General features: G+C 39.3%; 1 protein-coding gene across 2 annotated transcripts; it reads left to right on the top strand.

The window, feature by feature from the left end:
• Positions 1 to 32,254: 32,254 nt before the first annotated feature.
• Tbc1d19 (TBC1 domain family member 19) lies at positions 32,255 to 129,798 on the top strand. Of its 2 annotated transcripts, XM_070012915.1 has the most exons (21): positions 32,255 to 32,451; positions 51,790 to 51,862; positions 52,600 to 52,645; positions 54,902 to 54,977; positions 66,572 to 66,646; positions 67,684 to 67,747; positions 69,204 to 69,250; positions 72,679 to 72,789; positions 75,158 to 75,230; positions 81,477 to 81,515; positions 83,818 to 83,930; positions 85,195 to 85,269; positions 87,574 to 87,636; positions 101,214 to 101,298; positions 103,725 to 103,769; positions 117,332 to 117,364; positions 119,257 to 119,366; positions 121,477 to 121,568; positions 124,243 to 124,358; positions 128,530 to 128,600; positions 129,593 to 129,798. In XM_070012915.1, exons 1-21 carry the CDS (start codon positions 32,353 to 32,355, stop codon positions 129,665 to 129,667), a joined length of 1,581 nt encoding a protein of 526 aa, XP_069869016.1. In that variant the 5' UTR covers positions 32,255 to 32,352; the 3' UTR covers positions 129,668 to 129,798. The 2 variants fall into 2 exon arrangements, with proteins under 2 accessions (XP_069869016.1, XP_069869017.1); XM_070012916.1 differs by lacking the exon at positions 87,574 to 87,636.
• Positions 129,799 to 144,179: the final 14,381 nt, after the last annotated feature.

Genomic DNA, 144,179 nt, shown 5'->3' with positions numbered 1-144,179 from the left:
TCCACTTCCAGCTTTTTTCTTTTTGCTTATGTGGTGCTGAGGAATCGAACCCAGGGCCTCAGGCATGCAAGGCACGCGCTCTACCACTGAGCCACCTTCCCAGCCCCTTGACCATTATTTCTCAAACAATATAATTGCCTACTTCCTGCTGTCTTTTTCCTCCGTGCTATCACCTGCCTAATTTTCCTTCAAGATGAACAATGACCATCTCATGAAATGTATAACATTCGTGTATGTTAGGAAACGGAGCCATGAGGGTATCAGAATAAAGAAAGAGTGGAAAACGACCTCCACAGACTAGATCAACTTGAATGGCAAGTTGAAGAGGTGACCTGAGGTGAGTCAGGAGACAAGAAGTATGGGAGGGTAGTGGTGGAGGGACTTAAGTAAGGTAATGGGTGGAGGGGGGGGTCTCAGATAGCTGGAGGGTCCAAAGTGTTTGCAGTGTTTATGGTACAAGTCTGGCTCCAGGAACCTATTGTTTGAGCAATTTCCCTGTCCCATCTGCCTGGAAATTCAGGTGCCCCTCACCTAGGGGTAAGAGCGCAGAAGTGGACTTTCACATTTCGATTAAGTCTGGGCTGGAGTTTTGAATGGGGAGGGGAGAGAGTAGCCAGTGGTGAAGCCATGGGAGCAATATTGAGTTATGAGAAAAAACAGAATCCTACCAATATACTTACTTATTTTTGTCTGTTATCACATACTAGATCAAAAGCAGGGTGGTTCTACTATTTAGTCCTACATCTCCCCAAGGTAGAAAAGGATCTGATGTAAGGTGTAGATCAGAACTATCATATTCAAATGTGTCTCTCACCCCTAAAAGGCATTTCAATTATAATCCTTGAATTAAAGATTCTTTTTTTTTTTTTTTTTTTTGCTGGTCGTGGGGCCTGAGCTCTGAGTCTGGGCACTGCCTCTCAGCTCTTCAGCTTAGGGCTAGCGCTCTACCACTTGAGCCATAGCACCACTTCCGCCTTTTTCTGCTTATGTGGTGCTGAGAAATCGAATGCAGGGCCTCATGCATACAAGGCAAGCACTCTACCACTCAGTCACCTTCCCAGCTGAATTCAAGATTCTTGATTGAGGGGTGTGTGTGTGTGTGTGTGTGTGTGTGTGTGTGTGTGTGTGTGTGTGTGTGTGTGTGTGTGTGTGTGTGTGTGTGTGTGTGTGTGTGTGTGTGTGTGTGTGTGTGTGTGTGTGTGTGTGTGTGTGTGTGTGTGTGTGTCCATGCTGAGGCTCAATCTCAAGGCCTAGACTCTGTCTCTTCACTTTTTGTTCAAGGCTGGCATTCTACCATTTGAGTCACAGCTCCACTTCAGCTTTTTGTTCTTTGCTGGTTAATTGGTGATAAGGAGCTCACAGTATCCTGCCCTGGCTATCTTGGAACTGCTATCCTCAGATCTCAGCCTCCTGAGTGGCTAGAATTAGAGGCATGAGCCACTGGCACCTGACACCTTTGCCTATTTTTAATCAAATACTCTACTGGCTAAGTCCTTGTGTGGGTGGTAGTCTGTTTAGTTTCTTACTACCTACATATTTTTTCTTTTTCTTTTTTTTTTGGGGGGGGGGTCTGGTCATGGGGCCTGAATTCTGGGCCTGGGCACTGTCCCTCAGCTCAAGGCTAGCGCTCTACCATTTGAGCCACAGCGTCACTTCCAGCTTTTTTCTTTTTGCTTATGTGATGCTGAGGAATCGAACCCAGGGCCTCAGGCATGCAAGGCAAGCGCTCTACCACTGAACCACCTTCCCAGCCCCTCCATATTTTTTTTTAACAAGTGTGTCTTCTCAATATCTGTAAGTAACAGGGAGTTTCCCTAATTCTCCGTCACCATCTCCAGCCACCCCTTCCTTTAGCACTGCTTTGTGCAGTTAATAAATTTTGATAATGATTTCCTTCATTAAATTAGGAAGATGTAATACAAGTAGACTGACAGCTGGCTGAGTCACCTTGGAGAATCCCACTGATTGGTATCCTGTGAGACAGAGGTCAAAATGATTTAGTTCTTATTATGTGGCCACATGAAACATCTTTAAGCTTGTTTACATTGCTTGTTGATTGCTCCACTGAGCCTTGTTGCTAACACATTGGTGAAAGTAAATGTAATTCAAAGTCACCTTTACCCAAGAGAAAATGACCTATCAAAAATAAAACTAAACTTCAAAAGAGGAAAGTGGGATACTTTTGGGGGGAAAGCAAATGGCTGTGATTTGGGCTGCTACAGATGCCACTGGGCACATGACAGGGAGAGTCCTGCACTGGACTAGGTACCACAGAAATATGGCAGCTGGCACTCCCACTGGTAGAGCCATATGGGGTGGTAATACCACCATGTCCATTTAACTGATATTTAAATGAACTTCACTGTGCTTTCTTTACTGCCTTGGGCTCTAAGAGATTGAGCTCAGTTCCAGGCCACTGCCCTATCTGCCTGACCCACCAGCCTGTCCCTGGTCATATACCTCTAGGAGAATCACATGCAAAGAGAAGAGGCTCTCCTTACCTGGCATTAGAGATTTCAGTCCTAATTAATTCCATCTTAAAAGAGATTTGACATCATCTTGGAAAGAAGCCAAGTAGAATGGGTTAAAGGGATGGAAATGTGTAAAGAAAGCATAAAGCCAGATGTAGGCAGCTCACACTGGTAATCCTAGGTATGCAGGCAGTTGAGTGTGAAAAGATCCAAGTTTGAGGCCAGCCCAGTCAGAAAAGTTCATAAGACCCTATCTCCAAAAGTCAGGGATGGGGCCATAGCTCAAGTGGTAGAACACCAGTCTAGCAAGCTCAAGGCCCTCAATTCAAACTTCAGTACCTAAGGGAAAAGAAAGCATAAAAACCCATTTGTTCATGGTAGAGAAAGGAGCTAGTCAAAGCAATGCATTTCCTAATCTCCATGCTCTTAACAATGTTGCTTTAGTTCATTCTGGGCTGTTATAACAAAACTACTCTAATCCATGACTTTGAAATAACTGAAATTGCCAGGTGCTGGTGGCTCATGCCTTTAATCCTAACTACTCAGGAGGCTGAGATCTGAGGTTCACAGTTCAAAGCCAACCTGGGCAGAAAAGTCTCTTATCTCCAATTAATCACTAGAAAACCACAAGTGGTGCTGTGGCTTCAAGTAGTAGAGCACTAGCCTTCAGCAAAAGAGCTCAGGGACAGTGCCTACGCCCTGAGTTCAAGCCCCATGACTGATAAAAAAAAAAGAATAACTGAAATTTATTTCTTACAGTTCTAAGAGTTGGGAAATCCCAGACTAAGGTGTTGACAAATTCCATGTCTGGTGAGGGTGCTTCCTGGTTTATACATTGACCACTGAAGCATTTTCTCTGGGTCATCTTTTATAAAGGTACCAATCCTAGCCTTGCAAGCTCCACCTCATGACCTAATCAGTTCCCAAAGGCCACACCCCCACTTGCTGGTGCTGTATCATTGGGGATTAGCACTCAACCTGAATGTGTGAAAGAGAGGGGACACAAATATGAAGTCCATACCAAATATGCTTCCTAACCCTTCCAGCTCTAAAATTACTTTGTATATTGCAATAAAAATAGGGGTACAGTAGAAAAGAAAACACCAATCGTAGGGTTTTAACCCTTTATTGAATTTTACAATAGCTATTCTACCTGTGCACATGTAGAGTAGTGAGAAGACAGAGACAAACATCCTTTAAGTACATTCTCCATAAATAATAGGGTGAAATTGGGATCATAGTGTAACAATAGATAAGATCTCCTATTTATATTGTACTGCTAGCCTGCATGGTTGAATGTTTTCCCCATTGATTGCGTTGTAACAGAAACACCAAATGCAGCTCATCTGACATAGCATTTGTCTATTTTACTTATCATAAATGATAACTACTAATTTTCTCTGTTAATAGATAATTTAGTCTACACAGAGCTCTGTGAATAAGAGTTAAGTCAAGTCAGAATTCTATCTGTTGACAGAGGTAGGTTTTAAACATCCATTGGAAAAGCAAAGCTAACTCTGAGATTTCCCAGCTAGAGCAGTTCGCAAAATCAAAGTAAGTCCTGCTGGAATCATGTAGCAACTGGAGTGACTGGGTTTGGAACCAGACCCCATTGCTCTAGGGCTCTACATCAGTTGCATGTTCTATTTTCTCGTCTCTCTGTTTATTCTCCTTGTTAAAGGTAAGTCTTCCCTAAGCAGCAGAGAAGATGGCTACCAAAGCTCAAGTTTTAGATTTATAGTCACCTCAAACCCTCAGTTTCATTGGAAAAAATCCCAACCAATCCTAAAGAAAGGCTGTGTTTAGACTGACCTGGTCACTTTCCCATCTTCAATCCATCCTCTCTGACCTGGGAAATGGGAGACAGTGGCCTTTGACTGGGCAGTGACTAAGGGATGACTAAGATATCTATCTATTGGAGGGAGAAGTTCTGCTTTTCTACTTTGAGATATGCTGTATGGGCAAAAACAACCTAAGGTCTCTTCAAAAGTGTTATGACTTATACCAGTGATGTTTGCAGAGTTTGTGAAGTTTGATACCAATGAGTTGGTGTGTTAGTCAGCTCTCTCTTATTATAACAAAATACCCAAGATAATCAGCTTAAAGAGAGAAGAGATTTAGTTTGGATCACAGATTTGGAGGTTTAAACCCATAATCAGTTGTCTTTATAGCTTTTAGAGCCAAAGTAAGTCAGTATTTTACAGTGGAGAGGATGTGGATGTGATATTATTCACCTCGTGGTGGCCAGGAAGAGAAAGAGAGGAAGTGACAGATATTCCCACCTCTGGTGACCTATGACCTCCTGCTAGGCTCCACCTCTTAAAGGTTTCTAGCACTTCCCAATATGATTAACGTAGGGAACATTTAAAATCTAAAACATTTAAATCTAGGGAACATTTAAAATCTAAAAGTTGACTATGCCAAAAGTTTAAGACCCAGTATCTCTCTTCAAGGAGTTTCAAAAATGATTGAAGAGGCCCTAGACCATTACTCATGCTAGTTTACACATACCGCAGAGCTTCCTTCCCTCATCTTCAAAACTAGATCCATTCTGTTATATATGTGCCCAGAAATCTATCCCTTTCCTCAAGGCAACTAACATGTATACATTTACCTTCTATGAGTAAGTTGGCTTTTTCCAGAGGATAGACTCCAGGAGGCAGAGACCCTGAGGATTTAAACTCATCACTGTATCTCCAAGCACTAAGCAAAACACTTTAAATAGAACATGGCTATACTTGCTAAAGCTGTCTAAATAAGTTACCTTATTGGAGCAAAAGCAAACTTAAAAACCAATTACTGTTGGGTGCCAGTGGCTTATTCCCATAATCCTAGCACCTCTGGAGGCTGAGAACTGAGGATCATGGTTCAAAGCCAGGCCAGACAGGAAAGTCCATGAGACTCTTTTACCTCCAATTAACCACTAGAAAATCAGAAGTGGCACCATGGCTCAAAAGTGGTAGAGCACTAGCCTTGAGTGAAAAAGCTCAGGGACAATACTCAGGCCCTGGGTTCAAGCCCTCTGACCAACAACAACCAAAAAACAATTACTGAGCCTTGAAGAGGGTGTAGATTGAGCAAGAGGAGGAAGAGGTGGTGATAACACAAACAGAGATGAAGAGGGAACTATGACTTATTGGGCATCACCGTGGCCGAGTTAGGATAAAGTTTCAAGAAAAGTGGTTACATAGCAGGATTTTTGTGGTGTACCAGAAAACAATAAAAATATTTCAAAATCACATTCCCCTAGGTTTATTCTGGAACAAGAACCCCAATTCCACTCAATTCCTGGCTATACTGGTTTCTCCATGGTTGAGGAAAGGCGCCTCTCAAAACAAAACTTGAAGCCTGGCATTTGACCTGATGGGTGTTGTAGATCTAGGGTCTTTTCTGCCTTTAAGGAAAATAAATCATTTCAAGGCTTCTGTTTGCTATTTGTTTTGTAAAAGGTCATAAATTGGTGTTTATTTCTGGTGAGAGACAGAAGTGATTAGATCTTTATGTAAAAGGATGCAAAAATCTTATACCAGAATCAAGAAACTAAAAAAGTGAGTTAGGAAGCTGAGGTTTCTTTACTCTGGCTGCACATTAAACCACATGCCAGCTTTAGAAACAGAATGTTTCTAAAGTAGTCCAGCATAGGAGAATCAGAATCTCCACCAGTGCAGTGCAGTTGAAAATCACCAGGTGACTCCAAAAATGTAGCCAGGGAAGAGAACCAGTGAACTAAGTTGCATTATTTAAAGCAACACTTGGTCTTTCTTTTTTTTTTTAATTTAATTTTATTTCTTTTTGTGAACATGCTGTACAGAGGGGTTACAATTACATGGGCAGGATAATGCGTACATTTCTTATCAAGCATTGCAGCCTCCTCCTTTGTTTACCCTTCACATCCCTTCCCAGCCTCCCCCGCCACCCCCCCACCCAATCCTCCCCCCCCCCCCACTGCACCAACATTGTAAAGCTCGTTTTCGACATGATGACTTGTACTTCTCATTGTTGCAACAGGTCCACCTGTATCCTTAAACGACTTGTTTTTCCCCATCTCCTCCACAAGTTATACTGACATCAAATATAGTGAAAGCAGGGGTTATACTGTGGGGGAGGGCACTTGGTCTTTCTTTGAGGGCAGAGATTGTAGGAGACTTTTTTAGCTTCTGTCTGGGGCTAAAAATGGTGCATGGAATATGGGAGACAGAAAATATAAACAGGATCTCTAAACTGATGAAGGACTAGGCCCAGTGGCCTCCAAAGTGGGCCACAGAGAGTCAAGGTAGTGCCCATCCCCAGTCTCATTTCCATCAATACCTCCCATAGGGGCTGGGAGGTGGCTCAGTGGTAGAGTGCTTGCCTTGCATGCCTGAGACCCTGGGTTCAATTCCTCAGCACCACATAAGCAAAAAGAAAAAAAAAGCCAGAAGTGGCGCTGTGGCTCAAGTGGTAGAGCGCTAGCCTTGAGCTGAAGAGCTGAGGGACAGCGCCCAGGCCCAGAGTTCAGGCCCCATGACTGGACCCCCCCAAAAAAATACCTCCCATAGAATGGCAAAGCCAGTGAACTTCAAGAGATGCGGCCTTTGCTTTATGACCCACATACTTATTTTGTCTTATGTGATAATTTTTCACAATTAAAAATGATCAGGGGAATGGAGACTGTCCATACTTTAGCAAGTATGTCAGAATGACAATGGGAACCATCTTCAGAGAGATGACAAGCATCTCAGTCTCCATCATCTTGAGCTATAGCTTGCCAAATTTCCCACAGTAATGAAGAATGGGAGCAAGAGAATTTCTTTAAAAGTAACATGAGATGGGTATAATTCCCCTGCATAACTTAAAGCTTTCTGAATACTAGGAAGATGAAGGGTGTCTTGTCTGAGGGAGGTGGAATTTAAAGGGACCCAAGGGGAGGGTGGGCAGATGAGTGAAGAGAGGAACAGGGGGAGGTGAATATATAATACTCAATTTACAGATGTGAAAACGGACCTCAGTCATTTGAGAGGATGGGGAAGAATGATCGAGGGGTAACTCTAACCAAGATGCATTGACATGTTGAATTGAAACTCATTTGTTCAACTATTTAAAGATAAAAGAATAAATTTAAAAGAAGACAATGATTGTTCAATGAAGTCTCCAGTGCAGAGGATAAAAGAAAATCTTTTCATTTGAGGTAATTTTTTTTTTCTTGGTTGGTCATGGGTCTTGAACTCTGGGCCTGGGCGCTCTTCAGCTCAAGGCTTGCATTCTACCACTTGAGCCACAGCACCATTTCCAGTTTTCTGGTGGTTAATTGGAGATAAAGTCTCATGGATGTTCCTGCCAGGGCTGGCTTTGAACCATGATCCCCAGATCTCAGCTTCCTGAGTATCTAGGATTACAGTTGTGAGCCACCAATGCTCAGCACACTTGATGTGATTTAAGGTCCATGGGAATATCCAAGTCACCAGCTTCAGAGTGCTAAAGTCATATTGCAAGTTGGCAAGAACAGAGTCTGAGCATGCATGGCTCTGTTGGAGATGGCAGTGGAGACAAAAGTGTTGTAGATGCAAATACCAAGCAGCACAAGCACCCTCAGTGATCACAGGGTCCAGAAATTTGGTGTATGTGGGAAAAGAGAGAGGGGGTGGGGTAAAAGAGAAAGAGAGAGAGAATCTCAGCTAGAGAAGTTTACTAGACCAAGTGTGTATGCTCTTGTGTGCTTATAAGACAGGATGGAAGGTACATGCTTGAAGAAGGAGAACTTGAAGGAGAACTAAAATTTTTGGTGGCGAAGAGTCTGGGTATGAGCCCTTGTTGTAAAGAAAAAAAAGTGGACCTTTTTTGTTTGAGATTGAGACTTTAACTTGGTATCTGACTCTATTGCTCTCCATTGACTGGTGCTCTATACCTGAACCAACCCCCAAAATATACATTATTTTAAAGATAAATGGTCTTAAAGTTTTTCTTATTGTGTGACTCCTATCAGTAAATTTCTTTTTATTTATTTATTTATTTGTTAATGTTGGTCCTGGCACTTGAACTCAGGGTTTGGGTGCTGTCCTTGAGCTCTTTTTTTTTTTTTTTTTTTTTGTCGGCCGTGGGGCTTGAACTCTGGGCCTGGGCGCTGTCCCTCAGCTCTTCAGCTCAAGCCGAGCGCTCTACCACTTGAGCTACAGCGCCACTTCCGGTTTTCTGGTGGTTTATTGGAGATAGGAGTCTCACGGTCTCTCCTGCCCGGGCTGGCTTTGAACCGCGATCCTCAGATCTCAGCCTCCTGAGTAGCTAGGATTACAGGCGTGAGCCACCAGCGCCCGGCTTTTTTTTTTTTTTTTAATTCAAGGCTAGCACTCTACCACTTGAACCACACACACAGTTCCTCTTCTGGCTTTTTGGTGGTTAATTGGAGATAAGAGTCTCAGGGAGTTACCTGACTCTTCTGGCTTAAAATCAAGATCCTCAGATCTCAACTGCCCAAGTAGCTAGGATTACAGGCCTGTAATATTTTTAAGGGCCAGCAATATTTTAAAGGGCCAAGTCTACTTACAAGTATGTTCAATTGATTACAAATTGCTTACATGTACTGTTAGGAGGTTATAAAATTGTGCAAAAGTGGATTGTTAAGAAGATGCTGTAAAATTAAAATATTTTAAAATGGTGCTGTTCATGGCACATACATTTTTGTACTCACAACAGTATTTTCCATTATTATCTATGATCCTTAGTAATAATAATATCTCTAGTAAGCAGCAAAGTGATGGACTGTACTTCATTTAAAATAATCCCAGTTTAACAATTTGTATCATAGCAATTGATAGGTCTGGCACTAATTTGGGGTCCTATGGATACTTGATTTTTATGTCTGTCACAGCTGGAAAAGAGACCTGACCAAAACACATAGATTGAACTGAAAAAAGTATATCATTAGCTCTGCTTGCTAAATCAAGATGCCTACTTTTCATTCCATCTATCACTTCTGCCAGAATTGGTACTGAAATTCAGTTAGGAAATTTCCATATTCCCTGAAGTCAATCATTTGTTCTTATAGGCTACCTGTAAGGCATTCTGCTTCTATGTTTCTAAGAAATGGGTTTGAAAACTAGAGAAATTATTAGCTTAGGGAAAATATTTTTTTATATGATAACTTGTAGAGTAAGATATATTGGTCTAAACATCAGCAGAGAATTTTTAAGCAATAAAACCTGACTTTCCGAGTTTTTCAAGTGGGGCTATGGCTGTTTTTATAGGAAACAAGCCAACTGTTTGAAGCCTCATCAAGTAATTATGAAAAACTTCCAATTTTCCAGCTAGCATAAATACAATTTCAAAGCGTAAATGCAGCTTAGAAAATGACTTTTTAACTCATTGTTAAAAATTACTTCTACCTGGAAGGGACAGATTGAATACCTTTACTTTGTTTTTTTCAAATATATCTGCTAGGCAGTATTTTAATGACACGTATTTGTTATCACACTTACATGTCAGCAAGTCTGCAATATTTATGTTTTTGGCAAAGGAAAGAAGAGTGAGTTTTAAGTTGGACAATGGCTTTATCTTAAGACAAACCCTTTGTAGGTGGGGTCTGGTATTTATTTACCTTTGTCCTGCAGTAGTGATAAACCAGTGGTCTATGGCATAGGTCATTATTCTTGCTCACAGGTTTGGGTGCCTCAGCTCCTGGCTGAGGGTGTGATTGGGTTGAACTCTGGGCCTTTACTCTGCCCCATGAGTCTCTGTGCATCTCTGTGCATCTTCATGCATCTCCGCCCATCGCTGCACATCTCCATGTATCTCCACAAGGCCAGCAGCCCCCTCAGGAATGGTGGAGATGAACAGGGTCAACCCACACTGGCAAGCACATTTCAAACCTCTGTTCCTGGGACAGCTTCTCATACTCCACTGGCTATGACAAAACCCCTATGAAGTCTTAATGCAAGAGGGGTGGGAACCCCCTGCCCACAGTGAGCTAATGTCCAGGTTATGGAAGTATCATTTTACAGCAAGAGAATGAGAGGAATAATTCAGTTCACCACGGGTTCCCAGGATTCCTGGAGTCATGTGTCATCTCACTGAAACATGTTCTACACATCCCACCATGGGTATTCATCTTTGAAACTTTCCTTCAATGCATTTAGAGATGTCAGCAAGGCTCTTGCCCTATCAAGAGCAGTATGAACACAGGTTTTCACTAAGCCGTCTTTTTGTGTATATATGTGCTGGTATACGGGGCTTGAACTCAAGGGCCAGGAATTGTCCCTTAGTTTCTTTGTGTAAAGTTGGTGCTCCACCTCTTGAGATACAGCTCCACTTCCTATACTGTCTTTTTTTCCCTAGTTGGTTCATTAGTTTATTTCTGTTTCTTTTTTAATTGTGAAAATACTGTACAGAGGGGTTACAATTACATGGGCAAGAGAATGAGTACATTTCTTATCAAGCATTGTAGCCTCCTCCTTTGTTTCCCCTTCCCATCCCTTCCCATCTTCCCCTCTCCCCCCCCCGCCTCTAACCCAATCCTCCCCCCCACCAAAGTTGTAAAGTTCGTTTTCGACATAACGACTTGTACATCTCATATTTTTAAAATTATTTTTTATTTCTTTTAAGTTGTTTTGCAAAAGAGTTACCATTCAACAAATCAGTTTATGAGTGCAATGCATCTTGATCGATGTACTCTGATCCTCCTTCTCCCTCATCCCTCCCAGCCCTCCCTTGATTTTCTTAATGCTATAGGATAAGCATTGAATGGTATGACTACACTCTCCCCCTCCTTTTATATAATGAAACCCACTATTTGACTTTATTTCTTGAGGAGTTCTTTCTCTCTTTCATCTCTTTCTCCCATCTCTCTTTCAAAGTCACACACACATGAATGCAAACACATGCACACAAACAGCTTGTGTTATTCATTGATTGCTCATTCATTATTTTTGGTGCTGAGGACTGAACCTAGGGTCCTGTGCCCAGCCCCCACTGCGTTGTTTGCCCACCCCCTAAGTAGTTCATAAGCTCATTACTGAACATACACCCTAAGCTTTCAGGTGAAGCCGGCCAGCAGCATCTATATCTTCCTCTAATTGAACAAAACCCTTTTAAAAACTGCTTGACACATGCTAATGCTAATTTGTTTACATCTTCAGTAGTTTTTTTTTAATCTCTTACAAAAGTATTTCCTGACAGATATCTGTTTGAAGCCAAAACGAAAGGAGAGCAGGTACCAGCTTTCCAGCCTTCTAGAAGTCATTTCAGCCATAGGAGTAGTCTTGTGACAGTGAGTACTTTAACTGACTTCTGAAAGGATCCATCACCTGCATCCCAGGGGACCACGCAGAGGCAGGCAGGCACAGGAGAAAGATTATTATAAGATTTATTAGAGGAGTCATAGTTCCCCCGGAAATATGGGGGCATGGTGACCTCTGCTACCTAGGTAGCAGGAGGGTGTGGGGGTTAGGAAGTGAGGTAGATGGGAGCTCAGGTGGGTCTGGGCAGAGAGAGGGAGAGACCAGCTGTATGGTGGGAACTCCAGGGCAGGGAGAAGCTCTAGTTTGGGTGGAGCTTAATGCTTACAACTTCAGCTCATTTTCAGAACGTAAATTTCTAGAGATAACCTTCTAATGTTGGTCTCACAATTCCATTTTGCAGCTTGTTAATTCAGTCCATTAGATGGATAGTGGTAAACAGTTTCTTAATGGGTCACTTAAAATATACGTTCAAAATTAGGTTCAAAAGATAGCCATCATGGTTGGACAGATAACCCCAAGGTATTGGCTTCTTGTCCCTGGAAACTTCTTGACTCTGTTCCTCTTGTTTGGCTTTGTGACTCAGCAGCAGATTTCCTGCCACTTGGACTGGCATCTTCCAGTAAGTTGATTTGTTTTCAGTCGAATCGTCAGTGTTGAAAGCTTCCTTAACAGATTCTTTGTTAAGGCTATCCTATATTTATATCCCAAGCAGAATACAGTCTATGCAGTCCAATTAAAATTTTTTTTATTGTAAAAATAGTGTACAGACGGGTTACAGTTACATGAGTAAGGCAATGAGTGCATTTCCTAATGAGCATTATACCTCCTTTGTTTATCCCCTACCATCCCTTCTCTCCTCACCTCCCCAACTTCTCCCTCCCCACCTCCAAGTTGTAAAGTTTGTTTTCAACATAGAGTCGTGTACATCTCATTGTTACAATGGGTAAACCTGTATCCTTATTTCAGCATTTAAAAAATTTTCCCTTCCCCTCCCCAAATTAGAAAAATGTATATATAAGAAGCAGGGCACTAACATCAAATACAGTGAAAACAGGGAATGTACTGTGGGGGAAGTACATACAAAAGAAGCAAAAAAAATCACATAGTACATTTTAAATAAGTGAAAAACAATAGCAAGAAAGGAAAAAACAGTTGTGTCCCTATCTTGAGGTTCATTTCACTTAACATCATCTTATATGGTCATATGTACATAGCTTTTGTCCTTTTCTGCTTGTCCTAGACTTATACTAGTTATTGCAAATAAGGGAAACCATGGGACCTAGGTTTCTTTGGGCCTGGCTTACTTCACTTAATATAATCTTTTCCAAGTCTTTCCATTTCCTAATGGGGCAATGTCATCCTCTCTGATGGAGGCATAGAATTCCACTGTGTATATATACCACATTTTCTTGATCCATTCATCTACTGAGGGGCATCTGGGTTGGTTCCATATCTTAGCTGTGGTAAATAATGCTGCAATAAACATAGTTGTGCTGGTAGCTTTAGTATGGTCTTGTTTGGGTAAATGCCCAAAAGTGGGATTGCTGGGTCATAGGGGAGCTCTATGTGAAGTCTTTTGAGGAATCTCCATACTACTTTCCAAAGTGGTTGAACAAGTTTATACTCCCACCAGCAATGCAAAAGCTAAAGCCATTTCCTCTAAACTTTTTTTTGGTACCAGGAGCGCTGGCAGTTCATGGTGTAATTCTAGCTACTAAGAAGGATTGTGGTTCAATGCCAGCCTAGTCAGAAATGTCTTTTAGACTCTTATCTTCAATTAGCCAGCAAAAAAACCAGAAGTGGAGCTATGGCTCAAGTGGTAGAGCACCAGTCTTGAGCAAAAAAAAAAAAAAAGCCAAGTGAAAGCTTAAGGCCCTTAGATTAAGCCTTCATACTCCACAAAAATATTTCTCTTGAAATTTTTGTATTTGATTAAAATCTGTATCTTTGAAAAATGAGCTGTGACTAAGTCAATAATGCCAGAACTGTTCATCTTGCAACCATCAGCTCTGGCCATGTTGAATGAGTCATTTAAAATTAAACCCATTTTTTTTCTCTTGCTGAACTTAATGGCTTCTTATTTATGCAAAGACAGAGAGAAGATGTTTGCATTTCCAGGAAATAGAAGAGATCATGACACTCTATAAAAAGTGGTACCAGACAGGACAATGGCTAACAGAATTGGGTGCCATTCAGGAAACAAGAAAGCAACATGAGCAGGTTAAAAGCAAATTACAAATGGAATTCTTTTTAATAATGTGTCCGAAGAATTAGACAAGGAGCACTAGGCACCATGAGAAGAATGAGGGATAATTTAGGCTGTGGATGTAATGGGCCCTGAGTCACTGGGAACGGGCAAGGTTTATCTGTACGTACCAGTCCTATCCAGAAACTGGTAACAATCTCTAGAGTTTTTCCTCATTCTGTGATTTACACAGAGTTTTTCTTTTGGTGGCACTTGTCCATCCTTCTGGCATTCTCCTCTGGTTCTTGTAAGCTTTCACCCAGTCTGATCTCAGAATCCCATTTTTCAAAAACTCAGCTTCAGATCTTTTATAGAATAACACAGGGGCAAGTTGGAAAAAATTATTCAAACTAAAGTAAAAATGACTGATCATTCTGAATGTGTGACCTTTTCAGTGGCATTTGTATTTTTTCCCCAGAAGGTAGAATATTAAATTAAACAGATGAATCTTGAATTCTGTAAGTCAGAGATTTTCCTGGGGGAAGGAAAGACACAGGAATGGTCCCCTGTGGTATCTCTAAAATAGTTTTTGATTTATGAAGTCATTTTTACAAGTCATTTTGCCAAGTCTGCATAGCTGATAACATGCATTCCATAGAGCAATTGAAATGAATTAATTAGAATCCAGATTTTCAAAATAACAAAAACTACAGATTCTTAGAACTTTGGAGATCAGGAAGATCTTAGAGTTTTTGTGGCTAAACCTTTTATTTTGTAGATAAGAAAATTAAAGGCAAGGAGGTATGAAACATTTTAATTAGTTATAGTACCAGGATCCAAATGTTGTACTAATTAAGGAAGGTAATACTATCAGAACTAAACATCTAGTTGACTGAGAACAACTCTTAAAATGTATTATTTTTCAGACAGAGACTAAGTGCATCCTATTTGATTATTTTGTTGTTTTCATAAATCTTACTGAACTACTCTGGAGCAGTGGTAGATGCTGCGGTTCCAATTTCCATTTTTTTTTATTGTGAAAATACTGTACAGAGGGGTTACACTTACATGGGCAAGATAATGAGTACATTTCTTATCAAGCATTGTAGCCTCCTCCTTTGTTTCCCCTTCCCATCCCTTCCCATCCTCCCCCCATCCCCTCATCCAATCCTCCTCCCCCCATTTCCATTTTTATTTATTTTTGTGCCAATACTGGGACTTGAACTCAGGGCCTCACAATCTTGCTTGGCTTTTTCACTCAAGCTGGTACTTTACCACATGAGCTATACTTCCACTTCTGGCTTTTTGTTGGTGGTTAGTTAAAGATAACAGTATCATGGACTTTTCTATCCAGGCTGGCTTTGAACCACAGTCCTCAGATCTCAGCCTTCTAAGTAGCTAGGATTACGGATTTGAACCACCAGCACCCAACTTCAGTGTGTTATTCTTGCACTGACATAATCATCATTTTTTTATTCCTAGATTTGCCATTGGCACTTGTATTAATCTTTCACAATTCTCTATATTTTTAATTTTTAATTTTTCACTAAATTTAATATAGGATGCTAGAAGAGTCACAGAGTTTCTTTCATGTAGTTACTTTGTCACATAACCAAATATTGCCTCCCTTACAATACCATATTGTCGATCTCTTGCACTTCTTGTTGGCTTTAATGTAATGGATTTTTATGGAAGGTCTTTAGAGATCATTTTTGTCTGGTCACATTGTTTTCAAATGAAGCACAGATACAAATGATTGTATTTCTAATTTCTAAACAGAACCTGGATGCCTTGTGTTGTCATCCAGGTCTCTGTCTATAATAGCACAGTCACTGTTTTACAAGCTCAAAAGCCTTTAGTAGCTCTGAGGGACATTGATCCCTATACTTACCTTGGACTAGTAAGTGGCACTATTCCTTTGGCATGAGGAGAAGAGAATTAGCATTTCTTTCCCTAGGCTTCATGAGCTCACTGGGAATGTTCTCAGATGAAGTGCTGGTCTCCAAGAGTTTGATTTTCCATTGGCTCCTTTGTGCTTAGTTTAGCCTCACAAAGAAGGAAAGTACTAAATGATAAGGCTATTAAAATCTTGAACATCTGTTTATTTTTATGTTTTTTTTCTCAGTGTTTCCGTTTTGTGTTTAAAACTCAGACATTAATTTGAAAGAGCAATGATAACATTCAAGATCAAGGTCAAAGTATTCCTAAGAAAATGAGCTGAGAAGCCAGGATCTCAACATAGTGTGCATCTCATGTTGGTTGTAAAAGTTGAAGATTGAGTATTTACAATCCAGAGGTTTCCTTGGTTGTATCTACTTTGAGTCATCTGGAGAAAATTGAAAACACAACGATGTAACAAAGTAAAAAGAGGGGGCTGGAGGCATGGCTCAAGTGGTAGAACACCTGCCTAGCAGGCTTGAAGCCTTGTTTGGGGTTCTGCCAAAAAGAAAGAAAACAATATCTACACCCACACCCACACCCACCCACCCACCCACCCCCCCCCCCCCCACACACACACAGTTGATGGGGGTGTTTTGATGACATAATAATAAGATATATGTTTGCAAGTGATATTTGACTGCCTGATTTTTTTTTTTTTATCATCCAAATTTGTTGGGAGCCCTACAGGGAGTCTATCTGCATGATAGGCTTGACTATCTCACTGGAACATCAGGAGGCTGTTCACAGAATCCGGTCTTTTCATCCTGCCCCATGCAAACACCCAGTAGCTACTAACGACCACCTTTTCACTGCCCTAAGCAAACATCCTACAGCTGCTACGGCCAATGAAAAAGCTTCCTTATTCTAAGCATATAAATACCCCTGTGTGAAAAATAAAAATTGGCAGCTTGATCAGGATCCTTGTCTTGCTGTCATTCTTCGTGTCTCTTGTCCCTTCATTCCTTCTCGCTTAGGTTCACTGCCCTCGTTGAAGTCCTGAGGGTTGGGACACAAATTTATAGTCATGAACTGTGTTGAGTTCAAACCTGTGTTATCATCAAGAACAATTTGTTTCTACCAGAACATAATTGGAAATTTCAACCACAGATTTTGATGATTACTAGCTTAATGAGGGAACTAAATTTAGTTGGCTATGAATCACCACAACTATAAGCAAAATTAAAGAAAAGGAAAATATGTTAAAAGAAAGGATTGGAGCAATCCATCTGCAACCTGTAATCAGAAGCCAGCCCACTGTCAGTGTAATGAGGTATGTTTATTTTATTTTATTTTTTGCCAGTCCTAGGGCTTGAACTCAGGAACTGGGTACTGTCCCTGAGCCTCTCTGTACTCAAGGCTAGCATTCTGCCACTTGAGCTACAGTGCCACTTATGGCTTTTTTGGGGGGGGTAGTTGATTGGAGATAAGTATCTTGGGGTCTTTTCTTTGAACCATAAACCTCAGATCTTAGCTTCCTGAATATCTAGGATTATAGGCGTGAGCCACTGGGGCCTGGCATGAGGTGTATTTTAAGTGTAAATGCTTTTAAAGAAAATTAAAAGTCTCTGGGATGCTAGGTCCAAAACGCTACTGATTACCAACGAAAAGGAAAAGCCACCATACCTGCAGTTTCAAGAATCCACACTCCTCTCTACCATGTAGTCCCCAGTGAGTCACTTAGCCTCTAAACTTCACAGCCGTTGTCTTAGACCAGACCACTATTGCCAAATACCTTAGAACAGGTTATTTATAAATAATAGAAGTCTACTGCTTATAGAAGGTTAGAAAGTCCAAATTTAAGGAGCTAATGGATTAACAGTGAGAGCCTACTTTCTGGTTCACAGATAGTTCATCTCAGTTGTGTATAAGGGAAGAGGGTTTTTACTTCCCCAAAGAAAGAAAACAATAACACACACACACACACACACACACACACACACACACACACACACACACACACACACACACAGAGGATATGAAGGTTTTTCTGGGACCTCTCATAGCAGACCATTAATTCTATTTGTGACAGCAGAACTTGCATGACCTAAGTACCATTCTAAGATCCCATCTCAATACCCTTTCCTAGAGGTCAGATGAATCCTGAAGGGGCACCGACCACCAGACCATAGCAGCCCAAAGTATAGATAGTTGTGCAGTGAGGCTTGCAGGAGATAAACATGTAAGACACTTAATACTCTTTGCTTCTTGGAGTACAACAATGCTTCTTCTTCTTTTTTTTTTGTCGGTCGTGGGGCTTGAACTCTGGGCCTGGGCGCTGTCCCTCAGCTCTTCAGCTCAAGGCGAGCGCTCTACCACTTGAGCTACAGCGCCATTTCCTGTTTTCTGGTGGTTTATTGGAGATAGGAGTCTCACGGTCTCTCCTGCCCGGGCTGGCTTTGAATCGCAATCCTCAGATCTCAGCCTCCTGAGTAGCTAGGATTACAGGCGTGAGCCACCAGTGCCCGGCAACAATGCTTCTTCTAAGAAAGCATTTTTCAGTTTATAAACAGGTGCTGATGAGCCAAGCCGTGTTGTCCCCTTCTATAACCACGTTACTCTGAGGTCAAAGGATGGAGATTTGTGCAGAAGAACAGCAGCCACTTGTAAGAGGACATCTTGTGGTATCCTTTTCCTCACTATTTGAGTTTGTTCTAGAACCCCACATCTGGAACAGAAAAGACTGAAGATAAAAAAATCTCATTATCAGCTGTGTGCCAACCTATTTCACTAGTCATCGAAGGCTCACCTGTATCTGTGCTGTGTTTCTAAAATCACAATCTCTTATAAACGGTGCCATTGTATCCATATATTTGTATCCTTTCTTCCTAGGGTAGAGGCCTGTCCTACTCATAAGAAATGGGCTGAATTTTATCCTCCCTGAATTCATAGATTAAAGTCTTTTTTTTTATCAGTCATGAGGCTTGAACTCTGGGCTTAGGCCCTGTCCCTGCACTCTTCAGCTCAAGTCTAGTGCTCTACCACTTGAGCCACAGCACCACTTCTGGTTTTCTGAGTGGTTTATTGGAGATAAGGGTTTCATAGACTTTCCTGCCCAAGCTGGCTATGAACTGTGATCCTTAGCTCTCAGCCTCCTGAGTAGCTAGGATTATAGGCAAGAGCCACAGTGCCTGGCTAGATTAAAGTCTTAACTCTCCCATTTGAATATATTTGGAGCTAGACAGAAAATAAATATGGTTAAATGAAGTCACAAGAATGGGGCTATAATCCAACAAAGATAGTGTCTTGTAAGAGAAGGAAGAAACAACAGGAGCGTGCGTGCCCACAGAAAAAAGAGCATGAAGACAGTGAGAAGACGGGGGGGGGGGGGGGGGGGCTTTAACCTGAAGAGAGGATCTAGGGACAAACCAAAGCTACCAACACTCAGAATAAGGTTCTGTTGTGTAGGGCATCTACAACCTGGTGGTTTGTACTGATGTTTTTGGCAGATGCATTTCTCTGTGGTGACGGTTGTAGGTGGACACATAGCATCTCTCAGCCCTTCCTCCCAGTGTGTCTCCCTGTTCTTCCAGAGAGCATAAAATGTTCTCTACCAGTGACTAAATGTGAATGCCAGTCCTCAACTAAATAATCTCATGAGAGATGTGGAAGGTAGAAGAGAGGCAGTGACTATCTTCAGTCTTCAGCTGCTACAAATGTTGTTGGAAAAGCACAGCCAGGAAGGGCCTGAATTTCTCTATAGTAACATGGTAGTATTCATGCCTCAGCCCTGACTGAGGGTGTGTAGGGAGCCCTGAGGGGGAGTCAAGTTGACTTTCTAATCACAAGATGGCACCCAAGGCAGGGATCCTGAAACTCTGTATTTCCGGGCTGGCCTTCCGGTTCCCCATCTCCCAGTTAAGTGGACATAGCCTTGTCTTGGTGGGTCTCACTCAGAGCATTGTTTTTGGTGATGCGGGGAAGGCCAGGGAGGCCGAAAACACTTTCCAGCTGTTGTGTTGTATTTCAGTAGTCATACTGTCTTTTTCTGTTTATGAATGAGTGGTGTCCAGTTTTTACAACTGGACCTTAACTAATAATCCTTTGTTCTTGGCAATAAACACACTGTCTGACATATGTAAAAAGATGGCCATTGTTGATTATTATTTAAACCAGTGGTTTTAAATTTTATATATAATATATAATATATTCTATATAGAATTATATATTTATATATAAATTAATTAAATACATCTTATCATCATATATATTACATTTAATCACTACCTAGGAAACTAATAGAGAATGTGAGGACCCAGGTTTATTGAAATAGAGTAACACTCTGATCTTTGTATTTTCATCAAGTTTTTGCAATTATTTGAATACACCTCCGCCAAGAGAGAAAAACAGTGTAACAAACATTCACTGAGACTGCCTAGGGACACTTGCTGATCACAGTCTCATTTACTTTTCATATTGACCTTAGAAGATAGAAAGTGCCCTGGCCCCATTTTGTAGTTGAGAAAAGTCCAAGATCACACAAGTATGAAGCAGAGGTATTTAACCCAGTCTACCTGAAAACAAACCCCAGGCTCGTGATCAAGATACTCTTCTGTTTGAATGAATGTCTTCATGTCTTCTGTTTAAATGACTCTCATTTAAATTTAAGTCAGATTTCTTTGAAGATTTTTTTTTTTTGGTTGGTCCTGGGGTTTGAACTCAGGTCCTGGGCATGTCCCTCAGCTTTTTTGCTCAAGGCTAGTGCTCTACTACTTTGAGCCACAGTGCCACTTTTGGTTTTCTGGTTGTTAATTGGCGGTAAGATTCTCATAGACTTTCCTGCCTAAGCTGGCTTTAAACCTCAATCTTTAGATCTCAGCCTCCTGAGTAGCTAGGATTACAGGTCTGAGCCACCAGTACCTGGCTCAAAGATTTTTTTTAAAACCTAACAATATCCCCTCTGTCTGACCAGGTCTAAAGAAAAAATTGTATTCAAAACTATCTTTCCAAAGAAAGTCTCTTGGGTAAATGCCTATAAACTTCAAAGTCTAATAAGACCTATTTAAATCAAGGAATGGATTGAAGATAGAACTGCTCTCAGATTTATAATAATTCTCTGAATTTTATTATTGTCTTTGAAATGAGAAATAGCAAAACTGACCCTCAGGTCTATCCATTTACTAGAGAAAATATTACACATTTTCAAGAAGAATAGACAAAAATGCTGTTATTTAGCTACAAATTCCTACATTCTAGAAACACTAATCATGTTTCTTACATTTTTTAAGATTGCATCTCTGAACTTAATAAAATCTTATTATTCTTCTAATCTCTAGAAATTAATAACACAGAGGAAGATTTCAGATGTCCAGAGAAACTTTTTACAGAGATATGCAGAAGTGCACAATGGGCAATAGGAAATAGTCCTCTCTTTTAGACCCTGCTGGCTTTTTAGACACTATACCCTCTCAGATTTAAATATTATCTTTGTCAATGTAAATCTCATCATTATTAGAAGGGAGGATTTATGAGAACTTCTGAAGTTGTCATTTTTATCATGAGCTTGGTTTGTCAGAAGAAAGGGAACTTGGCTATTTTTTTTGGAAATTCTTTTCACTTTTTAACTTGACACATAATAATTGTGAATTTTTATGAGATACAGTATCTTCCAGCATCTGCATCAGTGCTTATGCTTAGGATACTTGGTAAATTCATTTCTTCAAATTTTTCTTATTAATTGATGTTGTGAACTTCAGTTGAAGTTCTACTAGCTATTTCTGTGTGTACAATTGTCAACAACAGTTATCCCAATGCGCTATAATAGAACATTTGAGTTACTCCTGAGGATCACAGAGGCTCAATAGCTTTGCACATATTACCATTAAAAAATGATGTTTGTCAAAATGGATCCCAAGAAATGGAAACAAGAGGTTTTATGTTATTTTGCTTCTTGTTTTTTCTTCTCCTTTGTCACATTATTTTTTTCATTTCTGAACCTTTTTTCTTGTATGTAAGTGTATCTGTTTGGGGGAGGAAAAGGGGGAACACAGAGATGGACAGAGTGAACAAATGCAGCAGTGATACTCTCTAGACAGGACTTTGAAAATGATCTATACATCTTGTGGGGGAAAGGGATCAGGAGGGAAAAACTGGGAGAAAACAAGGGAAGAGGTGACACTCTTAAATAAGAACTGTACTTATTATTTGACTTACGTAACGGTCACCCCTCTGCACCTGACTTTTACAATGATGATTTTTAAAAAGATATATTTTAAACGAGAAGGTACTCCTTCCCTCAGGCTCAATATTATACTCATAGCCACGCTTCCTCCCTGAACTTGAACATATTTGAGGGAAAAAATGATCATTCATCTCAGGGAACAAATATGAACACGTTGGTTTCAAATCTCAGTTTTGCGATTGTGAAACTTCACTGTGACTTTTCACGATTTCTCTAACTTCAGATGTTAGCTTCCAAGTCTGTAAAAATTAGAGAAAATAATTCCTACCTTATGAGATGTTCCAAGAAGTTATTAAATGAAAGGATATTAACTTCTTTCTCTGAAATCATGGGACTAAAAAGAAAAGAAAGAAGATAACCTCACAGACTCTAAAATGAACAATCTAGAATACTGGAAAATCACAGGCCATGTAGTCAGGAAATGTGGAGGTGAACTTGGAGCTCTGCTTCTATCATGGTGTAGTACCTGAGCAATTTTCTTAATTCTTTCTTGGAAAGATCAACTTTCATTCTTGTCAAGAGAAAATGAGATTTGTGGCTTGCCAAGTTTGTTCTGATTGTTAATGCTTCAGGAATGCAGAACTAATTTGTTAAAAAAAAAATGTTATACCTGAATGTTATCCTGAAAACCATGTAATGTCCTTTTGTTTTGTGACAGTACTGGGGTTGGCACGCAGGGCCCATGCTCTCATTGACTTTTTTACTCAAGGCTGGTACTCTAGCTCAAGGCTGGGGTACCAGCCATGCCTCCATTTGTACATTTTGGTGGTTAATTGGAGAGAAGGGTCTCACAGACTTTCCTGCCAAGGTTGGCTTCCAGTTGTGATCTTCAGATCATAGCCTCCTGAGTTGCTAGGATTAGAGGCATGAGTCACCGGTGCCTGGCTCATCTAATGTATTTTTTTTAACCATCTCCACTCTGCCCTCCTCTTCATTTGTATTATCAAGTGTGGAGCACATGGGCAGCAAAGATGGCGCTGGGAGGGGGTTGAGTGGGCAGAGCCTAATTTACTGTAGAGCACATGGCCAGCCAAGATGGCTCTGGGAGAGAGTAGAGTGGGCAGACCCCAATTGATCTTCTGATCAGTACCTAACCAGCCCGTGAAGGCTCAGGTGAATGATAGGGTGTGACCTTGACAGTGATTGGTTCCTCTTCCTCCCTTACCATACTCCCACCCTCTTTGTCTTTAAAAAGGGGCTGCTCTCTGTTAATAAAGGAGTTTTTCTGCCTGCTGGATTTGGCTCCCCGCTGTGTCTGATTGTCTCCTGGGCTGAGGGACGCTAGGGAACGGGCGAGCGCCGCACTTACCTTTCCTCGGACCCCCGTCTGTCTTTTGTGGGACGGACGAAGACCCAACAATCAAGTGATATAGTTCTAGCCAGTGAACCAAGTAGAATGGAAACATTTATTTGCCTGATGTAAAATGTCAATAATGCTTTTTTACAGTCATCCAGGATCTTTTGACATTATGGAGTAGCACCAAAAAAACACTTTGACTGAAATACTAGTAATGAATCATATCTCCCGAATTGCACTTTGACTTGTGCCACGTTCTCTTGCTCTTCACAAAAGGCACAGTGGACATGTTTTATGTGTAATTCCATGAAATGTACTTCATTTTGTTTGGAAAATCTGTAGAAAAAAAATCTCACTCCTTGTCTGAAACCCTGTACAATGGACAGACTTCTTGGAAGGGGCCGGAACCCACAAGAAGTAGTCTCCAAGAGTAGAGTTCAGTTCAGAAGAGAAAACATGGACAGAAGATTGGTGCTACAAGGTAGGAGCCAAAGGGCCCTAGAAAACAGAAATCAGAATGGAAGTACTGGAGAGAGAGTCACAGAAGAATAAAGTTCTGTGAACACAGTCTAACCAGGACAGCCAATCAAAGGGCAAGGGCAAGGGTACATATACTTGTAATAACTGTAACCTAAGCTAGGATATAACTCCCAGTTATATCCTAATCAGGTGTTGCTCCGAAGGCAGAGTGAAAGTGATGGAAGCTGGGCTCTAATGGTTCACATTTGTAATCCTAGCTACTCAGGAGGCTGAAATTTGAGGATCATGGTTTGAAGCCAGCTTGGGCAGGAAAGTCCATGAGACTCTTTTTTTTTTTTTAATTTAATTTTATTTTATTTGTGTCCATGAGACTCTTAACTCCAATTAAGTATTGAGAGATAGGAGAGAAAGGATGGGGGAGGGGGGAAGCCAAGAACATCGATGTAAAAAATCCTTATATAATAACCCTTTTTTTAGTACAAGGAAGTTTTCCTACATGCATGCAAGGTACCTAAGTTAATTTTACACCTCTTACATTCTCCTTTCAAACTTTTACCCTCTTCTTTTTCTTTTCGTTTTTTTTTTTTTTTTTCCATTCATGGGGCTTGAACTCTGGGCCTGGGCACTGTTCCTCAGCTCTTCAGCTCAAGGCGAGCACTCTACCACTTTAGCCACAGCACCACTTCTGGTTTTATGAGTGGTTTATTGGAGATAAGATTCTCAGGGACTTTCCTACCCAGGCTGGCTTTGAACTGTAATCCTCAGATCTCAGCCTTCTGAGTAGCTAGGAGTACAGGTGTGAGCCACTAGTACCTGCTCTACCCATTTCTTAAGACAGTTTCAACAGGTTTCATTGTTCTCTTTCTATACACGTGTGCAGAATCCTTTGGGACCCCACTTCACTCTCTCCTTTTGTCCTCCTCCTACTGCTACCCACCCACAAACAGGATATTTCTAGCATTCCTTAAAAATTCTTATGCATGCTGGGAAGGTGGCTCAGTGCATGCATGAGGCCCTGGGTTCGATTCCTCAGCACCACATAAGCACAAAAAGCCGGAAGTGGCGCTGTGGCTCAAGTGGTAGAGCACTAGCCTTGAGCTGAAGAGCTGAGGGACAGCGCCCAGACCCAGAGTTCAGGCCTCACGATCGACCCCCCTCCAAAAAAAAATTTAGGAATGCCAGTACCATGCTTGAACCCAGGGCTTCATGCTCTTGCTCAGCTTGCTTGTTCAACTTACGTTTTAATCACTTGAACCATGTCTCTAGTCTGGTTAGTTGGATGTGAGTCTTGTAGAATTTTCTGCCCAGGTGGCTTTGAACCACTCCTCCAGCTCTCAACCTTCTGAATAGTTGGGATTACAGGTGTGTGCCTCTGACACCAGACCCTATCGTTATCTAAATGGATGAAGGACTACCTTTCACAAATGAGAGAATATATGTGACATTCATCTGTTTCAGTGCCAGCCAGCACTCCTTAAGTACTTGCAATGTTCCAGGTACCATATTAGCTGCAGACCATTTGAATAAGACTTTTGCACAAAGGTGCATTGGAATAGAGGAGCAGAGACATGAGCTAGGAAGCAAAGGAAAACAGAACAGAGAATGAGCGTAGGTGGGTGTCGTCCCTGAGCTTATTTTGCTCAAGGAAATCCCTGCACCACTTGAGCCACAGCACCACTTCGGCCTTTTTCTGAGTAGTTTATTGGAGATAAAGAGTCTTGCGGACTTTGATGGCCAGTGGCCATGAAAACATACAACTCAGTGTTGGAAATACACTGAAACCCAGGAAGGAATGGGAAGGGGGCTTCATTTTCCGGTTATTGAATTTTTCAAACCCTTTTCATATTACAGGCACCTAGGGTAGTCTCATAAGTTTTGTATAAATCATGAGGATTCATCGAATATTTTTTGATCATACTAGAAGTATGATCAAAATGTCTTGAAATGACTAGACAGGTGCTCTACCACTTGAGCCATATCCTCAGCCCTTTTTGCTTTAGTTATTTTTCCAGGTAGGATCTCACTTTTTTTCCCCAGGAAGCCTTAGACTGTGATTCTCCTACCTATGCTTCCTGGGATGACAGATACACATCATCATGCCTAGCTTATTTGTTGAGATAGGGGAAGGGGTCTCACCAACTTTTCCCTAGGTTGACCATGAACCACAATCCTCCCTCTTTCCCTCCCAAATATCTGAGATTATAGGAATGAGCTTCTGAACCCTGCTCCCCCCCTCCCAAAATTTTGTGCTAAGCACCTCTGTTTTAGTATAGTCTTGTCTTTTCTCTTTCATCTGTTGTATGATTTAGTTCAACTTTCCATTTGAAAGGTCTCTCTCTCTCTCTTTCTCTCTCTCTCTCTCTCTCTCTCTCTCTCTCTCTCTCTCTCTCTCTCTCTCTCTCTGTTTCTGTCTCTGTCTCTCTCTCTCTCTCGCTCTACCTCTCTCTCACCACCACTCTCTTTTTGTTTCAGGTTCTCTTGTCTTGCTTCTTACGTCTCACAGAACTTGTTCCAGGCTCAAGTTCTGGTAATAGATTCCTGACCCCTAAATAGCAGAGGGTATGAGTGCTTGTGTACTGTAAGTCTTATTTCAGCCTTTTTTTTTTTTTTCCAGTCCTGGAGCTTGAACTGTTGGCCTGGGTGTTGTCCCTGAGCTTATTTTACTCAAGGATAGCCCTGCACCACTTGTTGCCACAGCACTACTTCAACCATTTTCTGAGTAGTTTATTGGAGATAAAGAGTCTTACAGACTTTTCTGCCTGCATTAGAACTGCGATCTTCAGATTTCTTGCCTCCTGAGTAGCTAGGAGGATTGCAGGCATGAGCCAATAAGGCCCAGCTTCAAGGTCTTTTAATGGTCACTTTAATGTAAGTACATCTTACCCTCTTCAAACTAGCCAGTCTGGAGCAGATTGTGAACCAGAGCCTGGCCAATTGGAGCAGAGGGGTGGGGCCTGCTGCATTAGGGATGAACAGAGAGCAGTCTGCCTGCTCTGTGTGCTTGCTTGCCAGATTTTTGGCTGTTGGCTCACACTTCTGCAGAAGTGTCTTCCCCAGCAAGTTCCTTTCAAGATGGTTTCCTGATGTGACCCCCATCTCCCGAGCCATCTGTAACACATAATATGAATATTATGACTGCATTCCCCCTCTTTCGCTCTTCATTCATCTATCCCCTCTTCCTCATCTTCCCCTTTTACATCTCAAGTAGCAACTTCCTGATATTCTTTTGATTGGACTGTGAGTTTTCTAAGGAGTTACACCATTTGATGCCTTTGTTACACCTTGATGCCTTTGTAGAGGCACAGACCCAACCTTGGGTAATAACAAATACTCTATGTCTCAAATTACTGTTTGCTGGGTAGTCTTCCCTAAATTTTTCATGTGGCACAGAGTTTACATGAGATTATTCATAGAGCATTTCAGATTACCCATAGAGCCCATAGCACAGTCCTCCTCATTCCTATATAATTCCTATAAAATCCAGCCAGGCACCAGTGGCTCAGCCTTATAATGCTAGCTACTCAGGAAGCTGAGATCTGAGGATCATGGTTCAAAACTAGGCCAGGCTGGAAAGTCCATGAGACTCTTATCTCCAGTAAACTGCTCAGGAAAAGCCAGAAATGGCGCTGTGGTTCAAGCAGTAGAGTGCTAGCCTTGAGCACAGAGAGGCTCTAGGACAACATTCAGGCCCTGAATTCAAGTCCCAGGACCAGCCCCCACTCCCCCCGCCCCCACGCAAAAAAAATCTTCCCTAGTTCTATTCAATTGCCTGATACACAGGTTGGAGCTCAGCCTGGATTCAGGCATGAGACATAATTCTGTTTGCCCAAGGAGGTGACAAGCAGAATCTGAAGAGTCTCTTTCTTTATGAAGGCCTTTTGTAAACCTTAGGGTTTAAACTTCTTTGAAAATTTGCTGTGTGGAGAGCACTAAGAAACAGTGCTCTCAAAGGTGGCCTCAGAACATGTGGCAGGAAGAATACCATGGAGGCTGGAGGGACTGAAGATGTGTGAAGCAGAGAGGTCATGTCTGACCGGTGCCATATTGGCCACATGGTAAAAGGCAGGGTCTGGCATCTTGTCTTCATGCTGGGGGAAGTGACCCCTTGCTCCCAGGTGCCCGAATCCCTGGAGACAGGGGCTGGCACTTGCCTGATGGGTTGCTGGACCTTTCAGTCCAGTGTCTGGGACAGGGAATTTCCTGCTTCCTGCCCTGACCCTATTTAGGCCTGGACAAGCATAGGCCCTTTACCCCATGCCACAAGTCTCCGCGTTCGCATTCTGTGTCTTGTTTCCTGGCTCTTCTCCAGTCACCATGGCGTCTCTATTCAGCTCTCCACTGGAGTTGAATTGGTTTGTTGGTATTATTTTTGTTCTTTCTTTCCTCTCTGGCCTGTTTCCTAACAGTGTTAAGTGTATTTTTAGGCTGATGGCCTTTGTAACCCTGCAGATTGCTAATGCTCTAATTAAGACTCCAAGATTCGATCTTTCAAAATGCTGCTTCTCTGAATTCTCACCTTACAACACTGGAAGCAGGAATTTTCCTGAGCCCACACATTCCATTTCCCGAGAACAGCTGCAAATAAGAGGAAAAGACCTTGTGGTCCTGTGTCAGCATGTTGGGGAAGACTACCCAGAGACATCATCATGAACCCTCCGATTTCCAAACATCACAAGGCTTGTGACATTTGTGATACATGGTACCATATGATAATTTTTAAGTAAGTTCTCGAGAATATGAATTTCAATTTATCCTGTAGATAGCATCTCCTTTGAAAACATCAACTGAAATACTTTTCTTTGTGGAAGGCAGCGTTAATGCAAGCCCTAGTCCCACGAATAATAATGTTATAGGGTATGTCTGGAAGGTATCTGAATTTTGTGTTGGTCTGGAAAAGTGTTTCCAAAAGTTCATTCCCTTCTCTACAATGAGATCTGAGATACAGAATTATATGTAGAACTGAGCAAAAAAGAACATTTTGGAGAAAAGGTGGGGTTGAACCATGTCTCTGTTCTGAATGCAAGAGTTTGGAGATATTCCTCTGTGTCTTTTTTCGAACAGTTGTAAAAGCTCAGATGACATTCGATGAGATTGGATCCTGTTTACTACTTACCTTTAAGGTTGAATCGTGTTTCATTCTGAAATGTCAGAAATGGGGGATTTTTCCCCCAATTTCTTTTTGCTAAGCATACAGTAAATATTTCCAAGGCAAAGTCCTTATAGAGTGGAGATCAAGCTCTTCACCCAGTTCCTATGGAACAATGACTTTTAAGTAACAGAATTTCTATGTATAATGGGTGGGAGACTGACAGGACTGTCCTACTTTTACAGCTCCTGTGTACTGGCTGCATCATCTGTTTGGGACTGAGGATTCCTTGAGAGGAGGGATCATTTTCTTTTGAATTATCTTTGTATTCTTTGCCATTCCTTGCCTAGAGCAGGTGTTCCAAAAGGTCTTGCCAAATCAAATTGGAAAAGGAGAGCAGAGGACATTCTGGAATTGAATTACACTCCAACACACCTGCTTCTATGTATGCAAGATACATTTTTAACATTTAGCATTAGGGGATTGTTTTGGCTTGGATATGCTTTCAGAATTATTCATTGTTGCTTTAAGACATTAATTCAGCTTCTCTTAAAAATGATTTAAAAAGCTGGGTGCTGATGGCTCACACCTGTAATCCTAGCTGCTCAGGAGGCTGAGATCTGAGAATTGTGGTTCAAAGCTAGCCTGTGCAGGAAAGACTGTGAGACTCTTATCCCTAATTAAGCACTAGAAAACCAGAAGTGGCGCTGTGGCTCACATGGTACAGCACTAGCCTTGGACTGAAGAGCTCAGGGATAGCTCCCAGGCCCAGAGTTCAAACTCCAGGAAAAAAAAAAAAAGATTTAAAAGATGGGTGCTGGTGGCTCACTGCTATAATTCTAGTTACTTAGGAGGCTAAGAATGGGGGGATTGGGTCTGAAGACAGCCTGAGCAGAAAAATTCTCAGCCCACAGCTGGACACAGTGGAGCACAGCTGTCATTGTAACTAGAGGCTGAGATTTAGAGGATCCTGGTTCTCGGTCAGTTCAGGTAGGAAGACCTCACCTCACTGATAGAAGCTGGACATAGTGGCATGCACTTGTCATTCCTTCTATAACAAAAAGTCAGGCACATACCCAAGCAAGAAGCAATACCCCATCTCAAAAATAACCAGAGCAGAAAAAGGACTCAGTGGCAGAGACTGCCTAGCAAGAATTAGGCCTGGAGTTTAAACTCCAGAACAGCTCTGTCACCCTAAAAGATTTAAAGCCCTATCTATGAAAATTGTTCTGGGCACTTTCCCAAACATGGCTATATTTACTTCTTACTACCTTACTTCAATACTACTGGGAATTATTTACTTATCTCAGTTCCAATATTTTATTTATGTTTATAAGTATTTTAATGTTAGGTACATTTATTCCTCGCAATATTCCACCCTGGTTGGTATTTTACCCTCTTGTTTTAGATGAGACTCTGGGTTTGAGAGGAAGGAGCTACAATATTTTCTGAATTTAGACACCTTACTTTTTCTTCCATGCCACAGCTCGATCTTCTTTCCTTTTATGTTCTATGGCCCTTCTTAACCTTATGTAAGCACATTTATTTCTTTGGTCACACATTCACAGTCTCAAACAAACATTCATCCTAGTTTTTATTGTTCTAAGTGAGGTTGTGTTGGAGATCCATGGATAGATAGGGAGGTACTATGGTAGGACTACAAAGAGTTGACAAGATCTACTATTCTACAAGTTTGAATTCTGAGTTGTAGCAGAATATTTCATGAAGGAACAATACATGTGCGTTATTAATTTCTAAAGTTGGTTTAACAAAAAAACACTTTTGACCAAATGGATTATTTAGTCTGTTATTATTATCACCCAAATGATGGTGTGAGGAATGCCAACCTATAGTATATAGAAGCCAGGGGCCAATTCTTTTGAATTCTTGTTGTTTACCTGTTCATCTCCTTAACCATTCACAATGTATCCTTTGAACCATCAGAATCACAATCTTCTGAAACCAGTCAATAATAAATGTATTAGATACCAGAGATGTACTGTATCAGAACATTTGATTTAACAAGTTCTCTTATGACTATTCCTTAGCACACTAAAGTTTGATACAGTTAGTCTAGAGTGGCATTAACAGCAGTTTTGTTCTGTTTTCTTGAAATGCTACTTTTGCTTTGCATGAAATGCATATACACACACACAACTGAAAAATTCTTGATTATTTCATCTTCCTGGAAATTCCATCTTTGGAATTTGTTGTTAGTTACTTTTAATTCTGAAAAACATTTCATATAATTTCTTGACACAAGAACCACATTTTATTAACTCTTTGAGCTCACTCATTGGGTGTAAGTGTGCTTTGTAGGTTGAATACTAAAGGATCCAATGAATGAATATATGGAGAAATCTAGATAGTAAATTCCTTGAAAACTATGACAGTGTCTTATTTATCCTTTAATTGAGGACGCTTTGCAGAAAGCTGCTCTGTTTCTTGGTTAATAAGTAGCTTTAGATGAGAAAACATTGTATATTGATTTCTAGAGCATGACTGCAAAGGATGGAAGCAGAGAAAATGAAATACAATTGAATGTTACATTCAGTGCTAGGCAGCATCACAATTGTGTGTGTGTGTGTGTGTGTGTGTGTGTGTGTGTGTGTGTCCTGGGACTTGAATTTATGGCCTGGGCACTGTCCCTGAGCTCTTCTGCTCAAGGCTAGAGCTCTACCATTAGATCCACCGCTCACTTATAGCTTTTTGCTAGTGTACTGGTGAGATAGGAGTCTTACAGATTTTCCTCCCCGAGCTGGCTTTGAACTATGATCCTCCTGTCTCAGCCTCCGGAGTAGCTAGTATTACAGGTTAAACCACCAGTGCCTCACAGCCTCACAGTTTTTGTATCATTAATTGCCACAGAATCCTGTGAAGCGGGCTTATTTTACAAGGGCAGACATGGAAGGCCTGAAATCAAAGTCCTTCCGAAAGTACACAGTTACTCTCAGAGCCTGATATTTCTTGAATGTACTTTTCAGTATCATTGCACTCAACAGCCCAGTTTTCCAAAAAATTATTTAAAAGATTATTTAGCAGTCCTAGGAATTGAACCCAATGCACCCCCATGTCTAGGAAGGCCACAGCTCCTCCACAGCTCCTCCGGCCCTATTTCTGCAGAGATGGAGAGGTGGAAGGGAAATAAATGTACAGGAAAATGCAAATCAAAAACCACCCAACTTTCTGGGTTCTCCGGGTGCGTAGAAGACTTTGCAACTCTGAAGAAATGAGCTTTTGTTCTCGTTTTTCAAATCAAACTATCCAGGAACAACGAAACGAAATGAAACCAACCGGTCTTTTTATTTTGTTATTTTTCCTTCTGCAGGCGGAACTCAAGCGCTGCGGCCTGCGGACGCGGAGGGGACACAAGACGGACGGACACAGAGCCGGGCCGTTGCCTAGCAACGCCCGCTGGCGGAGTCCGGGAGCAGCGGGAGGCGGTGGCCGGTTCTCTCGGTGCCGGCGGCCTGTCCCCGCGGCGGGGCGGCCTGGGGCCGAGGCGATGCCGCCGGAGGAGTCCGATCTGTCGCTCATTATCGCCCACGTCGTCCAGAAGCTGAAGGGCTCCAGTCTGTACGCGCAGCTGGAACGGCAAGCCTGGGTGAGTGGGGCGGAGGCCGCGGTGGGAGTGGGGGGGCCGCGGTGGGAGTGGGGGAGGAGGCCGCGGTGGGAGTGGGGGGGAGGCCGCGGTGGGAGTGGGGGGGTCGCGGTGGGAGTGGGGGAGGAGGCCGCGGTGGGAGTGGGGGGGAGGCCGCGGTGGGAGTGGGGGAGGGCCGCGGTGGGAGTGGGGGGGGCCGCGGTGGGAGTGGGGGGAGGCCGCGGTGGGAGTGGGGGGGGCCGCGGTGGGAGTGGGGGGAGGGCCGCGGTGGGAGTGGGGGGAGGGCCGCGGTGGGAGTGGGGGGGGCCGCGGTGGGAGTGGGGGAGGAGGCCGCGGTGGGAGTGGGGGGGAGGCCGCGGTGGGAGTGGGGGGGCGCGGTGGGAGTAGGGGGGGAGGCCTCGGTGGGAGTGGGGGGAGGCCGCGGTGGGAGTGGGGGGGCGCGGTGGGAGTGGGGGGGGAGGCCGCGGTGGGAGTGGGGGGGCGCGGTGGGAGTGGGGGAGGAGGCCGCGGTGGGAGTGGGGGAGGCCGCGGTGGGAGTGGGGGGGCGCGGTGGGAGTGGGGGGGAGGCCGCGGTGGGAGTGGGGGAGGAGGCCGCGGTGGGAGTGGGGAGGAGGCCGCGGTGGGAGTGGGGGGGCGCGGTGGGAGTGGGGGGGGGAGGCCGCGGTGGGAGTGGGGGGGCCGCCCCGCCCGGCCCACGCCACACCAAAGCCGCTCCAACGGGGCCGCCCGCGGGGCTCCGAGGGGGGTGATTTCTGGAAGGAGAAGGCTGGGCCCCTCACGCCTTTCTGCGGCCCAGTCGTTCACCTGGCCTTGGAGTCCTGGGTGGGGTCCCGGTTTTATGGAGGCGACCTCCCCCCTCCCTTTGGCCGGCGTTGCGGTGGATTCGGGCTCCTGGGTGCCGCGTGGCCTTTCATCTTCTGGGAGTCTGTGCGGTGCGCGTTATCCTCTCTGCAGTGATTTCTCCACCCGTCCAGCACTTCTTGACGCCCTGCTAACGTGATACTTAAGGGCGCATGAAGAGATGGGTGTGTGTGTGTGTGTAAATGGAATCATACGTGTGTGTGTAAATGGAATCATACATGTGTGTGTGTGTGTAAATGGAATCATGCGTGTGTGCGTGCGCGCCAGAACGCTCCACCACCTGAGTTACTTCCTACCACTTGAGCTCCACTTGCCGAGTTTTGGTCGTCAATTGGAGATGAGTCCTACAGACTTCCTTGCCTAAACTGGCTTTGACTCTCCATCCTCAGATCTCAGCCTCCTGAGTTGCAGGATTCCAGGCGCGAGCCACCAGCGCGCGTTACGTGTTTTCTTTTGTCCTGGACGAATATCTGGGAGTGGGGGTGCTGAGCTGTGTGACAGTGTATGTTCAGTTTCCCAATAGCGCTGCCATTTTACATTCCCATCAACAATGATGAGAACCCGTTGTTGTGCATCCTTACTTGAAATTGCTGTTCATTTCCTCTGTTAACTACTTTTTATTAATTACTCCCCTCGTAGCAACAGAGCGGTATCTTATTGTAGTTCCGATTTCTCTGGTGACTGATGACACTAAATACCGAGCATTTTCAAATATGCTTAAGCGGTCTGTTCAAACCTTTTGCCCAGTTAAAATTTGTGTTGTCTTTTTTTATTGCTGTTTGTTTTTATTACATATGACACAAGTTTTTCATGTGCTATGCATCTTACGAACATTTTCTCCCAATCTGTGACCTATCTTTTTTTATTTCCTATGTTATCTTTTCTCTTTCTTTCTTTCTTTCTTTCTTTCTTTCTTTCTTTCTTTCTTTCTTTCTTTCTTTCTTTCTTTCTTTCTTTCTTCCTTTCTTCCTTCCTTCCTTCCTTCCTTCCTTCCTTTCCTTCTTTTCCTTCTTGCTTTCTTTTTTTCTTTCTTTCTTGGTACTGGGGCTAGAACTCAGGGACTTTCATTCTTGCTTGGCTTTTTCACTCAAGGGTGGCACTCTACCACTTGAGCCATACTTCTATTTCTTTTCATTTTCTTAGCCTTTAAAGAACAAGTATGCTACATTTTGATGACATACTTAAAAAATCAATTTCTTCTAAAAATTATTTGTGTATTTTGTGTCCTATGTAAAAGTTTTTGCCCAAGTTCTCAAAAAAGTTTCTTTTATATTTGTTTTGTAAGTTTTATACTTTTAGCTCTTTACATTTAGGTGTAAATATTGTATATGATATAAGGTAAGCCTTTTTCTTTTTCCATATGAATGCTCAGTATTTCTAGTACCCTATATGTTGAGAAAACCTATCTTCACTAATTTTCTTGTACCATTGTTTAATGTCAGTCACTCTCTATCACTCCGTTGTTCTTCCTTAGTACAAATTGGCAAGGATTTAGTAACATTTAGATTTAATAGAGGAACTTATCCTATTTGTTTTATAAGTTGTATTCTCCAAGAAATTTGTTCAATTCACTTAAAATTCTATACAACATTGGTCTAAAATTTTATAATAAAAAATTTACTACTTTTTGGCATCTATAAAGACTTTTCCTATCTCAATCATTGTAATTGTGTGGTGTATGTATGTCTACATAGTTTGCTAGGGATTTATCAACTTTTTTCCCCTCATTGAAGAACCAATTTTGTCTTTGCTAATTTTCTTTGAAGTTCAAGTCATCTTATTAGCATTAATTACTTTTCTTCCTTTGAGATCAATTTGCTGTTCTTTTTCTAGTTTATTCAAGTGGACTGTTAGGTCATAAATTTGAAGTCTCATTTTTTAAAAAAAGTACATTTAAGACTATTTTCTCCTTTTTGCTTTAATTGAGTTTCACATTAATGAATTAAATTTCTTTGCCATTTTGTTCAAAATATTTCCTAATTTTTTTTGCTACTAAACAGGTTCATCACTAGGGCTATTTTGAAGTGTGTGATTAATTTATAAGCAGATGAGACATTGCATATATGTTTTTCTTGTTGATATCTAGGCTGAGACTGGCTTTGCTCATTTGCTTCATTTTCTTGATTTGCTGAGGTCTATATTATAACCCAGCATATTATTCTGAGGAATGTATGTATTGCCACAGATTATCTATACATATCACAGGGATAAGATCATAATTATGTCATTCAACTTTTTAATATTCTTAGTAAGATTTTTTTCTATTCTACTGGCTGACGAAAGAAATGTGATTGTATGTAGTAGTCCCTCCTTATCCATGATGGGTATATTTCAGGACCTCCTAAGGAATACTTAAACCAGGGATAGAATTGAGCCAAATAGTCACTTATTATCCCTTACATACATATGTATGGTAACATTTACTGTAAGTTTAATTTATAAACAATACTAATTACTAATAGTAAAATAGAACAAATTAATAGATGAAAAATTTATTCTTTACTGTGGATCTTAGTGACTTAGTCGTATGATTTTCTTTCCTTGTTACTTTTTTACTTAGAGGGTATACTTTATCTGTGGCATGTCTGAATTGTCAACATGACTGCTTTTGTACATTGGGGCTGTGACTACGTAAAATATGGATTACTTGAACACAACCCCTGCCTTCTGTGACATAGTCTAGTAACTCAATTAGCTACTACACACTATTGGATAGATAGCATATAAAATGTGGATACGCTAGACAATGAGATGATTAATGTCCCAGGAGGGATGGTGTGGCACAAGACTTCATTGTACAATGCAGTATGGCATGTTTGAAACTTGAATTCCATTTGGTATATTTTGATCATAGTTTACCATGGGCAACTGAAAACATGAAAGGAAAACTAACTCAGGGATAACTATTACATTTGCCTATTTCTCCCTGTTTTTTCCCCCCTAATTTTTACATGTATATGTTAAGATTATTTTTATTGTATTATTAAGGCTATTTTTATTGCATGCATACAGACATATTGTAGTATGTTCCTGTGAGCTTAATTCCTAAATCATTGTGTATGGTGTTACTGTAGCAACTGCTTTTCCTTCTCTTTTATTTTCACTCTCTATGACTATACGTAAGGTGTGTCTCTTGAAAGCATCATGTAGTTGTTTTTAAAATCTAGACTGACAATGATAATCGCCTAATTGCATTTTTGAGTCTTTTTACATTTAATGAATTTACTGGTTTGGTTTATATTTCTCATCTTAATAATTGTTTCTTATTTGGTTCATTTGCTTCATATTGTGTTTTCTTCCTTTGTTCTTTGGGAATATTAAAATAATTCTATTATGTTTTCATCTCCATTAACTTAATTTTATTGTTGTTATTTTTTCAGTTCATTTTTTGTATGGTACTAGGATTGAACTCAAGGCTTCCAACCTGCTAGGCAGACACTCTACCACTTGAACCACACCCTCATTCCTTTTCCTGTTAGTTTGTTTATCAGAAAGGGTCTTGCAGTTTGGCCTGGGCTGAACTTCAATCCTCCTACCTTCAACTCCCAAATGGAATACAGGTGTGACTAACCATGCCTGCCTCGTTATGAGATAGGATCTCAGTAACTGTTTTGCCTGAATTGGTCTTAGACTGGCATCCTCCTGTCTCTGCCTCTGGTGTAGCTGGGATTATAGGTGTGTTCCACCATGTTTGGCTTTATTTTATTGCTCTTTAGGTAACTGTTAGCTGTTGCAATTATTCCTGAAAAGTTAAAATATAAAGTATTGTGTTTATTATTTTCTTGAAATGCTGGAATTTAGGACATTTAGCTCATTTACCACTCCTGCCTTCTTTTGTATTCTTTTGACATGTATTTTAAATCAATGTGTATATCACATCCTATGAGATATTGCCATTATTAGTTTGAAGTATTAGCATTTTGTCAATACTTACTATAAACAACAGTTTTGTCTTTCCTGTTTTCATTATACTCTCTTGTATTTCCCTGGGAATTATTATTTTTTTCTATCATAAGAACTCAGTCTAATATTTCTGTTAGTGTGGGTAGCCTAGTGGCAAATTTCTTTTTTTCTTTGTGTGTGTGTGTGTGCGCGCGCGCGCATGCGCGCGCACACGCATGCGTATATGCATGTAGTGTGTGCACTAGGGATTGAATCCAGGTATACTCAGTGTTCCAATGAGTTCCATGCCAAGTCTAGATTTTGCAGTTTTTAGTTGCCTGGTACCTTTTAGCTGGTCCTGGGGCTTGAACTCAGGGCCTGGACGCTGTACCCGAGCTTCTCTGTGCTCAAGGCTAGCGCTCTACTACTTGAGCCACAGTGCCACTTCTAGCTTTTTCTAAATAGTTAATTGGAGATAAAAGTCTCATGGACTTTCCTTCTCTGGGCTGGCTTGGAACCACAAGCCTCAGATCTCAGCATCCTGAGTAGTAGGATTATAGATGTAAAAGCTACTTTTCTCAGCAGGTAGATTTCTAAGTTGACAGTGATCTTCCTCTAGCATGTTAGGGTGTCATTCCATTGTCTTCTGTTCTCTATTTTCTGCTGAGAAGTCAACTGTCCCTGAATTGGTGTGTGTGTGTGTGTGTGTGTGTGTGTGTGTGTGTGTGTGTGCGTGTGCGTGTGTGCGTGTGTGCGTGTGTGTGTCTTCTGTTCTCTATTTTCTGCTGAGAAGTCAACTGTCCCTGAATTGGTGTGTGTGTGTGTGTGTGTGTGTGTGTGTGTGTGCGCGTGTGCGTGTGCGTGTGTGTGTGTATCTTCTGTTCTCTATTTTCTGCTGAGAAGTCAACTGTCCCTGAATTGGGGTGTGTGTGTGTGTGTGTGTGTGTCTTCTCTATTTTCTGCTGAGAAGTCAACTGTCCCTGAATTGTGTGTGTGTGTGTGTGTGTCTGTGTGTGTGTGTCTGTGTGTGTCTGTGTGTGTCTGTGTCTTCTGTTCTCTATTTTCTGCTGAGAAGTCAACTGTCCCTGAATTGGGGTGTGTGTGTGTGTGTCCCCGTGTCCCCTTGCCCCCCCTCCCATTTCCCCTGTCCCCATCCCTACCCCCATCCCTGCCCTACCTGGTTGCTTTTAACATTTTTCTCCCATTTTGGTTTTCAGCTGACTGGTTTAGAATGCTTTGGTACAGTATTGTTGTTTGTGTTATTATTAAGTTTGTTTTGAATTTGTGGGGCTTCTTAAATTTAGAGCTGATATCTTCCACCGGCTTTGGAAAATTCTTGATCAATAGCTAATGAAATATTTATTCTGCTACCTTTACTTTGTCTCCTGCCTTCCTGACACTCCAGTTTATACATTAGAACTATTCACTGAATCCCCATGTCTCTAATACTTGTTTTTATGAGTATTTCACTGTTCTGTATTTCTTCTGAACTTCTGATTCATCTTATTTTATTCTGTTTCAATCTTTGGTAAATCTATCTCCTGAGTTCTTATTGACAAAGTATGTCTTTTAGTTCTAAAATTTCCAGATTCTTAAAAATAGATTTTAATTCTCATGTAAAAATTTTTGTCATATATTTCAATCAGTTCTTTCTCTTCTCTTCCTGGTGATAGCCCTGAATCATTCATAATGATTTTAAAATCCTCATCAGTTAACACCAATATCTTAATACTCATGGATCTCTCTGTATTTTTTTTTCTCTCTTAGCTTTTGATCATCTGACTTCATCTGAGGGAGAGACTATTTAATGCTGTGTTTTCTATGCAAAATACTGTAGAGTCTGCAGACACTATTTCCCATTATCAGCCTCCCTTACATAGGTCAGATAGCAGCTGGTTCCCTTCATCCTATTAGGGAGGTATGGAGTCTAGGCGGGGGTCAGTCTTCTGGTCTCTTCTGGCTTTCCAGGGCTTCCAGCAAAGGATTGGCTCTTTTCCCTTTGGCTCAAACTCCATTCCTTTTCTTGCTAGATTGCCAAACAGTGTTCTCCTTTTTTTCCTGTTTAGTTTTGTAGCCTTCTACCCAACAGAACTTCAGTATTCAAAATTTTTCTTGTAGAGAAAACTATCCCTACAATTAGTATATTCCAAAGTGGTACTCATTTCTGTATTTGCCTTTAGTAACCCTCCACCAGATTTCATACTGTGTCCTATCAGTTTTTATACATGTTCATAATATGATAATAATTCTAAAGAGAATGGAGCTAGTTTGTGTCTCAAGATTTTCCCCTGTAACTCTAGTTCTTATTTTCCAAACTGCTTTTAAATTGTGTGTGTGTGAGAGAGAGAGAAGGGGGGAGAGAGAGAGAGGGGAGAGGGAGGGAGGGAGGGAGGGAGAAAGAAAGATAGTGATAGGAGGGGCTTTACTATTTTTAGGCAGAAGTGTTATCAGTTCTTAGTTTCTCTATCTGACTTGGAAATATTCATTTTGTATTGGACAAGTATACTTGTCACAATAGGTTAAAAAAAAACAACTATGATTAAAAACAGCCTTGCGGGGCTGGGAAGGTGGTTCAGTGGTAGAGTGCTTGCCTCACATGCATGAGGCCTGGGTTCGATTCCTCAGCACCACATAAACAGAAAAAGCTGAAAGTAGCACTGTGGCTCAAGTGGTAGAGCACTAGCCTTGAGCTGAAAAGCTGAGGGACAGTGCCTAAGCCCAGAGTTCAAGCACCACCACCACCACCAAAATAACACAAAACAAACAAACAGCCTTGCCATTAAGGAAGCTGAAGTCTAATGTGGGACTTTTGCTTTTCTTTCAAGTATTTATTCAATATAATATGTATTCACTGTTGTTTCTTACTTGAAAATCTTCAGATTTCAGAAAATAAGGACCATTGACAAAACATTTTGCATTTGTTTTCAAAGCTTTTTGCATTTCAGAATTGCAAATGAGGGATATGGGGCTCTATATGAAATAAAGCCTCATTTTATCTCCTCTGGTGTGCTGAAAGCATATTTTGTTACTCTTTATTTTGAACTGTAGTTATATTTATTAAACGTGATCATTTATTTGATTGTTCAACAAATATTAATTGAGAGTGTGATGTGTTAGACACAATTCTAGGTCGAGGGGATATAACAGCAAATGAAATAAAAGTTGTTCCTTTATGGAGAGATGATAGTAATATACATAAATGAAGACAGGTTTGAAATCCCTCACCTAAGGACACCAGATATATTTAGGAATTCACAATTTTAGCACAGTTATTCATGTGTATTCTGTATTCTACCTAATATCTCTATTGGAGTCTAGTGCACATTTTATATTTCTGCAGTAAAATTTTAGGTAATTCATGTCTATTCTATATGCTAGCTACTTCCATCAGGATCTGGTAACACTTTGTTAATCCATTGTTATTTCTGTAACAAAATGTGTGAATTTTCACATCAAGAATGATGACTAAGGACTAAGAATAGCCTTATGACCTTTGAGGTCAGATCAGGTTTTGTTACCAGTACAGATTTTTTTAAAAAATATCATCACTATAGATTTTGCTATCAAATTTGGCTATGAAGAGACATTTGTTTTTCAACACTTTTTCAGGTTTTGTAATTTCCAGTAAAGGATTATGGATCTGTATATACACCTTAAAGTAATAGAAAGTTGGGCAAGGGAGTAGACAGAAAGATAAAGCAGAGTACACTAAGGTGATTACATGAGAAACTAAAGAATGTATATTTGGCTGATTCGTACATAATATAAAAGATAAGTAATATTGTGGCTTGCAGTTGCAGATCTTTTAATAAATGATGAAAGTAGGAATGATGGTGTGAGCCGATAGTCCCAACTGCTCAGGAGGTGGAGCTGAGGGAATCACTTGAGTCTAGGAGTTCAAGGCCATCTTGGTTAACACTAAGACCTCAAGTACATAAAACAAAATCTTCAACTTGAAGAACTGTATCAGTTTATCTTAGGACAAACATGTAGTAGAAGCCAATTCTTTTTTAAAAATATTTTTTATTATCTTTAAGTAGTTGTACATAGGAGTTGCCATTTGACAAAGCAGTTTAAGAGTACAGTACATCTTGATCAGTGTCACCCCTTCAACATTCTCACCCATCCCTCCTAACCCCTCCCTTCCCTCATGTTTCCTGTTTGTAGGCTGTCTATTGAATTTTGACTGCATTCTCCCCTATTGTCTCTATATTCATCTACCCCTTGACCCTATTAAATAAAAGGTGATTTTATAACCATTTTTGATGATACTTCTAAATAACTGTTTGTCCTGTAAGATTTAGTCAGGAAGATATTTTCCGGTGGTACGTCTTCTGTACTGTTTTAATTTTTTGTTTGGGTATACTCAGTTGGCAAAACAACTTAATTGGAAAAATCAAACCACTTCATTCAGATTTTTTTTCTCTGACTCAGTTCTTTAGCATATATATATGTATATATGTAGTTGACTATCAACTGTCTTTTAATCTTTAAAAAATTCTCTTATATCAGTTATACAGGGGTAGGATTTCATTGTTACATCTCCATGAGTGTTAATGCTGTATTCCAATCAATTTGACTCCTTTTTCACACTCCCTGTACCCTTCCCTCTAAGAAATAGTGTTCCCAACGGGTTCCCTTTCTGTTTTCATAGCTGTGAGTAGTCTGACAGTAATCAGTCTTTATTCTCTATCAACTGTATTTTATTATATTCTCTTACAGTAAAGTGCCTATTTTTTTCTGAATATTTCTGAGTTATTTTGTAAGGAAGTCATCTCATATCTTAAACTTAATTTTTAAGTTTACTGATCTTCAGACAGTGAGGGTGACAGTCTAATTCCAGATTTGATGTATAGTACCTTATTGGCATAGTTATTTTGTTTTGACATGCATTATTTGCATTTAAAGTGGATATTGGATAAAACTCCAGATGTTATTTACATTCCATGAAGTGCTTAATAGGTCTGGTTAACTCAGATTGTTTTATTACTCAGATTTGCTGAGAAGAAGAGCAATACATAACAGGCTGTTGTGGAACCCCAAAGCATCTCAATGTTAGTCTCTTCCTAAGAAACTCATGCAACTATATCTTAAAGATATAGAATATTTAATGGTATTGAAAGCCCTGTGTGATAATTAGTTTAATATCTTTTATCTTAAAAAATATTGTAAAGGTGATGTACAGAGGGGTTACAGTTACATGAGTCAGGTAATGAGTACATTTCCCTTTGAACACTGTCACCCCCTCATCTTTTATCTTTTAAAAATTATCTCTACAGGATGTATGGTTTGGCATATACTGGGGGAAGATCCGCATTGGATGACTGCAGTTGATACATAACTTCTGAATTCAGGGACTGTTTAGCTTGAAGCAGGAAATGGTGTTATTCTTATTCATTTCTATATTAGCTATTGTTTTGTCCTTTAACTATGGAATGTAAGGCAGTGAATGATGATGTACAACATTTCATAGTAAGGAGGTTCTTGTGTACACAAGATAGATGTGATTGAGAGATAAAGTTAATATTAAACTGCAAGTTTCCCTTGTGGAGAGCATCTCATGCTTTATTTTAGCACAGGTCTTGTAGCACTCTCGAGTTAGTAAGATCAAGTTGAAATGAGGGAGAAAATGGTTACTAAATGTGAGCTACCACAGCTTCAGGCATAAGGTCTATGGCAGCATGAGGCTAAGCAGAAAAGGTGGGCACAGTGGATGAGCATGGTGGATGCTGTCAGAAAAGTGGGTGTCAGCGAGCAAAAGCCAGAGAGGAATCCATCTTCAGATATGATAACCCAGAGCAGGATTGGAATTATACAACACAGATTGAGTGTAAGGCATGGGTAGCTTCATAGCGCCCAAACTTCCAATTTAAAACTAAAAGTTATTCCTGTCTACTGGGACTACTAGAGTTTCAGAATGAAGTCTGGTCTATGGTTTTAGAAAGAATCAGAACTATTAGGAAGAAATAGAGATACCTAATTCAACATGTTTTAATTGAACATCTCATTTGTGGTGGTAATGGGCTTTTGAGAGAAATTAGATCAAAGTCCAAAGCAATTTAGCTAATGGTAAGGATGTTTGGTCACTGATGTGGGAAATGACAGTATCCTGTTGGAATAGCACTTCTCTCTTAGCTTTTGTTTATACCCTTAAATATACTGTGGGGCTGGAAATCATTGGTTTGTGCCTGTAATCCTATCTATTAAGGTAGGAAAGTCTGTGAGAATCTCTATCTCCAATTAACAAGCAAAAAGCTGGAAGTGGAGACATGGTTTAAGAAGTAGATCATGAGCTGGAAGAAATGTTCAGTGTGAATGATGTCTTGTTTTTATTTTCTTGTAAATTAAAAAATTATTATTATAAAGGTGATGTACAAAAAGGTTACAATTACATAATTCAGTTAAGAGTACATTTTTTTTTTTACAATGTTACCTCTTCCCACGCTGTCATTTTTCTTTTCATACCCTGTCAGTGGCATAGGATATGTTCAATTCATGAGTGAAAAAAAATCAAATGAATAGGGTATAAATATATTGCAAGAAAATAACTGGAGATTCAAGAAATGTTTAGACCCCCCAGGTGGGAAGGAGTGCGTTCCTAATGGAGGAGTGGTGAGAAGGTGAAGCAGGAGGTGCCTAGTACAGAGTTTTTCTAGGAGACAGGTAAGATTATATGGCTGGATGGAATTAGAGGGCTCTAATTCCTGAATGAATCTGCCTTGATTCTATGGAGAGAAAGGGTGGTTGAGGTGTTTGAGGAGCTTAAACTGTCCTGGCAATTCCCACAAATTCTCAAATTAATCTGATACAGAAAATAGAAACATGGTTGAGATTTTCTATTTTTTATCATTATTTTAAATAAAGTCAAGCCAGTACATTGGCTTGGCTCGGGACTTTGAGCTCTTGGTTAGCTTTTTCCCTCAAGGCTGGTGCTTTATCATTGAGCCAGATCTCCACTTCCACCTTTTTGAATGTCTCACATGTGTGTGCCCAACCTGGCTTTGAACAGTAATGCTCATCTCAGCCTTGTGAGTAGCTGTGATAAAATTCCAGTTTGGAATTTTATTTTGAATATAAACTCCAAAATTATCACAAATCTAAGAATCAGACCTAGAGCTTCTGATATAACTGCTATACTACTGCTTAGCCTAGTATTGCCACAAGGTATATTGTTGATGTTCTCATCAGACATTCCTGGCACAGACCACAGCAGTGCCATGTACCTGTATTTGCCTGGCAAACACTATTGTGGCACACTGTTGTAGAAGTGGCTTCATTTGTGTTTGCCCTGTGCCATAAGCAAAAAGACTAATAAAGAATTAGAGCCGGGCGCTGGTGGCTCACGCCTGTAATCCTAGCTACTCAGGAGGCTGAGATCTGAGGATCGCGGTTCAAAGCCAGCCCGGGCAGGAGAGACCATGAGACTCCTATCTCCAATAAACCACCAGAAAACAGGAAGTGGTGCTGTAGCTCAAGTGGTAGAGCGCTCGCCTTGAGCTGAAGAGCTGAGGGACAGCACCCAGGCCCAGAGTTCAAGTCCCACGACCGACAAAAAAAAAAAAAAAAAGAAATAGATTCCCATCAATGGCACATTGAATTTGATTGAATTCAAACATATCTGTATACACACATAAGTATATGTGTATATATATATATTTACAGAGAGAGAGAGAGAAACAGTAGCTTTTTCTCTGGGGACTCATCTAGAAACAAGTTAATTTGGAGTGCAGTTGGGATTATGAATCAAAATTTGATATTTAATTCATTTGAGAGAACATTGTTTCTTAATATAATTTCAAATTAAGTAATTTTAAATGAATAGAACTTTTTAGAATCCGTAGATATAATAGAGCACAGTTTAAAAGCTATTTGCAACTAAATAAGAGCAAGATTTGCCATCAAAGATCTGGAACTATCTCTCAATTTTATTAGCTTAGCCAAACCACTTAACCATTTTGCATCTCAGTTTTTTCTTTATTCAATATAGAAAATAATATCCAAACTAGATTATTGTGAAGCTCAACTAGAACTCTTTCAGAGTAATTTTTAGGCTCTGCCATCTAATATAAATTAAAGTTATAAAATAAAAGTTGTGCCAGATGGCAATAGACAAATATTTGTAAAAGTTTGCCAGGGAAAAGGATATGGGGTCGAGGTGGTTGTTTTTTGTTTGTTTGTTTTAATCTGTATTAAAGTTAATATTGTCAAAATGGAAATAAATTGTCCAAAGCAAATTCAATACAATATCCACCAAACTCTCAACATCATTCTTCACTGATATAGAGGAAACAATCCAAAAATTCATATGGAACCACAAAAGGCCCCAAATCACAAAAGCATTACTGGGCAGAAAAAGAAGTGGTGGAGGTATAACGATTCCAAATATCAAACTCAACTACGGAGCTATAGGAATGAAAACAGCTTGGTATTGGCACAAAAATAGGCCTAAGGACCAATGGAACAGAATAAAAGACCAAGAAATAAACCCACAGACCTACAGCCATTTAATGTTTGATAAAGGAGCCAAAAACAGCCTGGAAGACAGTCTCTTCAACAAATGATGCTGGAAAAAAATGAATATCCACAAACAGAAACTGAATCCTTATGTATCACCTTATACCAGTATTAATTTAAAATGGATCAAAGACCTCAATGTAACACCCCAAACTATGAAACTATTAGAGAAACATTAGAACTCCTTGGCACAGGCAGGAATTTTCTGAGTAGAAACACAGCAAATCAAAGAAAGAATTGATAAATGGAATTGTATCAAATTAAAAGGTTTTCATATGGCAAAAGGACATAGGTAAGGAGCTAAAAAGATAGCTTACAGAATGAGAGATCTTTGCCAACTATACAGCAGAGTCCTAATATCCAGAATATACAGAAAGCTTAAGAAACTAAGCCCACAAAAATCAACTCAGTCTATCAATGGGCAAATGAGCTAAAGAGAAACTTCTCAGAAGGAGTAAAAATAGCCAGCAGACATAAAAAATGTTCAGTATCTCTGGCCATTTACATCAAGAAATGTAAATCAAAATAACACTGAGATTCCACCTCACCCTAGTTAGAATGGCCATCATTAAAAATTCGAACATGGTCAAGCACTAGTGGCTCACGCCTATAATCCTAGCTACTTAGGAGGCTAAGATCAGAGGATTGTGATTCGAAAACTGCTTAGGCTGGAAAGATCATGAGACTCTTATCTCCAGTTAACCATCAGAAAACAGGAAATGAAGCTGTGGCTCATAAAGGGGTAGAGCACTAGCCTTGAGCAGAAAAGCTCAAGTACAGCATCCAGGCCCTGAGTTCAAGCCCCATGACCCACAAAAATAAAAAAACAAAAAAACAATGAGATGTTGAGGAGGATGTGAGCAAAAAAAGGAAACCCAGTACACTATTGGTGGGAATGTAAACTTGTTCAACCACTCTGGAAAGCAGTGTGGAGGCTCCTCAAAACAAAACAAAACAAAAATTAAATATAGAACTACCCTGTGATCCAACAATTCTACTCTTAGGCATTTATCCAAAAGATTACAAACTAGGATACAGTAAGGCCACCTGCACAACCATGCTCATTGCAGCACTATTCACCATCGTCAAGGTATAGAATCAGCTCAGATTCCCTTCAGTGGACAAATGGATCAAGAAAATGGACAGATGGACCAAGAAAATGTGGCATAGATACACAGTGGAATTATACTCATTCATTAGAATGATATTGAGTCATTAGCAAAGAAATGGAAAGACCTGGAAAAAAATGTCAAGCAAGTCAGGCCTAGAAGGACAAAAAATGTGTTTTCTCTCATACGTGTAAACTAGAATTAATTTATAAATATTCATTTTGGGTTGGTATCCAAGTACAGATAAGGGTATTAACCCAAATACGGTAGATTCAGGAGAGAACTCAAATGATGTAATTCCTTAGAAAGACTATCCTAGAGTCCAACAAAATAACCATCAGGAAAGGTACTCAAAGGGAAGGGGGATCAGTGGGAGGAGGCAGATGAATGAAGAAAGGGGAAATGATGCAGTCATAAGATGCAATGCCTATCCTACAAAATTAGGAAAATTGAGGTAGGTAGTAGGGGTGGGGTTGGGAAGGTTGGGGGAAAGTGATAAAAGGATTGACATTGATCAAGATTCACTGTATTCATTTATTGAATACACTGAATTCAACAATTCATTGTTGAAGGGCAAGCTCTTTTGTACAACTACTTACAGGTAAGCTAAGCCTTCTTTTAAACAAAACATTGCAGTAGAAGAGATAAAATATCTCCCTCCAGCAAGACAGTGTAATGGAAACTCAGTTTTTGGTCCTGAATACAAATCTCATCCATTTATTTATGGTGACACTGACATTCTCTACCCCCTTTCTGTACCCTTAAAACATGACCTGCTTCCTACCAACACACACACACACAAAATCTGAGTCTTTACCCCCTACTAAACCATCTTCATCTTTAAAGCCTTGCCATGAGTCATCTTAAGTTTCTAACCTTGGTGAAACTAGGGGACACTAGAGAGGCAAGCAGCTCAGACAGTGGCTGAGGCCACCTGCTCCACTAAGGGTAAACAGGACCCAAAAAGGGCTACAGGAAGGGTTCCTCGCTTCCTTAGATCCCTAACTTCTCTATGTCTCCATGCAAACCCTGGTCTATCAGACATCCTGTGCCTAAAGACCCAGAGAACATCAGGGATAAAAAAGACCACAAAGTTGTTGTTGTTGTTTTTAATGAGCTAAACTTTAAAGCCTAATTCCTCTCTTTAAGCTCTACTTGGTTTTCTGGTTGGGAAACACTAACTTGAAAATTCTAACTTTCCAGCTCAAAAATTATGTACCTACCCTGGCCATTTCCATCCTTGATGTACCTACCTTAGTTAATTCCACCTTTGAGATACTTTGTTGAAGCAGTGGCTTCCTAATTATGAACTAAAATTCACTTTCTTTAAATCTGCTTCTACCTCTCTCCCTAACCCAGGGTCACAGAACATAAGTTGAATCTCTTTTGTGAGAAACTTCCAATGTTCATCACTGTTTCTTCCCTGATGCCTCTCTTCTCCAGGCCACAACAGCTTCTCTTCCACAGCCCCTGCCGTTCTTCTTTGGCATTAAGTCTCTTCTTACTACTTGACCATTCTCTGAACAGTGTCCTGTCTAAGATGTTCTCTAACAAACCTATTTCACTCACTCCATGTGAGCACTCATTCAGAATCTTATTATTTTGTGTATGTGTCAGTACTAGGCTTTGAATTCAGACTGAGTGCTGTCGCTTAGTTCTTTGCTCAAGGCTGGTGCTCTGCCACTTGGGCCACACCTCTACTTCCTGAATCATCTTAATCCCATGCTCCCTATTCTTTTTAAAAATTATTGAGGTCTCTAGGGTCCTTTTGTTTATGTGGATTATGTGCACCCATACTAGAACATTGGAAATTAAAATGGAAACCATTAAAAATAGTTGTTTGTTACTATGCTCACTCCTTTAAAAATTAAGCTTGTAATTACAATATGGTTCCTGAATTCTGAATATGTCCCTAACAAATGGAAATACTAACTCAAAGATGGTCCATAACAATATTATTCACAGTAGCTAAGAGGTAGAAACAATCCTGATGTCTTTGCATGGATGAATAGACAGAATGTCTAGGATTACATGTCTAGGATTACAAGTGTGAGGCACCAGCATCTGGCATCAAGTATTTTTGAATAACGAATTGTAGGAATAACAACATATATAAATATACTCACAAATAAGAAGTAAGATTCATTTAAATGTTTCAGTTTTTAAAAATTTTGTAACTCAAACTCATAAGTGCTTTTCTTCTAAATAGCCATCTTACTTCATTATGCAGAAGTGACTTGTGTGGACTTACAGAATATTATAAAGATGCGTATTCATATTTAATAACATTAATAACTATTTCCTAATTCTTCAAGAACACTCAAGTAAAATTCCTCACTGTGACTATACAGTGGTAGCAAATAAGCACCACAGACTTCTCAGTAGAGTCAGTATCAGTTCCTTGATTTGTATATTAGTGATAGCTGCAAAATGCTAATTTGCATACAATTTGGTATAAAAGTTTGCACAATAAACAATGCAAAAAAGAAGTCATTATTATTGTTATACAATACCTTTGCTCAGGAATGGTCTTAGAAGCCATCAGAGATCCATAGATCATATTTTAAGAACCAACCACTGCACTATGGGCTAGAGACATGGCTCAAGTGATAGAGTACTTACCTAGCAAGCATGAGACCCTGGGTTCAAATCCCAGTATTGCTGAAATAATAAAATTAAATAAAGTTAAATAAAATTAAATATTGTAGCTGGGCGCTGGTGGCTCACGCCTGTAATCCTAGCTACTCAGGAGGCTGAGATCTGAGGATCGCAGTTCAAAGCCAGCCCGGGCAGGAGAGACTGTGAGACTCCTATCTCCAATAAACCACCAGAAAACAGGAAGTGGTGCTGTAGCTCAAGTGGTAGAGCGCTCGCCTTGAGCTGAAGAGCTGAGGGACAGCGCCCAGGCCCAGAGTTCAAGCCCCACGAGTGACAAAAAAAAAAAAAAATTAAATATTGTACAGAACGACCACTTTCAATGTGTTTGTACAGCAGATTTCCTCTTCTTGTGTAATTTATTTTTAAAAAAGATCTTGTTAACCAGGTGCTGGTGGCTTATGCCTGTAATCCTAACTACATAAGAGAGTGAGATCTGAGGCTCGTGGTTCAAAGCTAGCCCAGGCCGGAAAGTGTGTGAGAGTCTTATCTCCACTAAAGTACCCAAAGAAAGGCAGAAGTACAGCTGTGGCTCAAGTGGTAGAGTGCTAGCCTTGAGCAAAAGAAGCTCAGGAACAGCGCCCAAACCCTGAGTTTAAGCTCTAGGTCTGGCACTCACACTCACACTCACAAAGATCTTGTTACTAAATCATGGTTTAACCTGGTATGTCTTACTGTGTTGTCCTTTGTTATTGTTCTGCTGTATGTGTGTATGTGTGTGTATGTGTGTTTGTGTGTACATGTTGCTGGGAATTGGGCCCAGACCCTGTTTGGGCAAGCATTCAACTACCCCCTCAACTCACTATCCTGCTTTGACTAAAATTTTATAAATAACTTAGATGGCTAGTGAATTTAGTTTGCTTTTGGTATAACAAGCGTTTTTAGGAGTTCTAGAAACCTTCAAGTATTGAAAATGTTTAGAAAGAATAACTTGTTTTCAATTGTGTTTTGGAATCATTTCCTTTTGCATAATGAAGCTTTTAAAGTCCTTCCTGGGAATCATAGACTTTTCAGTTGGAAATAATTTTATGTATTTCCTTAGTTATTTTGAGAGGAAATTAGCTTGAAATGGTAGAACATAGTTTGGTGATATAATTTTATTGGTAATAATTAATGTCAAGGTAATAGGAGACAAAAACAAATAAGACCTGGTCCTTTTCTTGAATTTAGTCTAATCAAAAAGATAAATGATCTGAATATCATATTGTAATCTGGTACATGCTATAACAGAGAAACATAATGTTCTAACCTATCAACCTACCTTCCTTCCTTCCTCTTCTTTTCTCTCCTTTCCTTTCCCTTCCTTTTCCTTTTCCCTTCCCTTTCCCTTTTCTCTACCCTTCTCCTTTTCCTTCCCTTCCCCTCTCCTCCCTTCCCTTTTCCCCTTTCCCCTTTCCCTGAATGTTCATAAATTACTCCTTTCCTTTCCTTTTCTTTCCCCTCTCTTTTTCTCTCTTTCTCTTTCTTCCTCAACCTCCCTCCTTCCCCTTTCTCTTTTTCTTTCTTTCTTTCTCTCTCTCTTTCTTTCTTTCTCTCTGTCTGTCTCTCTCTTTCTTTCTTTCTTCCTTCCTCTCTTTCTTTCTTCCTTCCTCTCTTTCTTTCTTTCCCTCCCTCCCTTTCTTTCTCTCTCTTTCTCTTTCTTTTTCTTTCTTTCTCTTTCATTCTTTCTTTCTTTCTTTTTCTTTCTTTCCTTTTTCTTTCTCTTTCTTTCTTTCTTTCTTTCTTTCTTTCTTTCTTTCTTTCTTTCTTTCTCTCTCTCTCTCTCTTTCTTTCTTTCTCTCTCTCTCTCTCTTTCTTTCTTTCTCTCTCTCTCTCTCTTTCTTTCTTTCTTTCTTTCTTTCTTTCTTTCTTTTTTTCTTTCATTCTTTCTCTTTCTTTCTTTCTTTCTCCCCTTTCTTTTTCCCCTTTCTTTTTCCCTTGTTTTGGTGGTACTCCCCAATACCACCAACTCATGGCCCATTCTGGCCCACTTGCTAGCTTACTAGACTGGCATTTTGTGGAGATGTTGGATATAATATTAAGAGAACATATTTATAACATCAAAATCTTCTCCTAGTGAGACCTTAAAAATGTTAAGTGTTCATAAATTACACATTTTTTTTTGTGAGTGGACTGCAGGGTACCACCACAAATCTTTTATTTTAAAAGTAGGTAAGAAAAATCTTCTGAGCTATTGTTGATGTGTCTTAAGATGCTTTAAATCACAAAGTAAAATTTTCAAATAGTACTCACATTTATATGTTCTTAAAAATCTTTATTAGCAACATGTATGAGCCCAAATGATTTACTTGTTACCTCTTCTTCTTTTTCTAAAAACCAGGCCAGTCTTCAGAGACCTGAGATTAGACTTGAATCACTAAAAGAAGATATTAAGGAATTCTTTAAAATATCAGGTTTGTATTTTTCTCCTTAGCTTTTAAGTATCTCCAGATTTTAGTTAACTAATCTGAAATTGGAAAACTGTGGTTGAATAGGTTTCTCCTTGGACAGAAATAGAACTATAAGACATCAGTAAAATGGTACTGAAATCCAGGAACATTGTTGGAATGACTGTTTTGAAATAATCAGTTTTAAATATTGTTTATTCTCTGGATCAAAATACATCTCAAATGTGGCAAGTATTTGCTTCACTAAGCAACTTTTCTTTGTACTTTTCAATTGTGGCTTTCCCCCCTCATGCATTGTTTTTCCTGTGTCTTTACTATGCTTTCAAAAAAAACCCCACAGACAACAACAACAACAGCAACAAAAATTGTAACTTCCTACACCAAGCTCTGCACCTGGATCTGTGATACTGAATAGAAATAACTCAGAGTAATGGCCACTTTATGGACCAGTGAATTATTCACTACTTATTTTGGCTCTGTCTTTGGTTCTTATTACCCTCCTCTCCTGTTCAGAGCATCAGTAGTAAAGTAGTAAAAGATTTTGGTATTCATTGATGACTTTGCTCCTCACTATTAGCCAGTGTTTTTGGTGATTGTGGAGGAAGTACCAGCTGACAGAGTATTTGTGGCTGACAAAGTTCTTTCACAAATGATTCTCAAGATTTAGTGAGTTAAATTTAATTATGGTGCATGTTCATATAAAAGCCAATATACACTTACTATTTTTTTCCCTTTAAAAACAGGTTGGGAGAAGAAACTTCAGAATGCTGTTTATAGTGAACTCAGTGTGTGAGTTTTTTTCCATCTGTTTTTCAATGTTGTTTTCTTGTTACATTTACTTTGTAAGTAATAACATCAGTATTGTCATGTATACGTATTACATTGTTATTTTTCATTTGTATGTATATAACATTTTAAGTAAATTATAATTCAGACTTACTGCTTTCTTGCTGAGAATTAATAATTTTGATTTTTTAAACACCATATATTATATTATCAGTTCATTCAACCAGTGTAATTAAAGCATTTCTCTTGATATTTTGGATAAGTTACTAAACGAAGCGTACTAACATTCTTTTTATTGTTGCAGTTTTGAATATTATACTTTTTTCTATCCTTACAAACTGAACATTCTAAACACAATTGCCTTTTTTCTTTGTAAAATTGGTGTCATTATTAAGAACCTCAGTGTTTCTGTTTATTTAGATTTACCAGGGTCATTTTACCATTACAAAATATAGAGAGAACATTTGCTTTGTGCTTTATTCAACACCCCATTATTTATCAGCTATTCATTGGATTCCTATCATATGCCAGCACTATGGGAGGCACTAGTATAGTATAGAAAAATAAGTAGAATTCCTGTTCACACTCTGCTGTTACACTTTGGACCAGCGGTTTTATGAGAAGTCAGCTTGTGGTTCTCCATTACGGGAAGCTGATTGTGCTACTGCAAGTATAAGTCCTATGACTAATTTTGATAGGAGTTATGAGTGGTTGCAAAAGAGATTATTGAACCATTATACTTTCCCAGTATTTCCATATGAGATTGCATACAAGTCTGAACATCAGCCATTATTTTCCATCTGTTCTGCCTTTTTCTACTCTACAAACCTCCCAAACATACCCACCTTAGAGTCTTTGCTTCCTGTTTCTATACCTGGAATATTCTTTACCAGATCTTTGTATGATTTGCTCCTTCTAATTCATGTTTTAGTCCAATAATCTGATTATAGTTTCCTGAACAGCTAGTATTACAGATGTGAGCCACCATGACTAGGTGAGGATAGTGTCTTAATCATTAGTGTACACTTGATACCTAGAAAGGCTCATGTACTTATTGACTAGATGCATTTTCTTATTAACACTATATATATATATATATATATATATATATATATATATATATATAAACACTATATATTTTGAGTATAAAACAATGTTATAAGAAAATAGAATTTATAATAATTAAAAATTTAAATTTTAGGGCTGGGAAGGTGACTCAGTGGTAGAGTGCTTGCCTTGCATGCATGAGGCCCTGGGTTCGATTCCTTAGCATTTCATAAGCAGAAAAAGCCAGAAGTGGTGCTGTGGCTCAAGTGGTAGAGTGCTAGCGTTGAGCTGAAGAGCTGAGGAATAGCACCCAGGCCCAGAGTTCAGGCCCCATGACCAACAAAAATAAATAAATAAATAATTAGATTTTATTACATTTGTAAATTTATGTATTATATATTAAAACATGGCTCTTTTCAAAAATGGTGTTAATGTTATAATTTCACTTATGTAAAAATATAATCACATATTCAAGGAAATTGAGAAAAATAAAATTTGTTAATATATTAATAGATGTTTTTAACCTTTAAATTCCTCTGAATTTGTCATATTTGTATGCAAAAAGCAATAGTTAAAAGTTCCATGAAGCCAAATGCTGGTAGCTCACACCTGTAATCCTAGCTATTCAGTAGACTGAGATCTGAGGATTCTGGTTGGAAGCCAACCTGGGCAGGAAACTCCATGAGAATTATCTCTAATAAACTACTCAAAAAAGCTGGAAGTGGCACTGTGTCTCAAGTGGTAGAGCACCTGCCTTGAGCAAAAGAAGCTCAGGGACAGTGCCCAGGCCCAGAGTTCAAAAAAAAAGTTTCATGATTATTTATAATAGGATAGTTATACAAAGATTACTTCATTTTATGAAGTCAGTCTATAACACATTTAGCTTTCAACATGTTATTACAGTTTTAATCTAGAATTTCTTCGTGAGTATAAACTGGATATGGTATGTGCCTGCAATCTCAGACTTGGAAGGTTGAGACAGGAGAATTAAGAGTTCCAGGCCAGCCTAGAAAGAATGGGATTTTGTCTAAAATAAACAATAGCCTGATAAGAACCAAATTTTCATAGGTCTTTGTATCTGGGTAAATACATCAAGCCGCTAACAAGTTCTATTTCATTTATAACACAGATGCAGAGATATATAAACTCGTGCCCAGAGGACTAAGTATCAAGAGTAATGTATGATATTTAGCTACCTCTCTTTGCTTCTAGGTGTCCTTTACCAAGCCATCCTGCTGCACCTCCTGAACATCTGAAGGAGCCCTTGGTGTACATGAGAAAAGCACAGGTTGGCTAGTGTTTATTTTCCTTTTATTTTCCCATTTCAAGTAATGTAGAGTAAGGTTCTTATTGATGTCAGCAGTATATATTACTCATTGTATAAGAGACCGGATGAGAATCTCTTCAGTGATGTAATTAGTACTTGCACACTTTTCCTTTTATTTTCAGTAATCAAGGATACTATAATTGACTTTAGTAACCTGGAAAAAAGTTGAATAGAAGGGAAAGAAATCACATACCATTAATTTTCCCTATTCTGAAATTTAAAACATAACAAAAGCATTATATGGCAGTCTATTTCCCATGGCCTGTGATAGTAAAATAAGAATGCACCAGCACCTTCTTCTTTTAAAACTTAGCCTTTGAAGCCAGCACTACAGATACTGTCTCTAAAATACATTTGATTTCACAGCAGGCTTTCCTTACTAATGAGATGGTAGCAACTAAAAGATCAGTTCAAAAGAATGAAACAAGCCGGGTGCCCATGGCTCATGCCTGTATAACTCCTAGCTACTTAGAAGGCTGAGATTTGAGGATTGCAGTTTGAAGCCAGCCTGAGCAGAAAAGTCCCCATGAGACTAACCTAAAAAACAACAACAAAAACCAAAATACCAAAAATCTTCCAAACCCGTAGTAGAGCTGTTGCTCAAAGTGGTAGAGCACGAGGCTTAAGCAAAATGAGCTTAGGGGCAGTGCCCAAGTCCTCAGTTCAAGCCCCATGACCAATCAAAAAGAAAAGAAAAAGAATGAAACAAAATGTTTGAAACAGAAAATTACACAAAGCTGTTAAAATAGGAATTTGGTGTCTATTACACACTCTTGAGTCCTGTAACCTTTCCTCCCCTGGCACTATGCTCATGAGCCTTCTCCCAGTGCTTGCATAGGGCTGTCCAACTGCTGAGATGCACTTTGGGTATCAGAGTTGACTTCAGACATTAATTGTAAAAAAGCTCAAATATATCCTAAATAACTCCCATGAACCTATCACAGTTATCATCAAGGTTTTGTGGCTCTTGAAAATTTTGTTACTGTAAGATTTTTACTTTCCAAGTTCAGTTTAGTTTAAAAAAATTATATCAATGCAATATAAACAAAAGCATGGAGGTATTTGAGGAAAAACACAATATATTTCTGCTGCTAGCTGTTATCCAGAGTGTCACATATTAGTTAGTTTTGCATATCTGGGGCCAAAATACCAAACTGAAACAGTCTAAGGAAAGAAAGATTTATTTTGTTCCTGGTTTTAGAGGTTCAGTCCATGGTGGAGTGGCTTCACATGGTGAGTGTCATGGTGGCGGGAGTTTGTGATGTGAGGTGTAATCTTCAAGGCATAACCTCCAGTGACAAAGTCCCTCTAGTGAGGCCCCAGCTCCTAAAGTTTTCAGAATCTCCCAAAATAGTGACACCAGCTTAGCATCAGTGTCTAATAGCTGAGCCTACAGGGGACATTGCATATTCACATCATAACAGACCAGATAATATTTATCAATTTGTCATAAAAACAAAAGAGGTAAGTAATATGTAAGTAATATTGTGAGGGCTTTTGTTGTAAAAATTCCAATACAACAAAATAAAACTACAAAGACTGGTCTAAATATTTTCTTTGGAAATTCCAGCAAATATAGAAAAAAAATATGTTTTAGCATAATAAGTGTAAGGAACAAAATAAAGATTTTCTATCATGACTGAAGAGGTATGATAATCTGTTGATGGCAGAGTCTTGCTGTATATATGGATGGCATCCCTCTCTTTTCTATCCAGACTTTCCTACTGGATCTGAGATCAGCACAATATCCCCCTGGTTAAGTCTGCTTGCCAACAATTTTTATAGGCTGACAAAGGAAGAGCTTTAAAATACATGTTTAGCCAGTTAAACCATCAAAGTAAGAACAACAAAAGCATACTACCTTGCACATCAGCAGGGTAGTCTAGATTGCAGATTTATCAGCCAAAATGTTGATGAGTTATAGTGTAACCTAAATTCTTATACTTCAGTAGTGGGAAAGTAAAGTGGTACACACTTTGGAAAAAATTTGTCACTTTCACATGAAAAGAAACATGTATGTCTAAAACCTACAAACAGATATGTCTTCATATCTTGGCTCTACAGAAAACCTCACATAAGAATATTTTTATAGCTGTATGCATATGAGCCCCAAACTGCAAATAGCCCAGTGTTCATTAATTGGAAAATAATGAGCTTTTTTTTTTTTTTTTTTTTTTTACAATAGACTATTATTGTGAAAGAAGGAGAAACACACTATTGGTACCCTCAGTAATAGGAATAAATCCCCAAAGATTATACTGAATAAAAGAATGCTTATAATCAGTGTGTGCAGTACATTGATATGAAGTTCTAGAATGGAGAAAATCTATGCTAGAAAATTTCAGAACAATGACTGAGTCTGGTAGTTTGAGAGTAGAGATTTTGTTGTGGGTGTAGTCATTTGTGGTGTCCTGATAATGGTTTAAGCTAGATCTTATGGATTGAAATACTTAGGCTGTGTATTTTGTTTTACATTAATTTTCCTTCAAATGAAAAAAGAGGAGCCCCAAAATGCTAAACTCTACTTCATGATACATATTCAAGTATTTAAGGGAAAGTATGTTATGTCCACAACTTGTTTTGAAATGCAAACAAAAAGAAGATGGATCATTAGGTATAAAGAAAGATGCACAGTCAGTCAGAATTTAGGTTGTATGCATATGCACATTCAGTGAAGTTTTTCTTCTAATTTTTTCTGTTTTTGGAAATTTTATAATAAGCTATAGGGAGAAAGAAATAATAAATAATGACCAAAAAAGAACATCTTGTAGCACAGAAAAATTCTGCATTAATAAAACATTTTACTGGGAAATAGCAATATACATTCATTATACATTATTAGGGCTGTATTTGCATTGTTAAGCAGTTATAATAGAAACTATGGCCTGAGAAAACCCTAAAATATTCTACTTTCTGCTCTTTTACAGATGCCTTTCAAGCCCAGCCTAAATTATTCATTTTTTAAGAGCAGTGTCTGCTTTTCTGCCTTCAACATTGAGCATAGCCCACAGAACACTTTGGATAAATATTTGAACTACTTGATTCTTTAACCACAGTCATACTCATTACTCCTGTCTCAGCCAGAACTTTCCTTGCTGTGACAAATTTCTGAAAGAACAACTTAGAGGAGGAAGTTTTGTTTTAGTTTGCAGGTTTGAGTCCATGGTCAGTAGCTTCACTGCTCTGGGCATGGTGGCACATAGAGCTGCTTATCTCCTGGTGGACAGGAAGCAAGGAAAAGGAGAAGCACCGCCTCTCAGTATGCCATCTTGTCATAAATTCATCAATGGGTTAATGCCGTGATTAGGGCACAGCCCTCAGTATCCAGTAGCTTCCCAGAAGCCCATCAGTTTTCAGTCGTGTCCTCAGTACATGCACCTATGGCAGGGGGAGAGGGTAGATTTCATATTCTAACTGCAGTGCTCTTCTGCCAGTTAGTGTTTGCCTGTTTCCCTGCTTTTGTTCTCTTTGGAACATCCAATTTTTGTATTCCAACCATAATACTCTACTGCGCATTCATGTCTGTCGTCCTGCATTTGTTCTCCATGAGGCATCCAGTTATGCCCTTCCCTGTTCTCTTGGGCAGCTGTCTCCTCTTCACCTGAGAGCTGTTTAGTCTGGATCTTGGCTATTCATTGCACTTTGTAATCTCTTCCTCCCTTGACTTCTCTCTTGTGTGTCTTTCTAGTCCCCACCCTCAACCTGCTTTTATCTTGTGATCTTCTTCCAAGCTGTGGGCGTTTTTTGTTTTTGTTTTTTGGAGGGGAAAAGCACATAATTCTATTAGTCTAAATTCGTTTATTTACTTTTAATACTTTTTTTTTTGCTGTCACTATACTTTTGCACTCATTATGTAATATCTGCCTTCTATTTAGATTGTTTTTAAGTTATTCTGTGTTTGAGAAGCTCACACATTTTCAACATTAGCCACTTTATTTATTTTTTTATTTTTTATTTTTTATCTTTTTTGGGTCTGGTCGTGGGGCCTGAACTCTGGGCCTAGGCACTGTCCCTCAGCTCTTCAGCTCAAGGCTAGCACTCTACCACTTGAGCCACAGCGCCACTTCGGGCTTTTTTCTTTTTTGCTTATGTGGTACTGAGGAATCGAACCCAGGGCCTCAGGCATGCAAGGCAAGCGCTCTACCACTGAGCCACCTTCCCACCCCTCAACATTAGCCACTTTATTGCAAATATCCTGGGAGACATTGATCAAGATGCATTGTATTTATAAACTGCTTTGTTGAATAGCAACTCCTTTGTATAACTACTAAGATAATAAAATATATTTTAAAAATGTGTTGATTGTTTTACCCAAGTTTCCACAGCTCCCCTCTTTGGAGCCATATCTCTTTTTGCCCTTGCACTCTGTGACTGGCTGTCTTCTGTGAGCTCAGACACAAGATGTTTAACACTGGCTGATCGTTTTCTTAAAGTGAGCATTTCTTCCTGACTCCTTGTTTCTCTTAAGTATCCTGATCGCTATTACAGCAATTTAGATCTAAGACATCTTTCATCTCAGTTTTCACATACAGATAGTTATTGAGGTCTATAAATAACTTTTCTCTGTACTGTATTCCTATAGTCTTCTCTTTGCATTACCAAGGCTATTACTGTGTTGATGTTGATGATGTTGTTAATGAAGACTTTCTCTTCCTTCCTCCCTCCCTCCCTCCCTCCCTCCCTCCCTCCCTCCCTCCCTCCCTCCCTCCCTCCCTCCCTTCCTTCCTTCCTTCCTTCCTTCCTTCCTTTCCTTTCCTTTCCTTTCCTTTCCTTTCTCTCTTTCTCTTTCTTTCTTTCTTTCTTTCTTCTTTTTTTCTTTTCTTTTCTTTTTTGTCATGGGGCCAGAATTCTGGGCCTGTGCTCTGTCCCTCAGCTCTTCAGCTTAAGGCTAGTGCTCTACCACTTGAGCCACAGCACCACTTCCAGATTTTTCTGTTTATGTGGTGCTGAGAAATTGAACTCAGGGCCTCATGCATGCAAGACAGGCACTCTACCACTGAGCCACCTTCCCAGCCTGATCATGAAGATTTTTATGTACTTACTTTTTTCAGACATTGTGCTTTAATTTACTTTCTTGTCTTATTCTTACAGTTAGCTTTCAGTCTGTCTTTCCCATCAGCATATATATATATATATATATATATATATATATATATATATACTTTCAGTACTATTAATTTTAATTAGAAGCAATAAAGCTTTATAATATATCCACTGCCTTTTAATAAACCTCAGTGACTTCCAGTTGTCTAACAAATGAAATTCTTGCTCCAAAACCCAACATTTAAGAATTTTTATTATCTGTTTCTAGCTTCTCTTTCCACATTATAAATCTCTACTGTCTTGTAAAATGCATTATGTAGTATCCAAATGAATTCTGTCTTTCCCATCCTGGAAAGCTCTTACTGCTTGCTTTATGAAAGTTCCATCTACTATGTGAGGATCAGCTCAGATGGTATTTCTTCTTTGATGATGCTCTTGAGACCCCTGCTGAAAGAGATTTATCCTTTGAACTCTTCTAGCTCCTTAGCATCTTATAATCTATATCATGAATTGCCTCTATTATAGCAATATGTATCTTAGAATATATAATACAGTATATAGTATTTAGTATATTATTAATATATTAATAACATATCTTAGAATACATAATATAGTATATCATTATTAATATATTAATAATATAATAAATCTTTCTGACTTTTGTTGTATTCCTCTTCAAAGAATTAACAGTTTAAAAACATTTTTTGTATACTTGTCATGTCTAATACGCAGACCTTTATGTAGTTGGAGCTTAGATAATGTTAAGCTACTAGTAAAACAGTTTGCCATCTTTTCTACTAAATATTAATATTTATTACTTACTGAATGCTTTCTGAGTAGAAGACACTAACTAATGCTATGGAGGTCAGAAAGAAATTAGAGCTGAATGCCAGTGGCTTATGCCTGTAATCCTATCTACTTCAGGAGGCTGAGATCTGAGGATCATGGTTCAAAGCCTGCCTGGGAAGGAAAGTCCATGAGACTCTTATCTCCAATAAACCACCAGAAAACCAGAGTAGCACTGTGGCTCAAGTGGTAGAGTGCTCGCCTTGAGCTGAAGAGCTGAGGGACAGTGCCCAGGCCCAGAGTTCAAACCCCACGACCGATATAAAAGAAACAGAGAGCGAGAGAGAGAGGGAGAGAGAGAGAGAAAGAAAGAGTAAAGAAAGAAAAAACATATACGGATCCCGCCTTTAGGTAACCACTTGGCTGAGTTATTGAAATGAGACTTGACACAAGTGATTGAGACTTGGGTAGAAAGTGCTGACAGAAGGAGATGGCCAATTGGCTGGGAAGGTGGCTGGCTCAGTGGTAGAGTGCTTGCCTAGCATGTTTGAGGCCCTGGGTTCAATTCCCCAACATCACACAAGCAGAAAAAGCTGGAAGTGGTGCTGTGGTTCAAGTGGTAGAGCACTAGCCTTGAGCTGAAGAGCTGAGAGATAGCACCCAGACCCAGAGTTCAGGCCCCACAAGCGACAAAAAAAAAAAAAAAAAAAAAAAAAGAGATGGCCAGGAAGCTTTGCATGAGGACTTGGAGATACGGTTTTCTCTTTGCTCCTTATTAAAAAAATGAAAAAAAGTTGTACAAACATAGTTGTGCTTTTCTCTCCCTCTCTCTTTTTTTTTTAATTAAGTGAGCCCTGGGCAGGAAATAGTTTAGAACTGTACCCTGGAAAAAATTGACTCCTTTTGTTTTCTATGGAAGTTTTATGAGTTAATTTTAAATTCCCTTAGTCCTCGATTATGTCTTCAGCTCTTTGTAGCTTTTGGCAAGGTTGGTAGGAATGTAATTTTTATGAATGAAGAAATTATGGGGCTTTTTTGTTGAGACATACCAAGAGGTACACCATAAAAAAAGGAGCCTGAGGACAAATGGCTTAGAAATCTGAGCATCTGCTTTTCTGTGGATGATTTTATTATTCTTAATAGGTTGATATTTTAGAAGGCTTTTGAAAAGTAAATTAGTATGATATAGTTCTTGCAATTAGTGAGCTGATATTAATTCATACATTATTAACTTGTTTGTACTTTATTGTGATTTTCTTAGCTTTACCCTATATTCTTTTTTGTCCCATGATTCCATCAATGGTCACATTACATTTGGTTGTCATGTCTCTTTAGGCTCCTCTTACCTATAACAGTTTCTTAGACTCTTATTATTTTTGATGGGCTTAACAGTTTTGGGAAGTACTGGTCAGGTATTTTATAGAAATACTTCTTGTTTAGAATTTTTCTGATGTTTTTCTCATGACTACACTGGGATTGTGGTTTTGAAGAGAAAGATGATGCTCCTTTCTTGAGAGAATTTTCTATATGGAAGAGTTCTCTTTTTCCCCAGTTATTTGTTCAGTGACTTATTTATATCAATATAGACTTACAAGTCCATTATCTTTCTTTCTCTGTGCATTCTCTCTTTCCCCTCCTCCCTTCTCTCCCTGCAAGGGGGGGGATTTATTCTAGTGTCTTACATGCTAGGTACACAGACTACCATCTCCAGCCCAGACTCCTGGTTATTTATGTTATACTTGGAGTTTTAATCCAGTACTCCATTTTGTTGCTCACATTTTATTTTGGCAGTCTCAGAGAAGTATTTAAAACAGTCTCAGAGAAGTGGTTCTACAGTAAACCGTTCAATCCATATAAGATACATTGGGAACTACTTTGCTGCACCTTTCAAATTTGAAGAGACCGATGTACTCTGACTGATGTCCTATCCGCTTATCTCTATCGCCTGAGTAGCTGAGAGTATAATAGCAATGTGCCACCATACTGATCCTTGTTTGTTTGTTTGTTTTTTGAGTTAGTGTCTCATTGTATAGCCCGGGCTGGCCTTGAATACAAAATCCTCTTGGCTTCATGTGCTGATTATATGCACCATCCTGACATATTTTTTCTATTGCTTTATCTAACTTACTTGGAAGAAAAGTGTTATTTCCATAATCAGAGCAAAATTAATAAAAAGCTGAATCTGGGTAATGTTGTAAGTGCCACACCAAATTCACCTATGAGATCCTGTCTCAAAGCAAAAAGAACAGAGTTTTTAATTACATAGTTTCATTTTTTATAAGCTCTATGTTTATTATATGGTTTATAGATATAATGACATTCATTTTTGTTGCTTACATTTCTGCTATAAAAAGTAGCAAGAGCCTGGAGTGGTATACACCTGTAATCCCAGCTTCTCAAGAAGTGAAGGTAAAAAGAGCAAGGTTTGAGGTCGAGTTAGTATGAAATCCCACCTCAAAAACAAGATAAAAACAAGCATGAGGTCCTGGCTACACAAAGAAAGGGAGGGAGGGAGGAAGATAAGGAAGGAGGGAGAAAAAAGAAAGGAAGAAAAAGGGAGGAGGAAGAAAAAAGGAAGTAGGGAAGAAAACAGGAAAGAAAAAAGTAGCAAGGCTACAATATTTGTTTAAAAGATTTTTAGTGCAATTGTTATTCTTTCATAAAACTTTTGCTTTTCTTGGCTTAGAAACTACCTTATTCATAATACTTCTGAAATCTCTGAGTCAATATTGTAGATTCAAATTCACAGAGACAGTGATTTGAAGCAATAGCAATTTTATTTAGAGAGGCTATGGATTTGAGTAAAAGGTAAATGTCTTCGTATTTAAACATTTTAAATGTAAAAGGCTATTTTTACTTAAATAACTTTTCTTTTGGCAGGGGGCAGGAGAGAGTCAGGGTCTTACTGTGTAGCAGATTGGCCTAGCTTTTATGAAGTTAACATCCTTTTCCTTTCTTCTTTTGTTCTGGGTTATATCTTAGTTCCTTCTTCAGTTGAACAGCAAAGAAAAAAAGATTTATCCATCATTTCTTTAGTTCTTCATAGTCTTTCTAAGTCTTCATAGCGCTTCATTTAAAAAGTTTTCTCATATGGGCACTGTGGCTCACACCTATAATCCCACCTACTCAGGAGGCTGAGATCTGAGGACTGAGGTTCAAACCCAGGCCAGACAGGAAAGTCAGTGAGATTTTTTTTTTTTCGGGTCCGGTCATGGGGCCTGAACTCTGGCCTGGGTGCTGTCCCTCAGCTCTTCAGCTCAAGAGTAGCGCTCTACCACTTGTGAGCCACAAGTGGTAGAGCCAGCTTTTTTTTTTTTCCTGCTTATGTGGTGCTGAGGAATCGAACTCAGGGCCTCATGCATGCAAGGCAAGCGCTCTACTACTGAGCCACCTTCCCAGCCCTCAATGAGATTTTTATCGCCAAGTAAGCAACAAAAAAACTTCAAGTGGACTGTGGTAGAGAACTAGCCTTGAGCAAAAAAGCTCAAGGCTAGAATAACATTTTAGGATGTTATTCTAAAAGCCCTCATTCTGTTTTGGATGCCAGTCATAATTGAGTAGTAGGGTTAATACTGAATTAGAATAGTGTTATTGCAGCGTCATGTAAACAGTATATAGGCCTAAGAGTGAATAAAATTTCTCAGAATACAGTGTGGATGAGGATATGAGAGTGGAATGTAGGTTGTCTTCTTATAATTAAAGTTTGATTATTAACAAGGTACCCAAATCAGGGCACCTAATAAGTTGTAAAACTTATAAAAAGTATAGCAAAAGGAGAGTATTGAAAATAAACCAGTAAATGGAGTTAGTTTAGGGACTGTTCAATGGAGTTTTAAACTATATCCTTTGGATCCTTTGGATCTCAGTCTCTTGAGTTGGTAGGATAATGAGCTTGCATAGATGAAGTTTTTGTTCATTCATTGCTTGGGGTCATTGTATTAATTTTTAAAATTGCCTTCACATTATTTAGAGTAGAAATATGTTCAATTACTGATTATTTCTTTTGTGCTAGACAAATTGTGTTATGTTCCTTGGTCAATGAAGGATAGGTGTTAGTAGAGACCTATAAGCAAAGGTACTCAATGCTATCTGGAGTAGGAGATGGAGTAAGGGAAACTTCATAGGGGAAATGATATTGAAGCTGTAACCTGAGAAGTGAGTAGAAGGTGGAGCAGAGTATATAGAGCGTATTCCACATAAAGAGATATATTTATTTATTTAAATGTATATTGGAAAGCTATGAATAATGGTAGCTATGTTTAAAGCTATAGACTATCTAATTATTTTTGCTATTGTATGTCACTTTTCAAAGCAGTTTACATATATTCCATCTTTAATTTTTCTAACAATGTAAGAAAATTAGTTATTTCATTTTTTATTGACTCTTTTATGAGTAATATATACAATCTATAGTTTTTGTCTTTTCTTCTTATATCTGAAATTTAGGACTTTATTCTGGTTTTGAAACAAATGAAATGACTATAAGTGGCCTGTATACATTATGGCATTATAGGTTAGCATCAGTAAGAATAATATATTACAATATGTCATGTCTGGATAATATCTAGGACTCCTAAAATTAATATACAGCTTCTAGCTATAAAGAATAAAGGAGATAGGGAGGGGGAAGGCGGGGAAGGGAAGTGAAGGGTAAACAAAGGAGGAGGCTGCAATGCTTGGTAAGGAATGTATGCATTATCCTGCCCATGTAATTGTAGCCCCCCTGTACAGTATGTTCTCAAATAAAATAAAATACAATTAAAAAAAAAAAAAAAGAATAAAGGAGATAGAGACAGAAATCAATTATGTGAAATTGATGGTGACACATTCTAAAAAAATAAGTGGCCTAGACTCTTCAGAAAAGTCAATTTTATCAAAATGAAAATTAAATTAACTTGAAAGGAACATAATAACAAATATAATGCATGAATTTAGAATAGATACTAGATATTAAAAAACTACAAAACATTTAAAGGATAACTGGAAATTTTTATGGACTAAATATTAAACAGTATTATGAAACATCGTTAATGTTTTAGGTGTGCATTGTGATATGAAGGAAAAGCCTTTTTCCAAGTATGGATGCTGCCATTTAGGAGTGCAGTTTCATGTTTGGAAAGTTACAGTGTTTTAGTAGATTATTAATGGGATTCGTAAGTATTGAGTATTTACAAATTTCTTTAATTTACCTTTTTATTATGTGCTATTCCTTCCTCATAATGTTTATCATTTTTTCTTCTGTCCTCATTTTTTTTTTGTTCACAGTTTTCTAGGTTTCAGCCCGTGTTGGGTAGACCTAATGCTTTTAGGCCTCTGGTAGGAATACCATATGACAAAGGCAGGGAGAATATGACAGTGAAACTGCTTACTTTAGGACCAGGAAGCAAAACAGAAAGAGGAAGAGGCAAGGGGTCCATATTCTCCTTCATGTTTATGCTCCCAAAGACCTAGGAACTTCTCACTGGTCCCTACCTCAAAGGTTCTGCCATTTCCCACTTGTGTTATGCTGGGGCCAGGTGGGCCATTCACTGTAGTGCTGCTTCCTTCTCAACTCTAAGGGTAGCCTCTCGCACACTACTGGGCCAATCAGTATTTGTTGAGTGAATTAATGGATGAGAATAACCAATCCCAGCAACCTATGTAACTCATAATAACTTCAGTATTTTTATTCAATATTTTTTATTATTTTAATAAAAAACAATAATCAATTTCTGCATTTGTTTCAGGGAAGTTGGGAAAAAAGAATTTTGAAGAGTTTAAATAGTATGTGCACGGAATTGAGTATCCCATTGGCACGAAAGGTACTTTTAACATTTTATGCTTAACTTTCTGTTCATTAACTACTGAAAAATGTCATGAAGTTATATACTATATATATATATTATATATAAAACTAGTTTGTCAGCTTATTTTGAATTAAAAAAATTTATAAATGCCCATTATATAGATTTTTGCTATGTATGCCTTAATGATATCTGTATTAAACATTTTGTCAAATAGAAATATAGAATCTAAAAAAAAAGAAATATAGAATCTAGAGTATAGATTATGTAGACAATTGCTTGTAAAGATTATGAACCCACTTTTGGGATTTTAATTACCTTTGGCCTCCTTAAATTTTGGCTAATGTAGCACAGTCACCGTATTTCTTGAACTGGAGATGGAGTTCAGTCACATAATGATCTTGTAGCATACCATCTTTCGGTTTTAATGTGAGGAATGAGAAGAATTATCATCTCTGTAGATGATAATCTCTGTAGATCTCTGTATTCGGACCTTATAGTCAACAGGTATGCATCATCTGAAATGGAGGAGGGATGAGAAGAAGGAACAGTCACTGGAAGAATGGTATAGATTCAGATTGTCATGCACAGTAGGAAAGAACAAGGTTCCCTCTGCTTCCTACGTTTGGGTGGCTCTTGCTGTTGAAGACATAGTGGATGTACTCTTTAAGATACCCAAGTCCCTGAAGGTTCACAAGGATGATGTAAAGAAAGGAATAAAGCTACATGGAAACCTAAACATGTAGTTGCCATCATTGCTGAGGTTGCTGGATGAGTACAAGATGTAGGATGTAGCTAAGGAGCCACTTTTTCTTTTGAAATGTACTGGCTAGTACAGGTATTTTGATTGGACTCATATCCTATCTAACATTAGATACAGTGTTATAGTTAAATAATTAAGTGCAATTCTGAAAACATTAGCTATGCCAGGTGAAATTATTTTTTCTTATGGTAGTTTATTTAAACTTTTAAGTAAGTTACTAATTTTTACTTTTAATCTGCACTGCTAAGCTTCAATAATGAAAACAATTAAAAATTACCTTTTTTTTTTTAAGAGACCAGCTTTAGAACAGAAAGAACTTCTTAATAAATGGAATGAAATGGGAACCGATGAACCAGGTATATTAACTTCATTCAAAACATAGCAGTGGGAAAAAAAATTGCGTTCTTAAACAGGGATCCAAAATAATGATACATAATTTATTGGAAGGAATGCAAATTTTGGAAGTAAGGTAAATGACATTGACATATTAATGATAGGCTTTAGAATGTTTAAAGAATTTATTTTGTTAGTTTAAAATTTAAAATCCAGTCAATTTTTTAATTTAAATTTTATTGAGAAGGTGATGTACAGAGGCTATAGTTACATAAGTCAAGTAATGAGTCCATTTCTTTTTGAACAGTATTACCCCTCCCTCATTTTTTCCCACTTTTCCCTCTCCCAGCTTCCTTCCCACCCCAGTTGTAAAGTTCATTTCCAATGTAGTATTTAGAGGGTATCAGTGTGAATTGGTTCACCCTTTGTCCCACTGTTTTTTGATTTCCCCTTTCCTTCCCCAAATCAGATAACTTTATATAAAAGACAAAAGGTATAGAAATAAAAAAAACAGTGACAGCAGGGAATAAACCAAAGGGAAAGAAGAAAGAAATAACTGCAAACAGTACAAAAAAAATCTCATTTGAGTTCATTTTGATAAGCATCTTTTTATATGGTCATATGCACATAATCATTGAACTATTGTGGTCCTCTCCTAAGAATATCTTAAACATATTGTAGTTATTACAAATGAAGGAAACCATGAGGTTTCAATGAGGAAATAAATGAGGTCTAGCTTACTTCACTTAATATAATTTTTTATAAGTCTTTCCCTCTCCTTACAAATGGGGCAATGCCATTCTTGATGGTGGAAGCATAGAATTCCATTGTGCATATATACACATTTTCTTGATCTAATCCACTGAGGGGCATCTGGATAGATTCCAGATCTTAGCTATGGTAAATAATGCTGCAATAAACATGGTTGTGCTGGTAAAATACAATCAATTTTATAAAAATATATTGAGAAACAAGCATACTTTATTTACAATAATAGATGCCTATAATTGTATATAATTGTATAAATGCAGGTATCCCTTCTCCCCTCTTGTACCACTGCAAGAAACGTGGGTAAGAAGGGTCTTAATAGATGAAGCAGTGTGCAATTAGGATTAAAAAATGAAAAGTTTAATACAACTATAGGAATTCACTAATACATTGTTTATACTCTTAAGTATTTTGAAGTCTTACAGAGAACCCTTACATTATATTGACATTGTTTTGTAAAGTCTATTACAAATAATATAATTTATGAAGAGGAAATTCTTAATTATTTTCTAGGCTGTCAAGGTGAGGGATTGTCTCTTGTCTTCACTTTTATGTGTCCAATACTTAATGCAATGTATGACAAAAAGTACTCAGACAATGGTTGAAATAATCTACTTCAACAGAAATGTAGGAAAAATACGTAAAGTTTTTTATGGATGACTTCATTTCATACATTAACTGAATTTTTTTCTAACTCTATCCTTATTCTAGATTTAAGCCTTTTTCGACCTGTTTATGCACCCAAGGATTTTCTTGAGGTAAGTTCTACTGGATAAATATACATATATTAATGAAGGAATAGTGTGAGGCATCATGTAAGAATATCTCCAGGTAGAGGGATCTCCATGAATAAAGCTGAGAATTATTGAACCAGAGAATGGCATGATCTAATCTGTGTTTAGAAATTGATATTGGAAAAACAAGAATATTTAGAAGTCAATTTGGAAGATTTTGATGAAATAGTGACTATGAGTCACATAGCCTATGGATGTGCATCAGGTTTTCTCCCTTTTTATTCCTTCCCTTGCCCTAGGCCTCTAGGCAGGACGTGATGAGGGCCTGAACTAAGAACACTGCATGGGAAATGGAAAGAGTTTGAAATTTGAAGGAGAATTTAGTAGAATTTGAAACTGATTAGATATGGGGACTATGAGGAAAAGAAAACAATGATAGTCTCCTACTGTACATTGGGGAGTAGGACAGAGGTGATTTCTCTGAACATAGAGAATGTAGTGATAAAGTTAGAGAATACAATGAGTCCTCTAGTGAATTTGACCAGTGTAGTTGAGGGGCAGAGCAAACACTCAACTGCAACTCTTCAAAACCCAGTCGGAGCTCATTATTCAGTTAACCCATCTTTGATTTTACTCTTTCTCTTGAACCTTACCTATAACATGTAATTCCATCAGTTTTACCTTCAAAATGGTATCCAGAATCTATGTACTTCATTTGTTGTATTTATTTAGTGCCAGTACTGGAATTAAACTCAGGGCCTTGTGTTCTTGCTCAGCTTGCTTGCTCATTGGCAAGCTCTCTACCACTTGATCTGTCTCCAGTTCAGCCTTTATCTGGTTAATTGGATATTTAAGTCTCAGGGACTAACTTTAATCCAAGGTCTTCCAGGTCTTAGCTTCCTGAGAAACTAGAATTTACAGGTGTGAGACACCAGCATCCAGCTCAGAATCTATTCATTTCATAACATCATCATTACTGCTGTAGCCAGCCATCCTCAAGTCTTGTTTGGACTATGTAGAAGCCTCCCACCTAGTCTTTCTTCTCCACCCTCTACCCTTCTCCACCTAGAATCTGTTCTTAGCACAGGGAATCATTTAAATGCAATTCAGAACAATGCAGTTCTGCTGTCTAGTGGTTTCCTGTCCAAATGCCCTTTTTGATCAGATTCCCTGTTAACTCTCTGAGTTCTACTTCCAATTGCTTTTCCTCCTGACTTGCTTCCTCTGGTTTTCTTCCATCAGATGGAGCTATTTACTTTTATTTTCTCTTCTTGCAGTGTATTTTCCCAAATACTTGTATGTTCTTTCCCTCATTCCCCATGTCTTTCTCAAATGTCACTCTTGAGGCCCTTTTGCTTGGAACGCCTATTCCTTTCCAGCATTTTCCCCATAGCATTTCTCACCATATTGCATACTGTTTCTAAATCTTTTTTTATTGCCTGTGGTCTGCCATTACAATGGAAGAGATACAATGAGGCGATCTTTTCATTCTGTTTTGTTCATTGCTGCAACAATTGTATAGGTAGACCATTGACAACACTCAGAAGATTTCAGGGTTACCATGTAAGCTTTCAGCAAGAGCATATGCAAAGAGATCCACATTTCCAGCAGAGTTCCCATGGTCCTTTCTCAGTAATATAGAATGTGCTTTGTTCTGGAGTTATAAAATATCGACATACATGAGAGACATTGGTCTAAGAAGCCAAAACTTCACTCATATTTTTCTTCCTGTCTTTGCAAATATTCAATCCTGAATCGTCTCCATATCCAAACTTATAGAACAGTTCTATATTGAAAGATACATAAATATTAAGATGATTTTTATCTGCCGAAAAATACCTGTTTTTTATGAGTTCTGCTTCTGACATTTCTCTCTTTCTGTCTCTCCATCTCTTTCGCTCCCATTTCTTGTGAGTTTTGTTTAGAGGAAATAGGTATCTCACAATGTTATTTCTTCATCATTCTTGAAACTTACCAAATTTTTGTTTTTGAAAGTGATAAGTATTGGTTCTAAAATTTTCCCTGGAAAGTATTACAATTAAGCATTTCCTTTCAATGATGAGTTTCATTGTGGCATTTTTATACCATACTTATATAATACTCAGCTTCTGCCACCTTTTCCTTTCTGTCTCCTCCCACACACTGATAACCCCCTCTTAAACAGTTCCCCTTTTGTATATTATGACATATATTATTTTGGGGGGAGGGGTATAGATTCCACATTGAATGAAACCATGCCATATTTGTCTGTCTCAGCTTGGCTTATTTTGCTTAATGTAATATTCAGTTACATCCATTTTTCTGAAAATAACGATTTCATTCTTCTATGTTGATGAACAATATTCCATTATATATGTGTGCTACACTTTATTCAGTCATCACTTGTTGGGGACCAAATTCATTCTGTATCTTGTCTATTATAAATAAATGTCACAAAAATGGGTGTGCCGGTATTTTCTTTTTACATTCCTTTAATTTACATTCCTTTGAATATATGCCTGAGAACTAGTACAGCAGGATCATATGATACTATTTCATGCTGATTTCTACTGTGGTTGCACTAATTTGTATCCGACCAACAGTATACAACAGTCAGTGATTATTTTTTATGACATTATCCTTGGTACAGTATTATAATAAAGCAGATTTTCTTCCAACCATCAAAAAAACCTTGTCTAAACTAGTATATGTCTGGTCAAGCAGAAAAGGTCAGATAAGTTGATTTTAGGGGAATGAACTCCAAGATAAGTATTCAAATGTTTTTTTGTTTTCTTTTTCCTTTCATGCAATTGTTTCTATCATATTTATAAGATGATTTCTATGTTGCTTTGTATGTCCCTCCCCCACAGTATAACCCATACTTTCACTGTATTTGATGGTGGTATAAGTTGTGGAGGGGAAGGGAAAAATCAAATCATTTAACTAGGGATACAGGTGGACCCACTGCAACAATGAGATGTACAAGTCGTTATGTCGAAAAACGAACTTAACAACTTCGGTGGGAGGAGAGGATCGGGTGGGGGGAGGGGAGGAGTATGGGAAGGGATGGGAAGGGGAAACAACAAGGAGGCAACAATGCTTGATAAGAAATATACTTCTTATCTTGCCCATGTAATTGTAACTCCTCTGTACGGTATTCTCACAATAAAAATAAATAAATAAATACATATATACATAAGGAAACAAAAAAACACCTTGTCTAATTAAATTCTTAACTTTATAGAGAGTTTCATGTGGTAGATAATTACACTATTAAAACCATATTAGTTAAAAGCATATCCATGGTTTTGGATATTTCAGTACAATTTTACACTATTGTAGTATATAATTGAAATACATGCATGACTCCAAATAGCTTTTAATCTTGTGGTGCTTTACCAAGAATATCACTATTTGACAAGTACAAACATACTACAAAGAAACTAACCAATTCTGTTGGGTTTGTTTTAAAGGTTTTAATTAATCTTCGCAACCCAAATTATGAAAATGGTGATTCTCTTGGTTTCAGGACTCATTTGGGTTTAATCCAAGTTCCTCTGAAAGTAAAAGACATTCCAGAGTTGGTAAGTATAGACATTTAAAGATAAATTGGCATATTTTAGAAGATAGCCATTGGAAAAATGTTTTATATAACATGTATCTAAACAAATAAAGTAACATTTCTTCTTATTGCAAATACATATATTTTTATATTGTTGTTGTGGGGCTTGAACTCTGGGCCTGGGCACTATCCCTCAGCTCTTCAGCTCAAGGCTAGCATTCTACCACTTGAGCCACAGCTCCACTTGCAGTTTTCTGGTGCTTTATTGGAGATAAGATTCTCATGGACATTCCTGCCCAGGCTGGCTTTGAACTGTGATTCTTAGATCTCAGCTTCCTGAGTAGCTAGGATTACAAGCATGAGCCACTGGCACCTGGCTTTGCAAATATATTTATAGAGAATTGAGCATGCATTGATGTATAAATACTTACTCCTTATTTTAATCAACAGCATAAATTTATAGATTTATAGGGCAGCTTTTTGGGATTCAGGTGCTTGGTATATGGCTATAAAAATGATTGAAAGAAATTGTGAGTTTTATAAAATGTACAGGTAGCTAGCATATTTTATGTAAGTTAGACAGCCCTTATGAAACCCTTACCATGGTCAGCCACTGAAGGAGCAACTGGAGACTGTCTTTGCTCTGGAGATTGTTACATGTCAGTGAGGGAATTCCTTTTGAAATAAAATATAGGAACATTCTTGGTGATGGATTTAGGATATTATCATTTCTCCTTCTTTTGTTAATTACCCCAAAACAATAAGGAACACAAAATGCTATCTGGTCAAAGTAGGAAACAAATAACTTTAATGTATTAAGGCTCATGATAAATGAATTACACAGGGGGGGGGAAAAAGGTCAAACCTAAATGCCTCTGGAAGATGAGACCAGTAATCAATTAAATCCTCTGGTTTAGAGGCTACTTTTTTTGTGCTCTGTTTTATTACATTCTAGCTGAAAGCATTTAGCAGGAGGTATATTTAGGTCTTTGAGAAACATAGTGTTTCAGGTAGATCATCACTGAGAATCCTTCCAGCCATTCAGATGATCCGTCCAGCTCCCACAACACACACACACACACGCACACGCACATGCACACGCACACGCACGCACGCACGCACGCACACATGCACATGTGCATATACACTCACGCACACACAAAGGGCAGTAACAGCAAGCACAGGGAAGTCAAGTATTTGACTTCTATTTATTGTTGTACTCCTGGGTGTACCTTCCAGGTCCCTTACAAGGCAGCTATGGCATGTCAAACCCACGGCTCCATGTATGTGGGCAAGTGCTCTAACCACTGGTCATGCGCAAAAAAGCTGAGTGAGAGTGCAATGCCTTGAGTTCAAGCCCTAGTACCAGCACAAAAAGAAGAAAAAAGAAAAAAGGAGATTTCTTAAAACTAACATTTATGAACTTTGAAGTGACCTTGTAGTGTGGAGTTGGCAGGTTAGCACTGTGGCTCACTAGTGTGGTTCAGTATGTAAGAGCCCCTCTGCCATGTCAGGCACTATGTTAAATCCAGTAGAGCGCTCTACCGCTTGAGCCACAGCACCACTTCCAGTTTTCTAGTGGTTTATTGGAGATAAGAGTCTCACAGAGTTTCTTGCCTGGGCTGGCTTTGAATCACGATCCTCAGATCTCAGCTTCCTGAGTAGCTAGCATTATAGGCATGAGCCACCGGTGCCCGGCTTCTATGTGTCTTTATCCCCAGTAAATTACCAAAAAGCCAAAAGCAGAGCCATGGCTCAAGTGATAGAGCACTAGCCTTGAGAAAAAGCTCAGGGAATAGTGTTCAGGCACTGAGTTCAAGCCCCAGCACTGACAAGAAAAAAAATCTATATATCTACATCTGTCTGTCTGTCTGTCTGTCTATCTATCTATCTATTTATCTATCTATCTATCTGTTAGACAGTAAAAATTAGGGGAAAGGAAATTTTACTAAAGGAGAAATATATCCAAGTTGCTTTTCATATATATGTGTGTGTATATAGATACACACACATATATATTCCTAAGTGTTTGTATCTTTTTTTTTTTTTTTTGACTGAGACTGGGATTCAAACTCTTTATCTGATACCCATTGGCTGATACTGTACCCTGTTTGCATCTTTTCTATTCATGTGTACTTTACATGAAACCATTGAATGTTGTACAGTAATACCTGTGGTGAACAGAATTATAGTTATTTTGCTTCTTAATTTTTAACTGATGTATTTATTCAACTGTCCAGTGCTGTCCTTTATTTTTTTAGATATTTGAATGAAACAAAGATGCAGTTTACAGTGTGATTTTGTTAAAACTGATTTTCTAAGTGAAAGTAGTAATTGTTTACTATGAAGCAAAGCCTGGTGTGTATTAATTCTTCATATATTATTTTCAGAAAGAATGTTTTGTAGAACTTGGCTTAACTACAGGACAATTGGGCATCGATGATTCTACACAAGTGCCTCCTGGTTAGTATTTCTCCTGCATGACATATAATTAATGTAAGTGATAACTGACAGTGAGTTTAAGGGTATATTCTTGTTACTAATCTCATGGATATTTTATACCTGAAAATTAGGTTGCTTTTGTCTCTTATTAGCTACTATTAATTATAGAACAGGATCCTGAACATTGCAATCATTAGATTTTAAAAATTTTTTGAAGGTGTTTAAAATGATTTTTAAGTTATTAGACATGCAAGTAAGTTTGTCTTTTTGGAAGAATCTTCATTAGTGGTTTTCATATTTCCCTTTCTTGGCATTTTTATGTTACCAAGTTAAGTGAAAGCTGGCATATTGGACTCAGGCTTTTAAAATAGCATATGTAATCATGTATTCAAGTTCACTAATTTCTCTTTGGTACCTAAATAACATTGCACTTTTCAGAAAAGATCAACAAGACTTTAGTAATGCTAAGATGGAAGTAAAATTGACTGAAAATGTAAGAGGCCTGTATTGTACTGGAAAAAAATCCTATAGTTGGACAAGTCACACACATGTTTGGATTTGCTTCCTCCTTAGTAAGATAAAGAAGTTGACTACTTATTATTACTATTATGATAGTAACATTATATAATAGTTGCTGTTATTGCTAAATAATAATAAATAATGAGTGGTCATCAAATACATCCTGTGTGTATTACATGTATGTCATCCATTTAACCTGGTAGTACTCTTAATGATATATAGTATTACCATTTATTAAAACTAGATTGGCAAAGAAAAAACTGAAATCCTATTTGAAAAATAGCTAAAAACCAATAAGGTAAAACAAAAATTAAAAAAAATTAAAAAGAAACCCAATAAGGCCTGGAGGCATACTTAAGTAGTAGTATACTAACCTCTCAAAGAAGAGGCTCTGAGGTCAAACCTCAGTATTGCCCAAAACCTCAATCCTTTATTAATGTACAGTGCATATAGGGAGGTACATATCGTAAGAACTCACAGCTCATGAATTTTTACAAATTGAACATGCCTCCTAAAATATTATCTCAAAGCACAAATAAGAGCTCCCCTTTTTACCAATCTGTATTCCCCATTTCCAAGATAATCCACTATACTTATTTCTGGCAGCATAAATTAGTTTACTATTCTTGAATTTCATATGAATGGAAGTATGCACTGTCTTTATTTGATGATTGACTTGGTTTATTTGCCATTTTGTTTTTGAGATTCAGCTATAGTGGAATAAATATTTAATCACTTTCTTGTATGTGGGTTCATCCCACACATTTATTTCCTCATTGTACTGTTGAGGAGAATTTGGAAAGTGTCAAACTTGAGGACACTACAAATAAGTCCACTATAAACATCCTAGCATGTGTCTTCTGTTGTGCATAGGCTGGGAACATAGTGCTCTGTCTAGAGTGCATGTGTTCAGGTTAGTAGACAGCTGCGGGAGGGGAATGCCAATGTCCACCTAGACTCTCTGCGATGCATGAGAGTCACAGATGTAGTGCCTCCTCACTAATGCTGGATATGCCCTATATGCTTTTTTATTTGGGTGGTGGATAGTAGCATTGCATTTAATTTTCTTACATGGTACAAGCTAGGCATTGTACCGCCTCTTTAGAGTTGAAGAAGTAGGGTGTTAAATAACTTGCTTAAGTTCAAAATATTAGTAAGTGATAGGTTCAGGATTCAAAACTAAGCAGTGTATCACTGAAGTATGCCACAGTGTGCTGCCTCCCTCTGCCACGAGTTAGCCTTTCTTTGTTTCATAAGAAGAAATCAAGCTGGGCACTGGTGGTCATGCCTGTAATTCCAGCTCATCAGGAGGCTGAGATCTGCCAGTCCAAGCAGGAAAGTCTGTGATATACTCTTATCTCCAAAAAGCCAGAAGTAGAGCTCAACTGGTGAAGCACCAGACTTGAGTGAAAAAGCTAAGGGACAGTGCCAAACCCTGAGTTCAAGCCCCAATGCCTGTATTTAAAAAAATTATCTGATAGAAAAAGGTATCTTATGCTTTCTTCATTACCAATGACAGCAGAGTATAAAAAAGGAAAGAAAATAGTAATAAAATATTGTATCATACTTTTCATTTTTGAAGTGATTTTTAAGAATTATTTAACATTATTCTGAACCTCATAGTAGCTCTACTTTTGGAAAGTTTTTCCTTCTTTGATTTGCTCATATTATAATAGATATATGTTGAGATATTGCTAAGGCCCAGTGAAGAGCTAGATTCTGTGGTCATGGCAGTGAAGATTCAGTGTGCTACTTGCTGTTAATGAGTGAAAAGGCAGTGAGAGCAGAGGGAAGAGCACCCGAGCCTGCCTGGAGATGATTGGTAATCTCTTCATTGATGCATTTATTTTACTCTCTCTTCCTCTCAAACCTGGACTACTAAAAATTGAGTTTCAATTAGTGTTCATCCAAAGATGAACAGTAGTTGGATTTCTGCTAGACTTGAGAATTGCTAGGCAACAGTATTACTTCAAAAGAAGAATGGAATCCATCATAATTACATTTATCTAGCAGTCACCATGTTTTAATCTATGTGTATGACTTTGCTTAAATTGGAAAGGTAATGTTAATGTCTGAAAGTGTGAATACTTGCATTGACTAGAGACAAGTTTTATATCGAAGATTGTAACCTACAGAACCATGTTCTTTTTGTTCATCGTTAAAACCTATTACTGTAACAGTAATAGTAGCCAGTTCCCACTGTTCATCTATTAAATTCAAAGAGCATTTCTCACAGTAGCTTATCAGCTTTCAAGAAAAGTCTGTCCTATTATATTTAATAAGGTTTTAAAAATTAGACTTACACATTATTTCTACAAATTCACAAGTTTTCATGTATTATAAACACCCTCCCACACATACACGCTACAGAGACCACTTATAAGTGTTAATAGTGTTACATTTGTGTGATTATTGCTGATTGTATGTAATAATGAATCCTATTAGTTGAGAGTTTTGCTAACTAGTCACTTTTTAAATATATCACTTGCTATTTCTAAAAGGAGAAAGCTGTTTTCATGCAGCATTTGCTGAAGTATGTTCTGTTTCATACTTTCTGCAAAAGAGATCTTGTCAAATCAGATTTGGGAAGGGCTGGCCCATACCACTTCTTCAAATACACAGTGTGTGGTACTATCTTGTTCTAATTTTAAAATAACTTTTATTGACATGTAACGTACATGCTTATCAGTACACCAGTTAGGAGACTACACATCAGTGAATATACTCTGTGTCTTGTTTCTTTGTTTAATGTTTGTAAAACTCATATAGAATTATACACTTCTAACTTTTATTGCTGTATTATATATAGTCCACTCTGTATGTGGACTATTTGTGTTGTTACCATTGTTTGAATTTTTTTTTTGGGGGGGGGGTCCGGTTGTGGGGCTTGAACTCTGGGCCTGGGCACTGTCCCTCAGCTCTTCAGCTCAAGGCTAGCGCTTTACCACTTGAGCCACAGTGCCACTTCCGGCTTTTTTCTTTTTGCTTATGTGGTGCTGAGGAATCGAACCCAGGGCCTCAGGCATGCAAGGCAAGCACTCTACCACTGAGCCACCTTCCCAGCCCCCCACTGGTTGATTTTTATCAATAGTGTTCTATGAATATTCTTTCACATGTCACTTGGTACATCTGTGTACGCATTAGGGCATATGCTTGAGAGTACATTGCTAATTATCATATTATATACATATGTTCAGTGTTAGTAGATTGTGCCAGTTTTCCAAAGTTACTACATCAGTTTACGCTTCAACCAGTTTTGTATGAGAAGCTCATCTGTTCACTATTTTGTGTTGTACTGAGAAGTATCAGTCTTTTTTATTTTCTCCATTGTGGTGAATGTGTATTTCATAATGGTTCTAGTTGCATTTTTCTGATAACCAATGTGGTCAAGTAGTCTTTTATATGCTTACTGTTCCTTTCATCACCATTTTTGGAAAGAGTGAATTCAAGTCTTTGGCCTATTTGTATCTGACAATTATCTGTCTTTTTCTATGAGGATTTCTTTATGTACTCTTGAGTCCTTTGCCAGATATACGTATTGCAAGTTTGTGCTTCCAATCTATGATTTACCTCTTCCCCTTTTCCCCCTCCCTCCCTCAGGCTGGTCTTGGGCTCCTCATTCTCCTTGTTAATTGTCTTCCTCATTAATTACTAGCATGTGACATCAAGGCCTGCACCTCTTCCCCAATTAATGATGTTTTTAAGATTTTTTTTACTTTCACATGTTTTTTATTGTAAAAATACTGTACAGAGGGGTTACAGTTACATGAGCAAGGTAATGAGTACATTTCCTATCAAGCATTGTTGCCCCTCCTTTATTTTTCCCCTACTCTCCCACCTCCACAACTACACTCTCCTTCCCCCTCCACCTAAATTGTAAAGTTTGTTTTTCTTTTTTTAAAAAATATATTTTTTTATTGTAAAATACTATGCAGAGGGGTTGCAGTTACATGAGCAAGATAATGAGTACATTTCCTACAATGGTGAACCTGTACCATGTGTTTTTTGTTTGTTTGTTTCTTTGTATGTTCCTCCCCCACGGTATAACTCCTGTTTTCACTGTATTTTATGTTGGTGCCCTGCATCTTGTATATATACTTTTTTAATGATGGTTTTTGAAGAACATGTTATTTTGATAAAGTCTAGTTTCTGAGTCTTTTTTTCATTATGATTAATGCTTAAAGTAATCCTTCCATAAAAGTCTTAATTGGCATTTGTATGGTAGGATTTTACCTATTTAAGATATACTGTTATTACAAGTACATAGTGGCAGATTAGAGTGGAAGTAAGACATTATAAGTGAAATTGTCAGCAGGCTTTTTTGAAAGTCAAAGATGAAATGTACAGAAATATTTTTATGTTACAAGAAGATACTCTTTTTTTTTTCCTCTTCTTTTTTTTTTTGTTGTTGTTGTTGTCATCAGTCGTGGGCCTGAACTCAGGGCCTGGGTGTTGTCCCTCAGCTCTTCAGCTCCAGGCTAGCACTCTGCCACCTGAGCCACAGCACCATTTCCAGCTTTTTCTGCTTATGTGGTGCTGAAGAATCAAACCCAGGGTCTTATGCAGGCAAGGCAAGCACTCTACCACTGAGCCACCTTCCCAGCCCACTCTTTTTATTTCTTAAATAATTTTTATTGAGATTAAGTGATTACATAAACTTTACAAATTTCACAGTATTGTGGGATAGTGGTATTTAGTTAAAGTTACAAACACATTTAACAGTCTTCACAAGGCAAATTGTCATTATAGTCTATAAAGTTTGTGAATTCTATAAGCTTTGACAATCCAACTATTTCTTCCACATCGGGCGATATGTACATTTCTTTCCTTTTGCTTAGTATAAGCTGTTCCCTCTTTCCCTCTCCTTCCCTCCCTCCCATCGCTGCCCCTGAGTTAATTAGTTCATTTTCATCAGTGTCCATGCAGCTGATGGGCCCATCTGTTGTACTTTTTTTCGTTTCCCTGATTCTGTTCCCTCCTCCTAGCTTCCCTCAGATGTACACATACATATACCATATACGTGGTCAAAAACATGGAGTCATTTAGAACTGATAGGACAAATTAAGTAGAGGTCCTTTGTTTCTTGAGTCCCATTTACTTTGTGATATGAGAAAATACTCTTTTTAACAAAGACAACATTAATTCATTATTTTTTGCAATTTAACATATGAACTTACTTTAAGCAATCAAGAAACTCTTTCTGGGGGGCTGGGAAGGTGGCTCAGTGGTAGAGCGCTTGCCTTGCATGCCTGAGGCCCTGGGTTCGATTCCTCAGCACCACATAAGCAAAAAGAAAAAAGCCAGAAGTGGCACTGTGGCTCAAGTGGTAGAGCACTAGCCTTGAGCTGAAGAGCTGAGGGACAGCGCCCAGGCCCAGAGTTCAGGCCCCACGACCGGACCCCCCCAAAAAAAAAAAAAAACAAAACTCTCTTTCTAAATACAGAATAATGCTTGTGTAGTTTTCAGAATTTGGTGTGGTAGCATATACTTACAATCCTAACATGTCAGAGGCCAAGGCAGGAGGATCATAAGTTTGAGGCCAGTCTGGCTACATAGCAAATCCTATCTCAAAAAGAAAGAACAATTCTTGTAGTTTTCTATAATGCCATCTAGTTTTAAAAACAAATAAAAGTGTTAGTGCCAGGAAACAAAAATGCAACTTTATTTTGAGTGTGCTAATAATATATCTAATATAATATATAATATAGTAATATGTCTAATAATTTTATTTTCTTTTATCCTTTTTAGAACTTTTTGAAAATGAGCATGTGCGTATTGGGCAGAAAGGTAAGCATTCAATCATATTTTAGGATTTTTTTTATCAGAGCTGAGGATTGAACTCAATGCCTTATACTTACCAGACAAGTGGTGTTCTACTGAGCTAAATTCCCAACCCTTCAGTCATAATTGTTACAGTTTATGAAAGATGAGGCTATTCTAGGTAAATGTCTCCATAAAATATCCTCAACTGAAATTTATTCCTGAAAAGCTAAAAACCTAAAGAGGAGTAATATTAAACTATACAGATAATTGAATGGGAATCTCTAGTTGGAAGGAAAACCCAGTAGCCTTATCAGTAAGTGTCAGATGAAGAAATATACTTGCTGGCTCAAGAGACCAAATTCAGATGTGTTCTTTAATGGGGCTAGACAAAAACATTGAGGGGAGGGGTGGCATTTCATTTAGAATCCAAGACGCAGCTTTTTCTGTGGACCCCTGCACACCTCTCATTGGTGTCAGTGAGACTGTGCTCTGTATCAGGAGAGGCTGTGATTTGAAGTTCCCATGACTGCGCAGGGCCCTCACCAAGACGCTGTCCTGAGGAATATCCCCCATCTTCGAAAGATGCTTTTCCTTGTTTTTATTTCCTACTTTATCTTTCAGCTGTGTTGTGCAGACCAGGCTTTATGTCAGAGTGGACCTTCTGTGACAGATTTTACTGTCTTGTACCAAATACCCTAGTCTAATTTTTAAAAATCATTTGCTTAAAAGGCTTCATGTGTGTGATTTGACTCCCATTGAACATCATTACAAATTAAAAATATGTTTCATCCCTTTCTTTTGTATGCCCCTTTTATTTCTATTGTTCATTTAATTTTCAATTAGTGTAAATTGTTCCCCTTTTAGGAGGAAATATAAAAAAAATACTGCTTCACAAACATCAGCAATCAGTGTCTAACATGTTTTATTTATTTTTCTGTTCTATTTTGTGTGCCTTTCTTTCTAGACTGAATAGCTAATGTTTTCATTAAAGAAAAGAAAGCTGAAAATGAATACAAAAAGATGATTTTTTGATATGGGTATTTACTAAAAGTTTATGAGACCTAGGAATTAAGATCAGGAGTATACTGGTTCAGGGTCAGCCCTGGCAAAAAGTTCAAAAGATCCCACGTCATCCAACAGCTGAGTCCACAGCTATCATCTTAGCTATGTGAGAGGCTGAGATGGGGAGGATCACAATTGCAGGCCATCTTAGAAAAAAGTTTGCAATTGACACTGGGCGTCAGTGGCTTACATCTATAATCCTAGCTACTCAGGAGGCTGAGATCTGAGTATCACAGTTCAAAGTCAGCCCCGGCAGGGAAGTCCATGAGACTCTTACCTCCAGTTAACCACCAGAAAGCCAGAAGTGGCACTGTGGCTCAAGTGCTTGAGTGCTAGCCTTGAGCTGAAGGGACAGCGTCCAGGCCCAGACTTCAAACCCCACCATGGACAATGGACAAAAAAAAAGAAAAAGAAAAAATTCGGTGAGACCCTATCTGAGTAGAAAAAAGTGGGTGTGGTGGTATATACTTGTCGTCACAGCTATGGTGGAAAGAATAAACAGAAGGAAATTTTTTTTTTTAAAGAAAAGAATAAACAGGACGATTGGGGTCCATGCCAGTGCAAGCAAAAAGGGAGATCCTTTATCAAAAATAACCAAAATAAAATGGGATAGAGACATGGCTGAAGCTGTGAAGCTCCTGCCTACCAAGTGCAAAGGCCTAAGTTCAAACCCCAGTATCATAAAAACTAAGCTTATCAGAGCTTTATTTTGATTTTGCAGACAAGAGAAATGTCTATATTACATATTAGATTTCACATACTAAGATATATATATAACTATGTATTATATAATAGAATATAATGATTCTTATTTATAAGTAGTATAGTACTACTACTTCCAAATATTAGAACATTTGCAACAATAGATTATATATAAGAAGTTCAAGGGTATTATAGATATATATGACTTCATTGAATATAAAAATTATCTATAAGTGGTTTCAGATTCATAGAACTATAGTTTAAGCAAAGGGATATCAAGGTTCATACATTAAAAAGCTTTTATCCGGGACTCGGTGGAAGACGTTGTGGTTTATCATGTATAAGGCCTTAGTTTCAAGCCCCAGAAGCCAGGTGATAAACCCAGGTTTATGGCTAACAGCTCTAAGCTGAGATGGAGCGCTATCAAAGTCCAGAGAGGAAAAGAGAAAAAGGGTAGGATATAGAGAACAAATGTTGGCTTCCCCAAAGACTTACAATGGAAGAGTTCAACGGTTTTCTTAGGTTGTGAAAGTTCTAATAAGATCTGACTATCCTTCCACAGTTCTAGTGGAGCAAGATAGTGCCGCTGCTCAACAGTACATCAGGCAAGGGAGCCCCACAGCACTGAGAGCAGAACTGTGGGCTCTCATTCTCAATGTCTCCAGTCAGCCAGAGGTAAGAAGAAAAGCGTGGGGCACACGAGCTAGTCATGACTTTTATAGATCCTCACTGTAACACAGAAAAACTTTTCTTTAGTAGTCTATTCAGTCCCTCCTTTGTATTTTCAAAATCATTTTAATTTAAGGTTCTGTGACAAAATTTAACAAACTTAATTGACACACTTAATATTTGTGGTAAAGCAATAAGTAAAAGTTTGAAAGTAAGTCTGATAACTTAGATAAATAAAAATGTAAGATAGAATTGAAATCTTATAATAAGAAGGAAAGAAATAAAGAAATAAATGAAGTCTTCATTCCTACAGTTACCATTCAGCTGTATACTCTTCCATGATTCTAATATTATTAGAATATTATCATGGGAATACTATTTTTCTAAGTATAAGAATATTTTGGGAAATTTAATTAATATGAAAGGAAATCACCAACAGACAGATAAAGGATATAATAAAGAAAAATGACCTAAGAAGTTGATTCTGCCTGGAGTAGTATACATGTGTCTGTGTGTGTGCACACATGTGCGTATGTGCATGTGTGTGTATGAGAGAGAGAGGAGTTTTAGATCTCCCTCTATGAACAGAACTATCAAAAATCACTCGGTCTTGGGGTTGTGAAAGTAGCTCAGTGGTAGAGTGCTTACCTTGCATGCCTGAGGTCCTGGGTTTGATTCCTAAGCACCACATAAGCAGAAAAAGCGAAAGTGGCGCTGTGGCTCAAGTGGTAGAGCACTAGCCTTGAGCTGAAGAGCTGAGGGACAGCGCCCAGGCCCAGAGTTCAGGCCCCACAACCGACAAAAAAAAAAGAATAAAACATATGGTTTATATCAATAGAAATTTTAGACATTTAAATTAAATTTTAGAAATTTAAATGATATAGCTGATCTTTTGGGTACCAATTTAGAGAGAACCGTTTGTAAAATAGATTTGGTTTACTTTTTTTTTGGTGAATGTATCATCTCTTGTAGAAAATTGTACTCTTGGTAACCTGCCAACTCCCTGTTCAAGATTTAGATTAACAAATCCTGTCTCTTAATCAATTTAGTATTGATAAGTACTTACCAGGTACCAGGTATTGCTTTGAGTGATAGTAAGAGACATATTTATTGAAAATCTGTTATTCAGGCATGAGTTGTATTAGTGAGTAGACTTCATACTCTCTTAGTAATACTACCATTAATAATTTGTTTTAATTCAAGTTTAAGGCTGCTCTTATAAATGTAACTGACCTTTAATTTGTTTAAATCATTTTACTTTTAAATTTAGGATGTCTTGTATTATGAGCAACTTAAGACCAATGTGATACAACATGACCTTTTGGTGGACAGTCTAATTTATAAGGTAAGTGGAACTGTGGGTTTTTTTTTATTAATATCATTAAAATGGAGAGTTTTTGAGAATAAATACTGTGCTCTTTTCTTTGGATTTTTTTTTGTTACTTCTTCCCAATCAGTGAATCAGAATTTATTGTATTTATTATACAGTGGATCTAAAAATGTGGTATCCTTTAGATCTGGAATTTTTTCATACAAGTAAAGTTGAAGATCCATAAAAATAAACAGGAGAAGACCATTGTGGGTAAAAGGGATTTAGGTTAATTTTTTTTTTTTGGGGGGGGGTCTGGTCGTTGGGGGCCTGAACTCTGGGCCTGGGCGCTGTCCCTCAGCTCTTCAGCTCAAGGCTAGCGCTCTACCACTTGAGCCACAGCGCCACTTCTGGCTTTTTTCTTTTTGCTTATGTGGTGCTGAGGAATTGAACCCAGGGCCTCAGGCATGCAAGGCAAGCACTCTACCACTGAGCCACCCTCCCAGCCCCTTAGGTTAATTTTTGAAATAGTGTTCTCAATAGTTACTCAGCATCTGATGCTATCCTAAGCATGTATCCATACTTTTTTTTTTTTTGTCAGTTGTAGGGCTTGAACTTGGCCTGGGCGCTGTCCCTGAGCTCTTTTGTTCATTTTGTTTCATTTCCAGTTTTTGAATGGTTAATTGGAGATAGGAGCTCATAGACTTTTCTGCCCTGGCTGGCTTTGAACTGCAATTCTCAGATCTCAGCCTCTTGAGTAGCTAAGATTACAGACGTGAGCCACCTGTGCCTGGTGGCTACCCATAATTTCTAAAGTAGGTAATAATATACTTATTTATAATATGAATACTAAAAACCTGAGATAATCATCTGTGAAAGAGGAAAGGTTCATTTTGGCTTATGGCAGTTTCAGTTCATGATCAGTTGGCTTTGTTGATTTTTGACGTATAGCCAGGCAAACAACCGAGCAAGGCAGAAGTGGTGGAGCAAGTCTATTTGTCCAGAAAGCGGAGTGGGGAGGGGTAGTCAGGTTCTCAGCATTCCCTTCCAGGGCTCATCACCAACAACTTGGCTTCCTCTCACCCAGTTTTACCTCCTAAAGGCTCTGTTACCTCCCACAGAACTGTGAGTTGGGCCTTTAGGGGTCACTTGTCCAAACCATATCAGAGACTGAGGCTTAGAATTCCTAACCAAAGTTGCACAGCTGGGTGTAGTGGAACTGGATCTCAACTCTTAGTTACATCTCTTGGATTGTGCATATTCTTTACACTGAGGCACATCAGTAGCAGGCTTTAACTCACTGTAAAAGGTGTTGAGAGACATCTGGGGATAATGCAGATGTGTTGTTTGTTTATTATTGGAGAATAGTACCTATACAGTGATATGTTACATTACAAGAAACCACAATTAATTTCTGTTAAAATGTTATTTTTATTGTTCATTCATTGGCCATGCATAGGATGCTCATTAGGTTTGAGGCACTGTGCTCGTGCTAACTGTATTTTTTTAAAAGACATTTGGGCTCAAATTGACTACAGTCTTACAGGGTTAGAAGAGAGTTTTAAAGTTGTTCTGATTAGAAAGTAGGGATAGAATTAAATATGAAGGAACTGAAATTCTATCCAGGAAAAGTCAAGGAACAATCTCTTAAAATGTGAGTTCATCATTGGAAGTCAGGGCTACTAGTCCTGCTAAGCGATGACTTACAAGGAATAATCACAAAGGCAAGGGAGATATGTGGTATTTTGAAGGGAGAGCAAGTATGTGCACTTGAACAGTGAGCTTGGAGCTGATTTGAGGGCAGATTTTTTGTGTTTGCTGCTAGGTGTTCTGATGGTAGCCGTTTTTCTTTTCTACTTTTAGGACATGTAAGAATTAGATTTAAAGGAGATGAAATAAATATTATTAATGAAACCTTTAAAAAGGAAAAGGAAGGCTGAGAAGGTGGCTCAGTGGTAGAGCGCTTGCCTTGTATGCATGAGGCCCTGGGTTCGATTCCTCAGCACCACATTAGCAAAAAAGAAAGTGGTACTGTGGCTCAAGTGGTAGAGCTCTAGCCTTGAGCTGAAGAGCTGAGGGACAGCGCCCAGGCCCAGAGTTCAGGCCCCACGACTGGACCCAAAAAAAAACAAAAAAGGAAAAGGAACTGGAAATCAGCTAATGTGTCACCTATAGTGATCAACTGGCAATGGGCAGTGGTAAAATATAATTGAGAAGTTTTCATAGTCATGCAGAGTAGTAAGTTTATTGCAATATTGTTTCTATTTTTTGTATGTATTCTTTAGAACTGCAGGCAGATTCATTTAGATTCCTTTCAGTACTCTTTGCTTTTAATTTTAGGATGTAAAGTTGACTGCAAGTAATGATGATTATTATTTTGTATTTGAAGATTATTTATATCAGGTAAGCTTAACAATTAATATATATAATATTTTTGTTTCAGGTTTTCTAAATGGTACTTTAGAGATGTCTGCATTAAGTAACTCTTGTGAAATCCAGACCATATTTCTCAGATAAAGTGTTGTAGGCTGGGCACAGGTTGCACAGTGTTCTTACTGAAGGGTAAAGTAGAATCATTGGGTTTTCTTGCAGTTATTTATGCTCTAACCAGGAGGTATTGGCAGGTAAGTATTCTCTATTTGCTGTCAGTACAGATTTTGAAGTTGGATGTCCAATTCATGTGTAAGTCATACCAAGACTTAGGGTAAGCATTTTACATAATTTTTATTGAGAATGCTGAATTAAAAAGTAAATATTTTGAAATCTATTTGCAGTGTCTGATCACGGTTTTATCATTTTATATGCTATCATAGACTCTCAGATCTTTCCCTAAAATAAAAACATTTATAAAAAGTTGAAAACCAGTAATGAACATAGTTATTTACAAAGTAATACGAGTTTACCAATAACCTGTATGCTTCCGAAATAGAGTGGAAATGGTTAATTCTGGAATGGGAATATGAGGACCCCTTAAAAACTTTTAAATATTAAACTACTAATTATTAAACCATTAAAACCTATTTTTTAAAAAGCACAATACATTTACTAGGTGCCAGTGACTCACATCTGTTTTCCTAGCTACTCATACTAATGAGGTAGAGATAAGGAGGATCTCAGTTCAAAGCCAGCCTGGCCAAAACGGTTTGTATGACTCCATCCCAAGCAATAAAAACTGTTATGGCAGTACAGTTGTCATCTCAGCTGTGCAGGAAGCTGACATAGGAAGAACATGGTCCAAGATGGCCAGAGCAAAAAATTGAGACCTTATTCAAAAAATAAAGCCAAAAGGGCTAGAGAGCGCCTGCCTAGCAACATAAGGTCCTGAATTCAATTTTAAAAAATTACAGTTTTGAGAAACTGTGCTAAGGTTGTACAGCCACCTCAGGACTCTAAATGAAAACAACATTTATCCAAGAGAAGCTACTGAACCTTAGTAAAAGTCTTTTTTTGTGGTGCTTGAATCATAACTCATTTTTTTTTACCTCTACCCCCAGAACAGCATATATTTGGTCAAGAAGTTAGGACTCTCTCTCTTAAGCATCTAGTCAAGGGCTACAGGTTTTCTACAAGCTGACAGTGTTTGACTTACCAACCTAAAACTTCAAAGTAGCTATTACAATATATTCAAATAATTAATAGAAGCCATGCTTTAAAAAGTAAAGGAAAGCCAGGCACAGTAGCTTATTTACATAATGCTAGCTAATCAGGAGGTGGAAATTGGAAGGATCACAATTTAAGACTGAGAAGCAAAAAGTTCATGACACCCCTTTTCAACCAATAGTTGAGCATGGTGTTACTGCCATCCCAACTATGTGGAATGGTGACACCAGAGGATCATTGTTCCAGACGGCCTGGGCAAAAGTGTTTGCAAGAGTTCTCCTCAGTGGAAGAAGTTGAGTGTGGTGGCATGCGCTTGTCATCCATCTACTGTGGGAAGTATACATAGCAAACTCACACCCCCTAGTAAAGGAGAAAGAGGAAGAAGAGGAGCCTGTCAACAGATGAATGGATAAAGAAAATGTGGTGTATATATACAATTCAACCATAAGGAATAAAGCAATTATGTCATTTGCAAAATAAATGAATGTCATGTGAAATAAGCCAGATTGGATGAATATTGCATGTTTTCTCTGATATACAGAATCTAGGTTTTATTTTTTAAAACAAAAGGATGTGAAAGTAGAACAGAGGCTGTTTAGGAAGAGGAACAGGACCAGTGGGAAGGGGAGAAGGGACCTGAGATAAAGGAGGTAAATATTTATCAAAGCACATTTTAGGGCTGGGAAGGTGGCTCAGTGGTAGAGTGCTTGCCTTGCATGCATGAGGCCCTGGGTTCGATTCCTCAGCACCACATAAACAGAAAAAGCCGGAAGTGGCTCTGTGGCTCAAGCGGTAGAGCGCTCGCCTTGAGCTGAAGATCTGAGGGACAGCGCCTAGTTCAGGTCCATGGCCGGCAAAAAAAAAAAAAAGAAAAAGAAAAAAAAAGAATGTCTTCCAAAGCACATTTTATACAAATGAAATGTCCTGCCTCATCATTTTAAAATGCGAGGGAAATGGTGAAAGAAAAACATTAAACAAAGAAATGAATTGCGTGATGTTGACAATATCTTCTTCAGGTTTCAGTAGAACCGAATGGCATTTTGCAACCTACATAAGTTCACATGTTGTCTAATGTGTGTAAATATTCACAGAAGTGAACGTATATATAATAAAAAGATCTATTCAAAATCCTCTAAAACCTCTTGGCTTATATAGCGTATAGTTAGAAGAATGGAGTTAAGAAAAGTCCCAATGCAACCAAATATTCTTTCTTCATGTGTCCTTTTAATCAAATTAACAAATGTCTGTTCTGATACAGGCAGTGTGTTAAGTGCTAGCAAAAGTATGCTTTTTTTTTTTTTTTTTTTTTTTTGGTCTTGTCGCTTGAACTCTCTGAGCTCTTTTTGTTTGAGGATAGTGCTCTACCACTTTGAGTCACAGTACCACTTCCAGTTTTCTGGTGGTTAATTGGAGATCAGAGTCTCATGGACAGCTGGCTTTGAACTGAGAACCTCAGATCTCAGCCTCCAGAGTTGCTAGGATTACAGGCATGAGCCACCAGTGCCTGGCTTAAGAATGTTTCAAAGCTCATATTTTAGTGATAATTGGGAGGAAAGACAAGTACATGATTTTCATTTTATAAAACTAAGGATGTTCTGTGCTCATACAGTTCAAATTCTTGGAATGACAGAGTCCAATGGTGACTGGGGAAAGTCTAGTTATTTAAGGCAAAGAATTAGGAAGAGAATGGGAAAGACAAAAATGAGCATAAAGTCTGAGTGTTCCATGTTTGGTAAGAATAGCTTAGCAATGAAGAGCTCCAGCAATTCAGGATAGAGTTAATGAGCACTTGACTTACAGCAAGGTCTGCAGGTATAGATGGGAGCGAAGAAGTGTGAAGCATGTCAGTAGTGTGATCTGCCATTGCCAGTGTCTAACTCCCTTGTTCTCCCACTTTCTGATAGAAATTCTCTAACAAAACCTTAACCCTGGTAACTGTAGCTCTCCTACAGTTCTGTGGCTACACAATGCTTTTGACCATAGCTGGACATACAGCCATTCTACCTGCACCTCAGTTTCAAATTCACCTGCAGCTCAGTTTCCCTGACTGCTGTGGACCATCTGCCCTGGCTTTCACTTAAAATAGGGCAATATCTTCATTGGGACAGTAGATTCCTTCCCCTGCTCCTAAAGGTATTGACATTGAAGTTCTCTCAGTATACAAACATGCTGTTAACAACAAGCAAACTAAAACAAATCTTTCCTGATCCATACTCCTTCCAGCTATTTCTCCATTTCTGTTTTCTTACTCAGCAAAACCCTTTTTAAAAACCCTTTTTAAAAAAATCAGTAAAGCTGACAACAGTGGCTCACGCCTGTAATCCTCACTACTCAGGAGGCTAACATCTGAGGATAGCAGTTTGAAGGGAGCTGGGGCAGGAAAGTCCGTGAGACTTTCATCTGCAATTAATCACAAAAAAGCTGGAAGTGGTGCTGTAGCTCAAGAGGTAGCCTTGAGCAAAGGAGCTCTGGGCCAGAGTTCAAAGCCCATCTTATCCTCTCTTATCCTCTCACTCTCTCTCGCAAACATACCTTAGTTGGACTTTTGCCCAGTTGTTTCATCAAAGGTCATGAGTGACTTCACATTTCTGAATCTGTTGATCAGTTCTAATTATGAGAACTGGGGCCAAACCAGGGCCTTACAACATGAAGGGCAAGTGTGCTCTATATTGACATACTGTCTGCCTAATTGCTCATCTTACCTGGCTGCTTGACAAATCAGTTGACCACGTCCTCCACTTTCTTTCTTTACTCAGCCTCCAGGACTTTATGGCTTTCCTTTCCTTTTACTAGCTGATAGTCTTACCTTTTCTAGAGTTATCTTATCTCTAGTATCTTGAACAAAAACTCTTAGCTAAAGTACTATTTCTCTATTTTCTGGTTCTCCTGCTCTCTTCCTCCCCTACAGTGCATACAGAGGTCAGTCTGCTAATGTCTCACTAGTTCCTAAGGTTCTAGCTGATGTTTCTGTTTCACAAACTCAATTATTCCCATTTCCCTGTCTTCAAGTTGGGTTACTCTCTTTTCTGCCTGTTCAGATCTGCCATGAAATCTTTCTAATGGGTTTTTCAATTTATTTATTGTGCTTTTCAGCTTCAGAATTACTTTTTTGGTTGTTGTTTTTTTTTTTTAATCTCTGTATTTATCTCCATTTTGTTCATTTGTCATCTGTTGGCTATCTCCACATTGTCCTGTAGTTTTTTTGACCATCTTTAAGACAGTTGTTTTTAAGTCTGTATCTTGTAGATTTTCCATCAAGTCTTTATGAGAACAGTTTTTATTGAATGTTTTCCTTTAAATGGGCTATATTTCCAGGTTTTTTTTAAGGCATTGTGACTTCTATTGTGATGGAAAGTTAGACATTTTAGTATAATAAATTCAAAAATTGTGTTTTCCTCTCCTTGGATTTACTGGTTTTTGCAGGGCAGTTTACTATTTATTTATTTTATGGTTGTAGGTTATTACTATATCCAGGATTGATTTGAGGTATAAAATTAGTTTGTGGTTTTTATTCATTGCTTTTCTGAGCTTGGGTCTTTCTCTGAACATACATTCACTTCCTAACTTCCCCATATATGTGGTTATTTTTGAATGTCCTGGTCTTATTTTTTTTAATTTCCATTTTTTATTATAAAATGGAGTAGAATGTTTTTAAAAGCCAGTCTTACAATTTTAGCATTTGAAATTCACAAAATTGGTTTGGAGAAAATAATGCAAAAACAAATATGAAAAAAGGAATTCCTAATATTTGCACAGTAAGTTGGTATCTGCATTTCCTATATGCTTTTCATTATGGAAATAGTGTCACTTCTAAGCAATATTTATCACAAATATATTTTGGTGCATTTAAGAAAGCTTTATGCCCAAGTAAATCTTTTATTTTTCATGGTGTATAACCAAAAAGTCATAAACACAACCAAACTGTATACATTTTACAATCATGTTCTATTTGTAAACAGTTGAAAGTTAGTATATGTCTAGGACAAGCAGAAAAGGTCAAAAGCTATGTACATATGACCATATAAGATGATGTTTTAGCGAAATGAACCCCAAGATAGGGACACAAATGTTTTTTTCTTTCTTGCAATTGTTTTTAACGTGTTTAAAATGTACTCTGTGATTTTCTTGTTTCTTTGGTATGCTCCTCCCCTGCGGTATAACCCGTTTTCACTGTATTGGTTGTTGGTTCCCTGCATCTTGTATATATACACTTTAAAAAAAAAATTTTTTTTTTTTATTGTGAGAATACCGTATAGAGGAGTTACAATTACGTGGGCAAGATAAGGAGTACATTTCTTATCAAGCATTGTTGCCTCCTCGTTGTTTCCCCTTCCCATCCCTTCCCATATTCCTCCCCTCCCCCCACCCAGTCCTCCCTCTACCCTATATACACTTTTCTAATTTGGGGAGGGGAAGGGAAAAACCAAAATGTTTAAATAGGGATACAGGTTGACCCATTGTAACAGTGAGATGTACAAAACACTATGTTTTTGTTTTTTTTTTTTTTTTTTGTCGGTCATGGGGCTTGAACTCTGGGCCTGGGCACTGTCCCTCAGCTCTTCAGCTCAAGACTAGTGCTCTACCATTTGAGCCACAGCGCCACTTCCAGTTTTCTAGTGGTTTATTGGAGATAAGAGTCTCATGGACTTTCCTGCCCGGGCTGGCTTTGAACCACGATCCTCAGATCTCAGCCTCCTGAGTAGCTAGGATTACAGGCGTGAGCCACCAGCGCCCGGCCTACAAAACACTATGTTGAAAACAAACTTTACAACTTTGGCATGGGTGGGGCGGGGGGGGGGGTGTGGAGGAGTAGTTGGGGAAGTCGGGAAGGAAGGGATGGTAGGAGAAAAACAAAGGAGGAGGCAACAATGCTCTATAGGAAATGTATTCCTTACCTTACTCATGTAACTGTAACCCCTCTGTACAGTATTTTTACAATAAAAAACATTTTTAAAAAGCCACTGGCTTCTACCTCATAGGACAGCAAAAATTAATCAAGGCAGACTGGGTACCGGTGGCTCAGGCCTGTAATCCTAGCTAGGGAGGCTGAGATCTGAGGAATGCGTTCAAAGCCAGCCTGAGCAGGAAAGTCTGTGAGACTCTTATCTCCAATAAACCATCAGAAATCTGTAAGTGGCGCTATGGCTCAAGTGGTAGAGTGCTAGCCTTGAGCTGAAGAGCTGAGGGACAGTGCCCAGGCCCAGAGTTCAAGTCCCACAATGGACAAAAAAAAAAAAAAAAGAAAGAAGACAATGAATGATGGCAAACTGTATCTTTAAATTTTTATCCTTTAATTTTTTTATTTTTTTTTTGGGGGGGGGGGTCCGGTCGTGGGGCCTGAACTCTGGGCCTGGGCGCTATCCCTCAGCTCTTCAGCTCAGGCTAGCGCTCTACTACTTGAGCCACAGCGCCACTTCTGGCTTTTTTTCTTTTTGCTTATGCATGCTCATACATGCTTTTTTTCTTTTTTGCTTATGCATGCTCATACATGCAAGGCAAGCACTCTACCACTGAGCCACCTTCCCAGCCCCAATTTTACCCTTTTTAAATCTCATCCCAAGTAAATCTTTTTTTTTGGGGGTCCAGTCAAGGGGCCTGAACTCTGGGCCTGGGCGCTGTCCCTCAGCTCTTCAGCTCAAGGCAAGCGCTCTACCACTGAGCCACCATCCCAGACCCCCAAGTAAATCTTTTGTAGCTATATATAGACATTTTACAGAGAATTGTGCTGTACCACCCATAGTTCACACTTATTCATCCAATTTATAATTTTTCTAAACAAAGTAAATTACTACCAGGTATAACCTCACCCTAGTAAATTTTTTACCTAAGTTATTAGTAATAAAAGTTAAATTTTCTAGTTAGGTTTGGTGAAATTGTTAACCCTCTTATAATTACATACTCTAGTTTTGTGTTGAGTTGTCATTTCCTTATGGATGGAGAAATTACAATCTGTTTGTTTCTCTATTAAAATACAATTTGTTATTGTTAAGGTATTGTACAGAGGGGCTACCATTTGAAAAGTCAGGTAATGAGTACATTTTTGTTTTGGACAGTGTCACCCCTTCCTTTGTTTTTCTCATTTTCACCTCCCATTCCTGCCCACATGTTCCACCTAATGTATACTAAATACCATAATTACATTTGTTTACCCTTCCTTCCTCCCTCCCTTTTGACATCACCTATTTCTCCCCTAAAAAGACAAAAATAATCCCCAAAGCAAAAAAGAATCTCAGTAGCTTAAACTCAATAGCTTAAACTAGAATAGGAGTTGGCAGCACTTGTGTGTACCCCAGGGTGACAAGCCAGTACGTACTGTCTGACATACCACCTCTGGCATTATCACCTTACAGTCACCGAACTGCTCCTTACAGCGCGCTCGGACAGCTTGTCTTTTCTAAGGCAACAGGGACTCTAGGGGGATATATTTAAGCACAGAGCTTCTTCTAAAATTACTGTGCTTCCCCACCAGTCGCTAAACCAAGGGAAAATTAATACAGAAATTTCTTTAAGAATTAATTTTTTCTAAGGCAATATAAAAATATATTTCTAAGTATATAAATTACACTATTGTACTTTATTTGCATTATTTATTGTATTTTTAATTTTGATTAACTTATTGTTTGGCATAATGATTTACTATAAATTTAGTGACTTAAATATATCCTTTTATAGTATTCTGAAAACAGAAGTCTGACATGGTTTCATGTAGTTACTGGCAAGGTGTTTACAGGACTGTAAACAGCATTTGGAGACTCTGAAGAAGAATTTATTTCTTTGTCTTTTCTAGCTCCTAGGATGCATCTGCATTCCATGGCTCATGGCCCCTTCCTCCATCCTCAGAGCCATCATACAGCATCTTCAGATCTCTCTCACCTTGATCTTGCGGCCTCATTTTCATTGATAAAGATCTTTGTGATTGTATTGGGCTTAGATTATCCTAAATAATATCTCCATTTACCATCATAATCAGTTACATCTAATAGAAAGGAAATGTATTTTCTCAACATACTAGTATTTATGTGAAATCAACATTTACCATCCTATTTATTATTGCTGGACTACTAGAGATATTCTTTACCTTTTGAGATATGAGCAATAATCATTTACAATATGTAATGAAAATGAAATCAGGCAATCATGAGCTTGACCACACATAATCCTTTTCTCTATAATTCATAGAGAAATATTATTCCTTGGAAGTTTCTGTATATGTCATATAAAGATATCCACAAATATATCCTTATTGTTGCATGGAACTATCCCATTCATGGAACAATAAAGGGATAATTTGATATTGTCAGAAAAAAACATAAATCTGAAAACAAAGTAAATTGTGGCATAAATATACAATAAAATATGACATGGCAGTAAAAATAATGATCAGCTCTATGCTGGTATGGAAAGATGTCATAGGTGTACTGAACATTGTGGGTGATGGCCTGCCATGTGCATGCTGAGGTCACCAGTACCTGAATCCAGCAATCACTTCTCAGTCCTCTCAACAGCGTTTGACCTGGTTGTGCTCCCTCTGCTCTTTGAAGACTCTACTCTATTTTCAGTTTTCCTCTTACTTGACTCTCTGCAAAGGCAAATCCAGCATTTGGAGACCGAAAGCTTATACAGTTTTGAGGCTCTTTTTAAGAAAGAATATAATATTACAGATACAGAAATCAGGTAAGCACGCACATATTTGTTCAAAGAGTTCACCAGAAATCCACACAGAAATGCCATCTGAACTCATTTCTCCCCTAGAGCACTTTATACCTCCCAGCGGCCCCTGGCACATACTGGGACCACTGCTAATGAAGGGGCTCCAAAGCAACATGGTAAATTGGCCTCTATCCCATAGGCTGGTTCCCTCTGATATAGGAAACCCCAAAGTCGTCTCAGATTTTGGTATTCAGTAACATCATTTTACTCCTCTGCTCAAATTCCCATAACAGCGCCTCATGTCACTCTCAGAATCAACACCCAGACACTGACTACAGTGCTTTTTTTTTTTTTTTGGTCGGTCGTGGGGCTTGAACTCTGGGCCTGGGTGCTGTCCCTCAGCTCTTCAGCTCAAGGTGAGCGCACTACCACTTGAGCTACAGCGCCACTTCCGGTTTTCTGGTGGTTTATTGGAGATAGGAGTCTCACAGTCTCTCCTGCCCAGGCTGGCTTTGAACCGCGATCCTCAGATCTCAGCCTCCTGAGTAGCTAGGATTACAGGCGTGAACCACCAGCGCCCGGCGTCTACAGTGCTTTGAATGGTTTGTCCTCTAACTCTCTAACTTACCCAGTCCATCTGCTCTGTCACACTGGCATCTAGGCTGCTTCTCTGCAATACCAGGCCTACTCCTACCTCATTAGCATCTTTGCAACTGTTGATTCTTCCCCTAGACGTCTAATATGCTCCATTTCTCAATTTCTTTCAAGTCTTTGATCAGATGGCACTTTCCCAAAGAAGTATACCCTGACCACCCTCCCTAAATGGAAACTTCCTTCTCTGTTCCTCAGCACTTACCACCAAATCTTATTATGTTCTGAGATTGCTTTTTATGTTTGCTGCTTATTACCTTCTTCCACCCAAACCGAGCTCTACAAGGAAAATATTTTGTCAGTTTTATTTTTATGTATCCTAAGCTTCACATATCTAGATAAGTGCCCCGTGCATAGTAAAGGCAAAGAAGATAATAAGCAAACTGATCTTTAAGAAGCTGAGCAAGTCAACCAGAATGGAGTAGAGAGGGATAAAGGTAATTAAAAGACATTGCTGCTTGAATATATGTATGTCAGTCTTAGAACTCATAGGAGTCTTGTAGAAATGGAGAAAATATGGAAGAGGCATTATTCAAAAAGATTCTCTTAGAAATGGAAATAAAATTTGTAGTTAAAGAAATGTGGGGGCTGGGAAGGTGGCTCAGTGGTAGAGCACTTGCCTTGCAAGCATGAGGCCCTGGGTTCAATTCCTCAGCACCACATAAGCAAAAAGAAATAAAGCCGGAAGTGGCGCTGTGGCTCAAGTGGTAGAGCACTAGCCTTGAGCTGAAGAGCTGAGGGACAGTGTCCAAGCCCAGAGTTCAGGCTCCACGACCAGACCCCGCCCCCCACCCAAAAAGAAATGTGATGAATGAGCCATATAAATTAAAAAAAAAAAACCAAATTCACTATATTGGATGCAGAGAGATCTGAATATAGAAAAAAGTTAGTAGTAATAATGTAGCACTTTCAGCTAACATTTTAATAGTGCAGTTCACTAGAACAGTGTCTAAACATCTTATGGACTGATGGCCACAATACACTGTAATGTAAGCATTATTATTACATACATATTATCTGTGATGAAATTGACACCAAGAAAAAGTCCAGTAACTTGCCTACTGTCATCAGTTAATAACTAGTAGAGCTGCCATTCGAGCTTGAAGAAAATTCCAGTGAGTGTGTGTGTGTGTGTGTGTGTGTGTGTGTGTGTGTGTGTGTGTGTGTGTGTGTGTGTGTGTGTGTGTGTGTGTGTGTGTGTGTGTGTTGTTGGTTGTGGGGCTTGAACTCTGGGCTTGGACGCTGCTCTTCAGCTCAAGGCTAGCACTCTACCACTTGAGCCACAGAGCCACTTCTGTTTTTCTGAATGGTTTATTGAAGACCAGAGTCTTTCCTACCCAGGCTGGCTTTGAAACACAATCCTCAGATCTCAGCCTCCTGAGTAGCTAGGATTAAAGACATGAGCCACTGGCACCCGGTGAGTTAATGATTTTACCACAAAAGGAATGTAGTAGAGGACGATGTGAAATTTTCTGTTTGAATCAAGGTGGGTACATTATGCTGTAAAACAAATCCCAGATCTTAGTGGCTTTAAACAAAGTTTTGTTTTTGTTTGTGTGAACGTCCATCCTGGGTAGGATGGAAAGTCAGCTGTGTCATCCTTATGACACAATCCAGGCTGGTGGAGTGACTGAAGCACTGATGTTTACTGTGAAAAAGTAACCTGGGTGGCTGTGCTCTGGTTCTTGAAGCTTCCATTTGGAATTGTCAAGTGACACATATCCACTTCATTGAGCAAAGAGCAAGTTGCAGTGCCACACTTAACCCCAACAAAGACAAACTGACATATTTCCAAAGGAGAACGAGAAGTATAGACAGCACCATGTGCTTTCATAATTTAAGTGAATATGTGTGTGACATAAACAGAGAGAGAGGTTGATTTTCAGGCAGGTATGAAATAAAGTGTGGTAGATTTGAGCATATAAAACTGTTTATGTCAAAAATAGTTTTTAAATTATTAGACAAAACCATTTGTAAAGAACAGACTTAGGGAGTTGATGGTATGGCTCAGTAGTAGATAATATATCTAGTGAGCACGAGGTCCTGCATTTAATTTTCAATAACCAAATGTATATGTGTATGTAATTTCTAAATATATGTAGTAGACCCAAAATAAGGATCATTAATACATGAAAATTTTGGGCTGGGAAGGTGGCTCAGTGGTAGAGCGCTTGCCTTACATGCATGAGGCCCTGGGTTCGATTCCTTAGCACCACATAAGCAAAAAAAGAAAAAAGCTGGAAGTGGCGCTGTGGCTCAAGTGGTAGAGCACTAGCCTTGAGCTGAAGAGCTGAGGGACAGCGCCCAGGCCCAGAGTTCAGGCCCCATGACCAGACCAAAAAAAAAAAAAAATACATGAAAATTTTAAACAAATGGATAATTTAAAAGCAACCATCTTAAAATGGACTAAAATGATGAGTGAGAAAACGGCAAAAATGTAAATTGAAAGGTGTTCAACTAATTAGTAATTAAAGCACTGCCACTTAAAGCAGGATATCATTTCTTACCTAGAAGATGATGACAACTTGTTTTGATGAAGGTGTGTACTACCTTACTACTCATCTTTCTTGAGACCATGGAGGCCAGCTTGGCAATGTGACTAAAAGTTTTAAATTTAGCCAGTATGATGATGCATGCCTATAATACTAACTACTCAAGAGGCAGAAGCAGGAGAATCATACATCTAGACCCCAGCCCAAGCAAAGTAATCAAGACCCCATCTCAGAAACAGACAGCAAGAACAAGGGGGCATGGCCCTAAGTAAGTAAATAAATAAGTAAATAATAAAACAGAACAAAGTCTTTTAAATCTAAAATTCCCATAGCACTTCACCACAGGTAGTCTAGCTTTAAGAACTGAAATAACTAAGAGTGTACATAAAGAGTGAGGTATAAAGCTCACTGCAGCATTGCTTATAAGAAAATGAAAATAACAATATTTAGCAGTAACAGGTTACATAAATGACTGTACAGTGGAATAGTCTGCAGCTTTTCCTTTTATTTGAAAACGTTGTAGATGTGTATGAAAACAGTCTGAAATTATATATGTCCTAATTATACATCCCCATATTAATGGCAGATTTATAGATTTGTCACCCTTTGTTATCTGCATTTCTAATTTTATCATAAGATGTATTGTTTCTAGAGTGTTTTTAAAACATAAGAAAAATCATGGCACACATTGGTCCACTTTCTACCACCAAGTTTAACTTATGCCCAGCCTCGATCATCTATCCTTAGAACAGAACTAGGCCTTTGGATACAGAAGGATTCCATTCACTCTTGCTGTGAGTCTTAACTCATGAACTCTCACCATCCCTGTTACCCACCCCCCTTTTCTTTTGCCTTTCCCAATCATTTTCGTTCTTTTTTTTTTTTAAAATTTTTAACATCTTTATAATCCCAGCTCTTCTAAAGACTAGGACCCAGACTTACTGGCTCTCACTAATCACCATCTTCCAAAATGTTATGCTAGTGTCAGCAATCCAGTTTATCCTAATGTGTAACTTGACTGTGGTTCTGCCCTTCCTGTGTCTTCTCAGATGGAGTTGCCACATTCTACCTGCTGATCAGGACAACCAGCTTCTATGCTGTATTGGGAAAGCATTTGTTCCATTGCCTCCACCACCCCTGCTAAACACCTTGGTTCCATCCCTAAACTGCTCAGCCTCCGGACACACTCTAGTATTGAGGCTGATTCTAGCTCCCTGTACTCCCCACATTTTTCTAGGCCACTGTGGTTACTTACAGTCATCCTTATACATTTCTCAGCTGTTAGATTTCTCCGAGGTATTTCTCCTTTCCTGATAAAACACAAGAAAATAAACTAATAGTTAGAAGTATGCATTTTCTGCTGCCATTCAAAGTTTGGGTGGCAAACAGTGAGAAATCCTTGGGAAACTGGCACTCGGCAGTTGTGGTTGCACTGTTAACAATAAATAGAAGCTACCGATAGAGGGCACCCTTCCTCTGCCAGGCATGGCACGGATTCCATCACTGTGCCTCCCAGTGTAGGACATAGTAGTAAATTCTCTGATTTCATAACTGTTAACTGCTTGTGTTTTCCAATGTTATATCCAGGTATTGCTTTGTTTTTCCCGGGATACGTCTGTTCTGGGTCACTTTTCATACAACAGTGCTTCACCACCAAAATCCTACATAAGAGGTAATATTTTAGTAATATCAAGGAAGTATGCTGTAAAACTACAGACTCGTGCTAGGAATGTTTGTTTATATCTTATACTGGTGTTCCTGAGTTCTAAATTGTTTCATAATTCTCCCAGGTGACAGCACCATCCCCTTAGTCCCTTCACCCTCACTTCAGTGCCCAGAGCACAGCCAGATGGTTCTCGAAGCAGCATTTCAGGGGACTATTTTTTCTTCCATGTTTGCTGTTTCCTTGGTTGTTGCTTTTGCTCTTTGCATTGGTTTTTCTTTTCCTTTAGGACTGTAAGTTTATCTCATTGATTGGCTTTAAAAATTTTCTAAGCTTTTTATAACCCTGCCCTCAAAATGTGCTACCACACTCACAAGTTTGATATAATTTGTGCACATTAGCCCTCTAATACCTATTAGTGCTTTCTTCTCCTCTTCATCACTAACAGCCTTATGGTATCACTGCTTCAATATCTCACCATTACTTGAAAGCCAAGTCAATGTAGCTGACAGCCAGCTCCACTTCTCTTTGTTAAGTGGTGTACGCAGGCCTGGAAGCTCACTACCCGAGGTCTATGGTCCTTGGGCGGCTCATGTGTCTCCTCAGTGTGACACACTTGTGCCCCAGAATGGCCCACATCATCTTGGGTTGGAGTCAGGCTTCCCCCAACTTGAGGCTCTCTTAGTTGTATTGCTTCTAAAGTGAATCTATAGAGGCCTGAAAATCTGATTATCTAATGGACTGAACTATGGTTTTAGGGCCCTCAACTAATTCTCAGTTTAAGCGAGCTAACTAGCCTCCTTGATTATCACACAATGTACCATATTTTGTCTAGCCACCATATAGTCCTTGTATATAGAAAGGTTTCCATTCCTCTATGTTTCAATTATAGGTCCTTGAAGAACTAGCCTACCACTCACCAATACTCTCCACTGAACCTCTAAGCACTTAAAGTCTGTTTTTAAAAATAGTAAATATATTCTGTTTTCCTGTGTTAGCCTGGAATCAAAAACACATGACTAAGAGATTATATCTAATATTTATTTTGTTTGCCTCTTAAATACCTAATGTAATAATCTATGTCTATTTTTTATTATTTCATTGTCACCCAGCACAAAGATAACTCTGTTGTGTCTCTACTGTAACCTAACCCGCTCATACTTCTTATTCTTCATGTTTTCTCTGCCACTACCCCTAACAAAAACAAAAAGAATTTAAATTGTTACTTTAAACCCAAGTGCAAGTGCAAATGTCATTTCAGTAGACTCAAAGGTGTTGTTGAAAAGAACTGTCAAACAGGTGGACCTGTTGCAACAATGAGAAGTACAAGTTGTCATGTCCAAAACGAGCTTTACAACGTTGGTGCCGGGGGGGGGGGGGGGGGGAGGAGAAGGATTGGGATTGGGGGGAGGGGGAAGGCTGGGAAGGGATGTGAAGGGTAAACCAAAGGAGGAGGGTGCAATGCTTGGTAAGAAATGTACGCATTATCCTGCCCATGTAATTGTAACCCCTCTGTACAGTATGTTCACAAATAAAATAAAATTAAAAAAAAGAAAGCCATACAAAGAAGAAATAAAGACAAAAAAAAAAAAAGAACTGTCAAGATAAAAGCTACCTAAGATAAGTGGTATCACTAGGGAAGGTGCTCCGAGGTAGAGTGACTACCTAATATGCACAAGACCTGGGTTCAGGCAGAATGCTCATGCCTGCAATCCTGTCTACTTAGGAAGCTGATATCTAAAGGATCCAGGTTCAAAACCAGCCCTATCCAGGTTCAAAACCAGCCCTGAGCAGAAAGTTTGGGAGAGGAGACTCCATCTGTAAAATAACCAGCAAAAAGGCAGGCTAGAGATGCTGCTGATGTAGAGTACAAATTACAAGCCATGCAAGGGTGAGGTCCTGAGTTCAAACTCTAGTACCAACAAAAATGGTGGGGGAAAGCTAATTTTAAAAACTATGTTAAACATTGGATCACAATGAACATGCTTTCCTAGAACAATTATAATTTCAAATATTCCTATCTCTGGTCCTATGAACCATTTTGGGAGCTAGAAAATATGACTATCTTATAGTTAAAATACATTTAAATTTTAACTTCTCAGCACATTTCTAAAAATACTAAGAAGATTCTGCAAAGTTTAGGACCTGGGTTAATAAATAGGATTGTTTATATTTGCAGAGTAATTTTATGTTTATAAATAGATTCCTCCCAAATTTTTAAGTAGCTTGAAAGCATTTGTTTATATTTTGATTTTAATTCACCTCAAAGTTTGCTAATGTTGGCAGATTAGGGGCTGGCGGATTTTCAGATTTAATTCCATATCATGAAATAAAATAGACTAGTTTTTAAATTTCTATTACTTATTACTATACTTACAGAGCATTAATTTAAATTTGTATTTTACTTATTCATATTGAAACTCTCTTTCTTACAGGAAAACTAGGATTAGAGGAATATGCTGTCTTTTATCCACCAAATGGTAAGAGTAAAGCAATGGCTTCCTCTAGTGGGAAGTGAGAAAATTACAACTTTCATATTAAGAATGTGACTTTAATTTATCACCTAAAACAAGCCTTCTATAGACTCTTTCTACATTTGTGCTAGGTTTGTGCTCAGCCATATACTTTCTGGTTTTCCTTAGGACATAGTAAATTTGTGGGAAAGCTGAGCTTAAGTCCAGGGCACTGAGTCTTCCTATGAAGAACATTAACTAGTTCGATAGGACCTTCCCCCTGACATTGTTGGAAGGTCAACATGGAATGAATCACCTTGACCAGCGTGGCATTTAGGAAATGCAAAGATTATAAAGAAAGACCACTGAAGTAGTCTTATTTTGATTATATGAAGTGATCATATGATCTCATAGTTAATATTTAGGTTCTAGCCATGCCTTTGAGCTGCTTAGACAGTTTTTAAGATATACTTCTTGGGAAAGCATTATATAGTGTCCTAATAATGATAATGTTAAGTTGCATCCTAAAGTTCTTTTACCCCAGCAGAGTTAAAAACATGGGCTTTGTAATCCAGCAGACCTGGGTTCAGATCCCAGTTCTACCAACTCCCTCTATGACCTTGGGTATGTTACATGACTTCTGTGAGCTTCAGATTCATCAATGGTAGCATGTGGATAATAGATTAAGTGAGATGCAATATGGAAACCATTCGCACAGTGCCTGCCGTGTAGTGAGTGCTGGGAGAAGGGAGGTGTAGCAAGTGTGCTGACTTGTCACCCAGTAAGCTTAACTTCCTTGCTTTCACAGCACCTTTTCAGTGTAGTGTCCCGTTCCCTTCCTCCCTTGCACTCCTGCCCTGCTTCAGATGCCTCACTCTCACTCCGCTTCTCTGCTTTTCCCACAGGGCCTAGGGGCTCCCGTCCTCTTTCATGAGTCTGTCTGTATTTGTTCATTACACTAACATTTCTAGCTCTATTTCTCACCTCTCCTGTGGTGACGTCAAGCTTAAATGGCCCCAACTTAATATATTTTCTTTCTTTACTCCCCAAAAGAAGAAAAAAAATCTCAATTAAAAAATAAGACCCACCATCATTATCTATTCAGTAACTCAGGTCCTAAAACCTGTTAGGCCAGCTAGCTTCCTTTCAGTTTTGTCCCTCATTAAATAAGTCACCACAACCTGTTTCATCTTCCATATACATCTGGGACCCTCTCTTCCTAGTCATAGCTGCCACCTTGCCCTCTTTCAGGCTCTACCATCTCTAGCTTACTAAGAGCAGCCTTCATCTAGATGGCCTCATCTTCTTTCACTAATCAGTATGAGTTGAACAGCTCAAGTGAAAATCAGAAGACTGTTCTTTTCCTAAAAGTCTTCTTAATGTTTCTGGGATGCTTAACATCCAAGCTTCTCAGTATATTACATATATATATGTACATACATATATACATACACACACACATACATATGAACACTCAGATGCACATACATACATTCAAAAATATGGGTCTCTCCAGACTGATTCTCGCCAGTCTGTCTCTTAGCTTCATTTTCACCATTTCATTTCACATCAGTAGCAAACTTTTTTTTATTATTTTTACACACAGCCACATACTCTCACAACAGTATTGAAGCACTGTCCTGTTTCTACCTCATCACTTTGTCTGTCCCCAAGCTCATAGCCGATCATTGTCAAGGCCCAGTTCAGAGATAACCTTCAGCATGAAGCTTCCTAGAACACCCTGCCTGCCTCTCGGCGCACACACTGCCTGGTGAGGAGACCTTGGGCATCTCTTACTGTGTTATCTTGACATTGCTGGGGGGTTTTTTGTCTGTTTTTTTGTTTTGGGTCCGGTCATGGGGCCTGAACTCTGGGTCTGGGCGCTGCCCCTCAGCTCTTCAGCTCAAGGCTAGCGCTCTACCACTTGAGCCACAGCGCCACTTCTGGCTTTTTTCTTTTTGCTTATGTGGTGCTGAGAACCCAGGGCCTCATGCATGCAAGGCAAGCGCTCTACCACTGAGCCACCTTCCTAGCTCCCTCACTCTTCTTATAAGGATCATATTCATTGTCTTGTGTGCCTGCTGAAGTGTCCATTATGTCAACTTAATAAGTCAACTAGAGATTTGACAAGAGGTTTCATTAAATCTGCAACTCAAAAGTAAAAGCAGAAACATTTCTTCTAGATTTTATGGATTGGCTTAGAGTCACTCCTTTAAGGTTTTGTCAGGCCATTTACAACTCTACCTTAGTCTTCATGTCCTTTTTTTTACAGGTCCTAAAAGCCAGTCAGAGATGAAAACCTAAGGTCTTTTCAGGTCTCTTCTAGATCCCTCTGTATCCTGTACACAGGAGCTTTTTGAAGCACTTATTCTCTCATGCAGCTCCTGTCTGAGACTGCTCCTTCCCATGCTTTCCAGTCTGTCTAGCACTTGCCCCTCAGTTACTCCTATTCCTCAGGTGCTATAGGTAGTGTATTCACCTTGAAATTCACCTTGAAGCAAGGTGCTTCAGTCGTAAGGGTAAATCGGAGCCACACTCTCAGGTAGCTACTAGACAGGACAAAACACGGACAAGTTTTGTTGTTGTTTTGTTTTTTCACACAAGCAAGCTAACAGGATTGTGAGCTACTATGGCTGCTACATGGCTGCTGCCAGACTGGAGAATGGTGTATGGAGGTAGTAAGTTAAAATACTGTAGTGCTTTCGTACCAAGATTTCCCCTGGCTACTAGAAGATTATCGGATTCTAGTGACCAAAAAAGTTGACTCTATCATGCCTATCAGCTTAACCTCTGCTTTAAGGAGGGGAGGGAATGAGTTTGGGAGTTCCTTACCCCACTCATCTAAGTAACAGATCTCTAGTTGCTGATTAATACCTTTAAATCATCAACCTGCCTGTTATGTAGAATGCAACTGCAGTAAAACCCAATCCCAAGGAGTACAGGACTTTATTGCTTCTTGACTTTTGGCTAAGATCAAGTGGAGAACAGGACTTTAATAGCTTTGATGATAGATTTATCCAGGAAATAGGAGCATGAATGCATAGTCTGTTCAGTGAACAATGCTGAATAAATGCATGAGGGAATGACTATGGAAGAGTTCAGAGGAACAAGAACAGAAGCAAGATTTTTTTTAAGGAAAAATACACACAAATCTGGGTGAGACGTATTACAAGTGACTTCTAAAAACTAATTTATTAATAGTGTTTGTCTTTTATACAGTAGAAAAAAATTGCTAAAAAACATTAGATAGAGAGGTTTCAGAGCTTTGAAGCAGTGGTCAACCAGAGGCCATTCCCACAACGCATAACACACACACACACACACACACACACACACACACACACACACACACACACACACACACACACACACACACACACACACACACACACACACACACACACACACACACACACACACACACACACACACCCCCTCAGAGGCCATTCCCACAGCATATACACACACACACACGCACGCACGCACGCACACACACCCCTCAGAGGCCATTCCCACAGCATATACAACACACACACACACACACACACACACACACACACACACACACACACACACACACCTACCTCTCTCTCCTCCCAGGGAACAGCTGGCTGAAGATTGTTCCAACCCCTATGGAGGAAGGCAGTACTGTCAGCTTCCTATACAGCTCTCCAGACAGCCTCCTAGAGCACTAACCAAAAAGAGTAACAAAGCCAGGTGCCAGGGACTCATGCCTAGAATCCTAGCTACTTAGGGGGATGAGATCTAAGGGACTGTGGTTTGAAGCTACCCCTGGGCAGGAAAGTTCATAAGACTCTTATTCCAATTAACCACCAAAAAACTGGAAATGTGGGTCAGGTGGTAGAGGAATAGCCTTGAGTGAAAAAGCTAAGGAATGGTGTCCAGTCCTTGAGTTTAAGCTCTAATAGTGGCACACACACACACACACACACACACACACACACACACACACACACACGAAATGATATAATCTTGTCTCTTTGCAGGTGTAAAGTTGATAAAGAGCAATGCACTGTGACATTTATAATAAAAAAATCTACTTAAAATATAAATTCAGGCATAAATAGAAAACATAAATGTTATTTGAAGTTCAATTTTTAGATTGACATTTAATATATGTTTACATTTTAACTACTGAATTCTAACTATGATAAGGTATTAAGGACATAGTCTGAAGTTTTAATTTAAACAGATAATGGATATGGTTAAAAGCAATTTACCCATTGTCTTATCTCTACTTGTACTGATGTTTTAGTTATATAGAATACATAATAGTTATATAGAATATATATAGAATAAAAATAAATAGAGGAAACAAGTATTTCAACAAATGAGTGAAATAAATTATATTATAGAGTCCAAAATGAGGAGGGAGGTAGTTGATGTAAATCATCTGTAAGCATTATAGATAGTGGTAATACTGTAGAGAAAACATTTGGTAAGTGTGAAGCATGTTCACTGTGTCATTTTCTGATCCTGTTTGCTATTTCTGTCTTACCTAATTCAAGACTTATTTTTGTTGACAATTTTATCATTTGGCGCTTTGGCAAAGGCATGTTAAATCATCTCTTTATACAGTTACTCAAACAGAATAGGCAATTTTTTCTGATGCCTAAGAGAAGGCAGAATCTTAAAACAATCACTCAGAGCAGACTTGTGCAACTTGGAGGTCAGATCCAAGATGTGTCCAGCACCCTAATGCCTGTTGGAAGCACACTCTTGGGTGGTAGCCAGGTGGCTGAAACATGACCCTTGAAAGGCTGAAGTGATGAGAGGCAAAGGAAAGGATTTGGAAAAAAAACTGGCCAAGAACATGACTGCCTCCGAGATCAAAGAAGTGTTCTAGGAGGTATGCACACTGAGTGTTAATGGATTCTTCACTGCTTCTTAGATCACCTGCTTTTATTTGCAAGAATTTTATTTCATGCCTCCTCAACAAAGCAGACTATACAGCCCCTTTTAGAGCCATAAGCCCTGGCTAATCTTGGTTAAGCTGAAGTATACCCTTATGTAATTCAGGCAAAAAAAAATAAGAGAGAAAGAAATAGAAAATAAGAGACATTTTCTTAAGTTTAAGCTCATACTTAATATGTACACTCTCTGTAAAAGCATAAAACAGCTGTGAGCTATTGAGCATCTGTGGTGGAATACACATTATACTGGCACACTTAAAATATGCTAACCTTCCATGCTTAGTTGCAACCCAGTGAGCTTGATTTTGTTTATCTGCATTTTCAGAAATAAAAATTAGATTCAGAAAGTTAGATAAAGTCACACAGAATATGAACTCACATTCTGAATTATTGAAAGCCACCTCCAATTCCATATCTTAGTTACTTATTCAGAAATAAATTTTATGCTTTAATATTTTATTTATGTCTTTATTACAGTTATAAATGCTCAAATTTCCATTGTTAACAATATGTGTTGAACATCTAGAAGGATATTGAAATTAAGATATACTGTGGAATATGATCCTTGTTTATCACTAATGCTTATGTATCAGCTACTGATTTCAGAACTTGGGGAAAGTGTAGTGAAAACATGATTAACCACGAGTAGTCATAATATGTATGTCCCTTTGTGCTGTTTACAGTTTACTAATTTGTTCATTGTGAGCTTCCTTCTTAGGGGCCTTGCTCTGAGATTTTAATATTGTAGAAGATGGAAAAAGTAATAATAATGTCTTTCTTTCTGGTACAAACCTTTTCATTGAAATGTTTCTTTAGAAGTGAGGCTCAAGTGATAGAATGCCAGGCTTGCGTGAAAAAATATATAAAGGATAGCACTCTGGCCCTGAGTTCAAGCCTCAGTACCAGAACAAAAACAAAACAAAAGGTATTGGCTCACATGGTATGTATGGTGATAGGAAAGCAGTGTTCCTCGGGTTGCTTAAGGACAGGTTCAAGGTTTGGAATTCCACTCTGTATACTCCTGAACAATATTACAAAGCTGATAAGAGTTTCATAAATGCAGAGAAAATGTCATATTTATTTTAATATCTCCAGAGGCCACAGATTAGGCTTTGAAATATTGGTTAATTGGACAAGGAAGAGCTCAGTACGTATTTGGTGGGTAGATGAATAATCACTGAGAACCATGGTATTTTTCATGATCTCTTCAGTATTTTCAGAAGATAATGAGCTTTTCCAAAGGTTGGTTGAGGAGCTGAAGGCTTGCAGAATAATGTGATGATTGCGATGTCATGTAGAACCATAGGCAGAGTTCATCAGAGCCTGATTATAGGCCCGACAGAAGGGAAGACAATAAAGGTTAAGAATGGTAGAAGCAGATTCTTTAGGGTTTTGTATGCTTATTATTCAAGCATTTGATAAGTATCTGTCTTGTTCTGTGCTTGTCTCTGGGAATAGAGGTAAATAAGGAATAGTTTCTATGCTTAAAAGATTTGCTGGTAGGAAGAAAAGTAAAATCTGATTATAGGAGAGAGCAAGATAGGGGAGGAAAGTAACATGTTGGATATTGATTTTGTATAAATGTTGTACTATGTTACATTCATTATCTTTTTTTTTTTTTTTTTTTTTTTTTTTTTTTTTAAAATAAGTTTTTTATTTTGTGAAAATACTGTACAGAGGGGTTACAATCACATGATCAAGGTAATGAGTACATTTCTTTTTTTTTTTTTTTTTTTTTTTTTTTTTTTTTTAAATTGTATTTTATTTTATTTGAGAACATATTGTACAGAGGGGCTACAATTACATGGGCAGAATAATGCATACATTTCTTACCAAGCATTGCAGCCTCCTCCTTTGTTTACCCTTCACTTCCCTTCCCTGCCTCCCCCCTCCCCCCACCCAATTTTACCCCCCTCCCCCCACCCAATTATACCCCCCTCCCCCCCCCCCACACCGACATTGTAAAGCTGGTTTTGACATGACATTTTGTACTTCTCATTGTTGCAACAGGTCCACCTGAATCCTTAAACGACTTGTTTGTCCCCATCTCCTCCACATGATGTACTGACATCAAATATAGTGAAAGCGGGGGTTACACTGTGGGGGAGGGACATACAAAGCAACAAAGAAATAATCTTATAAATGCATTAGAAACACATGCATGAAAGAAACGAAAACATTAAAATACATATTTAAGGGTTCATTTTCCTAACATCACATTATCTGGCCTTTTCCGCTTGACTCATACCTATACTAGATATTGCAAATAAGGGAGACCATGGGACCTATGCTTCTTTGGGCCTGGCTTACTTCACTTAATATAATTTTTTCCAAACCTTTCCATTTCCTAACAAATGGGGAAATGTCATTCTTTCTGATGGAGGCATAGAATTCCATTGTGTATATATACCACATTTTCTTGATCCATTCATCTACTGAGGGGCATCTGGGTTGGTTCCATATCTTAGCTATGGTAAATAATGCTGCAATAAACATAGTTGTGCTGGTAGCTTTAGTGTGGTTTTGTTTGTAAACATTTGGGTAAATGCCCAAAAGTGGGATTGCTGGATCATAGGGGAGATCTATGTGAAGTCTTTTGAGGAACCTCCATACTGCTTTCCAAAGTGGTTGAACAAGTTTACATTCCCACCAACAATGAAGTAAGGTTCCTTTCTGTCCACATCCCCTCCAGCATCTGTTGTTATTAGAGTTCTTGATTTTTGCTGTTCTAACTGGAGTGAGGTGATATCTCAATGTTGTTTTGATTTGCATTTCTTTTATGGCTAGGGATGTTGAACATTTCTTCATGTGTCTATTGGCCATCCTTCTTTCTTCTTCAGAGAAGCTTCTCTTTAAGTCTTTCGCCCACTTATTTATTGGGCAGTTGTTTCTTTGAGGATTTGTTGTTGGGTGGTTTAATTTTTTGAGTTCCAAGTATATTTTAGATATGAGACCTTTGTCCGTTGTATGGCTAGTAAAGATCTTCTCCCAATCGGTGGGCTTTCTATTGATCTTGCCAGCTATGTCATTTGCCCTGCAGAAGCTCTGCAATCTTATGCAATCCCATTTGTCCAACCTTTCTTTGATTTGTTGTGCTTCCGGGTCTCTATTCAGAAAATTTCGACCTGAGCCAAGGAGACCTAGGGTTTCTCCTATTCCATCCTGTAATGTTTTCAGAGTGTCTGCTTTGAGTTCAAGGTCTTTGATCCATTTGGAGTTGATTCTGGTGCAGGGTGATATATAAGGATCTAGCTTTAGTTTTCTACATGTAGTTAACCAATTTTGCCAGCACCATTTACTGAAGAGGCTGTCTTTCTTCCATTCTATTGTTTTAGCTTCCTTATCGAAGATTAGATGGCTATAGGTCTGTAGGTTCATTTCTGGGTTTTCAATTCTATTCCATTGGTCCTGAGGTCTGTTCTTATGCCAATACCAAGCTGTTTTGATTACTATGGCTTTATAGTAGAGTTTGAAATTTGGTATTGAAATTCCTCCAGCAGTGTTCTTTCCGTTGAGGAGCGTTTTTGCTATTCGGGGTCTTTTATTGTTCCATATGAATTTTTGGATTGCCTCCTCTATTTCCTTGAAGAATGAGGGTGGAATTTTGATAGGTATCGCGTTGAATTTGTAGATAGCTACATTCATTATCTTATTCAAGCTTCATCATCTCCTTGGTATTGTCACTGCTTTCAAGGTGAGGCAGAGTGTAAATACAAATGGAGGCCCACCTACAGTAAGCTTGAATAGTAAAGGTTTTAAGTCAGATTAATATACCATTGGTCTACTTTATTTTCTTGCATTGACAATGATGTCTTCATAACAGTTTGGAAGGCAGGTTCAAATGCAGAATTCTCCTACAGCTCACCACCCCTTCTCACCTTATATAGGTTTGATGCTTCCACAAATAGTCACACTTTAGCCACCTTTGTGTCCTGGGGTATATACTCATCAGGAGAACAAGGAAGCAGGGGGAGCTGATGTAGGGGCCTCTGGGATGGGAACTTCAGAGTCAGAGCTGTGAACTCTAAGGAAAGACATGGGCTCTGGGTGTCAATTCAGCCCAAGCAGGGCCCTCAGCCCAAGCAGCCTCTCGTAGTCTTACATGTCTATAGGCAGAAAGCACTGTGGCGAGAATTGCATGGCTGTATGCACAGAGCAGAGCCTCCACTAGTTGGGGCAAGTGCGTTCACCCAGGAGTACACAAGTCATTAATGCTTAGGGGTGAGGCTAGGAGACTGTCAGGACAATTTTTCTAGGAGCCATAGTGTATAAAAATCTTGAAAGGTGAATGAAATACCAGGCTGGAGGTAGAGGAAAGCATTGCCTTATGGCCAGGTCCTATGCTCAGGGGCTGAAGAGGTGGTAGACAAATGTTTGAGAGGGTTACAATCTTATTTGTAAGACAGTGAAGAGAAATGAAGCTTCCAGCATTAATTGAAGAGTTAACTGTCCTACAAGGACATTTAGATCTCAGATGTAAGGGAGAATTAGATAGCAAGAGTGGCTCGCTGACTGATAGAGCGAGGTAGAGTCATTTATAGAAATGGTGTCCAAGTTGTACACCAGTAGCTCAAACCTGTAACTCTAACTATTCAGAAAGAAGCTGAGTTCCATGGGCTGGGAAGGTGACTCAGTGGTAGAGTGCTTACCTTGTATGCATGAGGCCCTAGGTTGGATTCTTTAGCACTACATAAGCAGAAAAAGCCAGAAGTGACGCTGTGGCTCAATTGGTAGAGCACTAGTCTTGAGCTGAAGAGCTGAGGGACAGCGCCCAGGCCCAGAGTTCAGGACCCACTACTGACCAAAGAAAAAGAACGCTGAGATCCAGATGGCAGTTTAAGGCAGACCAGGCAGAAAAGCCCACAGATTCATCTCCAAGAGTAACCAGTCAGGCTAGAGGCATGGCTCAACTGGTGGAGTACCTGCCAAGCAAGAGTCAAAGTGCTGGATTGTAGATTAATATTAAGAATACTTGTAGAGGGAAAATGAGAAAATTATGACAGGATCTTAAAGAGAACTATTCAAGAAGAATAAAAATAGAGAGAGAGAGAGAGAGAGAGAGAGAACCTAAGCAGCAGAAGTTTCAAAGAGGCAAGGAGTCTGACCTGCAGGGTGGTCTATATACCATGGTAAGGTCAAGTTTGTGAAGGACCTTTCAACTGCTGCAAAGCCATTAACTGTGCTACAGAGGAGACCCCTGGATTAGCTATTGGAAGTTAGGGGGTGTGGAGATGAAAAGCCTTCTACACTACTTAAGGTTATTGAGAAACTGAAGGGAGAAAATACAAATATTCTTTTTTAAAGTTAACCTTGGCTTAAAAGAAGGAGAAAAATTTTACATTTTAAGAAAAAGGATCTGGAATTTTTGATGATGATGGTTGTGGTGGTGATGATGATGATACGTAAACATACTACAATATCTCTAGCTGAAAGTTGGTAGAGACTGAAGATATGGGAATTTCTGTAAGACCACCCATGTTTTGCCTTCTTGCCTCCGTTAGTCGGAATAAGAAACAGATCTCACCGCTGTCTACCTTATGGCTGGCTGTATGCAGCAAGCATATCAGCTTACAACAGCAGTGACCTGAAGCCCAGCACTTCCACGCCACCCTCTCTGGTGATTCTCACCCACACAGCTTCAATGTCTTTTATCAGGAAGGTTTCCTCTGTCCTTCCCCAGCCTGGGCCGCAGCCTCCTGCTTCTTCCCTGCCATTATTTCTTACCATAGCACTTGATCACTATCTGACACGATTTACTTATTGTGTTACAGTTGTACTTTCCCTAACAAAAGGTCAGCTCCAGTCCTTAGAATAGTATCCCACACATAGTAGAGGCTTAATATATACTTGTTGACTGATGTCCACGAAGGCAGAATTCCAAAGCAAGGGTTGGTAACCTTTTTCCATGGCCAGCCACATGGTAAATACTTTAAGTTTTGCTGGCCACTAATTTCCTCTGTCCCACATTATTATTATTATTTGCTTGTTGGTTGTTTAAATAGTCCTTTAAGAATTAAAAGGCAGTCTTAGTTGACAGGCCCCAGTGCCGAGTGCCCTTAGCTTGCTCACTGTGAAAATTATGGAAGCAGGATTCGGAATGCAGGTAAAGATGTTAGCGCCTAAAAAGGAAGGGGGTATGTCTCCCTTGGAAGCAGAAAGTGAGGGGAAAGAATGAAGGATAAAGGACAGACAAGTCAGAGAGCTCCTGTAGTGACTTTACCCTCTGAAGGCCGGAAGTAAGGTCTGCAGGCAGGTGTTTCATACTAGATAAGTGGAAAGGTCTTGAAAGAATAGAGTGGCTTGCCAAGTAGAGCTGAACAAGAAAACGGATAAGCAATGCTGTGTCCAGCCAAAGCTGGACGATGTCAGTCTGTTCACTGTGCTCTAAGACTAGAAGAACATGGGGACCTGAGAGCCTGGGAATTACTACATGCAAAAGCTGAAGAGCCCAGCTGCCACAGTGAGGCCACTGGCTCAAAGTTTTATTTTTTACAAAATTACTTCTAGAAACAAATACGAAATTGTTTATAAAAGTTAATATCAACAATTTGCTTTTGTTACAAGCCTAAGCTATTGATTAATGACTCATCTAGAGCCATTATCTCATTTAACTCTTTTAAGTAGGCTCTAGCATTATCTCTAACTTACAGATAAGAAAAATGAGGCTTAGGGCAGTTAGGAAAATTGCCCAAAGGCACTTGAAACTTTCAAGTGACAGCCACTGATGAGCCAAGCAGTCAGGCCGACCCAGCCTTGCTTTTTCATCTGTTGCAGTAGGGTACTGATTAATGAGCTGATACTAACAAGAAAAGAGGTTTCCAGTGACAATTACTGCTCTCACCCTGCCTTATTCTCCGTTTTTTATATTCCCTTAGATGAGGACATAGATAGTGTCTATATCAAATTTTACTGTAATGTGGAACCTGGAAGAATAGGGACCACAGATAACAGAATGAGAACCCAGAATTATCTCCAACTGCAATGGTTCAAAAACATAACAGAGATAAGAATGCAATCCTTTCTTGAAGTCCAAAAACAACTGTCCAGATGGGCCAGCTTTGCTGTGGATCCACAGGGAGGGAAGATGCTTGGACTGTAGCTTGTCCAGAGGGAAATAAAATGGAGAAGTTCCTTTGAAAAACATTTTAAGAAACTCAGTCTTAGAGAAAAAAAATCCCTGATTGTTATGGGGCAAAGGAGACAGAAAACATTTGTGAATGTTTACATGTACTGTGGAAAATAAATTAGTAATCTTTGTAGTCAAAATTAGGTGTACAACATAGGCATTGAAGAGAGCCAGAATAAGAAATAACCATTCCCAAATAAAACTGTTCAAATTGTACTGGTTATATTGGAAATTAATGTGCCCTCTGTTGCTGGGCACCTTACATATTGTAAACTGTTACCTATTACTTCATAAAACAGTCTAGATAACCTGCCAACAAGAAGTTTTTGCCTTAAAACAAAACACTTCTATACTATTTTTCAAGGATGTAAACTTCTCAGCTTCTGTACTGATTTCACATTGATTTAGTTTACTGTTAGATATGCAGTAGAAGCTGAGCCTGTGGCTAGTGCCTATAATCCTAGCTACTCAGGAGGCTGAGAGCTAAGGATCATGGTTCAAGGCTAGCCCGGCCAGGAAAGGCCATGAAGCTCTTTTTTTTTTGGGGGGGGGGTCGGGTGGGTCCTAAACTCTGGGCCTGGGCACTGTCCCTCAGCTCTTTAGCTCAAGGCTAGCGCTCTGCCACTTGAGCCATAGTGCCACTTCCAGCTTTTTTTTTCTTTGTGCTTATGTGGTGCTAAAGAATCGAACCCAGGGCTTTATGCATGCTAGGCAAGTGCTCTATATCACTAAGCCACTTTCCCAGCCCATCCATGAAACTCTTACCTCCAATAAACCACCAGAAAACCAGAAGTGGCACTGTGGCTCAAGTGGTACAGTGCTAGCCTTGAGCTGAAGAGTCAAGGGACAGTGCTCAGGCCCAGAGTTCAAGCCTCATGACCACCACCACTATATATATATATATATATATATATACACACACACGTACATACACATATATATATACATACACATACATATATGTATATATATATACATATTTATATATGTATTATGGTTAGCATGCTGAGGTTAAACTTGGAATATTTTTTGACAACATATATGTGTATAGAATCCTTGCCAGATACTGAATCGGTACTATGTTCCCAGCAATATTTCTTCTAAACTGCTCCCATGATACAACTTTTAGTAGTGTTGCTAAACACTGCTGTTTTCTGTAAAGTGATAGTAATAAAGATGTGCCTGGAAAAGCTCAGTAATCTCTTCACAGATTAAATTCTAATAAACAAGATGAAGTTGTTTCAGAAATAACACCGTCTATTGACTTTGAGGCCATTGTTTTAGTGCGCAAGTATGTGTATATATATATATATATATATATATGTATATATATGTATATATGTATATATATACACATATATATACACACATATATATATGTGTATATATATATATATATAGACAAAATATTTCATCAAATATATCACCAAGTTTTTATTACATGGATAAAATTTTCAGTTTTTGTCCTTTGAACAGCCTAATAAATACATATATCCTACTCATTGAAAACAAATATTCTTTTTTTTTAGGTGTAATCCCTTTTCATGGATTTTCCATGTATGGTAAGTTAGGCTTGAAAATATTCATTATTCTTATTACATTTTGGAAATTTAAACATAAAAATAATACTGCATATCACACCATCCACACATTTAACATTTTAAAGTATTGAGTTTATTTTATAACATATCCTTTTTTTAAAAAAACTGAAAATAGTCATGAGAATTGTGTGGGTGAAGTATCTTGGCAAACTAAAATAGAACATACTATGAAAGTTGTAAACTTTACCATCTTCTATAGAATTACACATATTAATATTTAGCTCTAAGAGTATAAAGTCCAGTTACATGAATTCCTGAACAATTCTCAAATGAGTCTTTTTAAAAAATAATATGTCAGAAAAAGTCTGAAGTGGGGGGCCTCACAAAGTTCAAGATCGTGATTTCTCCAGACTGTGTACAGTGAACACACAGCAGCCGTTACATGCCAGCACTGAGCGCCTCAGGCATGCGGGTGCAGGCGTGGAGTCAGAGTGCAGCAGACTTGCATGTCGTCCAGGAGGAATGGAGGAAGCTTAACAAAGCTAACAAGCAGAGGGATTCCCTGCACTGTAATGCCACGCAATTTTGAGGTTTTCATGTGTTCCGTCTAAACTTAATGTTGTCTCCTTTATTTCTACCCATTAACTTCAGAATACACAGGAATATTTTGTAACAGGAATCAGCAGTAAACTAAACTAATATTTGCCTTTATAAACTGTGTGTGCAGCATCAGACAGTCATGGTGAATGACCTAATACACAACTTTAAAACTAGCGTGCAGTGAAAAGAATGCAAGGCACTTAGGGACTTTACCTGATGCTATCTTGATGCTATCAGTCACAGACTTGAATTACAGCATACTCTGTTATCTTGAGCCATCAAAATTTCATAATGAAACATACAACATGATAATGACTTCTAGCATAAGCAAAATTTAAAGTGGTTAAGAATATAAACTTCTACCCTAATAATAAAAATATTAGCTCTTGCAGGATACAGTGGCTCAAGCCTGTAATCCAAGCTACATGAGAAGTGGAGATTGGATGATCACAGTTTGAGGCCAACCCTGGCATAAAAGTTTATGAGAGTACATCTCAACCAATGCCTGTCAGCTCCAGCGGACACAGGGAACCACAAGAAAGAGGATCACAGCCCAGACAGACCAGGCAGAACATAAAGCAAAGTCCTGCCTCAAAAATAACCAATTGTAAAAGGGCTGGAGCATGGCAAGGCCATGAGATGAATCCCCAGCACCAAAAATAGAATAAAAAGGCCTTTTATCCTTTCAGTAATTCTAGCTGCAGGAATTGTTCAACTTACTTAATTTTTAAAATTTCTCAAGTTAATTGAAGGCCTTGATTCTAAAAGCTATTATAATGCATCTTATATTTAATTCACCTTACCTTCAGAGTTAAAAGTGTTTGAAAAGTAGCTAGAATTCTTTGGGACACAAAGTAAAACAATCGTCCTTCTGAAGGCTGAGATAAGAGAACTTCAAGTTAAAGGCCAGCCTGGGTGATCTAATGAGAGCCCATCTCAGAATGAAAAAAGCAGAACGAATTGTCAAATTGTTAACTTGCTGATAGAGCTTTTTATTTCTTTTTTAAAAAGATTTGACCACATGTAGCTCTTTGAAATTACTTGGAAGTTTTACTATTCCCACATAATCCCCTTACATCATTCTTAATCTACTGTTAACTTGGGAATATAGTATTTGTAACTTAACACTTGCTTTACAGTTTTTAACTGAACTTCCCTACATGCATATATATGTACACACACACATATACATATATATCCTTTTCAAAATTAGAAAACAATGTATGGTTTGCAACCTGATTGACTGTGGTTACTATGTGATGTTTGTTTCCACGTTTGCTCTTCAGTATTCTCAGGAGCTGTTTTTCTTGCAGTTGCGCCACTCTGCTTTCTGTACCATGAACCTTACAAATTATATCAGATATTCCGAGAGATGTATGTTCGCTTTTTCTTCAGACTCCATTCCATCTCTTCTCATCCTTCTGTAAGTTCATAAAGAGTAATATCAACTCAAACTTGAGTCTGCTCTTTCTGTGAAGAAAAGCCTCCTCAAATTAAGAACAAATGGTAATCCGTGATGGCATGCCTCCTTCAACTGAACTTAATCTTTCTATATTAAAAGAAAAACCATAGAGTGCCTACATTGTTTTCCTTGACAAAGATGTTACCCTGGGGTTGGACGTGTGGCTTAACTAGTAAAGCACGAACCAGTGAGTGAAAGCATCAGGTACCAAGTTCAAGTTCTGGTCTCCAAAAAAAATAAATAAAAACATGCCTCTCCTTATCTATGAAGTAAGGTCGGCACTCCATCACCTGAGTGCCATAAGGAAGTCTGTACAGCACCAGGTACTTCTCAGCTAGTGCTCAGCAAAGAAATGGCTGCTTTTGTTGTTATTGCTTCTTTCATAATGAAAATCAGATTTGTCTTATTTGTCAGTTTCAGTTATTGTACTAGTATTAGCCTCACTCTGAGAGAGGGAAAAGCATAATTACTGACTGTGGAAAGGTTTGTTTTCTGCTCCCTCACCTCCTGAACTAACTGGAGGCAAGCAGTGTTTACCGTGTCCACTTATGCTGCTCCCCTGTGGATCTGCTTAGTTCTGCTTGTGGGTAACTGGGCAGCCTCTCCATGAAAAATATTCCGTTGGAATGTACATTAAGCCTACCAAACTACTCTGAAGAAAAGATCATGTTACTGCTACTAAATCAAATAGCTAGGTTTTTGTCCCCCAAGTTTAAGACTATGTATTCCTACCCCAGCCAGTATCCTTGTCTCCAGTTCTGCTCTCTAACATTGCTTGTGAATGTTAGCAAACAACAGAATTCCAAGATGGCACAGATAAACATTCAGAGCACTGACAAGTGAATCTGATTTAGTTTTCGTACATTAATAATCACAATATTCTATCTTCTAACAGTTCACAGTATCATATTTTACCTTCCTACTGTACATCTTGGATGCTTCAGAATTTTAAAGCAAAAGAAAAACCTGGGGCTGGGAAGGTGGCTCAGTGGTAGAGCACTCGTCTTACATGCTCAAGGCCCTGGGTTCAATTCCTCAGCACCACATAAGCAAAAAGAAAAAAAAGCCGGAAGTGGCGCTGTAGCTCAAGTGGTAGAGTGCTAGCCTTGAGCTGAAGAGCTGAGGGACAGCGCCCAGGCCCAGAGTTCAGGCCCCATGACCGGACCCAAAAAAAAAAAAAGAAAGAAAAGAAAAACCTGCTACACAAAGCACACCCCTCATAGTTTTCCAGGGTGCTGCACTGAAGCCTGATGAAGAGAAACTAGGGATCTCTCTTCTGTATCTTACAGCTAGCCCTGAGGTATCCATTTTCAGCTAATTGATTGGGCCAGCCCTGCCTCTACCCTTTCTTTATTTAGCAGAATAAAGACAGGAGGTTGGCTCCTTACCTGGCTTGCAACCAGAGTGAATCATGTAGAGCCTTAACAGCCTGATTTCCTTAGAAATGCACAAAGAGGATTGAAACTTCCTTACTGGGATCAACCCCAGGGAATCCTGACTTACAAGAAAGACTTCATTAGAAGTTGTCAAGTTATAACACACTTGGAAAAAAAATCTGCTTAAATTGATGTCTGATTTTTTTAAATACAATATCCATTTTAAGAAGTAGATCTACCAAGCAAGCAAACAAAGCAATCAGACATTCTGGTTTTATAATTTCCTGATGCAAATTTCAAGCAGTCAGCAAACAGGATTTTTCCTAGTACAGATTTGAAAGAAAGAATGAGAAGAACAGGAAGTATTTTCCCCAAAGAGTGAGTGTAGGGGGGAAAGCACTTATGGGGACAGAGTAAACAAAGCTCCTGCAGTGCTGGGGAAATACCTGGAAATTGGCATGCATCAAGAAAGTAGCAGGTTTTCTGTAAAATAATGTTAGCCTTCGACTCCCCAGCTGTTACCTAGGGATATACATGGGTGCTGATTGTGGTTAAAAAGTGACTCAGCAGATCCCTAAGTGTGACTGTTCATAAAGAACGATAAAATACAGTGTGAATATTCATATTGTATTTGAGTAAGTTGCTGGCATACTGAACATTTGAACATTAAATTATTTGTCTTTGATTGTAACCAGGGCATTGTATCCCTCTGTTTGCTGTTTGAAACCCTTCTTCAAACATATCTCCCCCAACTCTTTTATCATCTGCGGGAAATTGGGGCTCAACCGTGAGTATTTTTCTCTCTCTGCAGCAAGTTTGTTACCATGGTGAAATTTAAATACAGAAAGCTCTTTTATCATTATGGCAAATTACATATGGAGATGTAGTAATTCTTTAGGGAAATTAAACCAGCAATTTTCCCAATAAAACAGTAATTATAAAATAATAAAATTGTAACTATCCTGTGCAGAAATTTCCTGGAAGAGAACTGGAAACATAACTCCATGGCAGAATGCTTGCCTACCATGTGTGAGGTGCTGGGTTCATTCAGTCCTGAGCAGGAGGAGGAGAAATTTCTTGGAAGAATTACCGGTGTCCTAATCAAAGTCTTGTGTCCTAAGATTTTTGTGTCTGGTACAAAAATCACCAAATTGAACTAATTTCTATTCATATTGAGCATATTATCCAAAACTGAGGCAAATATTTGTTTGAAGAAAACAAATTCAACCTGAGAAAGTCAGTGTAGATGAATATGAAAGGACAACTTACAAAAACTATATAGGTTAATGTTTGCTGTCTCTTGTTAAAGGAAATAAGACCAGTGATGGTCCTAGTCCTGTGATTTCTCCTTCTGAAAGCTGAAGTTTCATTCGTGATGACAGTATGTGACTATATTTAGTAGTTCTGGATATCAGTAATGTTGGTTCCTTCCCCTCCTCCCTCCCTCCCTCTCTCCCTCCTTCCCTCCCATCCTCCTCCTCCCTCCTTCCTTCCTTCCTTTCTTTATTGCCAGTCCTAGGGCTTGAACTCAGGGCCTGAGCTCTGGACACCACTAACTGTTTTTTCTGAGTACCTTTTTGGAGATAAGAGACTTAGGACTTTCCTGCCCAGGCTGTCTTGGAACCACAACACTCAGATCTGTCTCCTGAGAAGCTAGGATTATAGGCGTTAGCTACCAGTGCCTGGTTGGTTCTCTCTCTTTAAAGAGACTACAGCAATGGAAACTTCCAAGTGATTTTATCAACATTCTGAGCCTTTCTTCTCTGAGCAACCATGTTCACTATTAAGGCGAATATATATGAAATTTCAGGGATAGCCTGTTTCTGGTCTCACTGCTCACTCTTCTCAGTGGCCTTTACTTCCTCTTTGTTAAATAAACTCTTTTAAAAAAAAAGAAATTGCATTAATCTTTTGAGGCCACAGAAGAATTAATGAAAAATAGAATGCTTATCTTCTCCATACTCCACTCACAGCCGATGAGATGTCTGGCTAGTCATAAATTCAACCCAGGTTCAAATTCTGTTCTGTGCAATCCTGGTAAAGTTATTTGTGCTGTAATTTCATTCCCTCCCTCCCTCTCCCCTTCTCTTCTTCCCTCCCTCCTTGTCCTCCCTTCCTTCTTCCCTTTCTTCCTTCTGTGCTTTGTCTCTGACACATGGGGAATGTGACTAAGCACTGGCAAGCTCTCTGCCCCTGGAACCATGACTCCAGCCCTTTACTGTTCACATGGTTTCAAATGAAGTGTCTTGCTTTTTGTTCCTGGTTCTATGCCTGGCATGCTTCATTTTTAATCAAGATAATTTGATTTTTTTAAATCTTAAAATCAAGAAAATTGCTGCCTCACGGAGTTGTTTCAAGGTGAAAGGGTTGTAAGAAAACAGAAAATAAGAGTGGCATGTGTGTATGCACACACATGCACACCATATCTCTTCTGTGTAAAGCGCCAGTGGATTTCAGAAAGATTAGAAATGCTGTCTGTAAAACTACTTCATATTGTCCATTAATTCTCTTTCCTTTGTTGCCGTTAAAAGAGTGTTCTGTTCCTGGTAGGAGGAATGTGGCAGAAATATGTTAAACTAAGCCCAAGTCTTTATTCCTTAAACTTGATAGTAACTGGACTAGATGAGCTAATAACTAGTCTTTTTAAAAAGAAAACTAGGTTGAATGTATTTGGCTCATTGTTAGTAATAAGATTCCTGTAGTGTTTTCTAAGGTACAAATTTATTTAAGTGACTTATGATTGGAACAATTTTATTTCACAGATTTAAAATTCTTTTTCAGGAGCCTATGGCTCATGCCTGTAATCCTAGCTACATAGGAGGCTGAGATCTAAAGGTCTCAGTTCAAAACTAGCCCAAACAGGAAAGTCCATGAGATTCTTATCTCCAGTTAACTACCAAAAACAACTGCAGCACAAAGTGGTAAAGTGTTAGCCTTGAGTGAAAAAAACTCAGGGACCGTGCTCAGGACCAGCATCAAAAAACAACAACAACAACAAAATATAAAATTCTTAGAAAATTTTAGTACAGGTCCAGTGTACCTATGTGGAAATTATTGTATAGTGTGTGCATTTATATAAATTATCACATAGTATGTGCGTGTATGTAACTTTCACAAAGAAACCCTCTAATATTACAAATGTGTATTAAATCAAAATTTAAGTAAATTCTGAGTATCAAGGTAGAAATAATTTTGTTGCTAATTTTGTCCTTATTTCAAAGGGTTTCTAACCTAAGTGGGGAAGGGGGAGTCCAGGATACAGAATAATTCCTCTGAATTATGTAAGATCACTGATTGTACTTTTATAGCTTAGTAGAAGGGACTTCAACTTTAAATGATCAACGGACTTCTAAGACCTTTGAAGGAGCTATATTAACAATAGAATGGATTGGGTTTTCTGATATTGCCTTTTTGTAAGAAGAAAAATCCATTGGTAAACTTAATTTTTACTTTGTTTACAGACTCCGCATATCATTTAAGTGGATGGTTCGAGCTTTCTCTGGATACTTAGCTACAGACCAACTCCTGCTCTTGTGGGATCGAATCCTAGGATACAATTCTCTGGAAATTCTTGCTGGTAAGACTTAAGTGCTTGTTTGTGAGGTCTATGTTTGTAAAGGTTCTTCCTGACTTCCTATTGGCTCCCAGGAAAGACCACAGTTTCCTCTTTGCCCCTCTTCTTTTCATCTAATCAGGGCTTATACCTTCCATGACCTGTGAGGCCCAACAGCACAGTACAGATACACTTCCTTCTACCCTGGCCCTGCCCATCTCCCTTCCCTTCTGCTCTGTGCCCCTTCTCAGCCACTCGACAACAGACTGGAACTGGGTGTCCTAAAAAGCACAGTCCCAGTTCTTCTGGCCCTTGGTTCATACTGGACTTGAAACCTTTTCTTTTTTTTCCAAAAGTCTTTGATTTCTGCTCTGCTGGTTAAAATTTTCCTTTGAGGTATTCTCTTATGCCAATTTTTTAAAAAAATTCATGAAACCATAGATTCATGTGTATTTAATAGTTTAGCCATTTATATAACATATATGTACCAAGGCAACTGTATAACAGCATACAAGGCATATCTTTCTTACTAATTATATTGTTTCCCTGATGTACAATAATAGTCTCTGTTATTTTTCTCATTGGGACTACTAGAATATTCAAATGATAATTAGATTTATACAATAGTTAGAGAACAGAGAACTTGAAAAGAATATTTTTGTGTATGTGCTTAAACTTAAGGCCTGGGTAGTGAGCTCAAGGCTGGCACTCAGTTACTTGAGTCACAGCTCCATTTCTGGCTTTTTGGTTAACTGGAGACAAGTCTCACAGACTTTCCTGCCCAGGTTAGCTTTAACCACAACCCACAAATCTCAGCCTCCTGAGAAGCTAGGATTACAGGTGTGAGCCACCAGCACCTGGCCTGTCATCATTTTTTTTTTTTACTTTCTCATCCCTACCTTGTCCCAACATCTCTTATTTTCAAGACTGAGGTTCTGCTACCATTTCTTAAATTATAATAGTTTAGACTTTTCACCAAATGACTCTCCTCTGGGTTTGCCAGAAACTTTTAAGAGCGTCATATATGACATTTGTTATCATTTCAAAAATATATTCAATAATGCTTCCAGTGCCAGTGGCTCACAACTGTAATCCAAGCTACTCAGGAGGCTGAGATCTGAGCATCAGGATTTAAAGCCAGCACAGGCAGGAAAGTGCATGAGACTCTTATCCTCTATCACCAAAAAGCCAGAAATGGAGCTGTGGTTCAAGTGGTACAGCATAAGCCTTGAGCAAAAAAGCTCAGGGATAGTGCCCAGGCCCTGAGTTCAAGGCCCAGGACCAACACACACACACACACACACACACACACACAAGTTCCAGGACCAACACACACACACACACACACAATCTCACTTTGAGAGAACTTATAGTCAATGTGGGTATATAGTTTGTTAGATCAGGTTTGGTTGAATATAGCCTCAAAATACAGATCCTTTCTCTTGTTCTGCAGAAGGGCTGAGCAGACTAAGCATGAAGCAAACAGAAAGGAACTTGTGTGATGTGATACCAAGATGAATAAAGGTTATGAGCACATAGTATTTTGAATGCTGAGTGTACTTGTTTTGTCCCACCTCTTATCTACCTTTAGAAAAGCAGCCTCCTACAATGCAGAACTCTTTCCCACTACAACAGAAGCTTCTTCAAGCCTCTGGTTCAATTATACTCAAGAAGAAAGCAGGGATTCTGTTCCTTAGCTCTAAAATGTCTTCCCTGTCTAAAATATGGCTGCAGTTAGTGGGAAACTATAAAGAATTGCTGACCCACAGAAAGAAAGGGTTTTCTTTGCTACTCTGGTAGTCGTGCAAGTCCAGAACTTCACAGCACTTGTCTTCTTTGCAGTTAACAAGAAAATTCTTTGACCCAGATTTTTTGAGGGGGAGGGAGGGATTGGGGGGGGTAAGGGCTTGGACTCGGGCTGGGTGCTGTCCCTGAGCTTTATTTTTTTATTGTGAAAATAACTACAGAGGGGTTACAATTACATGAGCAAGATAATGAGTACATTTCTTATCAAGCATTGTAGCCTCCTCCTTTGTTTCCCCTTCCCATCCCATCCTCCCCCTGCCCCCCCACCCAATCCTCCCCCCCCCACTACCAAAGTTGTAAAGTTCATTTTCGACATAACGACTTGTATGTCTCATTTACTCAAGACTAGTACTACCACTTTGAGCCACAGTGCCACTTCTGGTTTTTTGGTGATTAATTGGAGATAAGCATCTCAGATCTCAGCCTCCTGAGCAGCTAGGATTACAGGTGTGGCACCCAGTTTGACCTGGATTTCTTGTATCCCTTGTTATCACTGAATAACAATCCCAGCCAACTCAATTTTTGTTCCATCTTTTTTAATTAGTGTAAATTGTATAAGGGGTTCCATGATATCTCCATGCATTCGTGGAGATGCTTTGATTAGATTAATGAAATTTTGTTCTGCCATTACCCTCTTTTGTGTGTAGATGCCAGCTCTGGGGCTTGAACTTCATACCTGACTGGCACTTGATTTTTTCCGCTCAAGGCTGGTGCTATACTATGTTAGCCGCACCTCCACTTCTAGCATTTTGCTGGTTAATTAGAGATTTAAAAAAAAATCTCCTGGACTTTTCTGCCCAGACTGGCTTCAAATGATGATCCTCAGATCTCAGCTTCCTGAGTAGCTATGACTACAGATGTAAGACATCAGCATTTGGCTGTAATGTTATTTTATTTTATAGTTATTTGTTCTAGTTAATAGGGCTTGGACCCAGAGCCTCAGGCTCCACTTAGCTTTTTCATTCCAGGTTGGTGCTCTACCACTTGAGCCATACCTCCACTCTCTCCCCTTTTTTTCCCTCCAGATTCTCCTTCCTGGTTCTAAGGCTTTCTGACAAACGGTCCTAAATCTTTTGTCCCCTGGAAGAGTTCCCAGGCTTTCCCTGTCTGGAAAGTTAAGAAGCCTGGCTCCTGACTTTCACTCCTACACACAACCACCCACCCACCGTCCCGTCAGGGCGGAGGACCGCCACACCTCACCCTCATGCCTTCTCCGCAGAAGCCTCTGACGGGCAGCAGACAAGTCCTCCCTAAACTAGCACATGGATTTCCTTGCCAGGATGAGAGTCCTTACTGCCTGGCGCTGCATGGTGGCCAGGTGACAGGCTTTTGGCCAGGGTTAAGTATCCACTCTGCCACTTTTTACCTATGTGGCCCTGAACATGCCACTAATTCACTGTGCCTCAGTTTCTGTGTTAGTGAAGTGGACTAACAATATTTCTTAACTCCACACTTGTGTGGAGTTAAGTTATTAATCTCACAGTAAAAGTGATTTTTTTTAATTCTATGTTTTCACTACCTATGCAATATCTCTAGGAAAAAAAATCTTCCAAATAACTTGAATATTTACTACCATAGTTTTCCAAACATCGGTGATTTGCTGCATGAAGAATGTACTAGCAACACTGGTGATGACAGTGGGGGCGGGAGGGAGGGGTCTGCTGTCACCTCAGGCCGCACCCGCTCCACCCAGTATTGCCAGCTCTTACATGGGTTATTGTGTGGCTCCAGAGTCATTCATTCTGCTGCTTGGGTTAATGGTAGCTTCTACGTATTGTGTGTTAGTATGACTCTTTCCTTCCTTTGTTCTTCCCTCCCTCCCTCCCTCCCTTTGTTCCTTCCTTCCTTCCTTTCTTCTTTCCTTCCTTCCTTCCTTTCTTCTTTCCTTCCTTCCTTCCTTCCTTCCAGTGGCCACTGACAATATATGGAGGTTTTTGTTCAGTAGGGTTTTTATTATAATATTTTAAATACTTTTCGTTGTTGTTGGCCATGGGGCTTGAACTCTGGACCTGAGTGCTGTCCCTGAGCTCTTCAGCTCAAGGCTAGCACTTTACCACTTGAACCACAATGCCACTTCCGTAATATTATCTTTAAGTAGGTGTAAGAGGAGGTTCAATTCAGCCAATCAGTTTGTAGCTACAGTCACAGAGATGATACTTTTCAAAGCCCTGGCTTTCCCTGTCCCCCAGCCCTGTGGGATTCAGTGTGGGTAGCACACTGTGGGAAGGCAGGCGCCCTCCTGGGCGCAGACAGTTTCCACGCATCACAGGCGTGGTTGCGAGTGTGGAGGCAGCTGTGCAGGGCACTGCGCTGAGCCATCCTTGTGGCTTGTGGCAGCCGCCGGGTGGCAGAGATGCCAGCAGTTGACATGGTGTGCATTCTCTTCCAGTCCTGGCAGCTGCCGTGTTTGCTTTCCGAGCAGTGAACCTGATGGAGGTGACATCACTGGCCGCAGCTGAGGTGAGGATATGTTTCACTCCGTGGGATGGAAAACGCTCCTGCGACACTGCCAGGCCCAGGAGTGTCACCGTCCCATGCAGAGGCGCACACAGTACTGGTGGCTGAACTCTGTAACTTGGGGAAAGCCTGTAAATTCTCAGCTCTGTACTATTCAGGACTCACATTTCCCAAATCACTTGGAAACAACTCTTCTTATGAGTGGGTCATAAACAGGATTATTGTAGGAAGCCACCATGGCCATTCTAGGAAACTAGATACCTGCTCATTTTAATAGGAACTATTGGGTTTGTTGCATGTCCTTATTATTCTCATGTTCATTTGTCAAACTCACAGAACAGAGAAGAAGTCAATGAAGTGCTTAAAGAGGCTGTGTTTGGATGACAGTACAGACCCATAGGCTTTTTGAGGTTATTTTAAACTGCCAGTCAGTTATATAATACTGGTTGCTTTTCAGTGGTGTAACTTATATCTGGAATATGGTTCAATTAAACAGTGCTTGACATATTTCTCTTACTTGTTCTCTTAAAGAAATGCACATTTTATCCTCAAAATAGCTGCCCTCATGCTTTGTTTAAAGGGAAAAGGATGTTTATGTATTTTGTGACTGGATAGACATTATTTCTCACTCAAATGATTTCCTGCAATCACATATTCCCTACACTAAGATAACGGCTTGGGGATTCATAGTGTACGATTATTTATAGAAGCAAGTTGAAATTTTAGACCTCATATAAACTCCTGCTACTTGTATATTTGAAGAAGGCTCAAGGCTAAGGCACAGGTTATTTTCCACTGCACATTTTAGCTTTTTGAACACCAACTCTCAGAGCTTCAGGAGAGAGAAGGAAAGCTGTAGCTTGGGTACAGAGAGTTAGATGAATCTGTAGAATCTAAAAATGTGTTCGTACCCAAATTACATTGCTATAGTACTCCTGTTAGGACTTACCAGATTTGATTGGGTGTTAACCATTCTTTTTGTGTTTTTATTTCAGGCAGTTCTTGCTGACCTTTCTACATTAAAAGTTATGCCTCTTCTTCAAATTTTTCTGTTTGCTACTGTCACCTGAACTTCTTCAAGGTCACTGACAACACAGCTAGTTTTTCATTAGAAACTAATCATGAACTATGCAAACTCTGCATAAAACCAAAATTAAACTTTGCATATAAGCCAATAAAGATCATGTTCCCGCCTCAGTTAGAGCTAAGTAGTTTTTCTGAAACAATAACTCTACACACCAAAAATTGCATTGCATGCCACTGACTGATTGTCAAGAGAGAAGCAATACACACAACTTCTGCTAAGTTGAGCACACTGTATATACAATTCTGACTTGTAAAAGGCATGCAACAAGCACTGAAGACACTGTAATAAACTTCAAGAGGTAATGGAACTTCTGGGACAGTTTTTTTATGTTAGTCTGTAACTTTCCCCTACATGGGGTATTGTTTTCATCTTACAAATTGTTCTACACTCAGATCCAGGCATGGGATAAAAGGTGAGAAGACTTGAGCAAGATAATGTCTTTAGAAAAATTGAAAAATGTTGTTTTTATAAATTTGTCACTTCCTAGGATTTTCTAGATTCCCTTACCATTTTATTTCTCCTTGAGCATTTCTACCAGAGAATGTCAAACAAAATCCATCTGATGTGAAGACTATTAGTCTTCATGCTGAGCAAGTCAGAGAAGTCTAGAGAGCCTTTGCACTTCTCAGTCTCTTGCTTAGAAGCCTCAACTCAAGATCTGTGGCCACATTCTGTTTTCTTGGAAAAATAGAAGGACACCTGCTGGGAGGGGGGGTGGGTACGTGAAGGGAACACACCCACCTACTGAGTTTGGTTTCACAGGATTGAGTCTGGGGCAAAGACAGTTGTTCTAGAACTGAAGACATTATGGAAGGCCTCAGGTCTTCTTTTGGCCTTTATTGTAAGTGGTCTTATTTTATAGTACTTTCTAAAGACCTACTGTTTCAGTAATATCTGAAAAAAAATCCCATACCTATCTTTTCATTTTAAAATCAGATTCAGGATGCTGATTACTTCAGATATTATGGGTTGCCTAGAAGTTTGCAGGGTTCCATTCAAATGTACGTCATGAATTTTTTTTTATTTTAGTTTGTTTATGGAGCTAGGATTTGAACTTAGGGCCTTATTCTTGCTAGGCAAGTTTTTGAGCACGTGACCCACGCCCTTAGCCCTTTCTTTGCTTTAGTTTATTTTTTAGCTTCAATATCACTTTTGCCTGCAGCTGGTCTCCAAAGTAACTGGGATTACATGCACCCCACGTCTGCTTGGTTCTTTGAGATGGGGGTCTCAGCTTAAAGCAGTGATCCTCCCTATCCACCCTCACACCTAGGTGGGAAGACGCCCCACAGGCCTGGCCCTCACACCCAGCCCAGGACAGCACATGTTAGAAATTACATGAAATGTGGCACAAGTGAAGTTTGTTAATTTGAAGATGCATGTTATATGCTCCTGTGCAGGTACTTCATTAGCTCTGTGATTTGTTCTTTGTAAATCCCATCTCACTGCTTTGGAAGGTAGTAAGTTCACCATCCTGTGCTTTGCCATTGTTGTGCACACAGAGAGGCTGCTGGCCCTTCCTCCCTCACCCCAAGGAAATGGCAAACATACAAGGACGCGTGTGCGTTTCGAGGGACTCTCTTGGCTTCTTCTTCATAATAGTTGAACTTACTAAGAAGAGGGAATGCAGTGGTTTAGATTGGAGGATTCTGGCCTTAGCTGTCAGTCCCTAAGTAATTCAGCCTCTGTGTCTGCTCGGGAGCAGGGTAGAAGCAGTCATCAGCAGGAATTATTGCCCTGTTCATCTCACAGCATTGTGTAGCACCACAAAGAAAATATACTTGAAAGTGGTTTTTTTTAAAAAAAAAAAAATTGGCAAAGCGTCAAGCTTTGCAAATAGAAGACAAGTGTTAGTGGATAAGGTGCTAGTAATTTGTATATGCCATTTAAAGGCCATTAGCATTTCTGTTATTTTTCTAGATCATTTGTCAATTTTTTAACAAGTGAACCATACTTAGCAGATCCTTTCATTTGATGCGGGTGGCTCTAGGCAGTAGTTGTAAATCTCAGTTCCCAAGACAGACTTGTGCTGACACAGTGCTATGCCATGTGCTGCTCTTAGCTGCAATGAAGACATTGTACCAAGCACAACCAGGCTGCCTCATCCATGCCATCCCATCACACTTCCCACACGACTTCACCTGCCCCACCACCACCACCTTCCACTGCTGTTCTCCCCTGCCAGTCACGGCCACCCCTTCAGATCTGCTCTGCTTATGATCACAGGATCTGCCTGTCTGGCCACTGATAGCAGCACATTGGCACTGGTGGTAAGGTAGCCTAAGAAGCAAATTGTGTTTGACTCTCCCGGGTTTCACTTCACCCACCGGTGTAATATGTGAAGTCTGACCTCACACTGACAATGCAGTGTTCTGGTTCATTTCAGTTCCCAAAGTTGGCTAAACTGTGCACCCCTGTGTTCTCTTATTTCACAGGGGAAATAGAGGGTATCACCCTCAGTCCTTTTAGCCTTCTACTTGAGAGCATAGCTTCATCTCCATTCTTAATTTCCCCCTGTCATGGAGTAGATTTTCCTATAGTTCTCTAAGCGCGGGCTGCGGGTGTGTCCTGTGCCCCTGGCTCTGCAGCACAGGAATGATTCTCCACGGGTTGGTCTTGCTGCTTCCGTGGCCCCGACACTGACCCAGCATCCTGGACTCTAGCCGCCCCAGGCTGCCGGCTGCTCCTCGGCCGCCCTGGGTGCTCACCCCATCTCCATGTTCCAAGATTCCATTCAGAACTCTGTGTTCTCGTAAAACCTCGTGCTCTCCTTTGGTGCTCAGAAGATTGAGCAGTAGCCGTCACAGGCGGTTCCTGGTTGACTTGGGTTAGGGGTGGGAGATGCAAGAGGAAATTTGTCCACATGTCCCCTGGCTTTGGGAATGTTCTTTCCCTTCCACTTAATGTGCACTCCTCCTCAGTACCTGGCTTGCTGGAATATTTCTTTGGAACTCTAATCCATAATCACCCTGCACTCCTCCAGCTACAGAAACTGGAGGGATCTGGGGAGGTCAGCCATCTGTGCGAGCCAAGGGAACTTAATCACTTTGGTTTACTTCTTCATGGAAAGCAAGGATAAAACAGAAAAGATGCAGCCTGTGCAGAAACGCAGAGCTGGGAGTGTGGCTGAGTGGTAGAGTGCTCATCTACTGAGTGTGAGGCCATGAGTTCAAATCCCAGTACTTACCATCTTCTCTGAATGAGGGAGTGAAAAGCTGCTCTTTGTCCCTTTTGATCTTCAGGTCATACTCCATCAGGCTTTCTCTGAACCATGCTGACATTAGCCCAAGAATCTTCTTTACAAGAGAAAGGATTCTAACATAACGGTAATTCTTTTCCTCTCAGTGCACTCTGGCATAGGTATCATTGGTAAAGAGCTCAGGTCTACAACTGTTCAAACTACAGTAGCATTAAAAAAAAACAACAACAACAACTACTTTCAACCAAGACACAGCCATACTTTAGAAGGGAAGTTCCATGTCTTGTATACCTGTAAGCCACCTGGAGTAGCTCACCCAGGGGTATCTTTTGCTTTTGGCCCTTGGTCTGTACAGCTACCTCTGCTCAGAATGCCTCCTCTTGTCTCCTTGTTGACCTCTAACTTGTTCCCTTTTAAAACCCGGCTCAGGTGTAGCAACATCAGGGAAGAGTACACCTCTCCCTCTAACTTACACGTGCTTTATCGCAGTCCTGTGTTCGCTGGCCTTTCTAGATGGGTAGACTGTGGTTTCTTGAGGACAAAAATGGCTTCATTACAGCTTTGCATCTTTAGAAACTAGTGTAATGCCCGGTCCATAGTGAGCTTCATGCGTGCATTTAGAATGCACTCATTCCAGTCAAGGTCACTCGATTCACTGGTGGAAGAACTCCCTTGTGCAGAGTAGTAGCTTGCTTTCCCTGTATCGCACAGTTGAGAAGTTCTCTGTAGATGTCCAAAGAAGAAGTTAATAAGAAAAGACATGCAAATGCTTCATTCAGTTTTGTGCTTAAGTCTACTTTATTATGGTATACTTAATACACAATAAAATGGCATGTTTTATGTAAAGTGAAATTTATAGTTCTGTAGTGTTTGGCAAATGTGCATCACGATGTCAGCACAACCATTGCAGTCAAGGTATTAGAATATTTCTGTCAACAGACAGTTCCCTTTGCACCCTTCCCACTCAATCCCATTCACACATTCATTCCAAACACGGATCTGCTTCTAGCTGAAGATTAGATTTCTCTTTTCTAGAATTTCATCATGTGCACTGTCTTGTACACCATGTGTACCTGCCTTGTTTTACTCAGAGTAATGTTTTGAGACTCGTATTATGTGGTCTATAGTCATTCCTTGTCACTGCTGAACATGAGTCTTCATATGGACAGATGTGTTCTTTTCTCTGAGGATCATCACTCTGTGATATGTACCTATGTGTTTTAACTTTTGAGAAAGTTTCCCAGTTCTTTTCTGCAGTGGTTCTACCAGTTTACCTTCCCACCAACGTTATATAAGAGTTCCAGTTGCTACAGATCCTTACCAACATTTGGTAGTATCCCATTCATAATGCCAGTAGTTTACATTTGCATTTCCTAATTACTGATGTTGCTAACCTTATACTGTATTTATCTATAATGTATTCTTTAAAATTGTTCAAATCTTGCTGGGCGCCCCTGTAATCCTAGCTACTCAGGAGACTAAGATCTGAGGATCGTGGTTCAAAGCCAGCCCAGGTAGGAAGGGCCATGAGCTCTTATCTCCACTAAACCACTCAGAAAATCGGAAGTGGCACTGTGGCTCAAGTGGTAGAGCACTCCCCTTGAGCTGAAGAGCTAAGGTACAGCACCCAGGCCCAGAGTTCAAGCCCCACAGCCAACAAAAAAAAATGTTCAAATCTTTTGAGCATTTTTAATCATTATTAAGCTGAAAGAATATATTCCAAATACACTAGTAGTTTGACATTTTTTCTCCTGAATTAAGTAGCTTTTAAAGAGGAACAGTTTTAAATTTTTTTGAGATCCATATAGCTCATTTTTCTTTTATGGATGTATTTTTTGTGTCTTCTCTGAAATCTTTGCATAGCCCAAGGTTACAAAGATAGGTTTGTGTTTACATACATACATAAATACTCACGTACATACATATTGGCACTGGTGGTGAAGTAGTCTAAGCAAACTGCATTTGGCTCTTCTGGATTTTACTTTGTCCACCAAATTTTTTGGCGGTACTAGTGTCTGAACTCAGGGTCTCACATTTGGTAGGCTGGCACTCTACCACTTAGGCAATGTCCCTAACCCCATGATCCATTTTGTTGTTGTTGTTAGTTATTTTAAGGGTGTGTGTGTGTGTGTGTGTGTGTGTGTGTGTGTGTGTGTGTGTGTGTGTGTGTGTGTGTGTGTGTGTGTGTGTGTGTGTGTGTGTGTGTGTGTGTGTGTGTGTGTGTGTGTGTGTGTGTGTGTGTGTCTGTGTCTGTGTCTGTATGGTACAAGTTAAGAGCTCAGCTTTGCAGTTTTATACAGGATGTCCACAATTTGCCTAAGAAAGTCAGCACCTTTGACATAAATTCAATTACTTTCTACTTTGTTCTGTGGCTTTGTCTTTCCTGTTGCAATACCACACTGCCCTAATTTTGTAGCTTTAAAGTATTGTCTTGAAACTGCGTTGTATGAATTCTGCCTTGGTTCAGTTCAGACTTGTTTTGACTACCCTTCTGTGCATTTTCATATAACTTTTAGAATCAACTTTTCAATGTGCATCAAAAGAAAAAAAGGCCTGCTGGGATCTTTATTGAGAGCAATGACTCTACCAATCAGCTTGTGGAAAACTGATGTCATAACAATATCGAGTCTTCCAAATCTATTAACCTGGTATAGTCTCCATTTAGGGTCTTTTAAATTTTTACTCAGAAATATCTTGAAGATTTTAATGTAGTAGTTTAGTATGTTATGATTCTTGCACATATTTTGTTAAAATTATTCCTAATGATTTCATATTGTTGCTATTGTTAATGGTATTTTAAATTTTCAATTTCAAATGATTTGTTAAGATATAGAACTTCAGTTGATCTTTTTAACTCACCTTGTATCCTGAGACCTTGCTAAATTACTGCCTCTATCCTTTTTGTAGGATTTCCTACATATATAGCATATCATAAATAAAAACAATTTTCCTTTCTTTCAAAACTGTATGCCTTTTATTTCTTTTCCTTTTCTTGCTCACTCACTAGAACTTGCAATAGAATACAGAGGTGGTGTGGCTCACCTCATTTTAAATGCACTGTGCTTCTTTGTTGAAGAATATAACAAATAATTTAAGGCTATATCAGTGTAATAGTTTTGCCAGTTTAAGTATAAAATAGAAGCCAGACATTCAGAGATCTAGCAGAAGGTGAAGTATATTTGACATTGCTGACCATACTAATGATCTCTGAAGATCATTCTTTTAAGCAGTTGGCTGCAGGCATGATCAATGCCTTTGTCATATTAATTGGAAAATTGTTTTTGTATTCTTCAACTGTTCTTTACCCTTACAACTTACAGCTTTTCTCTTAGATCTGTGGTAAGCATATAGTTATTCAGGTATTAAGTGCCTACTCTGAGCAAGGTACTGAGCTAAGCCTCAGTGCATATGTGTATTTGTGTGATTGTCTTTTCAGTAACAAATGTAGTAAGAGATAGTACTACCCACATAACTAGAATTCTAGCACCTTTTTCTGGAAGTAATGGTGCCATCCTCCCTGTGATAGAAATAATAATCCTCCCTAAGATATTCTAACTTTTACATGCTCTGATTCCCAAAACATATGAATATATGCTGCCTTACATTACATAGCAAAAGTGACAACTGCTGATGTTATTAAGAATTTGGAGATGAGAGTGGCCTGGGTTTTCAGATGGGCCCAATGTAATTGAAAAAGGAGAGAGGCTGGTATGAGAGAGATTTGAAGGCACTATGATGCTGACTTCGAAAATGATGGGAAAGACTCTGAGTTAAAAATTCAGGCAGCCTCTAGACTCTGGAAGAAGTAAGGAAATGGTCTCCTATGAGAAGCCAGAAGGAACTCAGTTCTGCCAACGCAGAGTTTAGGACTTCGTACCTCCAGAGCTCTTAAGATTAAATCTGTAGTCCTAAGCCAGAGTGTATAGGAAATTTGCTTCAATAACAAGCAGGAAGTAGTAACCCGCCTCCTCTGACATAGATTGATTTAGCATACTAGACATAGCATGTGACAATGACAAGTTCACATTGTTTCCATTCCTTTTCTAAAACAATTTGTTTCTGTGTGATTTTTATAACAATCCATTGAGATTGTTATATCCATTGATATCTCCATTGATAGATAAAAGTATTGTGAAGACTGCCTTCCACTCTTCTGATGCTGACAGGAACACAGAGTTGGGCAAATCCAATGACTGACAAGCGAGGTCAGAAAAGTCACCACATTGCCCAGTCCCCTGGCATAATGCTCTGGGCCCTCCTCCCTGCAGAGGAATGGATTATGTTGTCCATGGGTTGGGATGAAGGAATGAGCATGAAAAGCCAACCTCCTCACGTTGTCCTGGGATCCATCTACCCACAGTGAACACGTTCCACGCTTTACAAAGTCTGCATCCCCAGAGGGGAAGGCTACAGTTGTTAACTGGTGTCTCATAAACCTGAGGCTTAGATTTTTTTTTTAATTTCTTTTGCCTGGTTTAGTTTTAAAAAGCTAAATTAATTTTATGTTGTGCCACTCTCATCTGCTTTAAAACCGTAGATTTTAATTTTCTCAAGTATTGCAGAATGCAAGGAATAGAAAAGGTGCTAGTTATTGGATTCCAGAACTCATTAAACAGGACAAGAAGGTTACAAGGAAGAAGCTGAGTTGATGGATAATGAGAGAAATGAAAGGTGGGATGAGTTGCTGATGGATAGATAAAGAAAGATGAATGTTGCTGGCACAGGTGACTCACACCTATAATCCTAGCTACTCTGGAGGCTGCAGTCTGAGGACTGAGGTTCTAAGCTGGCCTGAGGAAGAAAAGTTTATGAGACTTCTTTCAATTGAACACCAAGAAAGCTGGAAGTGGAGCTGTGACTCAAGTGGTAGAATGCTAGCCTTGAGCAAAACAAGCTCTGGGATAGCTCTCAGGTCCTGAGTTGAAGCCCAAGACCACCAAATAAATAAACAAACATTCCTGAGAAGGAATGAGGACTGCGACTGTTAAGGCTGAGTCTGGGCCTCACCGGATGTGGTAACCTAGACGGCTAATATTTGTAAACTCTTACAGTAGAATTTTGGAAGTGCTGCCATTTTTATTAATGCCAAGATGTAGCATGTGATGAATAGCTGAAAGTTGAAGGAAATGCTAGGGAAAAAAGGAAAAGCCAAAACAAAATGAGCCTGCCCGGCGAGCAGAAGCATCCACATATACTTTGAGGTCATGGGGTGGGGATAAAGCAGAAGACAGTTACAGGCTGGCTTTCATGAGGAAGAGGAAAGACCAGAGTTACTGAGTGATTCCATGGAGGGACGAAATGCTTAACCAGATGGTGAGCTTCCATGGGACAGAAACGGTTTGCAAAAGGGAAGGAGGCGCCAGATGCTGGTGGCTCATGCTTATAATCCTAGCTACTAAAATGCTAAGATTTGAAGATTATGGTTTGAAGCCAGTCCCAGTAAGAAAGTCCGGGAGACTCATCTACCAGAAAAAGCCACAAGTGGAGCTGTAGCTCAAGTGGTAGAGTGCTACCTTGAGCAAAAGAGCTTAGGGACAGCGTCTGGGCCCTGAGATCAGGCCGCAGAACTGGCACTGATTTTAAGGAGGGAATAGGGGAACAGCCATCTACAACTGACATTAAGGAGGAGGAGGGTGCTTTGGATAAGAGATGAAACATCTACTGAGAAAAAGGACCACAGAGAGACTCCGAGGATGCAGCTTGCTTTTAGTTACGTAAGCAGGCGGACAGTAGCTTTGAGAGAAGAGGTTTGAAAATAGTTCATTGATCTCATGTGTGGACTAGGAAATTCCAAGTGGTGGAGAGGACTGGCTCCCGGGGGGGCTGGAGGGAGGTAAGGAATTCCATCCGATTAAAGAGTAAATGCAGGAGGCTGATGCCTGGGGAAGCAGGCATCTTCTGGGAGTGGGATCACAGTGATATGCGAGAGCCAGTACTCTGAGAAGTGATTGAGCAATAAGCTGTCTGCTGTGGTCCAGATCATTTCTCAGATCATCTTCCTGAGTAACCAACACTGTCTCAGGAACCCGCCTATGCTCTAATTAAATCAGTTGCTGCGTTAGACAACAAGGGCTGCGGCTGCGATTGCTCCTGCACTAGCACCGCACTACACTAGTTGAGCGGCTTGCTCACCCATTTCCCCCCATCCTGTGAATTAGATTCTCTCCCCTTCTTGGCTTTGGGGTATTCATTGGATCTACTTGCTTGTGGTAGCAAGAGTATTGCATTCCTTTCTATTGGGGTCACTGCAAAGCTTTCTTGAAATAGCACAAATTATCTCTTAACATGCAACTTAATTTCTCACACATCACATAATATTTCATCAAATACTTGGATAGTAGGCTGGCTCCTGGAGGCAGAGGGACAAGCGGGGCGGGGCGCGGCAGGGCAGGGGGAATAAGGCCAAGAGTAGGAGAGGGCACTTTTTGTGTTGGTGGCATCATCCCCTTGTATAGGGGGATGAAGGATGAGTGAATTTGTCTCGTGTGAGAGCCTGAAGAAAATGGAAAGAATTGAATATGTGTCTGGGAAAAAAAAAAGATTTGGGGCTAGGTCAGTTCATGAGGGACTCCATTTAAGAGTGTTCCACCGCCTCCATCAGAGATGTGGATAATGCCAGGCTAGAAATCAAGAGCAGAAATGACATAAGAGCCCACTGCACTAGGAACAAGGAACTCTTTGGCCCTCAGACGAGGTCTGAGGTTCAGCTGGAGGGAATGACGCCCATCTGGACATTCTGGATTGTCGGGGCCTATAAAAATACTCAACCACTGTGTGGAGACAAATCCCAGCATTACCTTCGGATCTCTTCACTTCTAAGGGGACTATCAGCCACCTGGCAGGTCAAAGGGAGGTGAAGATGTTGAAGTGGTGACACAGATCAAGATGCAATGTACACATACACTGCTCTGTTAAAAGGCAAAAAAAACAAAAAAACAAAAAAAACACGTTTAGCCTAAAATGAAGTATGGGAAGGAATGGGTGGGGAGGAGTGGTGAAAATGATCAGGATGCACTATATTCATATACACTGCTCCGGTGAATGGCAACTCTCATATAACTAAAGGTAATAAAAATGGACACTTTACAAGGAAGAAAAGAGACCATTATCCTCAAGGGGTATAGAGTAGATAGAGAGTCATGCAAAAAAGTTCAGAACAGTAAGACCCGTCAGAAGTGTCTTGTCATTTGCGGTGTTTTCTGATCAATACACTGGGGAAATATTTTATACTGTGCTTTCCTTGTGGAAATGTACAGTGCATACCAGTACATTTAAACACTGAAGATTCCTGCAGTAAAACAACCTGATTAATTGCCTAATCCAGAGTCCCTATGCATTACATCTACATCGGTAACACCTTGTACACTCAGTCTTCTAAACATAGTATGGGGAGATTTCCACTTCTGACCAAGGTGGATACTGAGGACAAGAATGTAAAAGTCATATGATGGTCCCCAAATGATACTATTAGGGAAGTAATTGAGTTTAGAGGAAGTCATAAAAGTGGAGCTCCTGTGATGGGAGTCATATCCTTATAGAAGAGGAGGAGACTAAACTCTCGCCCCAGAATTTCTCTAAGAAGAGGATGAGTTCACAGTGAGAATGGAAAGAGGAATGGAGTTAGGATGAATTCTACCTCACTCACTGTCACTTTGATCTTGGACTCTAGCCTCCAGACTGTAAAAAGTAAATTTCTGTTATTTAAGCTGCCCAGTCTACAGCATTAACCCATGCAGACTAGGACAGTGGAATAACCAAAGTCAGATTTGTCCTGTATTTTAAAAAGTAAAGTAGATATGACAGTTTTCCTAAACATGGAACTTCCCTATGATCCAGCCATACCACTCCTGGGCATCTACCCAGAACATTATCAGTTAGGATACTGAGAAGACACTTGCCCATTCATGTTCATTGCTGCACTACTCACAGCAAGCGAGTAGCCAGGTTACAGAGACAACCCAGATGCCCTGTAACAGATAAGGGGAGAAATAAAATGGAGTATATACACTCAGTAGAATTTTACTCATCCATTAGAAAGAATAAGATCACGTCATTTGCAAGGAAATGGATAGTGAGGTAAGCCAAGCTCAGGGAAGTAAACAACATATTTTCTTTCATATGTGGAAGCTAGATCTAAAAGAAGCTAGATATGATAAACCTTTACAGGACTCTAGGCATTCACACACAGCCTAAATGAGGATACTCTTAGAGGAGGAACACAAAGGTGTAACTTCTCTGAACATTTAAAATACATTTGTGGAGGGCCTGGGAAGGTGGCTCAGTGGTAGAGTGCTTGCCTTGCATGCATGAGGCCCTGGGTTCCACTCCTCAGCACCACATAAGCAGAAAAAAAAAAGCCGGAAGTGGCTCAAGTGGTAGAGCACTAGCCTTGAGCTGAAGAGCTGAGGGACAGCGCCCAGGCCCAGAGTTCAGGCCCCACAACCGGACCCCCCCCCCAAAAATACATTTATGGAAATAAACTCTAGAAAATGGAAAACACATTTTTCTATTGGTGGTGGTGGTGGTGGTGGTTGTATATTTTCTTTTTGTCTGGGGGGGGCAAGTAGGGGCAAGTAAGGGATGCAAAAAGGGAGGGAGAAAGGGTAAACAAATTCTACTGTGTGGAAAATGACCTATGTAACTCGTGAGCAGGGATGGGGAAACTGAGGGAAAGCAAAGGAAGGGATGGCACTGTCCACAAAAAGAAATATTATCTGACTTATGGTAACCCCATTGTACAGCACCTTAATAATAACAATAAAAGTTATTTTAATACAAAAATGAAAACAGTTTTCAAGACATGGGCAGTTAAGTAATCAAAGCCTTACAATGGTCCCAACTCACCACCTGAGGAAAGTTTCCATTGTGCTACCTAGGAAGGAGGCACCCAGGAAGAACCCAGCAATCTCCCTGGGCAGGGACGCCAAGGAGGCAAAGGAAAGACCAGAGAGGAGAGAGATGCACAGAGAAAACTGAAGTTCTTCAAGTGATCCCATTCAGCTAAGCAGCTGAGAGCTCTTCTCAGACACAGATAAGAACTACCCCAAGGCTGAAAAAAGCGCCACTCAAAAGGCTTCGAGAAAACAACTGCTTGTGCTCACAACATCCGGAAACGGAGAGTGGAAAACCTCATTCTTCATGTGGCATTAGGTAGAATATTTGTAGGAAATATTAATCCTAGACTAAATGCAGTTCTGGTCCCTGCTTGCAAAATCAAGTCAAAAGGATTAAATGTTTCCCAGTCAATTTAACCCCATTCTAGAACACAGCTCAAGGTTATTTATAAGAATACAAATATATCCAGTAGCCCAAAAGATAAAATTTACGATACTTGGTATTTAATTTAAAAATGGCTGGATATGTTAAAAAAAAAAAAAGTGGGGCATTTTAAGTATACTAGGACCCAAATTGATAGCTCAAAACTGAAAATGACACAGATCATAGAATATGTAAAAACTCATAAATGTGATTTTCTGTGCAAGAAACATAAACATGCAAGAAGCATGTTTAGTAGAGTCATAGAAGATATTTTTCAGCATTGTTTATTAGCTCACGCTAGTTTTTAAAAGTCTTCTTAAGTTCCCAATCAATTTTTCTAGAGAAAAATCATGGTAGATCTGCCATGAAAAGTAATTGAGTATTTTAGAAGCAGATCGGGCTGAGAGCTGGTGGCTTATGCGTATAATCCTAGCTACTTAGGAGGCTGAGATCTGAGGGTCTCAGTCCAAAGCCTGAACGGACAGAGATAACACACCTATGGGAAACATTGTAGACAACCTCAAGCCTATACATTGGACCTCAGCCAGTTTTAGCCTTCCAGCTTTTTGTTGTTGTTTTGGCCATCTCTGTGTATTTAGGAGTCTGGCTCCAGACCACAACTTACACACAACCTGTGATTTTGGGGGGAGAAGGGGAGTGGGGGTTCTAGCCACAGACAGTTAACCTGACAGGTTGTCTAGGAAAGAAGTACCCTCCCCCTCCCCACCCAATCAGCTTATTGCAGTCTCTGAGGGCAGGTGCAGTCTGGAAGCAGCCTTCCTAGTCCAGGTTCCTGATCTGTGTGAGGAAGGGAGACGGAAGATTTTCTACACTTTAACTCGGAACTAGATGTTTTCTTTTCCACATCCCACTCCCGTCTCCTTCCCCCTTGACCCCTGCTCCATAACACTGCAAGAACCTTTTGTTTTGGTAACTTGGCATGAAGACAATCCCCCACATCTGTGCTGAATTCCCTGCCCCACCCACCCCACCCCAATCAGAGGGATTTCACTAGGAACTCATGGCTGGGTTTAATGCCTTAAATAAAGGACTCTCAAGTGAGTGTTTCTTTGCCCTTTCCATCACGGTATGTTGCTGCAGGAAGACTCCAGGCAGATACTAGCACCTTACTAATGGACTTCTCAGCCTCCAGAACTGTGAGCTAAACATTTGTTCTTTATAAATTCCTCAGTCTTGGGTGTTCTGTAACAGTAGCACAAAATGGACTAATTTGAGTAACATAATATAGAAAAGCTCTGATAATTTGATCCTTCCCCTTTATTGATCAGCTATCAAGATAATGAGTTAGTAGTTCCTTACTGTAAGTGGTGGTCAGCTCTTAAAGATGTCATTATCAATGCATACATTTAAAAACTTATGCTACGGATGTTCATCCCTTGCAGTTTTTGACATTCAAGTTGCCTGTCTCTACTAAGTGATAGCTGCTTCTAGAAAACTTGCTGTTGCCTGCTATGATGAGAAGTTCTGAGTTCATCTTGCCCAAACCCTAGATTACTGAGCTCACTGAAAAGTCCTGAATTATATTTAAATATAGAATAGCATTTCAAAGCCTGGCAATCTGGTTGTTAGCATTTCAGTTGATGCTAGGTTAGTTATTGCAACTAAGTCTTTCCAGGCGCTCAAAGGTAACCTCCAATTCAAATAGTATTTTTATGTAAGTCCATATATAGTATTTTCTCATCTTTTTCTCCATATTAAATAATCACCATTCCTTAAGAACTGATGGTATCAGGTCCCTATAATTTTTCATTTGCTTCATTCAACAATTCTCAAGAGACTAAGCCTCTCACCTTGACACAAAAGTTGTCAAATGTCATAGTCATTTGCTCTCCCATTTTAGTAGTGTTGCATGTAACTAGTGTAAGAACACATTGCCAGAACGTCGACATAGACTGATATCTAATACTTACTCAGAGTTCTACAAGATACTCACCACCAGTTCTCTATCAATGTCTTGCTAGTTCTTGCAGTTGTCAGAAATGTTTTTATAGGATTATTTGTATATGGTTAAGATTTTAAT

The sequence above is a fragment of the Dipodomys merriami genome, unplaced genomic scaffold (assembly GCF_024711535.1).
Source record: "Dipodomys merriami isolate MVZ:Mamm:240054 unplaced genomic scaffold, mDipMer1.0.p SCAF_9, whole genome shotgun sequence".
In the NCBI taxonomy this organism is placed as follows: domain Eukaryota; kingdom Metazoa; phylum Chordata; class Mammalia; order Rodentia; family Heteromyidae; genus Dipodomys; species Dipodomys merriami.
The sequence above is the reverse complement of the archived record's forward strand: the minus strand, read 5'-3'. Positions and strand labels throughout refer to the sequence as shown.

What these genes read in the sequence shown, in the direction of transcription:
- Tbc1d19 (XM_070012915.1), top strand. Translation starts at nt 32,353, where the DNA reads ATGCCGCCGGAGGAGTCCGATCTGTCGCTCATTATCGCCCACGTCGTC. An exon ending in CACCCAAGGATTTTCTTGAG is followed by an intron (nt 69,251 to 72,678) that starts GTAAGTTCTACT and finishes TTTGTTTTAAAG; the next exon opens with GTTTTAATTAATCTTCGCAA. An exon ending in TAAAAGACATTCCAGAGTTG is followed by an intron (nt 72,790 to 75,157) that starts GTAAGTATAGAC and finishes TATTATTTTCAG; the next exon opens with AAAGAATGTTTTGTAGAACT.